Source organism: Gavia stellata, chromosome 3 (genome assembly GCF_030936135.1).
Source record: "Gavia stellata isolate bGavSte3 chromosome 3, bGavSte3.hap2, whole genome shotgun sequence".
NCBI lineage: Eukaryota > Metazoa > Chordata > Aves > Gaviiformes > Gaviidae > Gavia > Gavia stellata.
This window is the reverse complement of record NC_082596.1, coordinates 76,943,357-77,066,664: the sequence shown is the minus strand read 5'-3', so window position 1 is coordinate 77,066,664 and position 123,308 is coordinate 76,943,357. Positions and strand designations below refer to the sequence as shown.

General features: G+C 41.2%; 1 protein-coding gene across 14 annotated transcripts; it reads left to right on the top strand.

Annotated features, from left to right (window-relative positions):
• The first annotated feature begins 66,005 nt into the window (after positions 1 to 66,005).
• IKZF1 (IKAROS family zinc finger 1) lies at positions 66,006 to 122,138 on the top strand. 14 transcript variants are annotated; one of them, XM_059836091.1, is made up of 8 exons: positions 66,006 to 66,045; positions 73,250 to 73,369; positions 102,153 to 102,212; positions 104,321 to 104,581; positions 110,283 to 110,450; positions 112,444 to 112,569; positions 117,062 to 117,196; positions 121,432 to 122,138. In XM_059836091.1, the coding sequence occupies exons 1-8, from the start codon at positions 66,006 to 66,008 to the stop codon at positions 122,136 to 122,138; spliced, it is 1,617 nt and encodes a 538-aa protein (XP_059692074.1). The 14 variants fall into 14 exon arrangements, with proteins under 14 accessions (XP_059692074.1, XP_009813494.1, XP_009813498.1 ...); XM_009815192.2 differs by lacking the exon at positions 102,153 to 102,212; XM_009815196.2 differs by lacking the exons at positions 102,153 to 102,212; positions 104,321 to 104,581 and having other exon boundaries at positions 117,062 to 117,166.
• The last annotated feature ends 1,170 nt before the right edge of the window (positions 122,139 to 123,308 follow it).

The window sequence follows — 123,308 nt, the reverse complement described above, 5'->3', positions numbered from 1 at the left end:
GGTGAGTTGTATTACCCAAATCTTCTATATTGTTGCTCTGTTAGCTCTCCTGCTTGCCTTTCTCCAGCAGGCTTCTGAGGTACATATGTGTGTAGCAAACACATTTATAAGAAATAGCTTTCCCATGTCCAGTTAAGGGCTTTCTGTGAAGGATTATAAAATGCACCAATGGCGAAAGGCCTTTTTAAGAGCAGACTGAAGACTCATTGGAAATACTGAAAGATAGGGAATATTCAAATCCCTGATGCTGGTGTGCAAATCTCAGTCATACAAGATATACAAGCCCCTAGGGAATGTGAGATGACAGCTAAGCAAGATAAGCACTGACACTAAGGTATACCATTTCTCTTAATAAGACTGTAGAAGATTGTTTATCCTGAAGTGGAGCAGAAATATTCCCGTTCTTGAAATGTCTGACCTAAACCAGAAACTATATCACTTTTAGCACTCTGTATTTTCATCATGCACAAAACACTGACACCTGATTTTTTAGAAGAGATGCTCTCATCTAATCAGTTTCTCTGTATGCATTAAATTAGAACTTATGGGTACATGTGCAAAATTAAAGCCTATTTACAGGTACAGGAAAGATGCAACCTGCCTTTGCCTTTTGTGCTTGTCCATTTTGGAGCTGTACATGTATACAAGTCAGTGAATATTTCAAATGAAAATATAGTCTCTTTTGCAAATTTGGCTTATTATGTCCCATTGAATTCTATGTACCATATAAAAATATTTGCAAATTTGTTACTGCTTACAAGGTTCTTATATGCTTGAGAAGGATTCCAATTAAATCTTTCAGATCCCCAACTCTGCAGTGCAGAGAGAGTGATCTGACTTTGGGTAAGAATGTAGGAATTGTCTTTGTGCAACGCAACGCAGCGTCACAGGCTATATCTTGAACAGAAACTTCAACTCAATTCAAACTAGCAGATGAAAACTGATTACATTTTAAACCCGCAGTGGGCTGAGAACATTGTCTGCAAAGACAGATGCCATCACTTGAGTAAGTTCAGATTGGATGCTTTATGTATAAAAACATTTTACACATGGCATAATTAAAGCACAATAATCTAATGAGGTGGGAGCTATATACAAAATGGGTCAGGCTCTCAGCTGGATAACTCAGCATAGTTTTCTCTGACTTTACAGATTGGTTAAGAGCCAGAATATCTACATCTAATGAGCGAAAGCTGTGTGTTACAAATCCTCTAGATAAATAAAAAAAAATTGCAAGGATGATTTACACTTCTCCATACTGCTACATCAAATTGAGGAAATTTATAAAAAAATAAACAGTGAGGAGGAAAGGTATTTTTTTGAAGTCAGTTTCTAGTTACTTTCAGTTTCTCTGAAAAGTTGAACAAAGAGCAACAAGCTCTTGGGCTTAAAGAGCAAATGGAAGGGAAATGCTTGTATCTGAACTATAAAGTCCCTAATTTCACTTAAAATAAACTAATTAAAGCAACAAAAAGCATGTTTTCAAACTGTTTTTCCCATTAAGAAGTTCTTATGATTTTAACAGATCTATATTTTTATCCTAAAATTATAAGATGGTATTCCTTGAAATCTCAAGGAGGGAACATTTTTATGTATTGAAACAGAAGAACTTACAAAAGTAATAATTAAAAAATAGGTATGTGACACATTCAATACAAGGACTGTTCCTGTTTCTACTGGCTGCAATAGCGTTGCTCTTGGTAGTAAAGGCAGAAGGGGACACTTGCCATCACGTCAATCCTATAAATAGCACTACTTGATTTAATCTGAACCCATCTAGATTCATGTGATTCATGGTATGGTGAACTGGTTATTGCTGTTTTAAAATTTTCTGACTCTTCCACACTATCCTAAAGAGAAACAAAAAGCCTCCGTAGAATATCCTTTCACTTGGTACTGGGGCATATGATATAAAGTATATGAAAAACGGTTGCGATTAAAGAATCTCAGTTTTGCCTCCAGTTGGAAACCAGATCATGGGACAACTTCTGCTTTCCATCTGTTAAATGCCTTGCTGAATCATAGATGTTGTTAATCTATACACAGTGTTCATAAAGCAGTCAAATTTCAAGTCACTAAAAATCATTTTTGGATCTGTTCCTTTGAGTTACAGAATCAACACCTAGATGAACAGGAACAGAGTTGGCTTCCGGTGTGTAGTAAAACCACTGAAAAACAATGCTGCCGTGAGAGAAATGGTTTCCTGGGTAGAATTTAGTTGGTTTTCCTTCTACAGTCTTCTAAAGGCTTCTGAAAGTGTAGTCTTCTAAAACATAGAGTTTACACCATGCAAAAAGTCTACATTTGCAGCTTGTTTCGCAGAATCTCTCTTTATAAGCAGCAGGCTACGGAAGTTAATAGATTTGAAGTCATTTTGTGTAAAGTAGTTGTTAGCATAGTGACCATGCTTTTAATATGATCACTTCAATGTTCACAGTAAACAAACATATCGTAAACTATTCTATTTCTTTTTAAATATCTCTAAATAATATCTATATATTTTTTGTATGCATAGCTACTAAACCCCTTCAAATACATTTTTGCATTATGTTGAATGGATCAATCATAAACATTTTGACATGGAAAAATAGGCTACAATAGAACAATTATCATAACTCTAGCTAAAGTTCATATTTTTTTAGACTACATTCTTCTCCCTCTTGCTCCTTTCAGAAATACACATTTAAAAAAATTGGTTTCCTTTGGTTTGTTTGTTATTTTATTCCTAATGCTTCTCATCTGCCATCTAGTAAAGGTCATAGAAATATTAATGTACTTCCAAAGCAAGAAGACCAAAAAGCTTTGCTTTCAACATAGCTTAGAGTATGGGGATGCAAATTGCAAAAAATCAGTGGCCTGTATCTTCTCACAGAATTATTTAGTAATGAATATACCAAGTGAAAGAGAAATGTCTGTTGGGTAAACAATACACATAAACAACTTCATGGTAGGAAAATAATATGATATAAGAGGCTGTGGTGATCCTAGCCTGAAATCTTGAAAATGACTGGAGAAAATAAGGTACTTATAGAGGATACAGAAAGCAAAAGCCTATAATAACTGGAAACTTTGTTTTGTTTCGCTGTAGGTAAAAATATTTTTTATTTAATAAAATACAATTAAAAATAGAAAAACATCATTACCAAGTAGACGACTCATGTTGCTTTCAGAAATTATTGGAGAGGTAAAGTATGATTTACTTGGAGAAGTTTGGCAGAGCAGAGGAGAAAACAAAGTTTAAGTGGGGTATTCCCCTCCACTGGTGGCTAAAAGCTCCTTGTTTCGGATCTCAGCATCTTTCAGCCACTGCCATCTTCTCTCTCTCCCCAGCTATGCAGGACTCGAGATCCTTGTCTCACACTGTAGAACAGGACTCTGTGTTTTCCCCAGTGTGCGGGAATACAAAGCAGCCCTGCAAAGTGTTTATCGAGCCATCGCAGAGGAGATTGCTCCCAAAATACTGACCTTGTGTCAGTATTTGTTGTGCTGAGGCAGGACAGCTGCTCACCATCTCATCCATGGTCCAGTTGTACTTAGCAAATGTAATTGCTGGCTTTGTAGTAAGGAGTGATGACACCCCTTCCCTTGCAAATACTGTTGTGTGACATTTAATGACGGTAAGAAGTCAAGACTGCTTTGTATCTTCTCTGAAAACCATCAATTCTGAGATCAGCCTGAGGAATTGTGTCTCAGTAAAGGCTGAGAAGGAAAATAGCCACCCAAATCATCCCCTCATTTACTAAATTTGATTTTCACTGGGGGTTTCTCAGAGAAGTAGGAATCAGGCCTAAATGTAGTTGCTTACGGGACCTGACAATGCCATTGCTGCTGCTGTGTGCTCATTACTTAGTCTAGTAATGAACATACGTAGTATGTTTATGACATATATACATACATGTAGGCCCTAAAAGTCAAAGGTCTTTAGGCACCCACGTTCCACTTACTGGTGTTTTTGTTTGCCTGCATGTGCAACTTTGGAGCATCACTAACTCAGCAGCTGGGTAACATTAGAGCTCTGTAAGTGGTGTTCTTTTCACCATGGCTTATACTGCAAACCTCTGACAGTATCCTATCTCTGCTCCATTTAAAGATACTAATCAGGTTCCATCTTTAGATAAAGGGCATTGTATGGCTCCTTGTCATTCTGCATGAAACAAATCTGTATGTGTAAATGATATGTACACTCATTAATTTAGGATTTTGCTGTGAATTTCTTCAGCATTCTCACAATCGGAATACAAAATGAAATTTCCAGGACTTCCTAATAAAGATCTAAACCACACAAGTAGCAGTATGAAGGAATTCAATGGAACTATTCATATGAATAAAATTACATTTGTGCAGTTTCTCTCATCTTTGATGTGGCCCTTTGATTCAAGAAATTATCCCTATATAACAAAGTACTTAGAGACAAAGCTGAGCACAAGCACATTGCTGGCTTTCAATTTTAGAACAGCATACACCTCGCTGAATCCTGTGGTGTAAACCTTCTCATTTATATCAATGACCACTAAAAACCTATAGATCACTTGCTTAACACCACTTAAACTAGTTAACTGTTTCATTGCTGATAGAAAGTCTAACAATATGCAAATATTGCAGTTATTCAGTAAAGCAAGGATGTATCTATTAAATCCAGACATTTCCTTCAACAAGAACCTTTCAGTATTCAGTGAGTCCATTACTTTTAGTTAAAAGAAAAATCCTTAGACTTCCTCCTTAAAAACTGAACTAAGTTTCTTACAGGACCTCTATGCTTTTTGAAGAAAGTCCAATGTATTCTGCACAGGGCGAAAGTAAAACTCTCAGCTGATAAAATTACTTACAGCTTTCTATCACGTTCAGTTCACCAGTGACTGCCAGTCAATTCAGGGTAAAAAGCCTACCCAAGATCAGAAAGAAGTCCAGTCCAGTTAACCAGGCACAGACCTGAGAGTTAGGGCTTTCCAGTTTACCTACATCATGCTCTCAGTGCTCTTTACTTTCATCTCCTCTACACACACACTCTTTTAGGATGGGGATAAGAGCGCCTTGCTTTGCAAAGAAGTGAGAAAATCAAGGAGGAAAAGGGATAGACAAAAGCTAAGTGCTCTTACTCTTATTCTCTACTGAAATGAAAATGACAGTTAATTTCTTTTTCTGCAAGCTCCACGTTGCTTTTGCTATTTCTCCATTTGTCTAATCCCAGCCCTAACCTGAAAAGCTGTTAGTGTGAAATCTCACAGAACTTCCTAGGCTCATTTCCATATTTTTTTGCTGACAGCCTTGCGTGGGACAATTAAATAATTTGGGTAAGCAGTCACCCCAATCAAAATATTTTCCAGTTAATTAGCAGATCAGATATCAGTGAAAAAAGCATATAATTGTATTAGCCACCATCAGTTTGACACAGTAAATATGCTAGTATGTACACATCTCAAATAATGACACAGTCAGCAGGCTGTAAATCAAACTAATTTACACTTAAAATAATTAGAGAATAAAGGAGAAATGACTGGAATGACCGAAGATTTTGTAGAAAGCAAGCCACATCACAAATGTAAGTGATTAAAAAGAAAAGTCTTAATGACAGCTTTGATAAAGCTGCCTAAATGCAAGGTAACTTGAACTATGTACCTTATCAGTAAACTGGACAAGCTCCAAGCAAAAAAAAAAAAAAAAAAAAAAAGCAGAAGTGTCCACTGACTTCAGTGCTGTGTAAATCAAGCTGCAACTTTTTAATAACTAAGGATTAGGTGCATGGAGGGCAATATATGCCTAAAGCAGAAGTCAGGTGGGATTTAATTACTCAAATCAAAACCTGACATTAATTTTCCTCCCCACAATATACATCAAACTGCACAACTGCCAGCACATCCTGAAGTTGACCCTTTAGCCTGGAAGTTCCCTAGACACTGAGGCTGTGTCCACACTGGTGAATTAAAACACATCAAGGGCCACTTGATGGCACTTGGGTCAGGGAATGGCCAATAACTGTACTTTTAACTCGACGAGACTCCAAAACCAGGATGCCACCAGTAAGAAGAATTGGTAACTCCTACCAGTTTCTGAATTTATGTCTGAGATGGTTTTGGGTGGGTGGAGAAGAATGCTGTTTGGCATGAACCAAAAATATGCCAGACGCTGTGCTAAAAATCTAATAGTATAGCTGGTCCAGTTGTACAGCCAGGAACAGTCCCCAGTGGTTTTTAATTTGCTCACATAGACACAGCTGCAGAAATTTGCTTCAGAGCTTGCACAGAATTACCTGACACAGTGCACACATAAGCCGGTCGAGTTCCAGAAACAACAATAACAATAAACAGTTTCCCCAAGCAGCCTGTCCCCTGTGAATTAGGATATGTCCTTGAGAGGAAGAGATGTGGGTAGGATTCACAACTGCAATGGGAGTAAGATGGCCGCAAGCCTCAGAAAAGAATTATGGAGTCATAAAAAAATGTAATTTGGAGGGGAGCTCTGGTGGTCATCTGTATAAACCCCCTGTTCAAGCTGAGGCCAACAGTGAAGGCAAAGCTAGTGGCTCTGGGCCTTGCTCAGCTGGATTCTGAAAAATCTCCAAGAATGGAGACTCCACAGCCTCTCTGGGCAACATGTTCCAGTGCTTCCCAGCTCTCCCTGTGAGCATCTTTTCCTTGTATTGTCTTCGTTACAGTTTGGGACCATTGCCTCATGTCTCTTGGCTTTGCACCTCACAGAAATGTCACCCTCCCATCTAACTCCTTTTCTTCAGGCTACAGTAACCCAGTTCCCTAGTCCTTAAGTGATGTGCTGCAGCCCCACCATCATCTCTCCAATTTGTCAGTAGTAATCTCCCCTGTCTCCAGGCAGCTTGTGGTTTGTCCAGCCTTGTTGAATCCTTTAAGCCAGGACACTACTGAACTTCCATACCACATAAAGGAGATGTGGGAAAGGGGAGAAAATAAAGGAAAGTAGCTTCCCCAGGTTGTTTTGATTAGAAAGTCTCTTGCAGTCTTTTTTTTTTTTTTGTTATAAATGCTATCCTCCTCAGTAAACAATAAGGTTTTACACAGACACAGCCAATATACTAGTATGTGTGTGCATGTGTGTGTATATATATATGTGTGTGTTTATATATACGGATACATACGTGTGTATCTCCCACTGGCTGGGTTCAAGTGGCTACACACCAAGTGTTTCAGACAGCCCAAATGCAGGTTTTCACCTGCACCTGCAGCTCCTGCCTCGCCTTATGCACTCTTTCCCACATTCCCTTTGTCTAAATTAGGGATGTGGTTTCCCTTATGAGATGGGGATCTCTCAAAATTTGAGTCTGCGCTACCTTTAGGGCACTTACGCTCTTTTGCTGGTTTGGCCCTGTGTGACTGCTCATTATAAGAGAATTTACTTACATATTCATTTTTGCACTGCCCTGGGAGCAGTATGTTACCTTGCAACCCTAAACCCCACTTCCCAGAGGCAGTTCTGTAGCATGGATGCTATTTTTCAGCCCAGGACAGGGTATCAATTGACTTGCAACAACTAACCTGCTTCCATACACTGCTCGCTGGCAGTGTGCTATGAATTTCCTTTATAATAGCTACACCTCACGCTAATTTACCTTTCAAGTGGGCCAATGAAATGCAGTGCTACAGTCCAGCCGTATTAAAAAATTCTGGAGTACTGAATAGCAGAGAAGAAGAATCTAATATGACAGGGACAGGCTCCCATCATATTTGTAAAACTTTCCCAGGAAGGAAATCCTGTCAACTTTAAAAAGTTCCTCATCTATGCAGACATTTCAGTTAGAGCTGTGTTTTTGTGTATAATAAATTGCTTCTAGTTGGCTGAAAATCATTTTTAGCTCTTATCTCTGTGATCAGTTACCTCTGCTGTTCTTTAATGGCCTTCACCTCATTATGCAACTAGTCATTAAAAGCTTAGTATCCAGTACAATGGTAGCTTATGTAAAGTGATCTATGAGAGCTTTATATAGGCTTACCAGCCGCAGCCTTAATTTTACTCATTCGTCTTAATTTTTTGTAATCATTTTTTGTAAAGAGGGTATAATGTCAGGCATGCTTCCCTGCTACTGACAGATCCAATCTAGCAGATAATTACCATAAGGAAATTGATGCTTTAGTGTGCAGGGGAGAATTTAATTTACTCAGACATCCTACAGTACAATGCATTCCAAAAGATATGAGGATTTAAGTTTTTAAGAAATTAAATTTCACTATTTAACATGATTACTTATGTTGAACATCATTAACTAGCTTTTTTTTTAACTGTTTGAGATAATTACAAGAACAGTTATTTGGTCTAAAATCCAAAGTCGTCTTTAAATAAGGGTTAAGGATCCATGAAGTACAAAAAAGAAGGTTGCATTCTTTCTCTCCCCCTGTCCAACACCAGCCTTCCAGCAACAGCATTAAAAAATCTATAGAGATTAACTGAGCCAATGCATGAGCTATAGAGCTTTTTCCAATGATGTTTTAATAGATTCTTTGTTATCAGCCCATTCCACCTCACCTCCATCGGTCAGGAAAGCCTCTTTAGTCCTATTCACAAATACAAATTGCTTTTAATGTTTCAAAAATGATAGAACCATGAAGGAGTTGCTGAGATCCCAATTAAGTAAGGTGATTAACTTACGTTTAATTTTGGGCATTTGGTTACTTCAAGAGAAATCCATGGGATTTAGAATCAGATTAACTTAATTAATCTCTATAAAACTGTTTACTCTCTATGAGAAAACATTCCTTCTAAGATACAGCATATATACCTTCCAAGCAGAACACACAGAGCACAACCAGGAAGACCCAAAAGGTTGGGTCTTTTGAAAAATAAAATTTTTAAATCCTGAAAAGCCTTCCTCTATGAAGTCCAGAAGCTTTGTTTTGTTCACTGAACTTCCTTATTAATAATGCTTCAACAAGATAATTAAAGCAACAGAATTTTGTAAGCCTGCTCTTTTTTCTTTGTTTGTTTGAAGTTTTGCTAAACATTTTAAGACAACTTTTCCTTCTTTCCATTTGTCATGAGGTTGCACAGTCAGAGAACAAACAATACAAAACTGCCAAGAGTGTATGACAAGTATCTGCGAGTTGCAAGATCTATCAATAGAATTTGAAGCATCTGCAGCTATTCTCATCCTCGTAACTGTTGCACAAACAGAGCTAATGCTGATTTAAAATATTCTCTCAGGACACATTTTTCATTCTGGATTTAAGTGCCCTCTACAAGGATAGGAAGCCCCTATCACATGACACTCTAGAAATTATGCTGGCCAGAACCTTGACTGACACCTCATTAGGAATGCAGTCAGGATGTGGGGGTCTTTGCTTTCATCTGGAACTGGAGAAAGCCCATGGGCTCCTGATCACCCACAGTCTGACGAGCATTTCTAGGTGGTACAGGGGACTTCTGATCAGACAGTGTTTTCTCTTATTCTGTATTATTTAAATAAAAGACATTAAAAACAAAGAAATAATTATTTCAGTAGGGATAGAATAAGGCCAACCGTTGGTGCCTCAGATAATCTACTCAACAATAGCTTCTGTCTGTCTTTTCTTAAAACAGCTTTGTCAGAGGCACACTTTTCATATTTGCAGAAGAGAAGCTAAGAAACTGTAAATAGGAGGAGGGAATTATATGACTCAGTATTATTTCTAAAATAAAAGGTAAACCCATGCCATTTTTAGTTACAGCCACAGATACATGACATAAAATGGAAACAGCATAATGTCAGCAATGACATCAGCGCTCACTTCGAAGCAGTTGTTTTTCTAGAAGAACTGCACTTGTAAGAATGCCCCAAAATGTAGAAAAGGGCCAGTCAGTAACAGCAGAAGCACAGAGGATATGACGATGTGTTGTTACACAGTCTAAAGGCACTGCACGTCACAGGAGTCAACATTTCTCCCAGATCATGGCTTGCCTGGGGGGGGACGGCTAACAGGGATGGAGGAAGTGAGAGGGAGAGTCAGTGGCTATAGCAGACGTTGCCAGCTGCGGTGCTCTACTTGGGTTATTTCTCTTCCAAGTGAGTAGATCCACTTACACTGGAAAATATTTTCTCCTCATGGTTTTTAACCATGATCAAACTTCTGCTAGCAAAATTCCTCTGTAGAATTTCTTAAGAAATTAAACAGAAAAACAGTAGTTTAAAAGGAATTATTTCACTTTCTGAAGCTTGCCAAAACTCCACCCACTTACATAAAAATCCCTTGGTCTGAGAAGAGATCCTGCCTGGTAGATATTTGCCTAAACACTGAGCTTGGCTTGTCTGTACTTCAGAAAGGGGAGGCTTGGCAGCTGAGGAGATGAGCAGTTGGGGAAGTGCATTTATCATCTGTGCAAACACACCAAGGCTTCTCTCCCACAGGTGTTTGCAGTCTTTAAGAAATCCCAGTCTTAAAACTTTCAAAATAAGTAGAGGAAAACCTATGACATTCAATGGGTCTTCAATCAGTATCCCTAATTGTACTTTCTGAATAATTTTCTACCTTAGACAGTCTGAACAGGAACTTGGCTAGCACATGACATCCTAGCTGTGCCTTTGCTGGGCACTGCATCACCTGCTCTCGAACATGTGATTCTCTGCAGACACCTTACAAACTTACATATACAGTACTGTATGGAGCACAGTGCACACTTATACATACTTATACACATTTTTACTATATAAATGTATAAACATATATATAAACGTATACATAGTGTAAAAAGTATATACCTATTCCCTATATATATATGTAAAAGTGCATAAACACACATTTCAGCTGTTTACTAAGGCATGCACAGATGCATGCTGCTGTCATGTCCAAACAAGCAGCCTTCGAGCCTAGGAAATATTCTGCTCTTTTACAAGACTCTTTTTACAATCTTTTTTTTCCTCATCTTACACCATCCCCATAGCTGTGAAAAAGAAGTGAGATTTTTTATTCTGTTTTTGGGGGTTTTGACACAGAGAAGTGTATCTTCCTTTCCCCTTATACTCAGAAGACAGCTTTACCTCACATTTCCAAAAAGTTGTAGCTTCGTGCAGAGGCTGGGCACGGAAATTTTTAACCTGAAGGGTGAAAGTTTGAGCAAGCGGTTTAGGTGGGTGACTGAGAACAGTGGGTTAGAGTGGAAATTATTGCACAACGTTAACAGAGATACGTAGGGGGACACCACTCTAGTAACAGACTGGTTTATTAATGAGAATATGTAACGGGGTATGCTGTACCCTTTCAGCATCTAACAAAAACCCTAACTTCCACCAAAAGATAATCAGCGACTATTTTTTAACCTGCTGGGTGCTCTTGTCTTCTTTCTTCCTTGTTTTTTTTTGCTAAAAGAGTGAGCAGTTCAATGTCACTTCTTTTAGTCAGAGAAGGAAAGATGACACACCCTACACCTGCGCAGAGCCAGAACTGGACTCCCAGGGATTTCCCTGGGAGAGCCAAGTCTTGCCTCTCTGCCTGAGGTCTTTGAGATCCTGGTGTTCAGAAGAAATCAGGATATCGTTCATGAAACAATCCAACAAAGTAAAAACCCGTGGTCCAGAATACTCTTTGGCTAGAGCTGCGTGAGGCAGAGGCTGTCATGGCACCCTGTGGGCAGCCAGGGGCACATCCAGAGGGAGCGCTGTTTTGAGTGGAACATGGATTTAAAAGGCAGATTTGGAAACTATGAGAAAGAGAGTTGCCTCTCACTCAGGGGAGAAGGGCAGACACCTTCTCATCTTGCTTCTTTATAAGGAGACAGCAAATACACTGGCTCTAGGATAAGCTCCCTCCCTCTGTGGAAATGGCAGGCCTCCCTCCTGCCTTTCTGCTATGTATGCCGCAGCCATACAACTCACCCTGCAGGGCCCTGGATCCTGGGAAGGTGTTGGGACAAGCGTACAGCCATGACAGTGACATTTCACTGCCACCGCCTCCAGGGCAGTACCACAACCAGGGCACTGTGAGACCCCCCTGGGCTCTCCTGCTGCCCTGGGGGCAGCCATTTTCCAGCAATTACAAATCCCGTGCTGATATTCACCCCTCGGGGTAGTCCCTGGAAAATGATGTTAGGGCCCCAAGAGTGTTAACGGATCTTAATAGCCCTGGGCAGCCTCATTTGGGGCCTTCACCCACCCCTGTGCCCCCAGGCTAGGGCTCCATTGCAGCCTGACCTGCACTGCTGCCCCACAGCAAGCTCAGGCCTGTGCGGCCTGGTCTCCCTCTGTACCGGGCCCCAGCAGGGCTGCTCCTTGGAGGTCTGTGCCAAGCCGTGTCCGGGCACAGCTGCCATCAGGCCCTGGGTGACCTCACCCTCCCCAGCTGCGCAAAGACCGGGCGCAGTTTGGGGGCAGCAGGTGAGTCCCTGCCCGTCCTCGCTCAGGTGTGGCGGCAGTGGGAGCAGAGGGTGGGAGGCTTCATCCCAAGCAGAACAGATCCTCAAGCTGTCCAAAGGTATGTGCTTTATATTGTTTTCTTAAAGTATGGAACTGTGAAGAGGTTGCTTAAAAGTTAATATTAAGTTAGTCTTAACAAAAAAAAAAAAAAAATTACCCTATAACAGATTTTTTTCCTTGAGGCTTTCTCTGAGTTAAATTCATTTCAATTCAGGTTTTCTTGTCATTAAATAAATGAGTTTGTGGCTTTTGATTTAATAATTATGTTTTATTATAGCTGAGGCTGTCTAATATCATAGAGGATGGGTTGGAGTTTTTTTCTTCAGCTCTGAACCCTGTGTTTTTCCTGGAGCCTTCAGCAGCGGTTGTGCCAGGGAAGCACAGGGCAGCGCCGCCATTTTCCAAAGAGGCAGCAGTCACTGGCCCCCATTCTATGAATAATTATGCATGCGCTTACCTTCATCACGCTAGAGGTTTCTGTTAATTGCAATAGCATTGCTCATTCCAGTAAATACATACATAAGCAGGCCTAGCAAATGGCTAGATAATCCCCTTTTCTGATATTTTGACTTTGCTGGAGAGGAAGAGGTGGGGGAGAGGGGTGCCCGGAGTGAGGTTGCACGGTTGCCTGAGGGAAGGGAGCTTTCCCAAGTGATGGGGAAGTTCAAGATTGGGACCCGTTGCTGCTATCCTCCATGACATTATCAGCACAGCTAGGCTGACAAGCCTTCCCATGCCATACAGTTGCGCCAGGAAAAACCCCTGGAGCAGAAAATTCAGCTGTGCCCCACATTTGACATAGACTTCATCCCTGAATTGTAAGTACTTGTCTGCAAATTCCGTACTCAGGGAAGACGCAGTAAGGGAAGATCGAGGTTTGAGGAAGGACAGGAAATGAGCATGCTGATGGTGTGGGAAAGATTGCAACCGAAGCAGCGAACCTTTGCAAATTTGAGAAAGAGGGAGATGACATTGGAAAATACAATAACTGGAGGAAGAAGTAGAGATGAGGATAAAATGGTTGGTGACAGCAGGGGAACAGTAAAGGGAAATGGTGTAGAAATGCATGTGCATTAAGGGGCAGAGCACAAATATCTATTTGTCAAAGAAGAGAAGGAAGAGCCTGGGTGTGTAAACAGGTAGGAAAGCATACATGTATGGGGGCATTAGGTAAAAGTTTCTTTCTCCTAAAGGCAAAGCCAAAATTCCCATGGCTTTACAAATAGATGGTTGTGGGTTTGCAGAAAAAGTAAGAAAAGCTATGGAAAAACTTTGCTACTAGTGAATTAATTGATAACCATTGAGTGCAGAGTTGGGTAAATACTAACCACCTGAAAATCCCACACACATTATCTCGAGACAACTCTACGGAAAAATTTAAGAGTACCTCCCCTCCACTCCCCAAACCAAACCTAACAAAAAAAAACCCAACCTCACTAAGCTCTCTGAAATTTCATGAAGCTAGACACAGGAACTGGTTTGGGGTTTGGTTTTGTTTTCTATGTCGGACCTTAGCCTCAAGAGGTAGAAGAAAAGAATATCATACATCTAAGAACTAAAACTGGAAAAGACTCTGCTTCTGTCCCAGTAACCACCATACTGTTTGGTATGAACATCTATAGTGACTTGTACGCTTACTGTTCTGAACTCCTCCAGCTGATACGAGCAGTGAGTTATTTGATTACCACCTTGCTATTTTTAAGTATACTTTTTCATGAATCAAAACAAAGGCTATTAGGGACTAAGCAGTCTTTTCTTCCAGGCATGCACTGTAGTTAGGAGTTGGAAAAAGGATTGTTCAGATAAACTGTATGACTAATAGTTGGATGTAAGGTAGACTTACATTGTTGTGGCCTAAAGCCTTACCTCTTCTTCCAAAGACGTGACTTTAAAATGATGATTAAAAAGCCTTCTCAAGAGACGTCTGTCCTTATTTAGCATTCTTACATCCAGTTAAATATTCTGATTTATTTGTGTTAGAACTTGGTTTAATTGCGATGGGGCCAGCCAGCAGAAAGGCTGTTGCTGACTTCAGTGGGCTTGGAACAGGCCCGTTTGCTGGCAGGTAGATCAGTTGTTTGAACCATGTCTGCATTGAAATCAGAGCCAAAGGTATAATATCACACTATGATACCAATTGATAAAGAAGACTGCCCAGCTAGTTTCTCACTAAATTCACAGAATTCAGGCAGTGAAATCCCTGGAGCAGTCAGTCTGCTGCAAGCTGTACAAGTGCTGTGGTTTGATATTGAGTGGGCGAAAAAGAATCAAACTAGTGGATTGGTAGCTAGGTGCTAGAAAGTAGATAGATAACTGCTTAGGATAGCTCTTCCATGGAAAACTCAGTTATTTATAAAGTAAACCCATCTTTGTAGCCAAATAAAGGAAAACATTAAAAAAAGTACTAAAACTCTCTTTGCTTTCTATTTCTCCAACTACTTCCCTTTTATATGGGAATCCACTCACACTTACATTCACTTTCTTCCTCTTCTATAAGCAATTTGATATCCCAGCGATCTGTTCTTAGATGTCTTAGTTTCAAACAAATTTCCTGCAAGTGAAGAAATTAATATGAACAATCACAGTCTTCAGTTTACAGATACCTAAAAGTACATGGAAAGCTTTCTTGTGTGAACTCAAGTCAATAGTTTAGAGCTTGATAAGAAAGGATCTAGTAAATGAATGTTCAATCATTTTATATTTAGTAGCCACTCAGATTTCTCCACAGCTTGGAGACAGAGGCTCCAAGTTGGGGAGACATCTTTTGACCCACAAATATTTCCCTAGTCTGTTGAAAATGGAACATGGGATCAAGACAGCATTAGATATAAATTGACCTATGGTCTGATCAGTAAGAGACTTTCACCAGAGAAGCAGGTTCAAGTCCTAACAGATGAAGAAAACTTCCACATTCTGAAAGAGTCTTGGAAGCATTTGGTTACAGGTAACGTTGCTCACCTTCTGCAGAGAAGGGCTTAGATCCCTAATTCACAACTAGGTAGTGTATTCTCAGGGCAGGGGGAGAGGTTTCTCCTTGTAAGAAAAAATGCCTCATGCTCTGCTAACTGCTCTCCCCTCCTTGGCAGTTTTTGCGTGCTCTAGACAGCTGCTGATTCTTGTGGGGTCCCATGCTTGAGCACTTAACTTCTCTGCATGTATTGTGTAGGGATTTTGAGTGCCCAAGTCAGAACAGTAAGCTCTGCTAGATTGCAAGGTGAATGTGTCAGGGCCTTTGTTCTGCAAATCTAGCCTTTTGCCTGTATGGCCTAATTCTTCATCTAGGGATAGAAGTACTTTCTGGTATTTTTTGGAGAGATCCTGAGTCCTTCCTGGGGGCTTTCAAACAAAAAGTAGACTACAGATGTAGTAAAAATGTCCCAGATAGTGACTCATTCCAGTTAGGTACACAAGAGGAGTAGCATGCAGTTTTAAATATCAGTCATTTGTATCTAGTAATTAATATTTCTAGTTTCAAGATGACTAGCATAAGGGCATCTGTGTTTCATTCTAGAGCAGAGAATCAAAGGAATATAAAAGAACAAGAAAAAAAAGGTATATTTAGCAATAACTCATTTCTGTTCATTTGATTATGAAAAAATTACATATTTATGCAAAGCACAAATGCCTAGGGCCACCCAGCTTCACAGCTGACCTAAACTGGCAGGGCTTCCCATGAAGCTGTTTTGATAAGCATCTTGTCTTCACATGGGATGCAAGAAGGGATCATATGGGATCGAGCTGGTTTGCATCCCTCTGCACCAGAGGGCCAAAGAAAGCCTGCAACTCAGCAGGTCCCGTCACATCAGAGGAATCCTAGGTTGGAGTGGAGCCAGCAAAGTAGCTCTGTTGTGCTGTCTGTCTGGCAAAAGAGGGGCCATGGCCAGCGAAGTGCTGTATAAAAAAGATTTCTTCCTACTAGCAGAATCAGTCAAGCCCAGAGCAAGCTGTGTGGGCTCTGTGCACTGCACTTGGGACGTGCTGTGCGTGATCACAGCTCTAGCTCTGCCTTGATTCAGTCGAGCTCGAGTACCCAATGCCACTGTAACCAAGTCAGCAAAACATCAATCGTCGTGGGCTGTACAGATATGCCTGGGGTCCCAGGGGCAGACAGAGCAAACCTGTGCTGGAGGCTGTGCTGTTGTTGTAACACTGCTAGGCTGAAGCTGTCTTGATTAGGTTAGTCCATGCTAGAAGGCTGTATCTCCATCTGCAAATGCAAACATGCCCTGCGAGTTGTTAGAGGGGCTGACAAGCTCCCGCATACCAGCAGATCTGGCTTAACGTCAGTTGTTCCTCCCAGCCATACTCTAGCACAATCGGACCAAAGGCCAGAGCCTGCACTGCAAAATCTCAGGTGTGCTGGAAACATATTGCTGCTTCAGAATGAAGTGTACTCGTTATGTTTTCTTTTATTATCTCAATTTCAGTGTTGAAGAAATCTAAAATTTTTAGTTTATCTTTGAGATTTGGCTTTCTTCTTTGTCACTGTGTTTGTTCTTGGCAAATCATAGGAATAGAAGCTCTTGACGATGAACTTGTCCTCCCTAGCTTTTAAAAACAAGTTTCCTCAAACTGTCTCTCTTTTTAAGATCAACTTGACATAAGTTCAGAGCTCACAATGAACAGTATAGTGTTTTCTCTCTGTATATATTGAACAGGAGAGAATTAATGAGGAAAAGCATAGCTAAAAGGCTTGCTGGGACTTTTATCAGAACCCTATCTGAATTTTAATAGTAGTAGTCTTTCAAAATCCTGCTACCTACTGAGATTCTCACTACTTCCTTCTTTCAAACAGTGGGATGTATTTCTAGAAAAATCTTTCCCAATGTATTTTTCACATACACTTCCTATTCCAGTACAAAAAGAATGTGGCACAGATTTCTTCTCAATAGGTGTGTGCACAGGCAAATTCCTTGTCCTCCCTTTTCAGGGAAATCTCTGCCTTTGTTTAAAAGCACATGTTCTCTGAGCAGATAGTCATTTACATTTTCTGGGTGCCATCTGCACTTTATCTCGTAACTCCAGGAAGGGATGAGGTACACTTAAATGTTTGTGTTAAACTTTCAAAACTTTAACATATAAGAGTGTCAGGCTGTTCTGTCAGTGAAAATTTGAGATTTTTCCACTTACAAAAACTGATTAAACTGTATGTTAGGGGTCTGTAATCAAGTTTGATTTTTTTTCATCAAGTGGATAAGTATTAATGATAACCAGAAGTAGAACCAAATAAAGAAATAAATTCATATCTCAGCACTCGGAGTACTTGATCTGAATCTAAGAGATTCAAGCCCTGTGGTCAAGCCTTTGTCCTTGGTTAGACTTACATTTCATCCAGAGTTTCTTGGTGCTCTGTATTTATGATAGAAGGGTGATAAGAACCTCTGCCTCTGATACTGACCTACCTCTGCACAACAGCTGTTTAAAATAGTTACTCTCACAGCACGTGATTTGGGGGGAAAAACAAAGAATGGAATCTTATCAGTTGAGAATTTGATTTCTTTTATTTAAAGAAGGCTTTGCTGTTGTTGAAACTATATATACATATATATAAATACAATTTCACAACACTTCAGACAATGCATTCTTTGGCTTTAATGCATGGAAAAAATGTGATTTAATTCAAAGGGGTTTTCTGTTTATGAAATGAAATCATGTTTCACTCTTCTGTGTGTTTTAACGTCCACCCTTTGCAGCACAGAGACTGTTTTCAATATTGTGATTTTTCTATTGTTAGCTCTCTCACTTAACAAAACTACTGTATGTGAGGATGCTTACTGTAAAATAGAGGTTACTGAGCATCATCATATTCAAGAATTAGGCATGCCTGTATAACGAATGTCTTTTAGTGATCTGACGATCATTACTGTTGCAATGGAGGAAATTACTATATTCCTTACTCAAAACATTCCTACGAAGTCAAGCATGACTATCAACCGTACATTTATTCGTGCAAAAGAAGCCTACAAAATGTAGGTGTTCCCCTTACATCAGCTTATATCCTGTTGACAAGTCAAATGACACTAGGCCCATTTATTAGTTTCTAGTGGTTTAACTGACAACTTTTGGTCTCGTAAAATGTACTATAAATACTATCTGTAGCACAGCTTTGCTGTTCAGTGGTATACCAAGTGTTCAGATGGTTGAGAATACTGTTTCCCAATGGGAAATGTGGCATTTGGCAATCGTTTATTCCGGTTTCCTTTGAGGATACGAAGGAAAGATTTTACCAAAGTAATTCCTGAGTAAAAAACAAGCAACAAAATTATTAATACCAAAGCACTGGACTATGGAATGAATGCTAAAGTGCAAACTTTATTATACCTTAAAAGTATATAGGGTGATCGCATGCTTCTACCTCTACAGGGAAATACATGTTTGTTCTTTCCACACACAATGTTGGTGGGAAAATTGCATGGGATTGATTTCATGAGTTTGGAAATGGGCCCTGGTGTTGAGAATGACTTCACAGCCCCAACTCTGAACTCACTTGGCAGCGTGGATGTAGGAACCTCTTGCTCCCAGCGAAGTCAGTCCTGCCAGTGGTTTCAACACAAAGAGGGTTTGGCTCAGAAAGGACAAGTTGTGATATAATGAAGTCCCACCGTGGGGTGAAAAAAACTGGATTTGTTTTCGTCTGGAACATGACAGTTTGTAGAGAGGGAGGAAAAAACAGCCTATGCACTTACTTCTCTTGGTTCCTCTAGAGCTATGCTGCTCCTATCTTGTCAGGAAAAGCAAGGAAATGAAGAAGGAATGTAAAGTGCAGGTTTAGCCAATGTAAGGTTAACACATTTGCTGAACTTTAATCTCACTTTTCCAGTACCTAAGTTTATCATGTTCCTCATCTGCAGAGAGTTTATAGTTGATCTCTTTTCTTCTTGGCCTCCTTCTTAAGGACATGAGAGTTATGGGGCTGTGCTTTTATGCCACCTTAGGCAGCAGGCAAACTGGTTGGTGGCTTTCAGCTAAATTTGACATGATGTAGGGATCATAAGTATATTAAGTTCCTACCAGCCTTTCTGGAGATTTCATGTCTGTATGGAGAAAAGAGCCTGAACTAAGAGAAAGCAGAGAGAAGTTGGCCCCTGCCCAGCCTAATGGCAGAGGGCAGGTGACCAGCCAGCCTGTGTGTATTGCCGTGCTGCTGACACATGTGTCACCCAGAGGCAGCCACTGAGCACACCTCCGCCTTCTCGGCTAAGTGTGCAAGGAATCTGGCAAGAGAGCAGGGGAGGGGAGACTGACTGACAGGCACATGGGAAGGTCAAGACAGCATATTGGGGACTGGGGTTTTCAGGAGCAGGGCATGTGAAGAATGGGTTCTTTCCTTGCAGAGGATACAATGCTTTATACTCAAATAACTTTTTTAAAAAAAAATCTAAACATTCTGTTTCTTTTTCACAGTTTCTTTTTTACATGACCTTTCCCTGCCCACTCTCATTAACCAAGCGTGTGACAACATGGAGTTAGGAGTTTGGGTGGGCTGTACATTTTCCTCAGGAAGATTTTAACCATCACTTAGAAAAATTAATTAAAACTGTCATGTGAAGGTGCAGATACAATGAACTGAAACAGCTAAATGCTGATCTCAGAATAAGACATGAGACCACAAAACCATTTTTTTCAGCCTCAGAATAATAGCCTCCCTGCTGAAGCAAACAGAAAATGTGTTGCCTGTGCAGATAAGAGAACCTTAGAGTACCTTTGAAACTGTGATTCAGCACACTGAAGTTACACTGTTTTACAAGAAGGTGCTGACTCATTTACTAATTGCATGTTGATGGCAAAACAATCAAAAAGTGTCACTCTCTCTCTCCAGAAAAATTTAGACATTATTATTGGTAGCGATCATGAGCAAAGAAGGGCCAGAAATGGATTTGGGGAAGGCAAATGATTCTGTGCTCTCCAAAGCTGACTGGCTGGTGTTGGGAATTACAGACAACTTTCAGTAACAAATCTGTTCATTGGTAACAAGAGAGGTGCTTGTTCTTCTCTGATTCTAGATACTTGGTCTCTTGTAGTGTGATGAAGAAGGTCTTAATTGGAAGGGGATCAATCAAACTTTGAATGTCATCCTGAAGAACCATTAGAGACAAAGAGAGAATGCAGTCAGAGATGGGTTCAAAGTTATTCTATGTGCTGTTTCATGCTTTTTAAGGCAAACTGACAGGTTAGATCAATGACCAGCTTTTTTTTTCCTTCTTCACAGCAGCAAAGAGATAATGTCTGTCCCTGCAGAGATCTACTGAATTCAGTAAATGTCTATGACAATGTATTTGTTAAGGTTTTTTACGGGAGACTAACACTTTTCCATCAAAAATAACATGCTAATTGAGAGTTAAATTTGTTCAGATTTTCTAACACTGGATGCACTAAAAATCAAGGAAGTGCCAGTTAAGCAGTCATTGGTATCTGGACAGTCAGTCCCAGTTGATGTAACATTCAGCATTGCCCTCTGATTTTACCTAGGACAAGCGATACTGTACTTCCAGCATATGATCACCCATAGTGCAAACCTCCAGTTACTTCCACATACATCCAAATTGACTCCAGCTTCAGTAATGTGAGACGTCACATGGAAACATGGGCTTATGCTGTGTGAACACACAGTGTACCTGGAAGTTTTGAGCTCAGTGTTCAAATTGGAAGGCAGTGCTACGGAATCCTCCATCACCTGTGCCTTGTTTCTTGATTTCACACGTCCGCACAGGTTAAATACCTGTTCAGTAATTTGAAGCCCTCCTGTGGCCTCCTTGTAATTTACTAGAGAATTTAGTAGAATGGATGCCAGAGCAGCACTGTAGAGAGATGCTGGCTACACATTTCTGGGTTTGTGGAGTTGGTAAGGGCACTTTCTTGGAACTGACATTGTGTCCTTGTGAGACATCTGCGATTCAGTTTCTGAACAAGGATGTGTCCCTAACTAACTCTAAAAATGCTTTGGAGAGAGGTAAGTTTGCTTTTATAGATAACTCTTTTGGTTGAAATGCTTCAGGGATCTGAAAGCAAAGACACAGGTTAAACTAGTACTGATACAACCTTCTCAAATCTCTCAAGATGGGAACAGATGGTGAAACTGCCCATGCTCCTTCTCCAAGAGTTAAACATTTACATCAAAACCACTTCTCCTTCTTGTAAATTAAACCAAGGCAGGGCAGGTATGGAAACCATGAGCAATGACCAATTTGCAAATGTCTCTCTCATTCTTCCTCTAGACCAATGTATGTGCCTCACACCCAGGGAAACTGTCTCCTCAGCAGACCTGGGCAGTGGATTCAAAGTGCTTGCTCTGCATCTCTGAGTAGGGACCAAACTTGCATTTTCTGTATTCTAGCTGAGCAATTTATTTAATATGTGTAAAATGATCCTACTACTGCCATTTGTTCTTTTGTATAGGTCTCACTGTACTAAGAGCTGGTGACCTAGAGGTAATATAAATCCCACCATGGCTTGGCAGCAGTGAAGTGCTTAGCTGCTCAGAGGCATCGGGACCCTAGCAGTTGTATGCTGTGCCTGGAGATCAGGGATTTGCCTGGAAGAAACAGAAGTACCTGTAGGGTTAGGCAGCTGTTGAGTGGAATGGATACCAGTAGTGCATACATGCTGGATTTGTGTGCCCTAGTACCTCTTGAGAATCTAGCCCAAAGCTTTCCTGCATTGCCCTGCCAAAGTGCCTCAAGTCTAAGCACTTGAGAGATGAGAAGCTAGGTCACTTTTTATGCTTTTTTCTTATGGTTCCCTCAAGGGTTAATTAGTATATAGCAATAATAGCTCCTTGGTCTATTCACAGTACTTTTCATCAATACTTTTACTTTTAAAAACATTACTTTTAGGGAAACTAAGGCAAAAAGCAGATATTTGCCCAAATTGACACATCTAGTGAGGCTTAACACTAAAGGCAGCTCTGTTCTGTGTATTGACGTTTCTTTCCACGTGCCCCCAAAGTCTGACTTTGGAACTCAACACTTAAAATTCGCCTGTATTGCACATTCCTGAAGACTTGTACTAGCTAAAAATGAGAAATACCACAAAGCATTGCAGAAAAAAAATATCTCCATTGAAATTGGAAGGAACTTGGATAGCAAATTCATAGGAGCAGGATTTTAATCCAAAATAAAAAAATGCATACTATCCCATGAGTAAGTATATGATATATAATTGTAGTTGTATAATTGTATAGCATTACACAGCCACATGATACCGTATATAACCCCCTAATCCACTATAGGAAATACATAAGCAGAGGACAGTCTCCATTGGAAGTATTTCACACTCAGGTATTTGGTAATACAGACGTAGCGGTGTGTGCACTCTCCTCTGCGTTCAGTTTTCACGGGGTCTATTAAGAGACAAGACAATGGGGAATCATAGCCCTCCTCCATGTGCTCAGGAGAGTCACACAAATATTAATCTAGTGTTAAATCTGTAGCATAGTGACTTAATTAGGGAGGGAGGGTGTAAGGTTGATTTGGAGGTACATCAATGTCCTCTTCCCATAATTTATTTTGAGAAAACTTATTAAGCACTGATTTTAGAATCTGACCTGTAGCTAATTCCTCAGGTGTATGGCTATAATGAAGCTTATTACATCATGCCCTTGATCTTCTCTTCCTAGGCAAATTTACTTTTTTTTTTTCTTCTTTGCCCATCATGTAGCATTTCAAAATTGTCTCTTTAAATACATGAGTCTGTTGTGGTTCTTACAATGCTTTTAATTCTGTTAGCTGCCAGGAACTGCTCTAAACAGCAGCTAAAGCCTGATTTTTTTTGTCTGTGCCTTGAAAACAGTCAGTTACAGCCGTGTGGCTTCTGCACATTTTTTTATCATATATAAAGACCTAAAGGTACAGTGTATTTTCTCCTCTAGTGATCTGCTACCTGGCCTTTTCATTCTCCCTTCCTTTGAAAAGCTTCTGCCTGTGCTTCCTCCTGAAGATGCTTCCTCCCCACATCACTGGCACGTAGTTTCCCCCTATGCCTTGTAGCATTTGATCTGGTGCAGGAGGCAGTAAAGCTGCTGTAGGAACAGGAGAAGCCACTGCCAGCTTCCCGGCTGTGGAGGATCCGGGCAGAGAGGGGGATTCTCTGGGGAGAAACCGCAAGTGCTCGTGGCTCCCTCTGTGCCACACAAGCAGTACCAAAAGACCTAGCTGGATGGAGAACCCAGCTAAATTTTATCTTGTTGGAGGAATATCTGTTTGAAGAGTAATGTGGTGGTAATTCAGAATGTACCTCACCCTATTGAGCTGCTTTGGCTGATGCTTCATTGTTGAGTTTTGCTTTCCCTACTATTTCACATGGTCTCTATGTGACACTTACACAGGCAAAAATGAGGTGTTGCTCTCAAAGAGTTTCCAGAGCAATGGGGGGGTTTGTTTCCTGGAGATTAGTTTATAGTTGATGTGACTCAACCCTGATAAGATCAGCTTGTAAGAGCATAGCTGATCATGATTTCTGGTTGGTTTTTTTTTTTTTTTTGAAAAGTTCTATTTTTGACCCAGGGTGCTATTTTATGGCTTGCCTTTGTTCCTAGAGAAGCCAGAATGCTATTGCAGTCAACAGCTGAAGGGTTAGATTTTAAAGGATGAGTCTTCATAATCTGTGTGTTGCCTTGTCTTTGTCACTGAGGTGATACTGCCAACATGCTTGTATGTGTACTGTAACTATGCTTCAGAGAAAGTCTGCGTCTGAATGCCTCTGGTCTGCAGGTCACTGGATAGGCTTTTGCTTTCTACCTCAAGAAAAAGAGTTGTGTTCAGAGACAAGGGCGTAGGCTTAAGCTACATAGGACCAGTAGCTGGGTACTCTCAAAATCCAGGCAAGGGCTCTTTTTTCCTCAGTGTCTCTTCACGTAAAGCTGTATGTATGAAGTAGGGGGGTTAAAGGTCCATGCCTAACACTGAGAGGAGGACTCTTAGACTGGGAAAAGATTCCATGAAGTTAGCACAGAGCTCTGTTTCAATGGGAGAACTTACAGGGTGAGAGAGCCATCACCGCCAAATTCTGCCGGCATTGCTGCATTAGTTAAAGATGAGAAACTAACCACAGCACTGCCACATATATATGCCAGGGTGCTGCAAAAAACCACCGCAATCCTTTTTCTGGCAATGTATGTTTGAGGAAGGCAGTTTAGGAGTGCTAGCATAAGGGCTCTGTCAGCAGAGACTGTAGTGCAGCTGGAGGATTTACGAAATGATCAAAAGAATTTTGGAGAAAGTGATTAAAAAAAGAAAAAAATGTGGATTACTGTTGCTGAAAGAAAATATTTATGTGCAAAATGTCCATTTCTGGTGAATATTTGGAGCATGAAGTAGGTGGAGAGAATGGCTGAAAAAGGAAAAACACAACATACGAAAAATTCCAAATTTTGAAATCTGTTATTAAAAAGCTTTTGGTTTATGGTGAGGTTTTCTGTTTGTTTGGTTTGGGTTTGTTTATTAGTTCCTCAGGGGGAAAACAGTTTTCCCAGTAAGGTCTGTAGTTGAGTGGTACTGTGAGAATTGGCATTAGTTATACGATACTTAAAGTAAATGATGTTTAAGATATGCTCTAAAAAGAAACTTCAAATTTAAAGCAATATGTAGGTTTTGTTATAACTACCTTTTCCCTTTGGAACATTGCATTCATAATTAAAAGACCATTCAGAGATGCATAATGGTCGAAGTTTAAGAGTCGCTCAGTAGATGAGGACATACTCTGAAGTGTTTACACTAAAACTGTTGACGGTTAGGAAGAGCAACATTTTCTGAAGCAAGTCTGAACGTGCTCCCTACCCAGCAGGGTGCAATGCTCAGTGTTCTCTTCTCCCACCTGCTCTCCACCCAGATTATGTGAGAAATGTTTGAGCGCCTTACTATATATAGTCAAGACTTTATTCTCTCCTGCCGAGGTCAGAGGGAGGAGCTGAAACCAAGATGGGGGAGGAAATGAGCCATGTGGGAGTGGGAGTGAGCTGGTGCATCCTGAAGCTGGGAGGCACTGGGAAGATATGGGTCAGCTTCATCTGTCACATCCAGCAAACCTGTCAGTGGGAGTGCAAGGCAAAGAGATGGTGCAAAAATAAAAGTTGCTAATACTTCTGTGGAGGTGGAGTGGGGCGTTTGGTTTAATTGAGAAGCTTGAGCTGTATGAATGAAGCTTCAGGGGAAAGGTGGGACTGAAAGAGGTGGGTTAGAGGAAATTGTGAATATGCTTGTAGCTCCCCTTTGTGAGCTGGCAGAGCATGTGCTGGACAATCTCCGTATGGGTTGTGCAGGAATGACGTAGAAAGAGTCATATATTCCAGTAGCCATATGTGATAGGAAAGTTCCCATGGCTGAAAGCTTTGTCATGGCTGGGTTAATCTGTCACTTGTAATAGGCATTATTGTTATAATCTATACAGTTGACCAGACAATATTCCTCAACTCTGAGAACTTTCTTCCCCTCAAGTTGAAATCTGGTAATGGAGGAAGACACAAATTTCAAGTGAATCCTTTTTTTTTTAAAGGAGTTTTTTTTGTTTGCCGTTTTGTTGTTGGGGTTTTTTTAATAAAGTAAGGGGTTTTTTAAGTTCTTCTACCTCCACTAATGATTGATTCTTACTTGCACTGAGATCTTCTAGCTTGAAGGGCTGAGTGCTTCACAAACAGGTGCAAAGTAGGAGTCCCTGCTCTGAACATCTCTCAGCCTTGGAGGCTCACAGACAAATGGTGCATCTACTTTGCAGGGAAATGAGTGGTGTGTTAATATTTTTTTAAATAAGGAGTTTAAATTAAAGACATATTTAACAGTGAAATTGCAGGGGAAAGCTAACACAGCTTTGAATGGGAACTGCAACTTACTCTCCCTGTAGATGATAAGTTAAGTTTGATGGCTAACTGTGACCACTGAACAAGGATTAAAGCAACTTCTACATAACTTGGCACGTGCTTTTCAAAAATAAATTCTTTTTCTTGGGTAGATGAGATTCCTTCTGTGAGGAAGGAATGTGCATCATCTTAATATTACAATGGGGAAAATGTTTGTGGTCACAGAAGAAAAGCTAAGTGAGGAATTGGACACATTTTTTTTTAGCTGAAAAACCTTTCTTTGCTGGTTTCTCTTAGAATTTGAGGAACATTGTGAGTTTATATATGAACCAGGCTCTGCTGGGTTGGGTAGTACCCACTTCCAGCTCAAGGAATCTTAAGCAGCTTTAGGATGTCAAACAGGCAGAATTTATTTATCATTCTACATACATTCTACATTCTACTACAGGACTGTCAGCCTGACCTCAGTGCCAGGGAAGATTATGGAGAGGTTCATCTTGAGGGCGCTCACAGGGCATGTGCAGGACAACAGAGGGATCAGGTCCAGCCAGCACGGGTTCGTGAAAGGCAGGTCCTGCTTGACCAGCCTGATCTCCTTCTATGACCAGGTGACCCACCTAGTGGATGAGGGAAAGGCTGTGGATGTTGTCTACCTGGACTTCAGTAAAGCCTTTGACACTGTTCCCCACAGCATTCTCATGGAGAAACTGGCGACTTGTGGCTTAGACAGGTGCACTCTTCGCTGTGTTAAAAACTGGCTGGACAGCCAAGCCCAGAGAGTCGTGGTGAATGGAGTGAAATCCAGTTGGTGGTCAGTCACAAGCGGAGTCCCCCAGGGCTCAGTTTTGGGGCCGGTCTTGTTTAATATATTTAGCGATGATCTGGATGAAGGGATTGAGTGCTCCCTCAGCAAGTTTGCAGAGGACACCAAGTTGGGGAGGAGTGTTGATCTGCTTGAGGGTAGGAAGGCTCTGCAGAGGGATCTGGACAGGCTGGATCGATGGGCCCAGGCCAATTATATGAGGTTCAACAAGGCCAAGTGCCGGGTCCTGCACTTGGGTCACAACAACCCCATGCAACGCTACAGGCTTGGGGACGAGCGGCTGGAAAGCTGCCCTGCAGAAAAGGACCTGGGGGTGTTCATTGACAGCCGGCTGAATATGAACCAGCAGTGTGCCCAGGTGGCCAAGAAGGCCAAGGGCATCCTGGCCTGTATCAGAAATAGTGTGGTCAGCAGGACTAGGGAAATGATTGTACCCTTGTACTCGGCGCTGGTGAGGCCACACCTCAAATCCTGTGTTCAGTTTTGGGCCCCTCACTACAAGAAGGACATTGAGGTGCTGGAGCGTGTCCAGAGAAGGGCAGTGAAGCTGGTGAGGGGCCTGGAGCACAAGTCTTATGAGGAGCGGCTGAGGGAGCTGGGGTTGTTCAGTCTGGAGAAGAGGAGGCTGAGGGGAGACCTTCTCGCTCTCTACAATTACCTGAAAGGGGGTTGCAGAGAGGTGGGTGTTGGTCTCTTCTCCCAAGTGACTAGCGACAAGACAAGAGGAAATGGCCTCAAGTTGCGCCAGGGGAGGTTTAGGCTGGATATTAGGAAAAATTTCTTCACTGAGAGAGTGGTGAAACATTGGAACAGGATGCCCAGGGAAGTGGTGGAGTCACCATCACTGGAGGTGTTCAAGGAACGTCTGTACGTGGCATTGTGGGACATGGTTTAGTGGGCATGGTGGTGTTGGGTTGATGGTTGGACTTGATGATCTTACAGGTCTTTTCCAACCTTAGTGATTCTGTGATTCTGTGATTTTGTGATTCGTATTTCAGAAGAATACATGTGACTAGTGTATTCGTTGGGTGAATTTTTCTTTCAAACCCAATCAATGAAAAAAGAGTTGGTGTATTGGACAAAACGCTGTGTTTTGGAATTAGAAAAAAAAAAGGAAAAGTAGGGTGGAAAAGAGGAACTATTTTATTAGGCTGCAACTTGCATTCTTTATTTGGCATCTATTTCATTATCTCCTATTTCCTGATGATAGCGTAATGTCCTCTTTTTTCCTGTTACCCAAGCACTTTGCAGAACATGTGTTGCATGTCTATTGGCAATCATGGACAATTTGACATTCTCAGCTTCTTTTTACATGACTTGACATCAGTTCTTTTTCAAAATACCCCACCACCACCAGCAGAATACATCTACCCCTTCCCATCACTGTATCACATGCTGAAGAACGGTAGATGCTTTCTGCAACAAATTTTAAGGCTACAGAACCATTTGTGTGCACCTGGACTGAACTACCATCCTTGGTTGTTACCCTTTTGGAAGTCAGGGGGTGTTCTTGGTGGTTCAAGGGGCATGGGACAGCCTGCATCTTCCCAGGTGTTACAAGGAAATGACCCTGTTCCAACCTCTTCCCAGGGTAGGTTTTAAACAGAAGATTTAGATAGGCTGTAAGGTCTTCTGCAATCACTGTGGGTGTCTTACAGTGTTTCATGGGCAGTCTGGACAGGTTCTTTATGTGAGACCAAGAGACATGTTTCCTAGCTCATGTCAGGCATATTTCCATATGCAAATACAAAGCCGAGCTGACATGTGCTCTTAAACCTGCTGAGATGGGTTCCTCTTCACCCTGGAGACGCAATTACCTCCCAAGCACAGGTCCACCCCTGCCAGGCAGCAGGCAGCTCCCTCTATTCAGCAGTCATGGGTCTTGGAAACATCACCAGTTCTGAACGGCTCTGACTCTCCTCTTCCACCTGCTGCTTGGTCACGCTCTCTGTCCTGGGCCCTCAGTGAGAGACAGAGACACTTTGTCGCAACATAATACACCCACTCTCCTTTTCCACAGCTGTCTGTTTCTTCACTGGGAAAGCATGCCCTGCTCAGAGCATCTGTCATCACTGCTGGCTTGGCTTGTCATGGCCTTACCCCTGCATCGTAGCATTTTTGTTTCAAAAGTGTGGGTTGTAACTTTGTGGATCCACACCTCAGGGACTTCTTTATGACACTTCATGACACTTTACAACCTGATGAATCATCACTTCTGAGGTCAAAGGCAGGATCACTGAAACTATTACCTGAATCTGTTCCTTCCCTATCTTTTTTTCAGGGTGTCACCAGGCAGATGCTTAGTATCTCATCCTCTCATCTCAGCTTGTCATCTTTTTTGACGTAACAGGGAAGATACAAGTATCTTATCATCGTTAACAATCAGTGACTTCTCCAATAATCGGTGGGTTTGGGTCAATGCAGGTCCATAGTCAACGTCATTATTTTCTGACTGATGAAAGTTTTCTGAGTTCAGTGATACATTTTCTTGTCATGTTTGACAGTTCATTCTGCAAGGACTCCAGCGCAGGCTGTGGAGTGGTTAGATTTCCTTTGTCACTTCCACTCCTGCCTTATGTCCAGGCGTGTTTCTTTCTGGTTTTCATTATTTGTTCAAAAATGTATATACTGGATTGGGATTGTCGTGCACAGGTTCTTTGCTGGTCTCCATTTGTCCTGCTACCAGGGCTTCTTTTTTTTTGTCTGGACTGAACTAGTAGCTATTAGGATTTGTTCTGCAACTTCTTGATCAGTAAAGATGGGCTTGTTAGCTGGAGTTTCTCTAGACTAAGGCTTGTTTCTTGTATGACTTTTCATTTTAAGAGTAGTGTTTCTGATGTCTCCAGCGATGCTGAGTGGGGATCCGTCTCAATGCTAGCATCCTCAGGTATCTAACATAAGTATCTAGTCTGCTTTTTTTTCCTTGGTTTTCAAGTTAAAATAACAATCCCAAAATCCTGTATTTCTCAGATGTCTAATTCTGCCAGTGGTCAGTGTAGTGGTCAAACACAGTTATCAGGATTTTCTGCTTTCCAGGCACTAATACCGGCAGCATTCACTACAAAACTGCTATGGTGGTTATTTAACTAACTGCCAGTAAGCCCTGAGTGAGCTGCTGAAGACCACACTTCCTGTAAAAATGTTTTAAAGAATTAATGTATGGCTATCAATATTACTATGCAGAGCAAGAAGCTGATGTACCCATAGCCAGAGAAAACTGTTATTTTATCTGTAATGTATAGAGTGTCTATTAATCAGCAATGGTTCCTGAATTGGTAGTAGGTGGAATTTAAATATAATTTAATATACAGTGGGTTCTACTAAATCCCCCAAATTCTCCCTTTTTTAAGCTACTTTCAGGGATGAACTGCAGTATACACTCACTTGGGTAAGTCCATACTTTTATTTTGTTTATGCAGATATTAATACATACCTTTTCACTTATGTTTCTTATTAAAGGAAGTGATTAGATGTGAGAAACACTTGCGTGGGAATGTGGAGAATGACTTATGATCTTGACTGTTTTCCAGGCAGAATCCTAGGGAAAAAAAATGTTATATTCCATAGATGATATCACATTACAATATCACATTATGTATCAGCTAAACTAGCAAACGTCCCTTTAAAGTGCCTTACATACCTATGTGGGGTTTTTTATTAAACATCACTTTGGATAAAAATATTGTGAAGAAAAATTCTTCAGCCTTATGATTGTAGGGTTTGTAAGATTCCTCCCCTAATCTTGCTGCACATGAAATCTGCAGCGTTTCAAGGCACGGGCCTTAGCTAAAGGAGATTAATGTCATTATGGTAGGGGTGATAGAAATGGCCCTCTAAGAGTACATCCAGCCCTTACAGCCAGGGCAGCTTTCACGCGTGAATCTTCCATTGGTTCCTAAAGCAGAAAGTGGGTGTGCATTTGAGACGATCTGGTCTAAGAATAGAGACTGAAGAACAAGAAATTCCCGTTCATCGGAGTTTTCTGTCTCATCTGGAACATCTAGTGCTTCAGAGGGAGGGAAATGCTATGGCAATAAGGGGGTGGAGGAGGAGGGCTCTAGCTGCCTACGCTTTTCCCCATAAAAGTACACCAGCAGAGTGCAATGATAGGAATGCAGGAGACCTGAATAAAAGAACCTCTCTTGTCCCTTTTGAACTGTGTAAGCATGGATCCTTGGCTAGAGCACCTATTGTATTGAACAGTGAGCAGCTGCTGCTGATTTGCAATTGAGAACTGAAATCTATTTAGAGAAATAATTGCTTTAGTTTCCAAGATGCTCCTGGAAATAAGATCTAAATTTCTCATTATAGTCTTACCTGGCAAAATACAGTGTGTTCTAAACAATAATTAAAAATTCTTAAATTAAAAATTCTTAAAGAAGGTGAGTTAGTCTTCCAGGTTTGTAATGGAGAAAAAAGTAGGAACAAACAATCCTCTTGTAAAGGGGAGAATACTAATTGTGTCCTGTTCTCTCATCAGAGTGAGAAATGGAACACCTGTGCTCGTCCTCTCCCACGTAGTGCTTGGGACTGTATTTTTCACCTAGAGTATTTTTCCTTAAAAAAAAAAAAGAAAAAAGAAAAAAGAAAAAGAAGGAATCTGGATACCTTTGTTTTTCCAGTCCATCCCACAGGATATGATATAAAGTGCTTTATTGCTGACATTTATTCCAGATTAACTAGTGCATTTGGGTAATTATTTTTTAAGTTGTCCCTTCTTAAATTGCTTTTAAGGGATAGTGCTTTTAAAATGCATGCAAAATTACAAGTAACTTTTAAAAGTGTAGCCAGCTAGCATATTTTTTGCATCTTGCTGTTAAGTGCCCTTGTTCCTTTCTTATATCAATGATCTTCAGGATACTTTTCAGAATGGCAGAACTGACGGTACATACAGTGGAGGAACACAGGTAAGGCCCTAAATACACAAAAAAATGTTCATATAAATATTGTCTTAGAGTCATTTCCTAAATGCTATCTAATACTGGGAATCAGGACATTGGTTAAGAGGTTACTAATTCTGAGAATTCATCTCCTGCACTTTATAGTTAAGAATTTCTTCCCTTTTTTTGTGCTTTACAACAAAGATTGTAACACTTGCAATCTCCCTTTTAAGTGTAGCAGCAGGACTAATAATCTTCTCTAAGGTAGTTCAGTTGAAAAACAACCTTTCCTTACATGGCACCCAAGTTCTGAACCAACCTTATATATGCTATCATTTCTATATCAAATAAAAATAGATGGCTTAGCATTTTAGGGCTTCACCTCCTACCATTTTTTTTTCTTCCCCCCGCCCCGTTCCTACGAGCCCAGATGAGTAAGAACTGAGAAATGCAGGATTAAACCATCAGCAACAAAAGACTTATTTCCAGAATTTTAATTTTGTTTGCACAGCTGTCCTTTTAAAAGCCTTTGTTTTTAAATGAAAATACTACAGTGACTTCCTGACAATCCTATCTTACACTGAGTGTTCACCTGACTTTTTACAGAAGTATCGATCACTCACAAGTCTCAGGGTTCTCAGCTGAAATGAAGCCTTGTGGGTGATTTTTAAAAAACATTGGTTTTGCTGGGTGCAATAATAAATGTTCAGCCTTTATCTCTTGATCCACTGGCTGATGCCATGCAAAGATGTGAATATCAAGGGAGAGCGCCGACTGGGCTTCTGCCTCACAAAGTGCAGTCGTTCCCTTTGCAGTTTATCACACAGGAGTAGTAAGAACCACTGTACCATCTTCCTCTATGCTGTGAGCCTCCTGATGGGCTACCAGCTGAACACTGGTGCTGGCAGGGGCCTTTGGGGGCTCCTGTACCATAAAGGCTAACTGTGGAGAAAGCGTTAATATCTGCTATGCGGATTCAGACATTGCTCTGAGATTCCTTCAAGTGCAAGGGGACTAATACTGCAACCCTGTTTCAAACAAACCACATCTTCTGAAGACAAGAAAAATGCAGATAATCTCCAAGTAGACTAGGTAAGGTAAATACATGCCTTACTAATGACATTGGAAAAATAGCCTCCCACCACAACGCATCCTGTTGCTGTGACACTGTCTTGGGGAAGAACAGTAACTATTCCTCTTTAGTAGTACAGCATCCATGCTGAGTGTCAGTGGAGCTCCAAAGTTGTTGCTCACCTGCATTATATCACAAAGCATAATTAAGTTATTGGAAAAACAGAGGGAAACATAAAGAATAATTGATAGCATATTTTTATGGTCCGTCTCAGTTATGAAACCTCTTTTCATGGCTTAACTGGTTTCCACCAATGCAGACAGATGAGATGGATGGTTCACAGCTTGTTTTAAAAATTGCTGAGGAAGTACTTCCTTCTGTGAGTGAAATTAGACTGCTCAATGATTGAACAAGTCCAAGTCTAGATACAACGAACAAAGCAGAAAATGGTTTGGAGGCCTGATCAGTTTCCCACCGTACTAGTACCCAGGTCTCCTGTGCCTGAAAGAGCTGAAAAGGAAAAATGTGCAGAGAGTTGGGGGGGGGGGGGGTGTCCTGAACAGGAAAAATTGAAGGGAAACAGGGTCTTAAACTAGTGACAGGAAGGTAACCTACCGGCTCCTTGATCTCTGGTTAGGTTGAAAATCTGTTAGCTTACCAGGTGTTAAACCTGTTCTGTAATTTTTTATTATTCCCACCCCAATTTTTCATCTCTCAAACTGTTGGAGCATATTGCAGGGGTGCCTGCAGGAATGGTGAGTTACATCAGCTAACAGTGAGAAGGATGAGTGATCAGCATTTTGTAGGTTTGGGCCCTTCTACCAAGTCTTTAATGATTGGAGGCAGACAGCAGGTGGGAACTACTTTCACCACAACCTGACTCGGAGTGCTGACTGCTTTGAGTGATGCTGATAGGGGGCAGAAAGCTATAAATCCACTCTGTGCCTCACAAACCTAGCAGCAAAATTGCATCAGTTTACCTGTGAACCAAGAAAGACTCAAGAGCAGTTAATGTATAAGCTGATCTATAATTACCCTAAGAACTAGTTTGAGAGCATTATTACTGTTACAAAACATAATAGCAATATTACATAAGCAGAATAACAATAGTACATCTCTAAATGGTTGCAGACTGCCTCTTTTGACAGCTGTGGTAGAAAATGGTTCACTGGATGGTCATGAAATGAATATTTTCCCTAATCAGAAAGGAGAGCTTTATTACCCTTATAATTGCTTGTTTAGCAGTCAGTTATTATTTTTTTTTTTAGTCCATGAGTAATAAAATGGGTCTGTTTATTAAATAACATTTTAATTAGGAATCATTTTTAACATGTGCCAAGTTCTTAATGTTTTTTCCTATGCAATTACTTAGATAAATGCTTGTATTTCTGATAACTCCATTGACACCATCAGCCAAACGAAGCCGTCCCTGGTATACAGCTCATATAAAATAACAGGCTCCAGATGCCTTAGCTTCCCCAAACAACTATTTTTTAACATATTGCAATAGAATATTGCTTATTTTACTAAACAGCTTTTACATACTCCTGCTAGATACTGTATATTTACAGCTCATTTGAATTCAAATATACTATTTTTGCTCAGCTAAATTTCTTATTGACTGCACTGGAAAGCTTGCATTTCAACATTTTTTTAGGAAATTTCATATTTTCATTAAAACACACCTCAGAGGCAGTGTTGGCAAATTGTTTTGCAAATGTCTACATACTATTTGGCCATGCATAAAACTTGTTTAAAACATGAATATTGATGTAATGTCGAGTAAATATTTTAAGTGTTGATCTCAAAATGAAATAGTAATGATCATTCTGATGAAATTAAAACGTCTGTCTTTTGCGTCTTTCACAAAAGCTGAACTTTATTTTTGCTTTTTGCTGCTATTTTTTGAATGAGGATCAGCATCATCAGAGTGTCTGCTTGTTTACACACGAGATATTGGCACAGTTTCTTCTCTTCTTGTCCTGAGTTTGAAGCTCTTGCTCAGATCAAGAAGAGAGATGGCTGGCTGTCTTTTCGCTAACATGGAACATGAATAGATCAAACACCCTGCGCTGATTTGTGCAAGTAAAGCCCTATTTGGCCAGCTAATACACCTAATTTTGGCATAGGAATTAGGTTAATGAAGTATGAATTCTGGTAATTGCATGGGACCTACAGATTCCTTGTACAGTGCCAACTGATTTTAGTAAGCCTTTGCTGATTTATGCTTACCAACAATTTTGTTCTCTAAATACATAGTTTCCACATGCTTATCTATTGCTTCCCTAGCTCTTCTGTACAGATTTGAGGCTAAAACTGGCCATCAGAGATAGCAATACAAATTGTCTTATGAGACTTAGTTTCAAACATGGGCTTGTATTTCAGTCCTCTGTCATTTTTAGGAGTTTCAACCTTGTGTCCCAGAGCTATCTGGAATACTAGCCATTCAAAAGTCAATGCAATTTCACCAGGACAATTTAGCCACTGTGAGGCATCTCTATGTAAGGGATGTCATGCGTTCCCTGTTTTTTTATTTTTTCTTTGGGATTATTCTAGTATATGCTAGTTACCATTTCTCAGTAAACACTGGATGCATAAATCCTTATTTATAAGTTTAAACCCAGTTTTGAAGGGAGATTGAAGTGGACTAAGGGTTCAAGCTGACTGTAAATGAGAAGCACATTCTGTTCTGAAATTAACATTTATCTTTATGCACAGGAGCAAAGGAAAGAAAAGAAGAAATTGTCCTTTCCTCTGGAAAATTTCTACAGTATTTTTCATCATTTTACATTATCAGTGATAAGAACATAAATCTGTGAAAGATCTGTATTTAGGTTTTTTTATTTATGGATTTTGGAGGGGTCTAAAGAGAGCAGTCTTAGCTCACATATATACCTCAGATTCTATACCTCAGTCACTATGAGAACAGGACTTAAAAAAAATGTAAAAAAAAAAAAAGTCCTTGATCACTTCTCCAGTTAGCAAAGAGACTTTGGAGAATGAAGCTTCCCAAAAATGTAAGAACCAGGTGAATTTGACTGAGGACTGGTCTGTAGACCCAAGTGATGACTTCTCAGCATGTCAGATAGATGAAGCAATTTGCAAAAACGGAGGGGTTTTCCTTGATTAGTAGTAGAAGCTCTGGACCCAATAAAATTACCTTTGATTCTCACAAAAGGAAAATCATATGACTGGCATCACTTACAAGTGAAGCCTTGATTATATTGATATTCCTGTGTAGTTTCTCCCAGTTTATCTCATGCTAAAGGATGGTGGAATAGAATGCATGATTTTCATGTAGTTAGAAATGGGATTTGAGATCCATATCTGGATCCTGGGCCTTCTTTGGCCTTGTTGGAAATTCTCTCCAACACAAACATCTTGCAGTGTTGAATAAAAATGACAATTCAGAAGTTCCCTAGACTGCTGCCAGGTAGGGCAAATATTATTGTCTCTGGGTCATGTTGCCTAATTCCCAGGAGTAAGGAAAACACCATCATGTTCTGGTATCATCAGGGTTCTTTGGAGGCTTTCTAAGTTGACTCAGAGGTTAATCAACTTTAGTTTTAGGGGAGAGCTGTAGTGTCATTTGAGTGCAAAAGGCACAGGCGACTTGGGCAGTGTTGCTGAACTTCTGAGAGCAGGATCCACCCAGGTCAGTGCACAGGGAGGGAAGCACCTCAGCTCTGCTCATGTTGACTAGCTTATGGTCCTTCTCTTAATCAGTCACATATATAACTCTAGCCTGCTGGGAAACACAAGATGGTACTTGATAGTCACAGCCCTGAAATCTCCTTTGATAAATGCCTGCTTTTTTCTGACAAAACACAGCAGAAGTTCCTCCTCTCACCCTGCTTCCTGCTCTCCCCACACAAATTTTTATCAGATGGTCTTTGTTACAGTTATAGGAGATCTGGGTTCAAGTTCCCCATCTGCCTGTAGGAAGGAGCCTATATGTTCCATAAGAGAACATTGCCGGTTGATTGAACTGCTGAGATATTGACTATTTGGGGTAATGCTGTCTCTGTCTTGCCTGTTGAATCCTAGCAAACAGCTTTATACAAGTGGGGAAGAGGCTTGAAGCTAGGTCCTGATAAAGCTGAGTGCTTTTCATGACTCCACAGGAGTGCATGGGAGTTGCAGGGATTCAACCAGCAGGGTGCATAAGTAAATCTGAGTTTGCTCAGGCAGAGGAGAGATGTCTATGTGGATGCACAGTCTGTGTGCATGGTCTAACTGCTGGCTTGCGGGGTAAAAGCGGGGTGCTGACTTCACTGGGGAAACAGAAACTGAGGGGCTGACAGATTGAGGTGGCAGATGAGTCTTGGTTTGAGACTCTGGCTTGTTCTGCCAAGATACCTAAGCCTACAACAGCAACATAAATGTCAGTTTAAGACCTTTTGTGCATCAGCTTCCTTGACAGTTGGATCTGAGGCTTGGACCCTGCCTGTATCTGAGTGTCTTCTTCCTCTCTGAAAAAGCCTCCTGATGTGAAGATTGTCTTATCATGACAACCTCAACTCGACTGAGTGTTTGGAAACGTTTTTTAGACAAGATAAGTTTCCTTTTTACAAAAAAAAAAAAAAAAAAGCATAATGAGGAACACTGGTGCACTAAGGATTAATAGAAGCTTTTCTACTTAATCAGTTTTAAAGTCTATAAGGCTGCTACCATGTCTAGATGTTCTGGTTTCGAGTAGAGAGGCAAACAATGCTTGTCAAACTTGACTCTGAAAAGACACTAGCTTTTTCTGTGGTAGTACCCCTCAGTTTCCATTGCACTGGCTTGTCCTATTTTAAATTTGTAATGAAAGAAAAAATTCTAACGCTGGTAATCATGCGCCTTCCTTGTATAAAAACACATCTTGTTTTTATCATCAGTAACGAGAGCTCTGACACATACATTTCAGGATAGATTAGGAATTGCCTGCTGCATTTACATAACATTAAAATCACTGTCTAGATACACAAAATAAAATTAATACCTTTCTGACTCTCTAGTATGGGCTTGCATGAAAACAATTTTACCTTGCCTTTTTTTTTTTTTTTTTTCCCCCAGAAATGCAACAGCCCCTCTCTTTATTTAGCAGGTTGGAAGAGAAGGATTTGATAGCTGAGTGAGGGGACACCTATGTAATTCATTTTTCTGGCAGACTTGGACAGCATGTTTACTGCATTTAAAAAAAATGGGGGGAAAAGTGTTGCAAAAAAGTGTATGGAGTGTGTGACAGCCTGGCCCTATCTGACTCCCCATCATTCCTTGCATCTACCGGAAGCCAACCGCTCGTCTTTCATAACCACAGGCTCATGTGGGAAATGATATGATTTCCTCTGTCTTGTGTTCTGTGTGTGTGCTTCAACAAAAGTAACCCCCCCCAAACTCTACACACTCAGTTAATCAAGACAGTACTGGCTTCTCTCATCCTCCTGAAGTGATTCTTGCAATGCTGGCACAAGCAGCTGGAGGCTTCATCTTCTGTCCCAAGCAGAGTGTTTGCCATCATTCATGTTTTTCTTGATTGCTTTGGGCTTTATCCTTCATCTCAGTGCTAAATAGTGCCCTCACCAATTGAAGAAAAGGAAGTGGAGTTCATATAATCCATAATTTCAGGCTAGTATAAAATCTTTAGTATTTCATTTTGTTGGGAAAGTCATTCACATATTACAAGAAAAAAATGCAAAATCAAGACTTTTTTGTTGCATTTATCATCACTGTTGTCTATTGAGGACCTTTAAAATGCTGCCTGTATGTCTATAAAAGTTGGAAATAACAGATGTTTTACCAATAGAAGTAAGGCTACGCTAACCTTGTTAGAAGTATCCATATACCAATTGGAAATACCATACAGTTTATTCTTCAAACAACCATCTTGTAGTCCACATGAAGCCTTTCCCACTAAGTTATAACTGTAAATTTTGGTAGTTTTATGACTATTAAAAACAGGCTATTGGTTTTAGCTTTAAGAAACAGTAATTCTGTTTTCCCGCAAGGCCATAGGTGAGAACTTCGAAACAGTGAAGGAAAGAGTAGAATCAGGAGCTGTTCTCAATGAGGAGCAGCATGGGAGAGAGAACAAAGTTTCTTGTTTGAAAAATAAATTGCTGGATGGCGGAGCCAAGTTTCAAAGGCCCAATGAATGTCAGGGGTTACATTTGGATAGGCAATAGGCCAGAAAGGACTCAAAAAAACCCTAGATTCCTTCCTTTTTTAAGTGATAGAATGAATATCCAATGGAGGAATCTAAGAAAAGATCTAATTTGTTTAAAGGGGCAGGCAAGCGTAATGATGTCTGTAGCCATATTCTGAATGAACATGACTGCAGCTAGATGGTTTTTGTCATGATTAGAAGAAAGAATATTGCAGTAAACAAGATAGAAGGGGATGAGTACTTGGACTTAGCTGTTATAACTGTTGGATGTATAGCAAAGATAATTTTTAGAAATGTTCTAAAATAGTTTTCAAGTATTGGCAATAGTCTAATAGTCTAAATGTGAAAAACATGAGAGTGTTCTGAGTTGAGGATGAGGTTTTTGGGTGACAGTCTGAGTAAAGAGGCAGGATGACTGATTTCGTATACTATGATTCAGAAGGAGGTCGCGGTCAGAACTCGAGGGAGAGGAATGACACCTGTTTTGGCACTGTTGAACTTGGGCTTAGAGAAATAGTCACAAAGACATGTTAGAGAAGGCTGAAATTTCAGTTTGGACAGAAAATGACAGAAGGCTGAAATTTCAGTTTGGACAGAAAATGACAGAAACCAGACAGGAAAGTCTGGTTGATAAGTCTGTCAATAATCAACATGGAGTTGTTAGGTGAAAGTAGTTGCAAAAGCACCCTGCATCTTCTTATTTTGGAGGGGGGGCGGGCAGGGGAGAAGAGGTCTGGGACAGATCCCAGAAGCCTCCCCAGAAAAAATGGTTAAAGAACAAGAGAGTCTTCCAAAAAGCACGATGAAGCTAGGAGGAGGACCAAAAATCAGCACTGTTTTTGAAGTCATCAAGAAAAAGGATATTATGTAAAAGGATGTAGACAGGACAAGGAGAAGAATAAGCAAGTTTTGGCTCTGAAACTTGGCTGGAAAGTGATCATTAGAGATTTCCACCAGAACAGCTGGGGTGGTGGGGAGAATATCACAATATACTTGCCCGTACTGATAACACTTCACGGGCGTCTGGTTTCAGCCACTGTGTAAGACAGAATATTGGGTTAGATGTTCCTCTGGTCCGACCAAGTTCAGCTGTTCTTAATTTCAGTGGAGTAAAAGGTGCAGAAACTAGATTAGACACTCTAGGGTGGAAATGGAATACAGGAAATCTTATCGATGCTTGCAGACAGTACACTCAATGTGTTCAGATACGAAGAGGAAATGTAGGGGGTAACTGGACAAGCAAGGGAAGTCAAGGATGGGAGAGACTGCTGCGGAATTGGCATGGGAACGGAGGAGATGGATTATACAGAAAAGTAACAAAGGGAGTGAGAATGGGTGTGAGGGAGATCGAGGGATGATACAGTGGATGGGGTTAGTGGGGAAACTGGAAGAATTAGATGAAAATAACTGCAAAATTCCTATGCCTGTGGGAGCGGTGAAGGAAAGTTGCGGGACATGAAGGAGGCAAGGTGGTGCTATTGGGAATGTTACTGGGCCAATTTGCAATTGTTACACCTTTGCAAATTGTGAACAGGAATAGCATAGTGAAGTGCAATTGAAGTAATCTGTTAGTTTTCACCCTTTTTATTAATCATAACGAAATTATGCATGCAATATAAGGAATGTTATGCACTTACAACTTGCAGTGCTTTGGTCAACAGCCATACACAAAGGTGCAGTGGCCTCAGGATGGGTAAAGAAAGTGCAGTTCCCTCAATGCTTTCCCACTCACCCTGGGGGCTGCCGGATGGGTTCCTCTTCCTATGCCCCTGCCGCAGCAGCAGCAGCCAGCTTTCCCTCCATTCAGTCTCCACCTCCCCCGTCAGTGAGGAAGGAGACTGGGCACGTAATTTGCTAAGTTCTGCGCAGTCTCACTCAGAGCTCAGAAATCCAGGGTATAAAAGGGATTGACGGGCGCTGGAAGGTGTGTCTTATATTTTGCTCTTCCACTGGAAAAAAATATTTTGGGGGACTATTTCCCCCGAAATGGTCTAACAGTTTTAGGAAGCCTGTGCCACCGTACACCGGCCTTACTTTACACATATATTCTGTCCTGGCAAAAAATGGCAACTAATGGCAGACTAGTCCTAACCAGAGTACCTTAATTTGCCACATAGCAGTCAGTGAAAACACATTAAGATCTCAACTCACTTGGGGAATACAAATTTCAATGTAGTAGCATAAATGTATCAGATGAACTGGAAGGTGTTTTCACCTGGTAGTACTGGAAATTGAAAACTGAGGTTTTCCCTCAAAAGCCAAACTCAGCAGACAGCTTCTGAATTTGGTTACATATTACTGCAGTAGGAGAGAAATAAGAACCCTAATTGCAGTTATTTAGAGGGTAAAAGTAGGGTTTTTATTATTTTACTTAGCTATGCATTTATTCATAAGATATATTACAAGGTCTGTATGTTCATGAATCTCTTTACTTCCCCTGCCTTAAAGTAGTTAATAATCTTAAGTTATTTTATTTCTGTAAAGCATTTCTGTTCTTAAATTTTCAAAATGTAGCAATGCTTCTGATATTTATTTCTTTTCCTAATTCTTCATGGAGGAAAAAAGGACCTCCTAGAATAACCACAGAGAGGTTTTGTTAGTTTGTTTGGGTTTGTATATTTAAATAGTATTCTTAACTTTGTTTCCCTATGCATTTTTCCATGAAATATTACCGTTTTCAGACTGAGATCTAGTAGGCCAAATTCTCACTTAGTATAGATCAGACTAGCACTTTTGTAGCTGGCTAGTTTGCTTTACTGAAGTGTAGAATTTATTTATGTGATGGAGTTTGGGAGTGGCGAGTTTGAGTTTTGTTTTTGATTTTTTACTAATGTTAACCTGTAGCAGCAACCACAAGAACAACAAAGTGGCAGAAAAAGCTTTTCTAATAAAGGATTTCTGCATGTATTTGGAATAAAGAATAAAAAAGATGAAAATTCCCAGATTCTGAAAATCCTGAAGTTCTGAAATAATGGTCAAATTCTCATTTCCTCTCTTATTCCAAAGTCAGGCTATCAGTTGCAACTGAACAATAGTTAGGATGCAGAGCTTGAAGATATATCATCCCAAAACAGGTCCTAGGATTCCTTGGATGTTTGTACCAGTTGTTTAAACATGCACACAAAGAAATACTCCAAAAAGTTAAAAATAACCAAAAAAAGCAGAGAGATGTATGTGGAATATTGACTGCTTCAGCTGAGTTCAGAAAGCATCATTGTTCTCTGATTAGAAAACTGGGTCATATATGTGGATGTTTATTACATTAGCTCAGCAGATGTGACTGATAGTATTTTCTGAACCTCATATGCAGCATTCTACATGTTCAGTCTGACTTTTTTTTAAAACCCTGAGCCCCACCACTGTTGGAGGTAAGCAAGAAAAATGTTCTCATTTGCTATATACCCACTTTTATCCAATTATGAGCCAAACTTTTCCTCTATGTAAGAATAAGTACTTATTGATTTAAGAAGAAACAGGCATATTGATCCAAATGGAAAATACACTGTACATGTTGATCAATATTTACCTTGCAGGACAAAACATCCTGATACTCACTTCAAAGCATCAATATATACATATTACCGCATGTTTGTGTCATTAAGTCAGGTAACTGGGCTAGATTTCCATCTAACAGTATAAACTCTCTTAATGATTATTTTTCTAGTCAAATATTCGTGTCTAAAGGGAAGAAGGAGTTAGAGGACCAGAAAAAGAATAATTGTTCACCTCCCTTGAGGTAAATAATACTTTTCATTAAACCCAGCTGATGCCTATCAAGAGCTGCTAGACTGATTATATAAGCAGTGAGAAATCCTCCAAATTCCTCCTCAACGTACTTACCTGTACCAAGGTAAAATTGGAAATCTAAGCATATGTGTCTGAAGATATTTAGGTGTCTAGCTTGTAATTAGTTTGATGTCAATGAAGGAGCTGTATAAGAAGGAGCTGTTTCCTTTTAATTTCTGAAGATGGAGCACATCTGAGTTCCCAGAATACCTTTTAAAATTCTGCGCAAACCAGGCATCACCGGCTCCTCTCTTTCAGCCTCGCCGCAGGCCAAGGGTTTCTTCTTGCTGGAATTCATTGACATAGAGCTAACCATAAATTATACAAAGATAAACTAATTATAGTGTAATGGGGCAGTCATGGTACACATTTTTTTCTCTGACATTTCTTTTCTGTCCCTTAATAGCTCTAACACTGTGTTAATCATTTTTATTTAAATGTTTTCTTTATGGCTAATTTCACCCTAATATCACCCATCTCCATCTTGAGTCTCCTGAGGCGCTCGCTATGAAGGACACACCCAGGGAATAGGCAGGCATGGGACAAAGAGAAGCTGTGACAGCTACACAGTTAGTATGTATTCTTGAGATGACGAACTTCATGATAAAAATGTATCATACATGTTGCTTCAAACCAGAATAAATAATGTGGCCCTCCCTTCAAACCACCTTTATTGTCTCCTCCTCTAAAGAATATGCCTGAAAGCTGTGGATCCTTTCTGCATGAATTTGCCCAGGTGGGGCCCTTCCTAAGCCTGCCCATAGCTGAAATTCATGTATAAATTCTCATCCCCTTGTGCCTCAGTCACCTTTCACCTTGTCTCTCACCCTTGTCAGACACAAGCCTATCCTATCCTGTCCTGTTCATGTCCATTCAAAATGCTGGAAATATCATTGCCTTAGCACATGGTTTGGGAGTTTGCATCTACTCCTGGCTCTCCATCCTTGGTTTAAACTAAGATTTACTTACCGTACTTCTGCTGGGAAGCTCTTGTATCCCTGACCGCTCTCCCTAGCCTGCTCATTCTCTTTTCAAATCGGCACTTTCTCTGGTTACTTGTGGGGCTGGGAAGCATGTGTCTGTATGTACCATCCCGGCTACTTCATTTTCTCCCTTGAACCTGTTCATAGCTGTTATCCCTACAAAACTTGATAACAACTACAATGATGTTGCACTTCAAGCCCCGGCCTATTGATTTGCCTGATAATATCTTGCCGTTTCCTTGAGTTCCCTGAGCTGCATGTAGCTGTTGGTTACCCATTGTCTGATTAAATATAGGTCATGAACTGTTTGCACACTGCCACACATGATGGAGTCCCAGACCCTGAGTGGCATCTGCTTGTTTTCCGGTAATGCAAATAATAAAAATAATCTGAAGTACAGCTTTTTAGAAGCCCAGGTTGTAAAAGGCTGCTCACCTGCCAAATGGTCATGCCTGCACCCGGGTGAAGGGAAGAGATCCAATGTTCCCTACCTATGCTGTGCATCCGCTGGAGTAAGCAGCTCCACACTAGGACTCAGCCAGCCATGCTGGTATCTTCAAGCTAGCATCAGTGTGGCTATTTGTCTTCCAGCTCATTTGGTTTACACAGCAAGGTTTTGGTAGGGGGCAGAGCTGCACGGATGCCTTCTGTGAGCTGCCCCATGTTGGACAGAACCAGTTCCAGCCAGCTCTAAGACACTGGCCAAAGCTGAGCCCCTCAGTGATGCTGGTGGCATCTCTGTGACAACATATTTAAGAAAATACTGTACAGCAGCTGTGAGCACATGTGAGAGAAACAGCCCAGCAGACACCGAGGACAGTGAAGAAGGAGGAGGAAGAGGTGCTTCAGGCACTGGAGCAGAGATTTCCCTGCAGCCTGTGGAGAAGACCATGGTGAAGCAGGCTGTCCCCCTGAACCCCATGGAGAACCTCAGTGAAGCAGATATCCACCTGAAGACTGTGGAGGACACTATGCCATAGCAGGTGGATATGTCCGGAAGGAAGCTGCACCTGGTGGAGAGCCCATGCTGGAGCAGGCTCCTGGCAGGAACTGGAGTTTGTGGAGAGGAGCCCATGCACAGCCAGGTTTTCTGTCAGGAACTGTGACCCTGTGGGGGACCCAAGCTGAAGTAGTCCAGTCGTGAAAGACTGCAGCCCGAGGGAAGGATACATGTTGGAGCAGTTCGTGAAGGACTGTACCCCATGGGAGGGACCCCTCACTGGAGCCGGGGAACAGTGTGAGGAGGAAGGAGCAGCAGAGATGAAGTGTTATGAACTGGCCACAATCCCCATTCCCCATCCTCCTGCACCGCTCAGGGGGCAGGAGGTAGAAGAGTCAGGAGTGAAGTTGAGCCTGGGAAGAAGGGGAGTGGAGTGAAGGTGTTTCTTGTTTTTATTTCTCACTATCCTATTCTGTTATTAATTGGCAATAAAGTAAATTCATTTCCCCAAGTTGAGTCTGTTTTGCCCATCATGGTAGCTGGTGAGTGATCTCTGTGCCCTTATCTCAACCATGAGCTTTTTCATCATATTTTCTCCCCCTGTCCTGCCAAGGAAGGGGAGTGAGGGAGCAGCTTGGTGGGCACCTGACAGCCAGCCAAAGTTAATTCACCACAAGCTCACAGCTGGCTTGTCATCTGGCCAGCTCAAAGTGAAGGCAGAGAAACTTGAGTCTGCCCTGTAGACATGCCCTTATAATGGATTCCTTTATCACACTTCTGAAATTTTCAAAATGTTTATAGTGTCCTCTGAACACCCTTGTGAAATAAAGAAGTGTTAACATCACCATTTTCTCCACAGAACTATGGTACAAGGAGACTGAATGGTTCAGTCAAAACTGCACAGCTAACACTGTCCAAGCCTCTTGCTTGTAAACTGCAGCACTAATCTCCAGAGCTTGCTTTATTGCTCTGTTACAGAAGAAAGCTCCCCTTTGGATTCCTTAACAGAAAGTCTTAACTGCTATTAAACAAAAAAGGTTTTCAACAAGTGATAGAGATCACAACGGCACTCTGACCACAACGGCACTCTGACCACATACCTGTCATCATTAACTATAAATAAGATAATCCAGAAAGGAGATGTACACTCTCAGCTATATTGAAATACATTGGAATAGGAAGGCATGAAGAAAAGGAATAGTTTACTTAAGATGGGTTTTTTCTCCAGACTGAGGATATTTGGCACATATGTGCAGCAAGTATCAGAAGTTATAATTCATCACTAACTATACACAGGGATCTTAATGGACAGTCTCCTGAGCAAAGTGGGGCCTGTAAAAGATGGCAGACCTCATAGACACCAGTGTTGTTTTCTAGGGCCAAATGAGTGTACTTATAGTAAAGCTGAACTGAAGTTTATTAATAGAAATGTTCAGTGAAAGCAAATCTCTCACAGAATGAATACTAGATTCAGTAGAATGTGGATATTCTTGCCACTTTCTGGCAGTTCAGAAACAATATTATACGATTCACATAATCAAATAAAACAATTGACTGTTGAACCACCATGCAATGCAAGTGTTCAGACATGTTCATTGAATAATTATCAGTAATAAATTAACTGGGAAAAATCAGGATTTGTTACTGAAGCTTTTGAAAGCAGAGATGTTTTATCAATCCTTCAAGTATTAGCAGTACTATTAGTAGTTTACTCTTTCTGAAAATCGAGCATAACATACTTCTGAATCTTTCTAATCCGACTTCATTAGGGCTTTGTGATTTGATAAAATGGCCAAGAGACTTTAAGAGATGGATTTAAAAGAAAATGAAAAAGCAAACCTCTATGACCAATACATTGGTTCATTAACACAACTTTCCATTGCTTCCTGCTTCATAGTAGACAGCATTGAAATGACAGCAGACTTGTTTCGTTTCACTTTTACCAGAAAATCAGACAGATATCTAATTTCAAGTTTTTTAATCTGTCCATATGAATTTTAGGGAGTAATCGTAGGAGTAGTTGAGGAAGAGAATGAACTATCCATTTGCCAGTCAACTGTCATTCTGAATTTCTAATGTCTTCTTTATCTTATTAAGTCAAGATTAAGGCCATACAAAAAATGGACCTGTATCTTTTTCCTATTTTCAGCTACCTTCTCAGGTAGGATTAATTTTGGCAGTAGCCTCCCAAGAGAAACATTTGTCAGCTCTTACACAACTCTATAAGTGGAGAAATGACTAGTTAATGATGTGGATCTTGGAATAGATCCAGCCTCTGACTAGGCTCAGGGACATCTTCATCCCTGCCTGGGTAGATTAGGTCCTAACCATTGTGATCTTCACCCTGTAGACAGACAGCCATTGCACCTCCATGATATAATATGTGTGCAAAAAAAAGAAATAATTAAATTCTTTGAACCTCAGATGCAATGGATAGCATGAAGGAAGTGTGATAACCCCTCTTAGTTCAGCCTGTTTTGTATATGTAGAGAAGTTTTACCCCTTTTTTCTAAAAGGAAAATTACTTGAGAAATTTTAACTCAAGTACAGCTATAGCTATACTTTATGAATTCACAAGTTTGGAGGGGATCAATAACAGGAGAACCAACATTATAGGACATTTATCTTTTTAAATTTCTATGTAGATTTAATGATCTCTGAGAAGTAGATGATTGCCTTTTTCTAATCACAGGCTCTTGAGATCATCTTGTCCAACCCCACCCTGCTCAAGCAGCGTCAGCCAGAGCTAGTTGCCCAGGACCACATCCAGCTGGGTTTTGAGTATCTCTACAGATGGAGACTCCACAACCTCTCTGGTAAATCTGTTCCAGTGTTTGAACACCCTCACAGTAAAAAAAAGTACTTTCTTGTGTTCAGGTGAAATTTCCTATGCCCTTTGTCTGTTGTCCTATCAGTGAGCACCACTGGGGAGAGCCTGGCTCCCTCTTCTTCATTCCCTCCCATCAAGTATTTAGGCACATTGATAAGATCCCCCTGAGCCTTCTCTTCTGCAGGCTGAACAGTCCCAGTTCTCCCAGCCTTTCCTCATAGGAGAGATGCTCCAGTGCCTTCCTCATCTTTGTTGCACTGTGCTGGACTCGGCATGTTTTCCCTCATGTCTGATGAAGGAGTTCTGGAAACCTTATGGATATGTATTAGTACAGAAATTTTTGCGGTCCTGTTCTGAGGCATTTTAAGTAAGAGAAATATAAATTAATTTTAAATTTTTAACTCTGACTAAAGCATTTCTGTTCTCACTTTTAATGTTGGAAATCTAGAGTAACTATTGGACTTCAGTAGCTGTCTCCAGATGTAACTGGGAGTTGAATTTTGTGTATATTCTATGTAAAACTAGCTACAGAAAAGAAGCATAAACTAGACCTATCATTTAAAATAGCTGAAGCAGCAGAACTTTTTCCATAGGCCATAGGGGGCATTTCAGAACAGAGAGCCAGTATTTTGCTTTCAGTTACAGTAGACTAAATCCTACATGCCATGTTTTTATATGCAGAGTAATTGCTGGGTGGTCTTCAAAGCAAGAAGCGTGTGGTTCCTGCAACTCTTTAGTTGTATGCTAGCTGAGGCCGCTGTTGCTGACAGTAGTGCCTTAGTCTTCTGTAGTCAGAACTTTCTTATTGTAGAAGGAAATTGTGTCCTTCCCTCCTCTCCTGACACACAGGTAATTACTGTATGTATCCAAGTCCCTGACAAGACTGATTAGCCTGTGATCAAGAATGTCACATTTTGCTAGATAGGCTGGGCAATTCACATTGCCTGAGAAGATAGCAAATTCCTTGGAACAGCTTGTGGTAAAATGACACCTATTAACTAGCACCTCTGTGCACTACCTAAACATAACTAGCAATAATTACAGTGTGTCTACCCTATGAAATTGAGTGGTGGTGTGGCTGGTTCCTATCTCCACTGTACTTGTCCTGTAGGCACACCCACTGGCTAGTTGTTCCACTGACAGATTCTTCAAGTTACCAGAGCCATCTGAGCAAAAATGCCAGAGATCAGCCAGTGAAACAAGGAGACAAAAGGCTGGATGTGAGTGAGAGCTTCTGGACTTGTCCTGGGTCCGCGTTTAGCTTTGGTTCAGATATGACTATGAGCAGCAAGTTTTAGAAGGGATGCTTTTCAACCAGTGATATAATACAATGCGTGGGACTGATGATGTCTTTGGTATGCCCCTTCCCAAGTGTTTTGTGCATGTGTGCATATGTGCGTGCATGTGTACACCCATAGCCAGAGTGTTTATTTAGTTAATTCCACTAAAATCATAAATACATATTATCTTGATATGCTCCTTGCAGAATAGCAAATGTCATTCAACTTCATGGTTCCACTTCAGTCAGTCAGTCACCGGTCATACAATAGGTACCTGTCCTCAATGCCAAAATATGTCTGCAGTCGTATTCAGCCTATTACATTCCCTTACTGTAAAATAGTCTTCTACCTTTTTTTAAAAACAGAAAACCCTCTCTTTGCATTTACTATTCCTAAAATGGAAAGAAATTAACAAAGACACTGATGACAAACTGTTTATTTTTCTCTCCTTTCACCTACATACAGATTAAAATCACACATATCTGAACAGCTGTCATCCACGTTTCCTTGCATTATTACAACAATTATTTATCTTGTGTTTGTGGTAGTGTCCATAAGGCACTAAGAGTTTCTCTGGCCTCTAGATAAGAAGCTCGCAAAGAAAGAATTTAGAGGCTGAGGTATAGAAAACAACAAGGGGGGCTTTCTAATTGTGCGCAGGTGACTCAAAAACGGTAGTACGGTCAAAGTCAGTGGAAAATACACAGACTGGAGAGAGCAAGAGACTTGTAGTTGAGTTCAAGGAGGTCAGTCAGTGAAGAAAAGTTATGCAGGAAAAAAGCCTAGAGGCAATTGCCTGAAATGCTTATACGTAAATGAGAAACAAGAATGATGGGAGAGATCAAGTAAAGGACAGTGGGAAGCCAGTGCGAGATAAGTTAGGAGAGAGGTGAGTAATAAATATGTTGCAACAGTGGCTGAGGAGTCCGCACAGCAATGCAAAGAGGAAAATGACATGAACAGATTGATGGGAAAGAAGATTTTGGTGGTGATATTTTGTATTTGTATGTCAGTAGCAGAAGGTGGTATTTCCCTCGATGTGTAAGGAGAGGAAACCATGGACCTTTGAGATGCTTTTGAGGCAAAAGCATTAGAGTTTAGATAAAAGGTGACAGAGTTCCTTTCTGAAGTTAAAAAAATCTGTGACTACAGTTTAATGGATCAAAAATTATAAACAAAGGAAGATCTATTAAATGTTAGACATTATGTGGAATGGGAGCAGCAATCTGTATTTCCTACGTTATATCCAAACAGCTGCCGATCAACTGTTCAGTGTGAGGTCCATGACATTTTCTTAAGCACTTCTGGCTCTGCAAAGTATGAAGAGCCATCTGAGAGCAAAATAGCACTGTTGGGGGGTTTCTCGGGGCGGGGGGACTAAGTACAATGAAGAGTATGAAACAAAGCTGGTCACACTTAGTATTATAGTAGAAATCATGGTTTGGGGGAGATTTCTGGCTGTACAAAACAACATCCATTACCCTTTTGTGCCTCTGGAAATTTACCATGCTTCAGGTGATAAAGTTCACCAACCTCATCTTGATCAGAACTTCCATTTTCCAAACTGAATGAGAACTACTTACCCAACAAGTTCACAATCCTGCAAGCAAACCCTCTGGACACTGTGCCCTGGCCATTCTCTGAAGAATCAGGACTACAACATAAATCTTGTGGTGGAAAGGCAAGAGGAGCACCTGCCTGCCACACTCCAGCTGTTGTAGAGAATATGCATGCTCTGTGCTTAAAACTTTTTTGCTGGTTCTCAGTTTGCAAAACTTTTCTGTTGTATTTTTGTATTTAATGATTATTACCTGCCTGGTAATGGACTGAAGCAGTGTGAATGTGGCATGCTGTCCATTTTGAGGATTCAGGTTGGTAAGACTGCTGTAGGAAAGCAATAAATGGGAAATGGTAATACACAGCAGTAAAAACATTGTACCTCCTACAATTACTATTTGTATTTAAGAACAAATCTGGAATAAACCATTCACTGTGCAGCCTTGTTAGATGCTTCCCACAATAAACCTGATAGCAATGGAAAAGTTTCTTTAGTAGATTTAGTCTGAGATAAGATTTAGCTGGCAATGAGCTAGACAACTGTAAGGCCACTTGTTTTTTTTTGTTATACATTGCCCTACCTTATATCCTTTAGAACCCAGTTTGGCTCACCCAAAATTCCCAGTAACGTCAGTGGAAATACTGCAAGAAAAGATTGTAGAATCTGGCTCCTCAGGCAAGTGCCGAAGTGTGTATCTGCAACTATACCTTAACAGATCTGCTCAAACTAGCTCTAGCCTTGGTAAGCATCACTGGAACAGTGGAGCTCTCTTCAGACTACCCACTGCTGCTATCCCAGCAAGAAACTTCCTGGGCATGAGAGCCGGCTGCCAGCAGTGAGCTCAGTGCTACCGCGACTATACCGCTAGTAATACCCAAGGGTGTCAGCCATAAAAGGATCTTCACAACATCTTCTAAGTCCTGAGAGCTCCTATGAGCTGTTAATAAACCTCAGTGCAGCGACTTGCAGAAGTTGCTTAATATCTCACAAGATTTGTCTTCAGCAGGCTCAGCTCACACAAGTCCAGCAACTTCATTCTGACCTTAAAACTCTTATCAGATGTCTAATGAGAAAGTGTGGCTTGCACAGTGTGAAATCTGCCTTTAAAAATGCATGCCAAATCAGCTCCCCCCGGTAGGCTGGAGCACACTCATTGCCGCTGGCCTGCGGGCCCTGCAGCAGCTGGAACACAGGAGAGCAGCAAACAGCTCCTGGAAGCGCCATTCCTCGATGGGGTGTCGGTCCTTTTACTTCAGAATATCCAGGCGCACGTATCTGTGGAAAGTTGCTGCGTTCCCTTGAGCTCACCAGCTGCTGCTTTTCAAGAGGGTGGTTGGTGAAGCTCTCCCTGCCTGTATTTCCCAGTCTCGCTGAGGCAGAGCTCTTTGGGATTTCCTGAAGAAAGGTGCTAACCAAGAAGCCAATAGTGGCACCTTTTTGTGGATCTTTTTTTTTTCTTCTTTTTTCCTTAGTGCCGGGGTGTGATTCTACTGATCAAATGCTCTTTTTCCCTGTATGCAAACCTGCTGGAAGATGTGGGGGTATTCTGGAATAAATAAGAGGAGAATTTGGCACTGGGTTTCAACCCTGTCAGATGCATAAGGTCTGCTTATAAGTTGTAGTAAAAGGAGGGTTCTGCATCTCTGTAAAGACACAGTGAGAAAAATCAAAAAGTTGAGAAGCACTAAGTATACCTGGTTCATCTCGAGCGTACCTGGATATTATCCTAGCTTGTGAAGCACACAGCAACCACGCCTGCAGAGCCTCTCCAAGGAAAAGAGGGCCTGCAATAAATCCCCAGGTACAGTCTTGCCACTTCTGTTCTGAAAGAAGCCCAACTTAGCACTGGAGACCTCATTTTGTTGTACAGTATAAACTTTTAGTAAGTAGTAGACAATTTCTGTTCCAAAGAGCTTGCATTTTAAGGCCCTGATCTTTCCCATGCTTACATGCTTGCTCAACTTTGTTTAACTGAATTGTCCCTTTTAAGTCAATGAGAATACTCACATGCATAAAGTTGTTCACATGCCTAAATTTTTTGTAGTATGAGAGCACAGATAAATAGGACGTGAGTAAACGAAGTATTATTGTCCTCATCTTGCAAATGAGGAACTGAAGCACAGCAAAAATGAGATCCTGATCCTCCACAGCGTGCATACGCGCTTAATTCTTAAGCATATGAGTAAATTCCGTCAGGTTCGCTTTGCTCTCTGGACTGAAGGTCTGGATTTCGGTGACTGGCTCTGCCACCGATTTTGAGTAAGTTACTTAAGTTCTGATCCTGCGGCATTAAATGAAAGTGCTTAAAAAGCGTGGGACACGTTTTGCATGGGATGCAATGACCAGGTTGGGATAAAGAAGGATGATCTGACCCCTTTAACCTTAGCTCCGAGGCGTTACAGGTGGATGTCTGCATCTGGCGGCATGAGACATCCAGCCGTACCGCTGTGACTGGGTGCTGCCTGCCGTGCTGGGGGACCTCAAAGTCCCGGCGCCGCATGAGCCCGGACCCCGGAGCGCCCGGCGGGGCGGCGCGGAGCCCGCCCCCTCTCCCGCGCCTCCAGCTCGGCGCAGCCAGCGGGGCGCACCGGTAAAACACCTCGCCAGGTAAAACCCCTGCGCGGGAGCCGCCGGCCGCTCCGCTGCCCGCCCGGGAGCGCTGCCGCCACCCGCCCGCCGCCGTGCCAGGCGGCGGCACCTGCGGGGCGGGGGCGCCGGCGTGCGCGGGCGCTGAGCGGGCGGCCGCCCGCGCGGGGCGGAGGGCGGGCGGGCGGGAGCAGCGGGGGAGGGACCGGGCGCGGAGCCGCCGCCCGCGGGGCAGCGCCGGCACATGGAGCGGCGCCGCGCCGCGCCTCCACAGCTGCCGCTCGCCCCGGCCCCGGCCCCGGCGTAGCAGGTACCGCGGGGCGGGGGGTCCGGGCGGGCACCTGCCCCAGCGCCCGGGGGCGGGCGGGGGGTCAGCCCCGAGCGGCTGCGGCGCGGGGGTGAGGAGGGGCCGCGCGGAGCCGGCGCTGCCGGGGAGAAGTTGCCGGCAGCGTAAAGTGGGAGGCTGCGGAGCCCAACAGGCAGGTCCTCCCATCCCATCCCATCCCATCCCATCCCATCCCATCCCATCCCATCCCATCCCATCCCATCCCATCCCATCCCTTTCTTCCCCCTCACCCCGTCCCACCCGCTCTTTTTTTTTTTTTTTTTAATTTGAAAACAATGCGCCGCACTTTGGGTGTAATCCAGGAGTTTTGGAGCGCTTCCTTAAAATTTCAGAGATGAGTAGCCATAAGGAGCTGGCCGAGAAGGGGTGCTCATTGATTCAAAGGGGAGGGAAGCGGCGGGGCGGTGGAAACGTTGTCCCCAGGCAGGAGCGGGTGCCGACCCGTCTGTTTTCGCCTCCTCGAGCCAGCTACAGCACTTCGGTTCATTCAAAGCCCGAGTTCAAATTGCTTGCGCCTGTAATTTGCAGAGGGGAGGCAGGTACGGAGGTTGTAAAAGCCGTTATAAACTTGTAAAATTAGCAGCCCTTGTGCGCCCGAGGGGAACGACGTTAGAGGAGAAGTTGCTGACTTCCGAATAGCGGTGCCACCAGAAGTTTTCCTCCTTGCGATACAGCCTGTCACAGCTGGAGGTTTTCTTTCACCCTGCTCCGCAAAGTTACCCTCTCTGCGAAAGGATGGTTTCGCTTTGTAGTCATTATTAAAGAGAAGATGCGTGTAGTTAGAAACTGTGTGTGTGAAGAAATGACTTCCTACTGCAGCACTCGATTCTAAGGAAACTTTTAATTTTGTGCTTCAAGAAACCTGATTACTTCTTGGATTACTTTTCTACCTTGCTCTAGAAGGTATGGTAACACTGCCAGACATTGTGCAAAGCATTCTGCTTCCAAAATTGTTGAAAGTTAGTAATACTGTGTCAGAAAAAATTTGTAGCTTACGATTGCAAACTATCTCGAAAAAGTGATGTTTTGTGGAATGCAAGAATTTTTAGACCAGTATGGCCACTGGCTTAAACTATGTGAATTATTGCATAGGAATATAATGTTTCTTTTTTCTTTTTCTCTTTTTTCTTTCTTTTTTTTCTTTTTTTTCCTTGCACTGACTCTGCTTACACATGTAAGTACAAGTGGTGTTTTCAAAGGACTTTGGGGATCAGATGCTAGAATGAGAGCTTCCTCACTAGGTATTTTTCTTTTCCATAGCTAGATGCTACCAAGGTTACATCCATATGCATTTACTGTCCAGCCATCCAAAAAACCCCCAAATGAAATAAACCAGGTATCTAATCCTTGCATTTACCTTAACAACCCATTTGCTAGACTTTAATAGTCTAGTTTTAAAATTGGAAGCTGTAATGCATGGTAAGGGCCAAATCCTTTAAAAGACGCACTCTGTTAGCTTCAGTTGACTGCTCACATCAATTGTAACTCATACGCATACTGGAGTACCATGTGGTATGACTTTCTATTAAACATTATAAATTATCATTGAAATGTAAAGAAAAAGCATATTAATATATTGCATTTAGAAAGAAGTACTAAAACTCCTTCCAAATACTTGGAAAGACTTTATCTGAATCAGCTAAGCAGGAGCATGTTCTGAGTGGCTTGTGGCACTGATCTCTTGCCTTGCTAGTGAATCGCATAGTTTAAGGTGTTTAGAGTCTTAGTGAAATAGAAAAATTAAGGATGGGATGGCTTTCTTACATGAAAATGTAGTTGCTTCTGAATTTTCCAAACAAAATTTTTGCCCTTAGGTAACTTAGTGATTCTTTTTTCCCTTCTCTAATGAGGGAAATTGTAAGTCAAAAACATGAGAATGGATTTGTTCATGTTACCATGAAAATGCCCAGTATTCCTCTTCATGGGTTAATATAACAGTAGCATACAGTAGTTCATACTATGTCCCTTTTCCAAAAGGTGTCATCGCTTGCATGCAGAAGCATCTTTCTAATACTGACACGCTCTGCTTTGATTTTAACTCATAAATGTTTGGTTTAAAACTGAATAAAAAATACAGGATATACTGCTTAGACTGCCGTATAATTCCTGCTCCCCCCCCCCCCAAAGGTACCTCAATCCTTTGCAAAGCTCTGCCAAGTTTAGTTTGATGGCCGTAAGCCTTATTGCTTTACTAAACCCTTTGAAACTGCCGCATGTGGACATGAGAAACTAAGTGTAGACCAGGTGCAAGACCAAGAACTCTTAAAATGATAGCTGTCCTTATGATAGCTGTCCTTAGCAGAACTGCGTGGGGAAAGTGTCCAAAATACTGCAGAGCTCTGCACTTTCCTTAGTTCATGTTTCTATTATCCCAGACTCGCTTCCAACCTTAAAGATTTTCTCACAAATATAATATTGGTGACTATCCATGTGCTCCTTTTCTTTCTTTCTTTTTTTTTTTTTTGAGTAAAGTAGCCTAAACTCAGAACTTGATATACTGCAAGTCTAAAAAAAAATAAGAAATAGAAATCATATCCCTAACAATAAAGTAAATTTAAGGTAAAATGCCAAGGAGAAGGCAGGTTTCTCCACCAAGTGAGAAGACTGACCAGACTGAAGTCAATGGAAGTCCGATACCGGACATCCTCAGGAGCCAGGATTTCAAACCTAATGCACTGATACCTGCAAGAGTCCTTTACCTCCTGGGTACAGCTTCCAGGGGAAGCAACAGGAAGGCAGAGGCATAATGTGGAATTGTAGTGACTGTCCTAATTCAGTCAGGAAGGACTGGTGGATCCTGGTGATTGTACAGAGATCACTAATCTCTCTGGCCCAACATAGTGATGGGCAGACAGGGCAGAGGACTCTTCTCTTTGCCCTTCATGCTCCCAGTAACTGGAGAAGCTTAGACGCTGATCCTGCGTGCATCATTTATCCCAGCTGAGTATTTCTCAGGGTGGCTACTTAACTCCAAGTGAGCAAAGTGAGTTGATGTATTTTTAGTAGGTCCCATACTCAGGAGTTGCAGTGGAGAGACTAGCTTGTCATACACCTGTGTGACTTTCCACCTTGGCTCCTGGCTGCCAGTGCTCACTCCGGCAATGGTCTGCTTGCATGTTTTGTTACATAAGCATGAATGACACATTTGTCATTTGTGTTACATGCAGTGTACAATAAAAAATGCAATAGTCTCCGTCTCGGCGTAACTGTAGCAGTTTTCCTTTCCTTTGTGGACCTTAATACCAAAAACCTGGTTTGCTTGCCACTTCCACTGCATAGCAATGCAGAAATGTAAGTGGAGAACCAATCCACAGAGTTTTACAACAATGCAAAACTTGTTTCTCATCATTAAAATAGGATAACTCCAAAAGGAAGCCAAAAACATTTCCAGACATATTTTATTTGAGCTTAGGTACTTCTTACATTAACGCCACAATCTTGCAGAAAACAAGTAAATGGGTACAGTCTGTATTTCAGCAACAGAAAACAAGGGCATAATGAATCGTATGCTGTTCTGGCAGATCATTTTTGGCAAGTTTTTCTTAAAAAGTCTGAAGGATATCAAAAGTCATGGATCACAGCCTAATTGTGTGGCTCTTTGTCAGGAAAAACTTCCACTGAGGACTCGGGGGATTTTTTTTCCCTTGTTTTATGTGCAAAAAGAGCTGGGTCCATAGTGAATTTTATTGTTTTTCTGTCAAGATTCACATATGTACTTGATTACATTTTGACTAGTCATTACTTTCTACTATTATTGAAAGTAATAGAATTAAACCAAAGAAAACATAGTAAAGTAGTAAAAAGTAGTGTAGCAATAACAGTATCTTTGGAAAAAGTTGTCATCCGTATGAGCGTAAGGCGGGATGCGCTGCTGGCACTGTAGTGAGCTCCCCTGGAATTCCCCTCCCAAGCGACAAACCCCACTTTTCTAGTAAGTATAAAATCACACAGAAAGAAAGGTTTGGGAATGATTTTTTCTTCTCAGAATCCTTCCCCAAAAAAAAAAGAAAGAGGAGGGGAGGAGGCTGTGCTGCTGGACAAATGCCATTGGGTTAAATGCAGTTGGTAGATACCTTCATCAGACTACCGGGAATATATTATGTCAGTTGAGGAGTGGAAGGTAAGAGCTCCTATCAGTTTTTCTGGGAATATGATTCTTTGGGAAGTGTTTTTAAATGCTTGCAACTTAATGCAAGAGGCAAAAGAGGAAACACCTCTTCCTCACTGGTATTTTTTTCTGTAATCCAAAGATTATTTTTTTTCCCTCTCTGGAGGGGAACAACATTTAGAGACAAGTGTGAACTCCATCTGAGGCAAGTTAGGCAGCCTCAGTCGTGCCAGCTTTATGGCAATTTTTAAACAGGAGGCTGCTTTAAATACCTTCCACTCATCCAAAGTAGCTGCAGGAGTTTTTATCTCCCTAGTGGCTATCCAGCAAAACGGACTGACTTTGGCTGGGAAACTCCCTGCTTCCTAGGTCAACTGTGGTTTGTTGTTGCTACATCTGTAATCTATACATAAACATAACTACAACTTGGAGTCAACAAGAGTTTTGTTTGCTCCCTAATTTTAAACAGAATTATGTTAGCCCCCAAGGGTATGTTGTGATGCATCTTTATTAAAAGCCCAACAACTTCTGCCTCACCCTTCTTTAAGACACACCTTCTTCCCTGCTTTAAGTTGGTGAACAAGAAGAGATTGCAGGATTTTTTGCACTGAGCAAGTCACTACCAACACAGTGTGGTGACTGCTAAAGGTAGGTCCTAGTCCTGAAAAGATACATGCATGTTCTTGGCTTTATTTGTACTGTTGCAAATTCACGGCGATAGGACAGTGCAGGTTTGGGACCAGCATGGCACGCTCATGCTTCATGTATAAATGCCTCAAAAGGCCATTCACACTGCAGTTTTTGAAGAACAGTCACACTGAAATTGTCGTATTTTTTTAAGCATTGGGAACTGTCCACTTCTTTAGCTTTATTTTGAAGTGTATTTCACGTGAAAGATTTACACTACTTCTGATAGTTGCTCTAGCTTTCTCAGTAAAAGAGAAACTTGCTCTGTAAGATAGATCTGATTCCCCGCTGCATTGCTTCATTTTTCCGCTTGTGTCAACTCACTGAGAACAGTGGAGCAATTGCAATATAAACCTGAAATTGTCCGTAGTGGATTGAGTCCAAAATATTTGCAAAAGCAGAGTGAGTTAACTGAAACATGTAGTGTGGAGAAACTTGCTAATTCATTTCAATTATAGTAATTTTAGGAGTTATTTTTAGGTTTATTTAGGAAAAAAACCCCACACAGATCTCGAATATGCTTATTGAGGCTGATAATGTCCTTTAATAACCCGTAACAGCTTGAACAGTTTGAAGGGAAATTAGGAAGCAATTCTGTGATTGTGAAGCAGCGTTATTGAAACCTCCTATAATTTGGACAAATCAACTACTGATATATTGTTGGGGATACTTGTCAATAACAATTCTAGACATAAAGGGATCCTTTTATGTTTTCTCTGTTGCATGTTTAGATATGCTGTGCTAAGGATATCCTACACTTTTTAAATCATATATATCTATATGGATACAAAAAGTACAGTTTTTCATCTGCTGCTTGCCTTCTCTCCAGTGAGAGCCCTGGAAGGATATCCAAGAACTCAATTTGGCCACTTGAGAATGTTCTATGTTCTTAGATTGAGTGTCTTAATTTACACACTTCACCTTTTTTTAGTCAGTTTATTTATATGATGGAAATGTATGCATTTTCTTTGTCATGGTGAATTTATTCCACTTTTCTGCTTGTTTTTTAGTGAATAAAGGTGTCAGAGTTTAATGAGTTAATAAAATGTGGCCTTAATTAGGAAAATTACCTTCATATTTTTCCTCATATTGTAGAAACAATTTATAATGACTCTGGTTGCAATTCAAAAACTTGAAGAAGAACCTATTTCATATTTGCAGTGATATCAAGTCCAGTTATTTGCACACAAAGTCAGTGAAAGAACACATATTTTTTATTATCTCCTTTAACAATGAATTGTTACATGAATATAGCTCAAACACAGTAGAATGCTCAGAAGAGTGCATATGGAAAACACATGCGTGCATACAAGATGCACTTTTTATCATTTGTCAGTGCTTTGAAAAAGAATTCCCAAAGAACTGAGAATTATGTAGGATCTTCGAGACAAGCTTTTTTACGCCCTCACAATTGTTCACTAACATGGAAATTAATTTTACATGTGCAAGACATACAAATGTTTCATATCTGCACTGTTAGCAGAGTTCTTTTCTTAATCTTGTGTGTTGAATTACAGTGCTTCCTTCATTTTGCAGACAGGAGCTTTCCATTGAAATTTGACTGTATGCTTATAATTGTATTGTCAATTCGTGTAGTTAACCAGAATTTACACTAGGCAGGAATAGAGAAATGACTGAATAAACTAAACATCTCCTTAGACTTTGTAGAAAACACTGAATATGGAATTAGTGTAGAGGGAGAGAAATTGATCCACTTAGTTTTACCCTTTTTTCTGTTTTAATGCAGTCCTTTAAAAGACCTGGAGGGTTTTTTTAAAAACAGAAATATAAGGACACTGCAGTGCTTATTATGACTCTCAGTTTTTCAGAAAGGACCACCCCTCATCTTTGTAGTTATTATTTACATCAAGCTGTGTGATGAGGCGGAAATTAAAAATAGAATTAAAATGGTTCTAAAGTAGAGTCATTCACAGAGATTGTGAAGTCTAGCATATTAAATTACAATAATAAAGCTAATTATCAGCTGCTTGCTGAGATATTGGAAGCTTTTAATTAAAACTAGTTTGTAGGATTCTAGCAATTTTCTTCAAGTATTTCCACTGGTTGTGCAATACGTACTACCTTTTACCCATATTTAACAACCTTCCTGTTGTGTGTTCAATTGTATGTAGCACATTCGTATGTGAAGTTAAAAGTCTCTTTTAAAAAAAAAAAAAAAGATTAGGCTTTTGTTTAAAAGGAAACTAAATGTTAAATACTTTTACAGGGGTGTCTTTATTCATCTCCTCTCCTGGTTGTTGGTTCAAACTCATCGACTTCAGTAGATGCAAGAGTCTTGGCTCTGCTAGGTCAAGACCCTATGGTGCAATTAGAAATGCAGCTGTATTATCATTCTGCAGGTAGATGCAACTCACAACTTAAAAAAAAAAGGAGCGATGACATATACATGATGATACATATCACTCCTAACCTGTTGTTAATGTGCAAATTCTCCCGTCAGATATCTTAAGGGCTATAGGTGTTCAACTGTAGTGTGTTTTTCAGGCTGCAGCCTGGGTTTGCTTTATTAATTTATTTATTAAACTTCTCTTTATATGTCATGGGTAGTTGAATCTGGGACCCATTTTAGGAGCTTTGCTTCAATTTACGTTGCAGAGTGGGTTGGGGTTTTATGTTTTTGGTTGTTGGTTTTGATTTTTAGTTTGCTAAAGCTGCAGCCTATGTGATGAGGAGCAATGAGACACGTCAAAGACCACAAAGACAAGACGTGCTCACACACGAGCACTCCGTTAGGGCCAGCTGTTCCAATGACCTGTGCGAGCGGTCCATTTTCCTGCCACGGGGCTGCTTGCACGAGCAGGGGTTGCAAAATCGGCCCTTTACCCGCTGTGGCTGTGGAAAGCAAGGCTGAGGTTTGCCTCTTTGCTTGTTTGTTTTATTGCAGTTAAGCCAGAGCTGCCGCTGCTGAGGAATGGGTGCTCCCCTCTCTTTTTATATTTGCAAAAGCACCTGCAGAACACCCAAGTCCCTTGTAGGAGGTTTCTTCTCCCTCGCTCCAGACGTTGTGAGTGCTCATATTTTCTGCTCTGAGGCTTCGTGGAAAAGTGTACCTGCCCCTGCGGGGTGCACCCAAGACAAAAGTGTTCCTTCAGGGACCTTTCTGTCTGCTCAGCAAGGCTACACCTACAAATAGTCAAGAAACATGCAGCTGGATGTGGTGTATGTTTGTGGACTCCTTGCAGCACTAGAAGTACAGCTATCTGTAGATGGAAGGACAGCTCTGAGTTTAGGCGTGCTGGTCCAAAGTGGTTCCACAAATGTCAGAATTTGTGGTTTCATTTCCATACCATAAGTGAGGTCCTATTGTGCTGAGTGTGAAGCACTTGTTGTCCCAGAGAAGTCAGTACATAACATAGTTTGGGAAACAAAGAAGAAAACAAAATAGCTAGTCTTTGTCATTGGCTTAGGTCATTCCATTGAATTATATCAATGGCCCAATCTTGCGATCTTTTAATATCCTAAGAGAGCAGGGTTTGTAGAAGGACTGACATGCTTACACGTTTGTTTGAATTGATAAAACACTGTATAAATGCTAAGCATTCATTTTCTTGACAAGGAGGTTTACTTTTGAATTTGCATTGTAAAACAGGAGATGAAATAAACCAAGACTTGCAAATAATTAATTTGCTATCTTCTGAAAGATTAGAAAATCTTGACCTTGCAATGACTTCTTCCTATTTACACCTGGAATCCTGAAAGGTCCCAAATCCACTTCTGGTTGACACCAGGTGTAAATGGAGCAGTACCTCAGTGATTCACAGGGCGTATTTTGGTATATTCTTCAGACATAGTACAAGATACATTGTAGAGAGAGTTGCAAGGAGGGAAGTCAGTCACATGTAAATTTTCTTTGGGCTCAAGATGGCAAGCTGGATAAATGCTGACTAATTTAATTCCAGAATTTTTGTGTGAGCATGGTCAGTTAGATGCTTTCTTATTTTAAAAAAAAAACCCAACATAGCCTTTCAGGTTTTTTGTGTGTAGATTATTAATTAGCTTAAGATTGCAACATTTGATTCTGTTTCCAAAGCATTATGGTAGCTTCATCTGTGAATCTGCTATTTGGAGTCTGAAGAGGAAAATGTACAGGTAGAGTTCTGTGTCTGAAAAGACTTGAAGAAATACTGTTATCTATTCTGAAGGGAGCTTTGTAGCTCTTTCAATAAGGGGCCAAACTTTGAAGCTATTTGGATTCCTAAATAGAAGTAATATCCATTATCACCTAGGAGCTGATTCCTTTCTTGCTATAAATGAGAGCTACACACATTCAGCATTTGAGAGCAAGATTGCTTTGGTCAGCTGCCCACCCAGCTTTTGATTTCTAACTTCAGGCTCCTGAATTAGCTGCTAACCTAAATAGATGCGACTGCATTGAAGACAGTGAAGTCATACACACTTCTTATACTAGAGATAAGTTTGATTCTGTAGATACAACTTACAATGAAAAATTGCAAAACAATTCTTTTTCTTGCCAAAACGGACAGTTATTTAGGGTTTCATGTCATAAACACTTCTAAACCAGTGTTCTTTTAGATAAATCTTTGTAAAGATCTATTAACTTACAAACTGATAGCAAGTAGATACTTTGGTGCAAGTCCTTATATCCCTACATAGGGCTCTCTTGCTTTCCGGGAAGTCAGCGACAATGTTTCTGCTGATGCTAGAGCAGAGGAGGAAAGGGAGGAAAACCAGGGCATAGTTTCCTATTCAGAGATTTACCATACCAAATGCAAAGAGGTAAATTATACTCTTAGCACTTAAAATTTAGCCCAAGTCACGTTATGCCCAAGTCCAGTGTGAAAACCTTTTAACAGTCACAGAGCCAAAACCAACTCACTGTTGGCATTGCAGAAGTGGGGGCAGGGGTGTCCTGTCATGTATTCTTTGCTGATAGAGAGCCTAAGCTGAAGTTAGCTGTGATTTCATTAGTATTTACCAGATACCACAGGATACTACAGTGTTAGAGTACAATTTTCGCGTGGGAGAGATTCAAAAAACCCTTTAGGATTTTTTAAAGTTCTTTTTTTTGCTTTTATTAATTTGCTTAGTGCTTGTGAATCTTAATCTACATTTAGGAACCATGCTTAATTGTTCTAAGTAATCATTAGGGGAAAAAGATCTTTCTTTCATCACTTTTCCACCAGTTCTATTTTATCTCCATGCTTCATCCCTGGGAAATGGATCAGCTTTGCCCCATGTCCTAAAATCACCTAATTCAAGGATAAACCCTGAAGTCATCTCTTTGAGAACTGAGGGCATCTGTTTCAGGACAGGCAGTCATCCAACCTCACAGAATGCAAGCCTAGGAGTATTCCACTAAAAAAAAAAAATACACTGTACTCTAGTTTACCTCTCCATTTAAGAATTGGGAAGTGTTTTTAAACTGAATTCTGCCTGATGGCAGCAAGAGGCAGGAATGAGTACAGCTGAGAAGTGTGCTGCTGAAGTTGCAGAAATGCTGAAGTAAGGCTTGTCATGCGAAAGGCAGGTAAATTCAGGAATATGAAAACGGAAGAAATTTCCTCCTTTGCCACCTCCTCCCCTTGTTGCTCCTAGTCCTGCTGAAGCCCTAGCAATAGGGAGAAGGCAAGTGCAGTCAGAATAAAGTGCCCTTCATGAGTGTGGCTCCCTTCTGATGGGTATTTTCTTGGGATGTTTTCTTTGGTTGGTTGGGGTTCACTGTAGTATGTGGAAAAATGTGTAGTAATCAACTGATTAATAGTAGCCAGGTGACCCTCAAAGGCAGTAATAGATGCATGGGCATTTCTTTTTTTCTTCCTTTGTGTTCACTCATGCTTGCAGGAGAAATAAGGGACTATACCGAACACTTGTGCCATACCACCTGCCATAAATACACCACGTTTCCAGTAACTGAGCAGGCTACCATTATAGGGTTTTCCCTCCTGCAAGAGAAGCTGCATTTCCCACTGACTGCTTCATTAAAAATGGACCTATTAAAAGCTCTTCAGTCCCATAGGAACTGATGCAAATTGTTGAGTGGTAGGTGGCTTTTTGCGTTTTGCATGGCTGTAGTCATTTCTGAGAATTATATATAGACGTTAAACAAATTGCTTGTCTGGAATTTAAGAGCAGAATAAAGCAAGACAGAGCATTGTTGGATATTAAGCAGTGCTATGGTACATGTACAACAGGCAGAATGTTCTGCGACAATACCAAACATTTTTGCACACCGCATAGACCAAAATCTGTTCCCCAACCTATCTGTCTGCAGTCCTGCAGTCTACATGCTCTCTTTTTGCAAGTCTAGCATGGACCTGGTGAGGGAAGCCAGCTTTTGCAAGCGGGGGGCAGCAGTATTTTGGATCTCAGACATACTGATGACATTCAGAAGCTAGTGAGGAGACCATAAAACTTAAGAAATTAATAAATATGACCATGGCTGTTATGCTTTCCCACTGCAGCTTGTTGGGTATCAGGTTGAAGATTTTTTTGGTGAAAAAAATAAATTATGGAAATTGGGCTAAAAAGGTTAGGATAAGGTTTGAACCCTTTCTGTAGGAACTCAAGCCCTCAAGAAAATGCATCTTCTGTAATTCCGGGAAACAGAGTTGATGGGGCAGATATCTTAGTTACAAGGAAAAGCAAAGAGCCAGCTCCGCTGCTTAGTAGGATGTGAAGCCAGCCACAGCAGCTAAAGACGTGACCTAGCATACCGTGGCTGAACAAAGAGCTTGTAGGGTTTTTGTCCCCTCCCCACCTGAGGCTACCTCAGCTGCCCACACCATATTTCAGGGTGGGGACCAGGTTGTGCTGGGACTACCTGCTTTGGCAGCACATTTATTATCCAAGGGGCCACCAGCTGTCCGCAGCTGGCGCTCGAGCCCTGGGACCTGCAAGGTCCCCTTCCAACTGAAAACCTGAATTTTGTTTCTACCCCACTAACCCTCCACACGCTTCTCCCTGGTGCTTGTGGTCACTGGTCGCTGGCTCCTCGGAAGATGGTGTGTCGCAAGCGGAGGGCAGGAGCTTCCCGGTATCGCTCGCCACGCCGTGGAGCCAGCCATCTGTCAGCAAAACAGGAAGGCATGGGTTCCCTTTCCCTCCTGGGCTCGTTTCGCTATTTTCGGGAGCTGTACTTCTCCCCCGCGCAGTGCCAAGCTGGTGCGGTCTGAAGGAAAGGCTCCCGGGCGAGCGAGGGGCCAAAGCCTGAAGCTGCTGCTCTGCCCATCTGCTGTGGCTGGAGGTGTATTCATTATTAATGGAGGTAGTGGCGGTTGCTGCTCAGATATGCAGCCCTGCCTGGGTAAATGAGACATTCTTCAGCAAATTGCTTCGTTTTTTGATTGCTGATTGTACGCGTGTCACCAAGCTGACTCAAGGTTCATCGATGCATGCTCAGTAAATTAGAAAGAACATAACTATGGATCAACCAAGAGAATGAATTCTGTGCCTACAATGACCCAGGGCCATTTAATTTTCTGCTTAATTTTGTTGCAGTCAGTTTGCATTTTGGGTTATTATGCAGTAGGAAATTAACAATAAATAACAAATTTGGTCCTCCTGTGCTTGTAATGATATTTTTATAAATCTTTGTAATGCTGTTTTTAAAAGGATCAAGGTCTGTGCCAGTCTGATACTCCAGCAAGTATGCAGGGAGGAAATAAAGAGAAAAATACGTTATTCTTCCCAGATAATCTTATAGTTAAATAGCAAAGGGTGGGTTTTTTTTTTCCTTTCCCCTTCTTTCTCCTCCTCTGTGTGTGTGGGGTTGGGTTTTTTTTTTCTTTTTCTGTGTATGTATGTGTGTGTTATTTTGCATTAACTTAAGGCTCCTCTTCTCTTCTCAGATAACTTGAGGAAAATGGAAACAGATGAGGCTCAAGATATGTCCCAGGTTTCAGGTGAGGTCCTTAACGAATACTTCTACAAAGAAAATCCTAAATTCCTGATCATCTTTCTAGCACAAGTTTCTCTTGTTGTCAATAAAATTGCTTTGGGTCTTTTTTAAAACCAGAGTGGAAACTGAGATATAATTAATGATATCTCTGGATATCAAGCCCAACAGTGCATGGATTTTTTAAAAGGAACTGGGTAAATAACGACGTCAAGGGAATATAGAAGCATAGATGTAATTTTACATTAAACCTATGGTAGCGTATCCCTGAAGCGTGGTCAGGTGCACATTTACACTTTCTTTTGGGAGCACAAGGTTCACCAGGTGGGAGGGAGCAAATATTAATAAAAAGCAAACGAACTGTATTTACTACATAGGGTTATTTGACTTTTTCCAGAGCATTCAGTTTTATTTATAAACACTAAAAAAAAAAAGAAAAAAAAGAAAAAAAAGGACTGATTGACATGAGGCTTTATGCTTGTAACTGCTTTTGTCCAAGCTGATAATATTTTGAAAAGTTTTTAAGCAGCAGAGAAGTTAGGTTTTTAAAATTCACCCTGTAGTGGCATGGATAGGATTTTGCAGTCTTACCCCATATTGATATTCCTATGGGGGGGTTTATTCTTAACTTCCTTGGAGATTGGTTCCTTAAAAAATTGGCTTCGCAAGATAATACATATTCATACCGTTGTGCCTCTGCAGTTGAAAATGACAAGTTAGCCTCTTTCCTAGTTTCCCTAATATGTTGGCAGCTGCAACAGTTAATGGCTTTCAGTTTTCACTTTTAGTGTTCAGCCTGGAGCACAACAGCCCCATCACTGAGGCCGCTCCCGGCAGATACCTGGGCATGCAGCTCTTTAAGAGGCAGCTCTTGGGCACTGCTGGCTCAGGACCTGAAAGCCAGCTGTAGGAGAATGCGAAGGTCTGAGTACAGTGTGGCTGGCTAGGTCACTGGGTTTTCCTGAAATACATGAACACAACCTTTTTTCTCTTTTTTTTTTCCCTATCTCCTTTCTAAAAACGTTGAGGAGTTTTCTCAAAAATTGGAACTCAGAACTTTTAGCGTCATCTGAAAATTGAAAATCAAAGACATTTTCTGTCTGAAAGAACAGAAATATAGTAATCCTTCATGCCAACAGAAGATTATCAGTTACGTTTAGTATAGGGAAGTCATTCCTAGTCAGCCCTGTGGAGGCATGTTGCACTCCCCTCCTCAGGTAACAATTTTTAAATTGTAACTGGATATACTTACGCATCAGTGTTCTGTCGCATGCTGAAACAATTTGTAAATGAAATAAAACCTGTCTTATACATGCTGTGCTTGGAGCATGTGTGGCCCTAGCAGAAAAAGCAGTGGGGTTTTAATCCTTTATGCAAAGCACTGTGGACCTGCTTGGTGCAGCGAGAGGCACTGTGATTCGAGCCCAGACCCCTGCCTGCTGCAGAAACCCTTTCCTGGTTGCGTGAGTTCCTGGGGGCAGGAGCACTGACCTCCTCTTCCTCTGCAGCAGCACAGGCTTGCCTGGATACCCACACCTAACCTTTGCGGTATTCTTCACAATGGCATTAATCTGAGCTTCACACTTGTTACCTCTTACCAGAGCATTGCTTTTTTTTCTTTTGGCATGGGGAGGAGCAGTGTGGGAGATGCTGCCTTGAGTCAAGGAGTGGATTAGAAGGTCACACACTTTGCCTTCCTTATGGTCTGCCTGTCCCCAGAGAGGGAAGATTTGCAAGAAACTTTTCCATTTTGAGTGTTTGTGTATATGTCACAGAATCACTACAGTTGGAAGAGACCTGTAAGATCATCAAGTATATATGTATATCTATGTATATAATTTGTAGCACTCAAAGTTTTCCAGGATTTGAACCACTGTAGTACTTTCCTGTGCCCTTTAGCTTTTCTAGCAAATCATGCTGATGAGAATAGTACTCTTCTGTGATGAGAGAGTGTTCTCTTAAAAACAAAATCAGTGTAAGAGGAATTTTATGTCTGATAAGAGGTAGACCTACATAAACAGATTATAGAAAAAAAAATCTGCTTTGAAATCTTCCTGCTGTTCCTGTCATTGAGCATCTGGTACTTCCTGTGAGCAGAGGCTGTGAGTTGTATTGGGTTGTTAGCTGGATTTCTGAACAACTGGCCAAAGAAAGAGCTTGCTAATTTACTTTCATTTATGATCCACGTTGTGTGTGAACTCAGCCTTCTGGAAACAGGAGTTTGTCAGATTAGGTTCCACAGATATTGGCGCTTCGTAAGCTCTTACTAGACCTCAAAAGTAGAGGATCTGAAGGTACAGGGATGTTACCTACTCCTTTCTCATAGGCTGGTGAATCCAGAAAGGAGTTTTCACCCTCTTCTCCTCCTCCTGTGGTTCTACATGCTTCTAGGATGTTTCCTTTCAAGATAAGGGAGCTCTACTATATATTGGGGACCAGTTAGACAATTGCATGGTTTCAGGTGTGTGAGATTGTCTTGTCAGCTGAAAAACACTTTTAGGTATTTCTCCTGCTCTGTGACTAACACTCGTCAGGTGTAGCTTACTCTCTGAGCCTATGGAATTAAGTGACTTGGTTCACTACCACACTTGGTTGTGTTTTAGAAAAAAAAAAAAATTGGAAAAAATAAAATTAGTTTGGGGGGTTTCTTTGGGGTTTTTTTGTTTTGTTGTTTAAAACAGAAATAAAATAGGTCTTTAGAAACAGTCTTCTCAGCTCAAAAGCAGTGTTTTGCAGCCATGTGCTTTATGCAGCTGTAGCTGACTCAGGTGTGGCAGGGGCAAGCCGGGCCAAGACACTATAAAACTAGCGTAAGCAAGCCAAACCCGACATGTGCACAGACATTCCCGCTTCTGGGAATCTAGGCATGGCTAGCTCCTAGAGGAACTGAAATACTGCATGACTAGTGCAGAGTTCACACGTTTTATTTTTCTCCTGAAAGTGATATTTCATGAGGCAAGCAGTTGCAGTTCTGAAATGAGGAGAGAGCTGACATACATTTAACCAAACGGTATCCGGCACCCGTAAAAGAGAGTCAGAAAACACAGATAATATCTCACTTAACAAGCAGTATTTTTCCTGCCTTTTTTTTTCTTTTTTTCTCAGTTCTAGGGCCTAACAGTTAAGGAAGGTGAAAAAACAGTGCAAATGTTTCCACATCTAACATAAAAAGATCCCCTAGCACCCACCAGGCTGTGCCACGCTTTGCAAAAGCAGGAAGAAGAGTTTTGCATTTGATGTTCTTGCTAGGTCCTGGGAAGGTGGAAATGAGTGTATCCTGGGCTGGTATCTCCCACCTGAGAGCCTGGGTCCCGTCCCAGAGCAACCCTCTTCTCATCACTGGAGGTTTGAGGTTCTACTAGTGAAAAGGGGACGTGAATTGGGTTGTGACTCTCATCCAGAAAAATGTGTACGTTGCTTTTCATGCAAAACTTCTCCAGTGATTCTAGTGTTTTCATAGGAAACAACCCTCAGGTAGTAAATACACCCAACATTAGTTTGTGAAAGGATAGGGAATGGGGTTTCTGTAAGAAATCCTGCTCTGGCTTTCTTTTTAACAGTCGTACCTCCAGCAGCACCAGCCTGGCATGAACTGAATTGCTCTCAGAACTGAATGGAGATGTTAAAGAAACACCAGGCTACGGACTTTGGTAGGAATAAAGGATGCATAAACCTTACTGGTCTGGGCACTTTGTTCCCTTCATATCTTTCCTCATGTTTTTAACTATATTGCTAGGGCAGAGATGAGGAAACTTATTTAGAGAGAAGTTGAGGGTCTTACCAGGCACCGTTGATAGGTTAGGCACTTCTCTGATAATTTTCATTCAGAAATGGCAATGTTTGGAAATCTGAGACCATCTTCCACAGCTTCAGGATGAATTGGGGGAATGTGTGATACAGCCTGCAGTTGAAGTAATCTCCATTTATGACTTAACCGAGGGCACCATGAATCAGTGGCAGTGCCAGAAACAGAATTTCAAGTCTACAGCTCCCTTGTCTTTTTTATTTCGTAAGTCAGGTGGGTCTTTGTAAAAATTAAGGGGGGGAAAAAAAAAAGACACCCCCCCCGCCCCAAGATTAGATTGCATTTTTTGTGCTTCACTTCTTATTTTTGAGCAAAAATATAAAATGGGAATGGAATAAATCTATGGTACTTTGCTCTGTTATGTGAAATTTTAATAATTTACGCCAGTATTTGCCACTAGGTGTTTGGTGAGATTTTTTAGCTCCATCTCTTCGACGTTCTGGACATGCCTGTTAGAAATTAAATGGGAAATTGTTCCCTCCTTTCCCCCACCCCCTTTCCATTTCTAAATTCATTGCATGTCTGTAAGATTACCATGCAGTAGTGAACTTATCATGGTGTAACAATTTCGATGTAGTTAAGGCATGAAATACAAATATCATGCTCTAGAATCCAAGACATATATCTATCTAATAAAAATATATCTATTTTAAATCCACTATTTTTACCCTGCCTTTTTCCATGCAGGGATTTCTCAATCGTGTAACATGGAAGAAATCAAATTATATGAAATGAGTCATTAAAGCCAAGTTTACTAAGTTTTCGCAACTGCAGTCTCCTGCAAAGAGGGAAGCATCCCAGATCTCCGGCTTCTGCCCCACCAGGTCCATGAGGCTAGTCTGATTCATGCCACCTGGGCAAACGGCTATTAATTTAACAGCTAGAAGATTGGTATCTATTTAGTGAACCAAACAGTTCACCGTAAACTGTGAAAGTACTGATCTACTAACAAGTGTCTATTCCAAAAGACTGCTTTGACTTATGTTTAAAGCATCCTACTTAGCCTCCCTATTGTAGGATGCCTAATTACACACTAAGCAAGTTTTGATTTTGTTTGCTATCTGTTATCTCATAGGTCTGATACTATGTGTTTATATTGGTTTGTAGTCAAAAACGCCTTCAGGTTTTTAGGGTAAGTGTTCTTCTGAATCTAGACTAAGTCAAAGCATCAACTTCCATTGTTGTAACTGGGAGCACAATTTGAACCTTGGAAGATGCAGGTGGCTTTTGATTACTATTACTTTTTAACAAATTTCCTTAACCTACATGTAGTGTCAAGAGAGCTGATTCTGACCAGACTGCCTCTTCCCCTCCAATTAAACTTCTGGGTTTTTGTTTTTGTTTTGTTGGAGGGGGTGAAGTGTTGAAAAAGCTGAAATATTTCAGCTGTCTCTCCTCACCCATGCATCCTATTTGTAAGAGATAACTCAGCTTGGCAGGATGGGACTTGCACTGGAAAGTTGCTGGCAGTTAAGTTCCTTACAGTCCATAAAAATGGTGCAGAAAACTACAGGAATAACTAAATAAGGAGCTAAACAGTGAATGGCAAAAACTGTTTCAATGAACTTCCTTCCTGCTTTTACTTTCCTCTGCTGTAAAATTCATAGTCCTTCTTTTCCATTTACGCAATCCACCTTCACTCTTGCACTCGCATCCAGTGGGTGTGATTTTGCCCATTTAAGAATACCCTGCAGAAGCTGGAGATTGGGTGGACCTTATGAAATCATCTAGTCAGTCCCTCCGCCAGTGCAGGACTGTTCCTTCCTTACCTCTGAGTCCTCTAGCTGCAGTTTTAGATGGTTCACCTGATGCCACTCCCACCACTCCTGCTCAGAGATTATTCCACAGTCTGATAGATGCATCATTAAGAAATGTAGTCACCCACTCATTTCATTCATTTAAACCTAGATTTGTGCAAACAACCCAAACCAGCTAATTGGGAAGATGACTTAAACCTACCTGTCATTTCCCCCCCATCACGATCAGTATAGATCGGAAAGCACGATGCTTTTCTCCATCCAGGAGGTTGGGGGGAAACCATTTTCTTTTTTCAGGTCAAATCCATAACTGGCATCACCAGACTGTTGTCACTTAAGCTAGATTTGTTTTAATTTTTCCTTTTCTGAGAAGTGATTCCAGAATTAATTAATGTCTGTGTGTTAATGAGGGAATTCTCATTAGAAAAAAACCACTAATTTGCTAGGCCTTGGTGCCATGAAATTACTGCCCTTCCTGCTGTGCTGATTGCCACGGGATGTCTAATAGATTGCATCAGTGTAAATTGGTAACATCCCCATTTTGGAGACAAAGGTCTTACGTGAACATTACGGAGTTCAAATCCTGCTCTGGGCCTATTCCATTCTTTGCTATTAATGCAAAGACCAACCTTTTAGTAATAGTTGATGAAACTAATCACTTAGATAATTCTTTTTGTAGTTGTTTCCAAGGTATGCTTTTGTTACAGATGTATGAAGTCATTTTAAAAAAAGCCTTGCAAGACAGGGATAATACTGTGGGCGGAACATGTATGCTGTGACTGAGAGCTAAACCAAGAAACCTCACTATTTCTGGAAGTACAATACTTAGCAAGAGAGTTATTTTCCTTATTGAATTGCATTTGGCACTAAAACAGTTCCATAATACTTATTACACACTATAGCACCAGACTATTCTCTTCTGCAAAACCTTGTGTACACAAGATACTGGGGTTTGTTTCCTCGTGACAAATACGAGACCATAAAACCCTTGAAGTCATGTTTTGACTGACCTCTGCTAATTGTACATGTTTTAGGAAGTCCCAGGAGCTAGAGGAACTTAACTGCTTGTAGGCATAAGGATCAGCCAAAGCTTGATCTGTGGGTATTAGTGAAGCTTGCCGAAGATGTGGTTGAATTTTTAGTTGGAGATAAAATTTTGTTTTTCAGGTAGTTCTGTTAGAGGCCCAGAATACTTGTGTGTTAGACTTCACTATGTCATTGAAGCACATCCAGATGTGCTCTCAAGGAGCATTTGTGGAAGAAAGAGGAGTTTTTACAAAAGATGACCATTTGATAACCTTTGTAATCTGTCAGTCTACATTGGCTAAACTGGATGTTCTGAGCATAGTAGATGGAAAATATCCATGTGTGTTACAAATATCCAAAATGGTAAGACTGATAACTGTGTATCCAGACTTCAGTAAATTTGGAAGAGACATTGGCCATGCATTCTTTTCACAAATACAATTCCCCTGTATTCAAAAGAAACTTTCTCTGCAGGACAGCAGGTTTTGGTCCTAAGAACGTCATGCTTTTAGTAGTGTTCAGGTTTTTTGATAAATTTTATTTGGTTTGTGGTTCCTCTTACGGTATTATTTGAAAATGGGGCTACTCTGATGACTAACTGATGATACTTTCTTCACTGCTAGGAAAGGAAAGTCCTCCAATTAGTGATGTCCCAGATGATGCTGATGAACCTATGCCTGTACCAGAGGACCTTTCAACTAGTACTGGAGGTCAACAGTGTGCTAAGAATGAAAGAGTCTTGGGTAAGATGATTAGTCCACTCTGATAAGAAATATTAGTACATAATCTAATAAGACAATAATGTTAAAGTACTATATAGCAAGCTGCTATTCAAGCAGGTCCTGTGCCTTTTCATCATGTTCAACACAGGATTACTCAGGTGCTTAGTGTTTTTTGCACAACCTTCTCTTTGGGAAAGGCATTTTGAAGGACAGCAAGTCTTTTCATCCACAGAGAAATTATAAAGATCCTACTATTTATCTTATTTCTAAAGCATGACTGATTGCATGAAATTCTCCCCAGGAAAGATGGTTTTCATTCTGCATAGGAAATGGAATTAAATATGTGGTTCCAGGTCAAAATTATCTGAACTCAGATTTGATAAAAATTCAGTGAACTCTCAGATATTTTTATTATTATTTTTATTATTCATTTGAATGCTATCTTGAATGTTATCTGCTATTCAGATTTCTCCAGAAATGACATATTAGAACATACATAATATTCATATGTTTCAGATTCCAATATCTGATCTTCATTTACCCTTGATTTTTTTTAACTGGGAGAACTTTAGAAAACACTTGAATTCTGTTCTTTTAGGTAAAAGTCCACAACTGATAAAGTCTGTTAGAGTAAAATAAATTATTGTCCAGAGATGATTTTGCAAAATGCTGATTCTTCTTAGGGATCCCACACTCCACACAAAAGGCTAGCAATGCTGCTGACTAGTGCACACATCAGCTCACACGTAGTCCACTAAAAAAGACTAGATGATATTACTTGAGCACAATGCTTGTTTACTAGTAAGGGGAAAAAGAAAGAAAAAAAAAATTAAAGCACAATGACCACAGAATGCTGTGATCAATGCCGTATACGATAAAAATATTTCAGGAGAGAAGTGACTATCAAAATATGTTTGTTTATCCACAAATACAAGTATTGCTCATCATTTTTACATTCCTATTGTAAGAATGAGGGTCAAGGTGGAAGACTGTTTACAGGAAGATTGCAAGTGCCTTTAAATGTTTATTGTCTAAGGAAGTCCAGTAAAGGACGGTAGGTGGAAAAGGAGGCATAGAAGGCAAAATAACCAAGTCAAGGTAATACAGCAGGATGGTGTCAGCATTAGGAATAGACCTTACTCCCAAACTCCTGCACTAGCTGGTAGAGAATGCAGCATGTTATGCATCTTCACTTTATTTACCACTTGATCCCCTCTTACCAAAAATGTAAGTGTAAAGTTCAGCTCCTACATGCATATTGACACACCTTATGAACAAATTAATTTTTAAAAATAATTTTTAATAATCTGATCACTTACCTAGTGCTTTGTTTCTCAGTCCAAAGCTCTTTGGAAAAAATCTTGCCTTTACTGCTTGTGTATCAAGTCAGTAAAATGAATTAAGCCTCCTTTCTCCCATAGTAACTAAAGCCTACAAAATATTTAAGCCTTGATTTAAAAAATAATAATAATTTAAAAAATCCATTGTTCAAACCCAAACAAACAAACAGGATTTTTGATTGCATTGAATTTGCTTCACCTTGCAAATACGATACAGAACCAGCAAAGATGAAATTTATATTTGCTCATGATATAATGATTCTCCCAACAGTTCAATTATACATCAATATAAACACATATTAGAAGTTACTGTAATAAAAGGAGAAAATGTTATCTTTGGTGTCCTAAATATGCTAAGTTCCATTGGTTGTTCTCATTAGTTTTACTTTGTGCACTCAGCAATAAATTAGATTTTCTATGTCCTGACTTCAACATTTTTTCTACAGCCACTTTCTCTACCCATAGCTCTTTGGTTTTGAAGGGTCACATCTTGTAGTGAGACATTTACCATAGCCAACAGAAACAAAGAGAATTCACAGTACTCTGTTTTATGGATGATCTTAACTGTAGGTATCAACTCCAGCGCTTGCGATGTTTGTCTTTTCTGTAAAGCTGCATACACTTTTACCTCTTCTACTGCTCCTTTTTCTAGCTCTAAACTAACTTCTTGAAAACAGTATACTGAAAAAATTCATTCTCCTTTTTCACAAAAAGCGTCTGAACACATGCCCCAAACATATCAGGAGCCGTATGATTGCTATGCACATTCTGGATTATTGTCAAGAGGAAAATCTGTTAGGGATAAACCAATACCTTAGGCGTGGTGTTTGGCCTATATGATCCCATAGATGTATTAGGGATGAACGGGACTGTCTTTCTATGTAGGCAGTGGCACGGCAGTGTAGACAGGCTTGGTGTTCAGTGCAACGCTGTCATCTCTAAGTCATAGAATCATAGAATGGTTTGGGTTGGAAGGGACCTTAGAGATGATCTAGTTCCAATCCCCCTGCCATGGGCAGGGACACCTTCCACTAGACTAGGTTTCTCAGAGCCCCATCCAACCTGGCCTTGAACACTTCCAGACATGAAGAGGAAATGGCCTCAAGTTGCACCAGGGGAGGTTTAGACTGGATATTAGGAAAAATTTCTTTACTGAGAGAGTGGTGAAACACTGGAACAAGCTGCCCAGGGAGGTGGTGGAGTCACCATACCTGGTGTTCAAGGAACGTGTGGATGAGGCATTGTGATACATGGTTTAATGGGCATGGTGGTGTTTGTTGGTTGATGGTTGGACTTGATGATCTTACAGGTCTTTTCCAACCTTAATGATTCTGTAATTCTCTGGGCAACCTGTTCGAGTGCCTTGCCACCCTCATAGTGAAGAATTTCTTCCTTATATCTAATCTAAATCTACCCTCTCTCAGTTTAAAGCCATTACCCCTTGTCCTATCACTACATGCCCTTGTGAAAAGTCCCTCTCCAGCTTTCTTGGAGGCCCCTTCAGGTACTGGAAGGCTGCTAGAAAGTCCCCCCGGAGCCTTCTCGTCTCCAGGCTGAACAACCCCAACTCTCTCAGCCTGTCTTCGTGGTCCTCCTCTGGACTCGCTTCAACAGGTCCACATCCTGCTTAAGTTGGGGGCCGCAGAGCTGAACGCAGTACTCCAGGAGAGGTCTCACAAGAGCAGAGTAGAGGGGGAGAATCACCTTCCTCCACTTGCTGGTCACACTTCTTTTGATATGGTTGGCTTTCTAGGCTGCAAGCGCACATTGCTGGCTCATGTTGAGCTTTTCGTCAATCAACACCCCCAAGTCCTTCTCCTCAGGGCTGCTCTCAATCCGTTCTCCACCCAGCCTGTATTTGTGCTTGGGATTGCCCCAAGCCACGCGCAGGACCTTACACTTGGCCTTGTTGAACTTCATGAGGTTTGCACGGGCCTACCTCTCAAGCCTGTCAAGGTCCCTCTGAATGGCATCCCTTCCCTCCAGCATGTTGACCGCACCACACAGCTTGGTGTCGTCGGCAAACTTGCTGAGGGTGCACTCAATCCCACTGTACATGTATGTCACTGACAAAGATGTTAAACAGCGCCAGTCCCAATACCAATCCCTGAGGAACGCCACTCATCACTGGTCTCCACTTGGACATCAAGCTGCTGACCACAACTCTTTGAGTGCGACCATCCAGCCAATTCTTTAGCCACTGAGTGGTCAATCCGTCAAATCCATGTCTGTCCAATTTAGAGACAAGGATTTCGTGCGGGACAGTGTCAAATGCTTTGCACAAGTCCTGAAAAAGTAGTTTGAAGAATGATAGATAGCTGGGAGAGTATTGTAAAGACCCACTGATATTATGTGTATCTCGTAGCTGGGAGATAGTCTGTGGCCTATGATAACTGACAGGCGATGCACATGAGCAGATATGACCAGGCAACAATTTTTCTCTATATGACTTTCCTAATGTCCCATCTGCTTCCATCCTCAAAAGGGGATCCCCTATGCACTTTGCTGTATTTCAACATATGATTTACACTGCGTTCCACTTAATCTGTAACACCCTGAGATGTCCATACAGCATGCACTGAGGAAAGGTAATTTGAATCAGACACTTATGGAAGAGGGCCACTAGGCTCTGGAGTACTTTTTTGTACATGTAGTGTTATAGAGGTAACAATGGAAATTGCAGGTTTGTTAAATGAAAAGAGTAAGTGTTTACCTCATCTTACTAAAATTAGGTGAGAAATCTGTTGTTAATTTTAATCAGCCTGTGACATAGGAATGTTCAAATGACCGTTGCTTACTCAGATTTGTAGTAACACTTCATGAAAACTTTAACCCTGGAGTCAAAAGTTTAATTACCTTTTTCATCAATTCAGCATTTTAAAGGTCAAAGATTAGGGGAAATAAGCTGTTTTTAGAAGAGAAAGATAGTCTCTAGCTCCTCCGCGTGTTTTCAAAAATCTCCTTTCTTGCTTCTTCCAACCCTTGACTTGAACATGGTGCTATAGACCTGATAGAGAGAACCATCTGAAACATCTCTCCCGCTCTGAGAATGAAGGTGTAGTAGACTTCTGAAGTTAAAGTACTCAATTCACTTGCCAGATTTTATTGGGTGCCTTCAGATTTTGAGCGTCTCACTGAAAATGACTAGAGAGGGTGTAGATTTCATACGGGAGGTGTCCAGAGGTTCATGAAATGTATGCTTTGACTTGTGTCCCCAGACAGAGGCACCCAAGACATGGGTTGCTTCTCACCAATGCAAAAATGATAAGCGGGTGTGAAAAGGTCATTTGTGGAAGTAAAGTCATCAACAGTTTCTAGTAATAACCCCAAGCAGCACAGCAAAGCAGAAACATATTAAAAGATGTGTTCTGGTCACTGCTATGTCTCTTCGTTTCCTTGATGAGCTCGTTATGTTTTTAATGTTGTAACTCCCAGAATGCCGCTATGTGTTGAGCAGCTTCCTCCTGCAAACTTCATTTCTGCTGCTCTGTCCACTAGATCTTCTTCCTGCCTTGTCCTCTTCTCCACACCAAATTTCCTTCTCAGGCTGATCTGGCACATCTAACTTTTTTATTATTTTCTTTCTCACACTGCTCACCCACCTGCTCTACATTTAGTTTGTCTAGAAAACACAGGGAACGTTTTCAGACAAGCAAAGAGCTAGATTTTCACAGCGCTTTGAGGCACTAGAGTCTCCATTTTACCATCTGTCCTAAATATCCTTTTGAAATTTTGATCTAAGTTATTTAGGAATACGCAACCCACTGAAATGCCATTCCATTAAAAATCAGTGCTTTGCAGCCTGTTTTGGAAAGGCAGCCCTATTTCCCATGCTAACCTATAACACAGGAGCTGATTTGAAATATCTTCTGCTGATTCTTACTGTCTCCGTTCAAGTTTCAGGTTAAATGTTGTGTGCACCTTTTGTGGATAATCAGTAGTGAGCATCCTGTACGTAGTAGATGGTTGCAATTTAGGGCTGTTTCTGCCCTGGAACTGTATTCTAATTCAAGCCATGTGTGGGAAGCTAGTGATTCAGTGAGCTGTAGGTCAGACCCTACTTCATGCAGAAAAAGCCATTTGCTGCAGTGGTAGCATTTGCCTAGAAAGGCAAGCAGTACCTTTCTTTATCCATAACTGCCCACACCGTAGCTGGCCATCAACGGGTAAAAAACAAAAAGCCATCTCACAGTGTTACTGGCCTCAGAAAGAGGCTGTGGGCTCACCATTTCTGCACAGGCAGCTGTCTGATGCTGAAGATGACCATTTAGACTTCCAACACAGAAGACAAGGATTTCTCACTGAAAAAAGTGATCACCACCATAGTCACAGATTACAGTCCATACCTGGAACGTATAGAGCGTACAGATACTCTTCTTTCTGAGAGGAAGAGGTGAGGAGAACTCATCTCACAAAATTGGGTTGAAACTGTTGGACAACTGACAGAAGATGCCCAAAGTAACAAGTCAAGGTGATCCTAGATGTCAGTAGAAGACAGGTGAGATTTACATGAAGTTAGAAACTCTCTATTTGTTTAAAATAAAGGACACTAGTATGGGAAGATACGTTAAAAGGAAAGAACTTTTTGATGTTTTTCTCCTCCAGTGGGAAATGCCAAGTGACTGATGTTACCTCTCTCCCACAACCCACTTACTGAAGCAGAAGCTTGTGTAGCTGCAGAGCCTGAGTGCCTGGCATCACTGGGAACCTGGCATTGCCTTCGCACCCTGGGGTCTTCCCTCCTGGCCATGGGTATTCAGAGTTGGTAACCTGCATGAGTAGCTAGTTACTAGTGCAGGCAAGTGTCCTCACTCTGAGCTGCTTCGGTGCTTTATTTCCTTAAAAGGAGCTCAACCAGTCGAGAGCACAGACACAAGGATTGCTGAGGGGCCACCAGGCCAACCACAACAGCTTGCCATTACATAAATCTGCTGCAACTCACACATAGCTGGGTGGAGGCAGAGTAAAAGTGTGGAAAGGCTGCAGACAGAGGGGAGAAGGGAGAAAAGCCAAAAGGGGAAGTGTCCCACCCCAGCTTGCAAAATCGATCCTGTTGCTTGAGACAGGTCCAGCGCGCTGCTGCCCCGGCACTTCTGTAGGGCAGGGAAAGGGGCTGAGGAAAAAGACTGCCAGAGCTAAACATCTTTGCACGCTCCTTCTGTAGGAGTTCAGTGGCTATGAAGGCAGCGTGTTGTATATGAGTAATAAAATGCACGTGTGGCATGTTTGCGTGTGGACACGTAATCATTCAGAGAACTAAAGTAACCTGGAGGGCTGTGTAATGTGTTTTACTTGCTCAGGTTTCACATGGATATCTCTGCTGCTCAAAGGTATGAAAGTGTGTGGGAGCTGATGAGCCTTTGTAAATAATTGCTGATAATTGCTGTCTCACCTGGTGTAGCCCTACTGGCTCTCAGAGCAGAGAGAAAAATTGTTTCAAGATGGTTTGGGGAGCTTTAAGAATTGTCTTTAACCCTCCACACAGAAGCAGGGCTTGAAAGTCCAACTGAGGAGGCTTCTGAAGGAAATGAAAAAATTGTAACTAAAATATTTTAGGAACTTTTAAAAATAGGGAAGTTGGGAATCTCCCCTCTTGTTTGGTCCGAAGTCCCTATTTCTAGCCCCAAAGTACCAGTCCCCAGTATGGACTGGTATTGCATGCTCTGAGACCTTGCCAGTATGACTTACCTGTTTTTAAGGGGAACGCAGGAGATATTTTTGTCAAGATTATTTTCATTTTGTATGCAAAACTCTTCTGGGAATTGGTATAGAGCAGGATGGGAGTGGTTTAGTGGGAGAAGGCATGTGACAAATTTCATGAATGCCCTTATATATGCTCTGTGGGATATATGTTATATACCAGCCTTCAAAGGTATGTTTTGCATGTGCATAGTGTGAAACAGTGTGCTAGAGTGAGATGCAGAAGACCCAGGTATACGGGGCCACTGAGAAGCTGAGGAATTAGCCACACTGCCAGAGACAAGCTCTGCTCGATGTAATGACTTAGGGCTTAGCAAAATGTGCACAAATTTTCTCAAGGCCAGTGGAAAACAGCCCTCTGAAGGCAAATTTCTTTATCAAATTCAGAAATGCTTGCTGCAAGCAATGGAGGGTGAACATTTTCAAAACAAACTAGCAAGTAGTTTCTCGAAGGGAGGGTGAGCCAGTCTGGAAAGGAGAGCCGCCGCAGTCCCAGCGTAGGCTGCGCTGTATTAGTGCAGTTAACTCAGCCCATGCAAAGCCAGGGCAGACCCACTATGTAAGCAGGCATGTAAAAATTTGTCCTCTGATGCAACCGGAGCACGTGATAAAATCAAATCCTTGAGAACAGAATTGATCCTAAAAGAGAGTTGCACTTTTCCAGTGATTTCTGTCTAGTTTTGCAAAGAATTTTTTTACTCCTGGCCCGTTTGGTAGAAGTATGGTTTCTGTTGCCTCTCTGTGGCAACATAATGTTGCAGTGGATGGTGAAGCTATGGGTTTTTTTCCCTTATTTCTCCAGAGCTGTGTAGCTTGTGGAGCTGTGGCGAATTTCATGAGCGCCTGCTGGGTACTGCTATGTTTTCAGAGGGGAACATCGGTGCAAAAGCCAGGGAAAGCCTGGGAGCTGTGCAAGTTTTGTTTCTTCAGCATTGAGAAAGCGGCGAGCGTTGTTTGAACTGAAGAGATGCAGTGTGTTTAGCTGTGTGGCTTTTAGGTACAGATACTGAGCCTGCTGATCTAATCTGCAGTTAGAGGAAGTTGTCTTTATCTGAGCAGAAGAGATGTGCCTCAGAGATAAGCCCCATTCTAGCTCCGGAGTTGAAATTATCTATCAGGATCTCAGCGGTGGCTGCAGCACAACTCAGAAATACAGGGCTCTGGCTGGAAGGGGGGCATATTTTAAGCTGGCGAGGACCTCTGTAACTGCAGCTGGCTAAACCTCAGGTTATTTTAAGGGAATGGCTCTTCATCAAAAGGTTGGATGGACCTCCCAACACCAGCCATGCCTCTAGTCTTTATTATTTCTTGCTTGCTCTTCGTTGTAGGCTTGCTTTTTCCCTTGAGCAAATTCCTGTTCAACCCGAGTGCTCTTCAGCAGTGCACCCTGGGTGAAAAGCTTAACCACTGGACTGAAGCACAGTATAGGGACCACCTGCCTCTACAGAGGCACCGTTTCGGAACAAGCTGCTGTTTTGATTTTGTTCAGCCTCTCCTCATATTTCTGTAATTTCAGCTCCTGCTATGGTGCCTCCCGGGGAGGGGGTGGTTTCTGGCTGCAGAGGACCTGCAGTGATGCTTTCCCGTCAGGTGTGAGCTCCCCGGGCTCTGTCCCACAGTAAAACATGCAAACACAGCGTTACTATAGCTGCATCCCCACATTAGAGATTTGCAAGGAAGGATTTACACCATGGCCGTGCCGCCACAGGTTTTGCCAGTGTAGAACAAGCCCTTTATGGCAAAGAGTGGGGGATGGAGGGAGCGCCTTTTTGGAGCTGTAGTGCTAAAGCTAGGAGCAAACACCACTCATTGCAGCAGGACAGAGATTTGTCCCCAAACTTTTCTCACGGAGCTCACTATGTGAGGTTTCTTGAAGCCTCCGCAGATGGTCTCTCCGGAAGAGGCTTTGCCCCATGTGCAGTAGGTAGGTATGCCATAGCAGCAAGTGCAGGCTCACCCTCAGTATGTCATGTATGTTGAAGAAGCGTGACCGCAGCAAGCTGTTAACTTGTGAAGGTGGATCAGCCAACACCCCAGGATTTTCACCTCCAGAGACAGCTTGTTTGAAACTCTGCCCTGCCTCATCTAGCTGCCTCCCTGAATGAGCAAGGCAGCAGAGCAGCAGCCCAAAAGCAGGTTAGGCCGGCAGCCTGCAATGTGAGACACTTTCTGCTGCGCTCTCTCTCCCCAGTAAATGAATTCTGTGTTGTAAAGGTGCACGCGCAGGGAATGTAATTTCTAGTAAAGTATCCCATTTGGTGTATGCTTCTCTTTCTTCGGTTTTTACACATTTTTAAGTTGGGAAAAGTGCCTATTTCTTGAATACATTGCAGTTTAGGGACATGTTTCCCAGAAGCATTTAGGTGTCTAAGTTATAGGCATAAGAAGAGATCCCAAGAAGGTTATCTAATCTATCATTCCACCATCAGCCATAGTAACACCACAGCCACCAAACGGGATTCTTGGAAGTGAGTAACTCCTACTCCTTTGATGTAGATAAGATATCAACCCTAACATACCAAAATCCATACCTAAAAATGGGATTAAGAACCCCATTGAAGGTTTGCAGAGAATTAGTAAATGCAGAGCAAACAGAGAATTACTCACAATTTCCAACCAAAACGGGGCTGATCCAAAAAGAAAAGTTAAGGTCCATGTTTTGCTCTTTGGTTTTCACCTTTCATTTCCCCCGTTTCTCCTCTCCCAATGACAGTCCAAAATTATCTCATTTGAGAAATGTAATAAATGTAGCAAAAGTGGAGAAATGTGACAGAATGTATTGACTTCCACTCTTCCAAGCCACATATCAGAGTTTAAAGAGAGAAAAAAAAGAGAAGAGACAGAAGAGTAAGGAGAACTTTCACATTAGCCAGTTTTTTTTACCCTGGAAATGTTACTTCTGAGGAAGTGGCTCTTACCAGAGTTTTCAGTAACTTCTAGATTATTTTATGGAACGATGTAAGAACTCGCCTGCTCCCTGACCCCCCTTTAAAGAAAAAAAAATTGAGAGCTTTAAAAGGAATTGCTAATTCCTTCATATAAGAGAGAGTATCTGTACATGATTTTGCCCTCCCTGCTGATTAAGTAACGTAACAGAAATGTTTAATGCAATGGAAAGGTGGGTTTTAACTAAAGTTGGCGACACTTTCAGCTTGTGTTGCAATTAATAGAAGAGGAAATATTCATTCTCCATATTTCATCATTTAAAATGTGTTTGTAAGAAGGTGTGATCAGCCAACATCCCTGCTCTGGATCTGAACTTCCCAAATCGTTGGTGGGTTTTGTGTTTTGGTTTTTGTCTAAGCTAAGTGCTTTGCGTTCTGATTTTTAATGATGGCTTAGGGTTTTTTTAGAGGGAGATCAGTCCCTTCTCATTCACAGTACTGTGCACCTCAGCATTATATGGACCGAGTTATTGAGCCTGTTTTTTCCTGCTCTGAATATGTTTTGCAATGCTCGGAAGTGGTGGCAGTGGTTGGTGTTGAAGAGGGATGGTTTCATTAGCACTGAAATGGTGACTGCCAGCTAGGGAACACTGCCGTTTCTGCAACCCTCATGCAGTATCTGGGTTTCGGAGATATATTTCCAGGTCTTTCTGTATGAAAATTTATTTTCGGGGGAGAGCAGCTCATGCACATGCAGAATTCACTATGAAAAATGTATCTGCCTTATTGTGGGGTGGACTGAAACCCACTGCTCGGTTTTTGTGCCCAAATTTGCAAAGGGAAAGAAACACCTATGTGGCCAAGAGAAGTGTCAAATTGTCCATGATCCATCCCTACCCTGACCCCCAGTTGGCTGTATTCACAATTCAGGCTGTGAGTGTCTCTGTCTCTCCTAAGCAGAGCACCCCTCCTGGTTTCCCCACGCTGAAGCCATGAGCAAAGAGGTGAGAACATCCCTTCCACGCTGACATGGCACCTTCCTTTCTGAGTCGGGGTTCATCCTTTTTCCTTCCAGAATCCAGATAATTTTGTAACTGGCATCTCCCGTCGCTGGACATTGGAGGGGAGGTGGGGAAAGCCCTGATGGCCAGCGTGGTCGCTGGGACTTTGTGTGCTGCAGGTGTGGACCTACAACAATTTATCTAGAAGTCAAATGGGAACCAGGCTTTTCTGGGGAGGGGTTGAGCTTCCTGCCCATTTGTCCACATAATGGCAATTAGAAATAAAAATGAGAAATTATAATTGTGCAAGCAAAAGACTTCAGTGGCTTTGGAGCTTGAAACATGTAAAAGACAAGGAAGGAATAATGGTAATGAGGCATTACCTCTGGTGTAGCAACACGTTTCTTTAATCTTACCACCACATTGCTAGTAGATCCTAGTAAAATAGGTATCCTATAATGGGCTTATTGTGGTGTTAAGTGGAATTTTTTTTCTCCTTGCAAAACAGACTAGAGAAGTCTGATATTCTTTATTCTGTAATTACACGTTAATGAATCTGTACATTCACTATACAGTGTACCAGTTGCTAATAAGCTCTTTCCTGTATGCCATGAAAGAGATTGATTTATACAATGCACGATTTAGCCCTTAGTGTTGAGGACACAATGCAAAAAATTTTTCATTTCTCAAACTTTTTGTAATTAATTTCTCCTCTTTAATACTCCCTTCGAAGTTTGAAATGGCAATGTTTTTTCCAGCCACAGGAGCCATTTATTCCATGTTCTCTCTTTTACATGTGTAAACGCACACACATACACATATACACAAAGATATGACTGTCAGCACACATAAAATCATATACCTGCAAAATCAAATTCCTCTGTGTTTACGTCTGTGTAAAAAACTAAAAAACAGCACACGTATGCAAAAGAGCATTTATCTTGAAAGCTGAGCTTTTCGGTTTTTTTAAGCAGGAAAGAAAAGACCTATCAAACGTACAGTCTGCAAAATAAACGCATGTCATAAAATTTTTTTTTTCAAACCTAAAAGAGGAAAAGGTTAGTTCCTGCTAATTTGTCTGTATCCCTGTAAGAAACCTAAGTGTAAATTCCATTTGGGAAGTGGGCAACAGCTGAGGAAGACCCGCTTGTACCCATTGTGGCTTTTGCAGTCTGTGTAGAGCTGCCAGGCCAAGGTAGCTGTGAAGGCAGAGGAGGGCATGGTACTAGAAGGACCACCGAGGAGTTCATGAAGATAGGAAGAGCTGGGGAAAGGAGAGAGAGACACCCCCTCTCAGTCCTTCCTGCTGGCGTTCCTTGCCTGAGGCGATGCCCTGGTGAGGCTGTCCTGCCTGCCGCTGCTGGCTCAGCAGTGAAGGGGTACATGGTCTCTTGGGATCTTCCCCCACAGTTTGTAAGTGCTGTTCCTTCACGCGTTCGGATGTTTCATTCTCTTGATTTCTTACAGTGTTATTCAGGTAAGGTCTGTAATGGAGAGTGAGGGATACATTGATGAAATGTTTTTTCCAGAAGATTCTTTTACAGTCTTATACCAAATTTAGGATTGCACAGTGAAGCTTTGGGGGATGTCTGGCCCTCACAGAAGAGGGATAGATGGCTGACGTATTGAAGTAATCTAATGGAAAATGCAAATACAATATCGTGTATCTCTCATTTGAGATACAGCTTTCCACTAAAAGCTGATGCATGCCTAACTCAATAACTTTCTTAAAGTTGTTTCAGTAGCTAACTGAGCTAACGAATACAAAAGCACGATTAAAAGAACCACTGTAACAGATGTAGCGATGGACCCTTCTTCTCTCCCATCCCGGAAAGTGACAGTGATACTCAGGGAATCGCCTTACGCACCTCTTGGGGAGCTACAGCTGAGTGCAAAATACAACCCCTCACAAAGGCCAGGCTAGCTGAGCAAAATGCAGTCCCCAGCCTTCCTGTGTGAGGACTGGTGTTTGCTGTGCAATGGTGGTTTTTTTCACCCCTCTTTTTTATCCTCAGTGAGACAAAGCACAAATAGTTACATTAGTTGCATACTTCCTGAGAACACCGCGATCCACACATTCTGGGCTGCAGGTTGTGTTTTTCACATTCAGGCATAGGATGGGAGTTCATCAGATAGCAATGGGGAGCTCTAGCAAATAGCACATTTGCATCAGCCAAAGCAAATTTCACAAGACTTGCTGGGAAGGTTTGCCGCAGCGTGCCACAGTCCTGCACTACTAACAGCTGCTGCACATTCATTCGATAAAAAAGATGACAACAGAAAATGAAACTTTTCATGTTCTCTTCTACAAACACTTGAGAAGCACGTTACCCTGAAGGCGTGAGCCTGTGGCTCACATCAGCTTCCTTGGGACTCCATGGTGCTGTTGAGGGAAAGGAATTTGAAGCTGTGGATGAGCCATGCTTCATTTGTCCTGGTGGCAAGGAGAGCTCTCAGCACTGCTCTGATGCAAGTGACAATCCTGATGTCTAACAGTTTCCAAGAGTTCAAAGGCCTGCCAGTAGGATACTGGGATCACTGGGATTTGAGTGCCTTATGTGCTCAGAAATATTCAGCCAGCATGATTTTGTCTTTTTGTGTTGGACAAGGCAGAAGCAACTTTCCTTGAGATGCTCTCCTCCAGATGAACAATGCATCATTTGTCAGTCCCATATTTTTGTCTCTGGTTGCTGACCAGTTCACCAGGTAAAGGTTAATTTTCTGAAGACCAAGTCTGTACACTTGCTGCAGCCTCTAACAAACTTGCCTGGCCTTGACCTGGTTCAGCCTGTCTAACCAAATAGCCCAAACTGTATTTCCGTATGTATGTGTTCCTGGGTGGTGGAGTTAGCACGATTTAATTTCCTTTTTTGACCTCACACAATACCCCACAATGCAGTATGGCCACAGTACAGATATCAAAGTAATAAGAAATAACTAATGCTAATAAGATAATAACTAATAGCTAATAGCTAATAACTAGATAACTAAGATAATAACTAATAGCTAATAAGAAATAACTTCTGTAGAGCTGCTTTGCATTTTAATGGGGAAGATTTTTCACACTTTCCATTTGCCTCACTCTTAGTCCAGCCACAATATCTGGGTATTAGTATGAAATTTAGGTGCATTATGAATCCTGGATTGGGTAGTACTGATGCACTCTGTCTGGCTTGAGGCAACAAGGAGTTGCAACTTGGTAGTTCATGGGAAAGAAGAATGTTTCCTAATGTGTAACAGCACATTAGGACACACATTTGCATGTTTCTACACTTAGAACCCTTTGTGTTTGGTAAAAAAGCAATGCAATGTCTGTTCCTTTGCAATATTTGAAAAGCACTTTAAACATAAACTGGGCAGATGCTTTAAAAAGTGACAAAAGGAGTCCTCCAAGTAAAAGGCACTTAAACTGTCCAGGGCATGCGACTAGGAGCAGAGAGGAAGTTTGGCAGAAACTTTGCCTGCTAGACACTTTCAAATATTCCATAAATGCTGAGAGGGCAGGAAATGCCAATGCTGATAGTCTGAACAGATCATCAACCCTTATGGGAGGCCAAGTTCTGATCACTCTCTGGATGGCTGGCACCAGTTTTCACAGCACAGATTTTGTTCTAGTTGTGTATAATTGCGTGTCCTCTGTCCATATTAGCTCTTACTGTTTATGTAAGACTGGGAAGGGGACTGAATTAAGCTTTGGCTGTTTCTACTGCCATTTCTCTCCAATTGTTTTGTTGTTCTTATCGATGAATTTGTGTGTGGCACAGGGTTCCTGGAAAAGGAGCAGAGCTCTGTTGCTCTAGACACTGCACAAACACCAACAGCATGCCCCAAAGAGCTTTCAATATAATTAAGGCTATATATAACATGATTGATTAATTAAGCCTTACAAGTCCTAGCCAAGGTAAGTGGGCGGTAGGGCACAATGAGATGTAATCAATTGTGCTGTGGAATCTAAACCATAAACAGTGTTCTGGAGACCAGAGAGCAAATTTGCTTTTCTAATAGCTGCAGCAAAGTAGTCTTGTGTGTTCTTTGAGGGTGTAGTGGGATTGGTTTGGCTCAAAGTACTCAGCTTTGTTTTAAACAATGTGTCTCTTTAGCTTAAAAAGTGAGATCAAAAAATATAAAACAGGTAAACATAAATAAATGAAGAATTTGGCGATGGTATGTGAGGGAATAAAATAAATATTGGCAGCAAATGATTAGATAATTTTGGGAATCAGAAAATAATTAATTTCCTGACTTCTAATTTGTCTAGATCTTACTACAGAGGAGCAATTTGCTGTATTGCTTGGACTTTTGGAAAAAAGGGAGGGCTGATTTCCATCTCCGTGCCTGATTTGTACAGGTGGGAGTCCCGGGCTGTGCCAGTGCAATGAGTGGGATTACAGCCTGGTGCCGGCATGACAGAGCATTGAGTGAGGCTGGTCCCAGCAGGGTGGGCAGCTGAAGACAAAGTTGAGATATAAGCCCAAATTTCAGGCAGCAAATCCATGCTCTTGTCCAGGCTTTTCTTTTTGCCGAGATGTTTCTGAAGATCTTTTTCATTACAAAAAACAATACTCTAGCAATTTGGTTTTGGAGTGAGATTTCACACCTCATAACTGAACATGTATGAGAAGCGCTACGAAGCTGAACTGGAGATGACACAGTTTTCAGTATTTAGTCATTTCCTACAAAAAAGGTACAGGCTGAGCCCCTCTCTTGTTTCCTTTCTCAGACCACTGATAACTTCTGCCATGCTGACTGCAGTGTGGCGGGAAATTAAAAACTGGTTTGGGTGTTTTTTAAGCATAAGCGTTTTTTCTTGAGGTAGTTGCCTTTGGGATTTTTACATCTCTCTTGGAACAGAGTGGTAGCGTAGGAAAAGGCCAGCTGAGGAAAAATATAATTCCTTTCCTGCTTCTGCATCATTAGTTTGAGGGAAAAAAAAGCCTTCTTTTTGACCTTCAGCAATCCCAGATAAGGGAAAGCTGGCTGAGGGCTCCAAGCACTTGATATCCAGGATTTTATGGATGTAACCGAGGTTTATTAGGCTGGATAATAATTCTACCTTTGTATAATTCTGTAGGACACATCACAGATTATGGGTAGCATTTTCACAAATACCTAAGTGATGCAGCCTCTCGAGCTACAACTGCTGCCTGTCCCATGGTCCCTAGTCACCTTCTGTGGGACACATGCCAGGAGGGTGGCCAGTGCATGGCCAGATTTCAGCCTCATGTTTTAGGACACTTGAGAGGCATGTAGCCAAATGTAGGAATCACTCTAGACAGCAACATAGCTTTTGAGTTTCCCCATTAAAAAAAAAGTCTTATCCCCATTAAAAAAGAATTGAAAAATGTGCAGATAGGGAAGTAAGGGCACATGATGGATTAAGTGCCTTTCCCATGGCCACACAGGAAGTCTGTGGCTGAGCTAGGCATTAAACCTAGATTTCCTCAGTCTGTATCCAATGCCCCATCCCTTTTTTTTGTTATCGAATTCTCTATAGGCTGAAGCAGAAGGCTACTGTTTGTGAGGAAGAGAATTATTAAAAGATAAGTACTATTTATAATTGGTGAGAAACTGAGAATAGTGCTGAACCAAGTATTGCCCATTTCTATTGCTATTTAATGTTCTCTTTTTTCCAAGTTTACATCAGCATAAAAATCCCCTTGTGGCATTGCTCCTTAACCAAGCAAACTACTCATGCCTTTCCTTATGGCTAGGATTACAGTAGAGGCCAATGCTTAGCTGTTGCCAACTGTCCTGGTTTAACAGTAAGTAACATGACTGGCTTGACAGGAAAATCATATTTCTGCCTCTTTTGCTTGACATTTCTCATCCAAAATCAAATAGAAAAATTTTGTCTATTTGCTGGGGAGAACATCCATAGCTAAGTTCTCTCTTACAATACTTATTTGACTTGACATAGCATTGTTTCTTGAACAGCTGCATGACTGGTTTTTGTCTTTGGAAATGCTGAACTAAATCAAGAGGGGCACCACTGAAATTAAAACCAGACCAGACGAGTAGAGCCAGAAGAAGGCAGGTTGTGCCCCTCAAACCCAAAATATACTCCAGCCCTTCTCTGTAATAGGTAGGACATGACAGGCTACACAAAACTTTCACAATGGTCATAGTCCCTCTCACACACGTGTACATGGGTATTACACAGCTTGGCCACCCTGCCATCCCTAGAAAAATAATGCAGTGTATAAACTATGCTACTGTGAACTAGAGGTATTGGTGCTGTATCTGTAGGGAGGTGGAAGAGCAGCCAGAGCTGCAGGATGGGACAGGCAGTGCAGGTCTGCAACAGTCATAACAGCTAAGGGACTGTTGCCATTCGCAAGAGGAAACTGCTAACTCCTTCCTACGCAGGTAAAGTCATCTCTCCTCTGTCCCGCACGTCCCAAAATACATTAACTTTAGCTGAAGAACTAAATACTGATGGAGTGGCCCAGAAGATATTTCCTAATTCACAGATAAATGGTAGGGAAGATAGCTGAGCCTGTTGATATTCTCTGTGCAAGAGTGTTTCAAAGAAAGCGAAGCCTCACTAATACCCATTTCTTATCACCTCCTGACAGCCTCCTTTGTGGGGGAATAGCCACAAATGGTTTTGGACGAGCTCTTCCAACAGGATAGCTTTCATGCAGTGATGAACAAATAATTATACCACAGTACACCTTTGTGTAACACTCCTGTCTTCATTTACATGCGGGATTTCACCACTGTCTTCCTCAGAAACTACAAAATTCAGTTAGCCACTGGGTAAAATAAAGACTGGAGCTTGACTCAAAAGGGATGCATAACTATTAGTTTTGTGATATTTATAGAGGGTAATTTCTCAAGTTTTTACTTTCTACTTAGCCCTTTATCAGACAAATTCTTGCCAAAAAGTCCCTGAGCAATGGGAGAGTGTAAAAAGCTGGATCCTGCTCTGTTGTTAAAGAGGTTCATGTTCTGCTTTGTATCTCTTTTACCTGCAAATGGAGAAGAGAAAATTCTTCATGTGAATTTCAAACACTTTCTGCTCCAGCCAAGTTTCATTCTGAATGAGCAGGACAGAACAGTACATGATCTCAGTGGAAGAACTTCCTAAGCTGTCTGCTCTATCCGCTGGCAGCTGGGCAGGATTGCCCAGTTAGGCAATCCCTACTCTGCTTTAGCCAATTTCCTTCTGTACTCTTCCATCACTCTGTCCTCTGTGGCTGCCTTCAGCAAATAAGACCATTGCCTAATCAAGGCTTCTCACCCTGGGGCTAGCCCTTTTCTTCATGTTTGATTTCCCTCTTTTCTTCCTGAGAGTGATTTGAGGAGTCCGTCCTCTTGGTTGATACGAAGATAAGGAGGGGGGTGGTGGTTGGTTCAAGTTTGGTGAAGTCCAACCGCACACAGAGCAGCACAGTTTGGTAACTGTCTTAAAGTAGGTGGGAAGGGGAATACAGATCAAGTGGGCGGAAGTCAGAGAGAAATGGTAATCTAGAAGATTGCTGCAGAGGTAGAAAAGGCTAAGCCTATATATTTTTTGTTTGTTTTAAATTTTTTCTGCTAAGCCACCAAGTATAATTCCTTGTCTGTGCTTCCCTTTCTGTCACTTCTCCATAATTCTTAGCATTTCAGTTGGGCTGCTGTCTCTCGGCTGCTTCCTCTTTTCCTGCTTTCCTATATTTCATTATTTGCCCTTCTTCCTCTTCGAGTGCTTTTACAACAGAGTGAAGAGGATGTGGAAACCCAGTTACAATATGACACACAAACTGCAGTGTCACAACTGCAGCTCTTCAGTTTCACCTCCGGGAGCGCGCAGAAACAGGTCAGGGTGGAGAGGCAGCAGTGGGGGGCTGAGGGAGAGAAGGGAGAGATTTGTAAATAGGGAAGAGAAATGACAGAAAGTCACAAGGTTTCCGGCTTGGGAACTTGGAATAATGGCTTTCCACATAGTTTAAGATAATGCCAACCTGAATCATCACTGTGTCCTTGAATGCAAAGGAGAGGTGGCAGTCTGTGCCAGTCTAATGGTCTCCTACAATACTGCTGCCACAGAGAAGATATAGCCCTGACGTGTTTCTGCACTTGCCTGTAGCAACGTGAAAGCTGAGCAGACCTCTAGGCCTGTATTGTGCACAGCTCGTAGCATTACCCTTTCAACAAAAAAAAACCAAAAACCCAATAAAACCTCAAAGGAAAAATTATTCTTAATGCCCATTTCTGTGTGTGAAGTAAACCTTTGGAAGATGCTGTGGATGAAAAAGAGGAGGTGCTGTAGCTTTCTTGAGATATCAGGCAGCTGAGAAAACTCATTCCCACAGACTTCCAACTACTTCCTTGGGCACCCATTAATTAGAGGTGTTCTTTTCCTCTTCTCTTCTCTTCTCTTCTCTTCTCTTCTCTTCTCTTCTCTTCTCTTCTCTTCTCTTCTCTTCTCTTCTCTTCTCTTCTCTTCTCTTCTCTCCTCTCCTCTCCTCTCCTCTCCTCTCCTCTCCTCTCCTCTCCTCTCCTCTCCTCTCCTCTCTTCTCTTCTCTTCTCTTCTCTTCTCGTTTCTTTTTTCTTTTTTGTCTGAGGTCTCCTAGAAACCTTTCAACTCAGTTGATTTAAATTTACATCATAGCAACTGGTGTAGGACTTGCTCCAAACTTCTAGGCCATGACAGATGCTAAGGAGATAAACAACTGTGGGTTGGGAGGAAATGGGTAATACGTCCAGACTGCTCTGTGTGTTTGTGGAAGGAGTTAGAGGAACAGTAGATAGAGGTTTCCTGTTAAGCCGGACAAGGGGGAAGCTGTGATGTTTCTCAGCTATGGCTGCGATTGTACTCAAGTTCAACAACATTCTCAGTGTGGGTTTGCTGTTTCTCCACCCCCCATGAGAAGCTCAGGTTGTCTTAAAAATCTGAATGCCACTAAAAGTCAAGGAGACTTAAGCTCCCAAATGATTTAAATACTTCAAAATTGCTCTCCACTGCCACACAGTTACTTGCAGTCTGTGGGGTGCTGTGGTGGAACAAGGGTTTGATAGTCTCCCTTTGCTGCAGATGGGGAAGCAATGCCTGAACCAGCTCTGAGCTTTGAAATAAGAATATGCCAATACATGTCCTTTTTGTTAACTACTTCTCCACTGATCAACTTACAGGTTATGGCAAACAGAGTTTGTGAGAAGCTAACAAATGCCTGCCTGCATGTGCATGCTAAACAGAGGGTGGTCCTGGTTTTCGGAGGTGACTGGATGCCCAGAATTCAGATATGGAGCTTGAGACAGTGGTCTGATTTCTCCATGATCAGTGTTTTCCAGGCTGGTGTGTTTTCTGATAATCTAGTTTCATTGGTGTCTGAAGTTGGAGAGCCCCAAAACATTAGTTGCTTTTTAAAAAATCTTTTGTTGATGGACAAATGTTAAAATAATTGGTAAGCATATTGAAATGAGTGGAAGAGTTTAGAGAAGTTCAAGCAGTATTTGAATGCTGATTAAACCATATTAGATTATTCTTTTCTATACCTCAGCCAGAAATGAAGGCCTTGATGGAAGAATTTCTCTGGTCTGAGTTACGTAGATTTCTTCCATTCATAATAGTCAGGTTTGGGCTGCTTATGACAATTTAGTCTAGAGTGGTGCTATTGGAGACCATTTAATTCAACAACTATTACTTTGTAAGCCTTTTCACTTGAAGCTTTGCCAGCAACATGTTGGTTTGGATGCTTTGTTTATCTATCCATGTTAAGAAAACGGTTGAATTTTGATGTAAGATAGTGATACTCAGCATGGTGATTGTGACTGTTTGAAGATTGTGATCTTGACTGTGTTCCCAGTGAGTTTCAAATGTTGGCTTACTCGTTCAAGAGTGCGGTAGAATAATTTTAAAACACCCTTGTACATTCACCAGCCTTAAGCATTGCTGAAGATTTGTTCAGAGTTTGAGGAAGCGGCGCCTGAGTGGATCGCCATATTGGCCTTTCTCCTCTGGAGGCATGATGATACCTGCACAGAAACCCAACTAAACCTCAGCTTGGAGTTCCCTTCTGCGGCATGGTTCCTTTCTGATTTTGGAGATACCCCAGGACAGAAATAGGGACTCCTAAATTCAGTAGTTTCAAATCACAGCTGAGGTGTGCTTGCAGAGCAGAGCTAGGAAGTTCAGCTAGGATGCTGTTCCTGATGTAATATCTTTTACATATAGAAAATTCTTTAGCCTGAACTTCTGTCATATTTTTCCTCATCTTTCTGAGAAACTGGGATTTTTTTAATAATCTCTCCTTCTTTTTGAGTCAGCTGTTGCAGAAAGCTAGTGAAATATAGGTTTTTCTCTTAGCATTGTGTTCAAAGATCCAAGGAAACAGTATACAACTTTGCAGTTGTTGGATGCCTCACAGAATACGCATCCAACATCAGGGATGACTTCTCATAGCGCTAATATGGTTAAGGTTGGATTCTGTTCAGGGAAGGGAAGGAGGGCTTGATTTTCCTGAGGTAAAAGCGAGGAAACAGCAGGCATGAAAAATGGCAAGGAATTGAAGAAAGACAAGCAGTCTTTTAAAAATGTGGACTGAACTGAGTTTGCAGACTTCAGAATGATCCAGATCTCTGAGTGTTTGAGAGACTCTCAGCATCACTTCAGGTTTCTTGCCATTTCAGCACAGAGGACTGATTGCCTGAGGGGGATGCCAGGTCCCTGTAGCAAAACATTGGCCGCAATACATGGTGGGAAGGAATTAATTTTGTCCTGTCATTTTCTCCTCAGGAGCTATCTGGTACGTCCACATTCAGAGAATTTCTTTAGGATTTGTGTAGAACAATTTGTGCCTCTTCCCCAGAAGATGTAGATTAGGATTTCCTTTCACTGGACTGTTGAGCACACTGTAATCAGGTAAACAGCAGTTTACATTGCAAAACCTTCTGGCAATATTTCTACAACCCAAAACCAAAAAACTTGAATAGCCTCGGCTGGATACTTTCTTTGCACAGTCCCAAGAGAGATCATCTATTTTATCACTCATAAAGCAATGACTACATTTGATCTGGTTTAGTCTAAAATAAACTTTCAGTATCCCTGGGGTTTTTTTCTCCTGTCCAGTGAGGGAGACACGGAGGACTCTGCTGTTCAATTTGTTTTCTGTGTAAGGCAAGGTGATAAAATTGTCATAACGTATTCTCTCTCAAGTGCTGAAATGGCTAGGTTCCTCTCCATTTCATCCTCCAACCTCTTCTCAAAAGAGGAGACTGACAATGCACAGCCTTGACACAGCACACATAGGCACCTCCTCAAACCTAAACACAGCTGCTTGGTCTAATTTTAGACCTACTGACCCTTTGACAGCTGGGGAAATATGGACACTAGTGTAAAATAGCGCTCAAGACATCATCACAGTAGCTAAACAGTCCCTGGTAAAAGCCCCCGTGTCCATCTCGCTGACAGCGAAGGCACAGCACATTAAATGTTCACAAGGGTGGAATTGCGAGGGCCTGATCCTGAGCCAGGGTAGCTCTGTGTCACTCCAGGGACAAAATTAAAGATGTGTAAGCAGCTCACTGAGCTGGAGCATGAAAAGGGGAAGGTTTGCAAGGGCTAACTTTGCATTCAGGGCAAGGCAAATTTAGGTGCTCTGAAGCAATATACAGAAGAGTTAATCTCCCTGCCTGTCTCTCTGCCCCACCACGCACTGCACTGGCTGTAAGGTGAGCCTAGGAGCTGTGTCCTTCCCTTCCTACTGCAGACCCAAGGACACTACATTGCTCCCAAGCAGTAGCTTGCTTCTGCGGCGTAATGATTGCTCTCTTCAGCTGGTACAGGTCTGACCAATACCCTCTGTACGTGTTCAGATTTCACAAGGTTTTGTCTTGGTCAGGCAGGCTTAAAATTCCCTCTCTAGCTACAGTTCACATCATTTGTACGTAACTGATCACCTTAAGTGTGTGGCTGTGCTTTACTTGTGTTTCAGCATTTGTTAAGCCCTTTGCTTTGGCTAGGGATCCCCACAGTAACCCCTGGGTTTGCAGCAGGGTAAGGACAACTTCCAGCTATGACAGCATGGCTTCATGCAAGAATCTGCCTGTCTCTCCCATCTGTAAGGAGCTTCTTTTGTCTCCCTGTTAAATCTCAATGTGGTCAATCCTCTTCTCCAAAACACTAATCTTTGCGGGTGCACACTCTTTTCACATTCTCCCAGGCTGCCACATGCAACTGCCATTAGCTAGAATTTTGTTGCATTAGTTGAGGACAGGTTAACACCCATGAATTTCACCAAAGCATGCTTTGTGGAAGGATTAGAGAAGGAGGATGCCTTATAAATGTTAGATTATCGTATGTCTGACGCTCTGCTTCTCTTGGGTAACTGTTGCTGTGTGGGGAAGAGCACAAGCTGCAACGTTTGTGCCTATAGTTTTTCTGGAGAACACAGCCTCACAGGTGCCAGACTTGGCACGTAAGCATATGTAGCCACACAAATATACCTGTGTGAGCTGGGAATGTTTTCATATATGGTAGTGTTTTTACTTCACTGTTGTGTATTTTTACTTGAGGTTACTTTGCTTTTTAAAAATTTCTTGCTGAATGCCCTTTTGCTACTTCCTCATCCTTTAATGCCCACATTAAAAAAATCTGATGGAAGCAGAAGAGACAGAGTCGTTGAGGATGAGAAGCTCTGTTCTTTCCATCGTTTGTCAGCAAACCTTTCCCCCCAGTTTGAAAATCTTTCCAGCTTACTTCTCAAAAGAGACAAGTGTCAATAAAGTCTGTTACTGGCAAGCCTGCAGCAGTTCCCTTAGCTTCTCCATCACGCAGCTAGTAAAAGACGCAGAGCACTTGATATAGAGGAAGCATGGGTTACACATACATGTGGAACTTGAAAAATAGGTTTACAGTGGCTTTTCTTGATAATGCTCTTTCTCTCGCATTTAAAACTTTGTTTTACTGGTAATTCAGATGATGAACATCAAGCAGCCAGGTAGTTAACCGTTCTTGGAAAAAAACAACTTGAATCCAGTACAAAATGTACCAGCAAGTAGCACAACAAAGACAATAAAGATGAACTAGATCAGCCCATTGGATTGGTTACAGATTGTTTCCTGCTGAAACAAAAATTCAGAAAGATACATAAAAAGCACCTAGCTTCAAGCGTGTGAGTTGATTTCAGGGGCATTACTTGAATCTGTCTTTAACCTGTCTGTCTTTACTGGTGCATTAGAGGATTCCCATTGGTAACTTAGGAGGTTACTGGGAGTTGGCACCATGGAGCAAAAGCCACTTTTTGTACCTAGAGAGGACATGCTTTGTTGGTTGTTTTGTTCACTTGTTTGCATTCCCTACGGTTTGACCTCATCACAGCCCCCCGGAAAACCATGTTGATGTGTTCTGTAATGCAGTGAGCACAGCTCCCTGCTACTTGCAGCTGAAGGCGAGCCGTGGGGGCTGGCGGGCACTGGCACGGGCTCTGCCACGGCGGGCACCTCCCCGCAGGCAGCAGTGGGGTGCCCAGCAGTGGGAGGAAATGGCAGTCATGGGTGATGACATGGGTGGAGCTCCTCACACCGGTTGTCCCGTGGGAGATAGCTTATCTGGGGACGCCTGTGTTTCTGGAACAATATACATTTGATTGAAAGCCAAAATTAGAGTAGGGAAGAAATGGGCTGCCAAGGGCTGATTGGCACTTGAAGTCAAAGGAGGCACCGCACGGAGCCTGCAGGGAGGATCTCCTTATCCGTCGGCACCAGTCCGCTCTACCTGCAGGCGTGCCCCAGCGGTTCCTGCTACTACTCTTCTTTCTCTTATTTTTGTTTCCCTTTAAAAAGCCGGCTGAGACCCTCTCATTAAGAAGCCTTCATTTTTATCTGTTGTCCCCTCTTCGCGTATTGCAGCCTGTGGTAAAGACTTCAGCTCCCTCAAGCAAAATGATAAGGTGCCAGCACCACATTGCTGGGCTGCCTTGCCGGCCTCAGACATTCGCCTCCCGCTGTGCTAGTGGTCTCTCTGTCCTGTGACACAGTGAATGCTGGGTCCTGTTTTAACAGAAGCCCTACGTAACAGCTTGTGCAACATGGGCTGCATACAGCCCCTTTTATTTATTGATGCATTTCCTTTTGTCCATAGCAATTATGTTGCATTGTAGGCTCTAACTTTTTAGGCAATTCTGAGCTGCCTCTAACTTTCAGCATTTTACACACGTAGACACCACAAATGCTTGATTAACTGGGCAATGCAGTCCTATATGCAGAAAGGAGAGAGTAAAACAGTAATTTTTAAGAGCACTGCTTTTTCTATAGCTAAATAACTAGTTAGTTTGAATCAGTCCCACCTATGTTGTGTTGTGTCTTCTGAATTTTACTGAAGAAGGGCTGAGGCTGAGGCATGACTAATTATGGTTGCTTTGCCCAGACCTTTTGTTGGCCTTTTTTATATCTAAATGATGCTTCATGTCACTTCAAAAGCTCATAAGGGAAAGGTACTATTAATGGAAACATAATTTAAGTTAAAGAATTGGTCTTTGTTGTTGTCAAGCCTAGCCAGTGAATACTGACTCCTTAAATATTCCATGGACAAACAACTTGATTGTGTTCCTTCTTACATTTCTGAGAATGGCATCCTCCAAACGCAATGCTCTTATGTGGTGAGAACAGAGCTGATGCCACAGTAAATGACCATAATAGAAAAAGGAGAAGGTTTGGATTTCAGGTCATAGCCAAGTGGTAGAATTTGGTGCGCTGTAACAAAACAGAATAGCTGATATGTCTTATATCAGAAATAACAGGTGGAATTGCTGGCAATATTCTGTTTTCTGGTGTTTGCACCTATGTAAACAGGAAGAGATCCTGGCTGCATTTGTTGACACGTTGGCATGCTGAGGTGATTTATTTTGGCCCAATAGGCTTTTTTCATCTTATTCTTCCTTTTTAGCAACATTTTCTATAATTTGTTAGAAAGGATAGTGTTAAAGGCTTTCTCCTCCTCACCATAACAGTGCTAATCCACTCCTCAAATCAGCCAGGTATTGTTGCAGCTTCCTCTGTCTGCTATTTGAATAGTTACGGTGCCTTCATGAAAAACTCTTGTTGGACTTCAAAGCTACCATTTAAACATCAACTAACATCAACAAAATACGTCTGACTTGTCTTGGAATAACAAATGAGCCATTCAAACAAAAAATTACATGCACCCAAATTATGTGAAGCAACTTGAAGAGAAGTCTTTTTTTTGCTGTTGGCTACAAAGTATAAGCAAGACATCGCATGGACCAAAAATCAGATTTCTGTGGTTATTTTCAAAGAAAGGCTAAACGATAAGTTCTTAAAGGCAGGTATATGCCACAAGACACAGTTAAGTACCTACTGGGATAAAAGTACTGAAGATGCTCAAATCCTACTAAAAATCAAAGGGAGTTAGGGAACTCCATTGTTAAAATGCCCCAGAAGCTCCAGTGTGATTTATCTTTCTCTGTTACTCTCTAAATTCCTTTGATAGCCAGGTCTTATGCTTTTTTCTTCTTTAAAAATCCCGCCGGAGAAGAATATGACTTGGGAGGTGAATGCCCCCTTCCAAATGGGATTTTGGCCCAGGTACTTAAACCTGTGCCAGTGCCAAAGTCTCACAAAACTGAAAGGATTTTACATCTGGGAGGGAGTCTCATTGCTATAAGAGAAGGTAAACTGGCAATGGATTGAAAACAAATTACTAATTCTTCACATGCCTTTTTTTCCAGCTGCCTATTTCACTGTCCTTTAAAAGCCACCCTCCACGTCCTGTTTCCCAGGAGGTCCATTTGATTTCTCCTTTCTCCCCACTACCAACTCTTTCACTCATTGCAAAACGCCTCCCTTCCCTCTTCACATTGCTCAGCTCTTTCCAGGGAAGTGTGACTCTGTCACCTCACCCTCCATCCTGCCTTCCCAACTGTCCCAGCCTGAGTCTCATGCTGGGCCAGCTACACTGCTCTTCAGTGATAAATCATATCCCCTCTTTCCCCTTTGACATGTCAATTCTTTTTTTTTTCCCCAAACACTTGCATAAACCACCTTTAACCATAGAATACAGAACAGTCTTTGTAACATAAATTTCAAATGCTCTTCAGAAAATCCTGAGTGAAGCTCCCAGTAAACATCAGAGAGCACAAGAGACCCACCCAGTGCCCTGCTTTTGGGTACCTTTTCCACACTCTGGGTAGGTAGAAAGGGAGCAGGGGAGAGTGGTCGCTTCAGTGACACTGGTGCAATCCACACTCCTTGCACAAAAAAATGGGTTTGGATTAAACTCCCCTGAATTGCAATAATGTGTACAAAGAGAGTAAAATACAGAGCCTTTTAAGGTCATCTCCAACCAAATTGAAGTAAATTAAGTAGTAAGTAATGTCTTAACAGTGTTAGAAGAGCCAATGAGAAATGACTACCATGAATTATTGTAGAGCTAATTAATGTCTGCATGTGTGTGTACATAGACATGGATGTGCACAGAAATTATTTCTACAAAGACTATATCGAAAACTGTTTGAGAAATCTGTGCAAATGCTGATTATGTTCTTGATCAGGGCACCAAAAAGTCCGATTCCCAGGTATTTGTCACATCATCAGTGCTCCAAGAGTGATTTTTCCCACTTTAGCAAGGGAAGGACAGGAACCTCTCTCACAAAAGAAGCAGAAAACACTGCTGATTTTTATTTTCAGTCTAAGTCTCCAGAAAAAGAATTGTATAGCCTGCCTTCCCATTTCTCATTCAGATTTAACAAAAATCCTTAGTATTTCTACTGGAGCAATTTCTCTCTCCTGTGGTATCTCCTACATCAGTGGGGCTTTTTTCACTAGTTTTCATTTGGAAAACAGGTTTGCAAAAAGTGCTAAGCTTGAACATGAAAAGATTTTGTTTCTTAATAAGACCTATAAAATCTCTGAGGTCCCAGGGCGAGGTGAGTGGCCTCACCATCCATCAGCTCTAACTGGCAAAGCGAGCTCCGTACCTTCACCGAGTCCCTGCCGTGAGCTGCGCCGCCGAATGTATGGGCTTGTAAGGGCATACTGGATGCTCAGCCTCGTCTGCGTGGGGACATTGATTAAGCAGCACAGCTACGGTAGTCCAGGGGCATAGCTGTGGAGAGCTTTAGTGAAGATTGGCTGGATCAATATCCCTATCATTGCTTATGCCAAGTAATGAACTCCATCATTACTTGTATCAGTATGCCCCATGGCATATTAATTTGCATGTGGCTACTCATAATATGCAGGGTATAGTGTGTTTGTGCAGCTACTTTTGTGTAGATACATTGTGAGGACAAGCCTTAGAAATACAAACAAAAAATATGCCAATATACACAATAATATATATCTACAAAATTGAACTTCCTCTTCTTCCATTGCATAAGACCAGCAGGTGTGAGAAGAAAACAATGCAAATTCACTTTTTATAACTGCAGTGACTAGAAACAAGGATGTATGAAGAAGAGATCTCTGGCACACAAAGGGGGCATGCTGGCAAAAAATAAATCCTGAGAGGAAGCTTGCGCTGTAGGGGCCCACAGTTTCCCTGGGGGCAGGAGAAGGCTGTGTTAGGTGCCCTGCTCCTCTTGACCCTTTCGAGACACCTTAGCAAAAGTTCCTCTTGACTTCAGCAGGAGTTAACCTGCAAGCAAGGGGAATACCCAAGAAAGGTTATGCATGTAGAAAACATGATAAAACTTGTTGGATGCTTTGGAAGAAAAGGGCATTTTTACAAATGGGAATTGTTCTGGGCAGGTCAGGATTCCCCTGCCAACTGTCCTGCTGCTGTTCCTGCTTCATCCTAAACTGCTTGTGTTGCTTCTGTGATGGTAGTTCTGTCTTTCTCCTAGGTATTTCTGTTATAGCAATAATGCCATCTTCTTTTACATTTAGTACTAGCAGTACTACAAACCAGCATCCTGTTTGCCTTCTTTATTGCAGCTGCATACGTGGCAGAAGGCTTTAGGGACTTTCATGCAATAATTCCCAAATCTTTTTCCCGTAAGTATACTGCAAACTCAGCTCACTACAGAGCATTTCCGTCTAGTTTCTACTTTTATGTTTTTTGTTTGTGTTGTTTTGCTTCTCAGTAATGTAGATTTGTCTGCATATGCTACCAAAGGGCTTAAGTAGTCTGATCTTTTTGCTTTGTTCACATGTATTTTGTTTTAACTTAACATAAAGCCTGATTCAAAAGCCACCTTCTCCAAATCCCTGGCAGGCAAGGATCCTGTAACTGTTTTGTATAAATATATTTACATTCAAATTATTAATCTTACAGTTAAGAGAAAAATATTGGTGTGTGAATTATGGAAAATCTGTCATATGCTCAAGCCAAATAGTACTATTGCTTCTGTTCGCTGTGGTGAAAACAGCAGTACAGGGTTATAGTCCACTAAATGTGAAGAATATTGTAGATTAGTTCTGTTTAGCCAGTCATACCATCTTTGTAAATCGCTGTTTGATCATGAATTATTTTTTTCCAATTATTCCCCTTTTTAGGGCATATATTTTAAAGGAAAATCTGCTATTTATGATATGCACTCATTCTATCTGGCATACAATTTCTATTAAAAATGCAATATTTGAAAAAATCATTAAAATGCCTAGATTGGTAGACCCTATAAAAGTTGTCCAGTCAAGCAGTGTTCAGAAACGTGAACACCTTTACACTCAACGTGTTTCCCAGTAGGATTTTGAGTCAGATACTCTTGTCAGTCACATCCATGCAATCCTCCTGGGATACCTGGGAGGTTGCAGGGTGTAGCAGAGACGAGTTAGTGAAATCTTTCAATTTCAAATAAATGTCAAGGTTTTTCACCTCTTAAGGTAATTATTGCCCATAGCTTGATTATGTCATTGCTACACCACCACTTATGAATAAAGCTACCATGAAATTACTGTTCAACAAAAGGAAAAGACCTGGTGTTTATTGGGTGAAACAGACCCCTCGTGTACTCAGCTAGACACTAAAGTAAATGCTGTCCTTTTTGGGGTGGGGTGGGGTGAAGATAGAGGTTTTTCACTAAAAAGAAAGTAAGATTTGGGGCAATTAAATGGTCTTTTTCAGCCTAATGAGAACTATTTTTTAACCAAAATCATCACATTAGAAAAGAGGGAAATAACTGTAAAAATGATTTATTCTACACAAAACGTCATGCAGTCCTGTGGAGAGAAGAGCAATGAATACTGGCATTATCTGATCTGAATCTTGGCCCTTTTCCATAATGTTTAGGTTTGCTGTGTTCGTATCAGATCAAATTTACCAACCTACGTGTTATCACATGTAGTGAGGCTATGCCAAATTTACACCTGAATTCTTCTAGCTGCAAGCGATTGTCACCTATGGGATTATAACACAAAGGGCTTATCCAATAAAGTCAAAACAGTTCTCTCACCTACCTTTGTTGATTTGACTGTTTTTTAATAGTAGCTCATGGCTGTAGAGATCTCCTTTTACTGAGTGATACTAATCCTGCTGTCCTAAAAACACAATTGTCATTCCTATAATTTCCTGTAATGCTAGTTCTTGCTCTTAAATTCTTCCTTCCAACCTTCCCCACCCTGGTTTCTTTATCAGTGTTTGTAGTCTTTGCTTTCCCATTGTCTTTGCTTACCCCATAGAACTGCAAACCAAATATTTGGATTCAGTACAGCCCTCAGGATCTTCCTGCCAAGTGGAGAATGTTGCATTTTCGCTTCATTTTCATCCATTGTCTTTGATGAGTTGCTTACTTTCACAACTGTTTTGGACAAATCCATGTGAAGTGGATTCATTTTAAGTTTCATTCCAATTAGCCTGAATTGTCAAAATGAACATTCCAAATGCAAAAATCTCAAAGTGGCCTAGGAACAGACTTGTAATGTTGTTTGGGTTCCCAGCTCCCTGGATGCCTTGTATTTGCTTACTGATATTCACTGTTCATTGCTCCATGTGTTACAAACTCATCGCATTGCCCATAGAAATGTAGTCGTGTTTGTAGCTTTTGTTATTTAGGTATATTGTACATGCTGTTTAGAAGTTATCATCTACTTCGATGTGATTGTTTCTTTGCCACCATATTTATTCTGTAACAAAACTGAGTGGCATCCTGTATTGTTTTTTTCAGCCGGTAATATTAAAATAGAAACTCAGAGTGATGAAGAGAATGGGCGTGCCTGTGAAATGAATGGGGAAGAATGTGCGGAGGATTTACGAATGCTTGATACCTCGGGAGAGAAAATGAATGGCTCACACAATGGCCCAGGCAGCAAGGCTATGTCAGGAGTTGGAGGCATTCGACTTCCTAACGGAAAGCTAAAATGTGATATCTGTGGGATAATTTGCATCGGTCCCAATGTGCTCATGGTTCACAAACGAAGCCACACTGGTAAGGCCTGCCATAGTTTTTTCCTTTAGTTGACAAGAACTGGCCACATATTAGGAACTAAGACTTACGTTCTGTATCATGCACATATTTCCTCTTGTAAGGTAATGCAGCATCGGTGGGCATTTGGAACTCGGTTATTTTGTTACGCCATTTCAGACAGCACAGGAATTGAGATTTCTTCTTGATCAAGTCCATCTATTGGGCTAGAAATTGTGCATTTTGTTTGGTTTGAAGCTACATGAAAAATTCAAATTTTTTAAAAAAAGTAAAGAAGTCTTGTTTACTTTCTAAGAAATTTCTAAGAACTGCTGAACAAAAACCCATTTGTGGCTAACTCTGAAATCAACCCAGTTCTAATGTTTCCAACAATGCAACAAAGTTCATTATGGATCAATGATTATGAAAGTGATTGGCAAAATAAATGTTAAGGGAACTGTACGGGCAGTCTTAGTAAAAAAGGGGTTAATTTTATGTCAAATGTTTCATGAAGTAAAAAAAGTATTGTCACTGGTCAAATCTGGACTAAAGGGTTTCCACTGGGATACTGAAAAAGACATGTAAAAATGTTGTGCTCCATAGGGATGGCTTTTCATTATACAGTGCTGTCAATCTTCTTGCCTCAATTTTCTAATTCTAAATAGTCTCAAAGAGTGCAAAAAATGAAGAGGCTGAAACAAATGAAGAAGTAAAGATCAGGGTGAGTCTCATCTTACCTGATATAAGCTGTCTAAAAATCAGGCTTCCAATCTAAACTCTAAGGTCATCCATAGTCAAAGGAGAAGAACTGAACTGTACTGTTGTGCTACACAAGTTACTTTGAAAATAAATAAATAAATAATTTGGCATTTTTGCATGAATATTCAAATGAGAGGGCATTTTAAAATATTTTTAAGGTAAGAACAACCTGTCCAATGGTTAGATTCCACTGGAATAGTCATGCTAGTGAACACACAGATACTTTCGTTCTCCATATCCCCCCCAGTCATGCTTAAATGATTTCCCCAGAATTACTAAGGAGTGAGATTAGCGAAGTGTTTTCAGAGTTTAATGGACAGGATCCATGAAAAGACCCTGAGTGTCGTCCATCTCCCCCAGTGCTAATGTCTGTCATTGTAACTATGGCTGTTCAAGCTCTGGAAGGGTGTGATCTGTTAGTGTAACGTGGGTTAGCCACGTTCAGAAGCAATGCTGGTGATAGTTAGCAGTGCTGTTACATTGCTACTTCAAAGTACTCTTCAATTCAATGTGATAAATCCCTCTGTCAGGGAAGAGCAGATAATTATCTGTATTGGAAAAGCCACAACTAGTTCTCAGAAGAGAGGCTGCAGTCTACTTCCTAGATATAATAAAGTGCTTGTTGGTTGATTGTTTCCCTTTTTTTTTTTTTTTAATTGAATATTAATGTGATCCTTTAAAAGTTGATAAAATGTACATGGAAAATGACTTGGACATGAGGCCTTTTAAACAGACCCATGGGCTTGAAGAGGGTGCTGGAGTAGTTGCAATAAAGTGTTGCAATTAAAAGGCATTTAGAAGTACAAGTCTTTGTGCTTGTTTAAGGAGGCTGCTGTTTTATTAAAAGCACGCTGTTGCTGCTGTGGAGGAGCTGTTTCAGGTCCCTGAGGGTCAGAGGCAGTGTTTGCACCAGGGCTGAATGGCCTGTGTGGGGACACACCTGATTTTAGGGAGGCGGTGGGCAGAGCTGCCTTTGTTTTAGTGCACAGGTTGGTACCTGGCAGGCTGAGTCTCCAGAGGATGAGCTTGGCTGCCCGTTCCCTGTGTCAGCATCCCCGGGGGCCGCCTCACTGGTTTCCCTGGCACAGACCTCCATCTGCCCGAACTCCCTGCCTGGCAGAGGGACTCGTGCCCACCAAGGGTGCTCGGGGCACTACCACGCACGGGCTGTCACTCCGAGACTGCGCCCTTTGCAGAGCCCTCCCCTTGCCAGCGGGACCCTCTTTTTAATCAGGTTAAAACCTACAGTGAAAGCACCCCACAAGCTGTACTTCACCCCCTGAGTCCTTCCATGGAACAAAAGCCTTTGCTTTCCCTCCCGCCTCGCCCTCAGCTCCTCTCCTGAGAAGCCTCTTCGGGTGAGCTCAGGCAGTTTTTTGGGGGCTGACAAGGGAGTGGAGGCTCGGAGCTGGTAGTTTAAATTAAAGGGACGTCATGGGGAAACAGTGGTGACTGCTTTTCCTTTCAGCTGCACTGTGAAAATTAAAGTAGAAATGGGATATACTATTACAGACATTTAACTGACTACATCGGAGCGCATTTCAATACATGCCCGGTGAAGGAGTACGACTCGCAAATGAATTACTTTGCTGCTAATTCATGTAAAACCTGCATATGAAGTGAGGTTTCCTTAAATAAATATTTGATAAGTGAACAAAACTCTAGCACACTAAAGTGCCAAAATAAAATGACTGCCTGCCCTGATAAAAGGCATAATTACTTTTAATGAATACACCTGCCAAGTGCAGATATGCAGAGCAGCACCTGATATTTCTGCCCCCTCCTGTCTGCAAGCAGCTGTACAGCACTGACTGCTTCCTAGCGCCTTACCTGTTACTCCCATCTGCGGAGCGAATCCCATTCACAGCTGCCTGACTCTCCTCACTCTTCTTCCCCCAGGCTTTCAGTACGTTGATTTTCTCCAGATCGCTGCTGTCTTGCTTGGTGTTTAGGAAAAAGGAGATCTAGAAAGGAGAGAGAACCCCCCTCCTGCTCCCTGGTGCAGAGACCTCAGGGTATAGATTCAGGCTTCACTTGCTCAGTGTGCACATACGTGTGTGCATGTGTGCAGATGTATATATGTGCGCATATATGTGTGTGCGCATAGGTATATATATTCCCTCCTTATATGTTCACTCCTTTAACTTAAGTCACCAGTTAGTTCACTTACATCTTGTTAGTTGTGTCTGAATCTCTCCAATTTATTTAGAAAACTAAAGCCCATTGAAGAATGAGCATTAAAAAGAAGATAAGAAAGAGAGCTATGCACGTGTCTAAGTATTAGGTGATTTTGTCATTATATTGTTTAAGAAATGAGAAGGATTTCAATTAAGATGACGAATATTCTTCACTGAAGAAGCAGTCCAGGGCCCATGCTCCCACTAAGGCTTGCAAATCACTTCAATGGTGGTTGATTCAATTCAGGGTCCCATTGCAGTTTTTGCTCCTGGGCACATACTCGTCCATAGCTACACACTGTGCGGTGAAATCCGCCCAGGATAGGCATGTGCTGTTAAGAACTGGCGAGAAAATAACACACAAAGCTGACTGTTTAAACAAAAGATGCATTATGTATTTTTTCTTTCCGTCCTGTCCCTTCCCCATTTTTGGGGGGCAGCGCCATACCCAGTAACCTTCCATCAGCGACCATCTCCATCCTAGCAGGGCTGTGAGCTTTGCTGGAGTCACAAGGCAGGCGTTCCCCACCCTGGTAGTTGCAGCATGGACAGCCAAGGGCCGGGCAAGCTACACATAGTTTCAGGGCTTTTCATTGGTGGTGTCGTTTTCCTTGTACAGCAACATGAGTGCAGGTTCCTTGACATTTGATACCACTGGAAGTTTTGTAGAAATATTTGGTATGCAGCAGTTTCATCTGAAATGCTCCATCTGTCTGTCTCCTCCACCCAGTGCAAGATTTCACCCTGTAATTGTGAGAGCTGTAGGCTGAAGATACATTTCATTCTTACTTTGCTTTACATTTCATTCCTGGAGTACTTTTATGATCCTCGTTTTCTCCTCTTACGCTCCTCTGAGTAAGAATAACAGAAATGAATGCTAGAAAATCTGTTTAGTCAGAATTAACCATTTCTTCTGAATTTGTGTCCCCCATGACAAACTGACTTCTTCATTACTGTTTCAGTCCATTTCTGAAAAATACCTTCCACGCTGAGTAACTGCCCCAAAGATTAAGAGGTAAAGCAGACAGACTCTTACCCGTTTTCTTTTTCCCCTAATAACTACTGTGCATGGCTTATGAAGTACGTTGCAAAATCCTGTAAGGCTAATGCTGGCATTTTTGTGGGCCACCCCGGTTGAACCAGTTGCGGATATAGTTTAGATGAATACAGTTACTTGATGGACAAAGAAAGTGAGCTCGTTTGGCTTGGCAGGCACTACACTGAGCTGCTTGAAGCTGTTTGACCAATGGAAATGTCTTGCCATAAAGTAGACTCATTTTACTGTTTGCTGAATGCTAAAGTTGCCAGCCCTGATGGTAGATTTTGCACATTTTGGGGTTGGGACTGTGCTGCTGTCTAATTGACTTTCAGCCGTTCTACTGCACTACCCAAAAGTCAAAAATGATCATGCTGCACATATGTGCGCACTTATGAACATACAAGTTGGTCCTAGATGTGCAAAATAATACATGATGGTTAAATAAGGAGAAGAAAGAAATTGTTTAACTTTTTTTTTTTTCTATTTTAGCTTCAGCACTGAAATTTTAAATTCAGTATTATTGTTATATAAAGAAAATCAAAACTAAGAACAGGTCATCTCTGAGCTGTTTCTAATATTGTCAATGCATTATAATTACTATAGCAAATTACATTTATGCCTAAGAGAAACAGAATTCAGCAAATGAGTTTCAAAGGCTGGTTTGACTTAGTCGAGTGCTAAGGGGAAACAGGCATGCAGGAGTGGTTCCTGCTGATGGAATGCTCTCATGTATAAATTTTTCTTTACTCCTGTCTGATACAACTGGAAACATATTTTATTTCCCACTGACTTAAGAAAAGGCCTCATCTATCTTAAATTTAAAAAAAAAAGCTAAGTGAATAAATGAGCGTATTCATTTTAAACAGCACTAAAAAGCAAACCACAGCCATATTAATTTTTGCAAAGGCTAGTTGATTCGCTTCCCTGATAATAGGCACCAGTTTAGACAAATCACCACTGTGTCTCTTCAAGTTTTATCCTGTGTCCATCCAAAGTGTAGACTAGCAGAGCCCATTTGTGCAGCTCCTCTATTCATATCTTACCTAGAGAAGCATTGGGACTTCAGCATGGAAGTAAAGGGCTTCCTTTGCACTGTCTTAACTTATGTGATTTTAGTCTCTCTCTTTCTCTCTCTTTCTCTGTCTCTTTCCTGATTTGGCTGCTTAGGGACAGACAGGTAATGGAGAAGAAATTGAAAGGGAAAATACAGGGAAAATGTAAATGAAAAGAAGTTATTATAACTGTTATAATGAAGTGCCTTTCATTTAAATATAAGAATGTAACGCTGAAATGAACTTGTGATCCTGAAATGCATTTTTAATGAGTTTCCTTTTTATTTTGCTGCTTCAGTGGCATATTTTAAAGACCCTTTGAAAAAAGCCACATTAAAAACCCCACCAAATGCCACAACATGCAAAATTGGATATTGGTTTATTCCAAAACTGCTGATCAGGAAGAGTGGCTCTTCAACACAAAATGTTGCAGTCACTTTATTTAAATGAGTTTGAATTTGCATTGTGATGTGCCATTCTGATTTAGAAAAAAAAAATTAGATTTTCAGATCAAATTGACCCAGCCAGTGAAGCATTAAGAAACTGGCAGGTTTAGTCTGAAAGCCTCATGTTATATCAAACCTGCAGCCGGTGGAAGTCACAGATCAGCAGTGAGAAAACAACTTTCTCACTGAAATCTTTCTCTTGTTACCACGTAAGATTTTTTGTTCTCACATATTTTCTCCTTCTCCCCATAGGAGAACGCCCTTTCCAGTGCAATCAGTGCGGAGCCTCCTTTACACAGAAGGGAAACCTTCTGCGCCACATAAAGTTGCACTCAGGTGAAAAGCCCTTCAAGTGTCACCTGTGTAACTATGCCTGCCGTCGCAGGGATGCCCTCACGGGACACCTGAGGACTCATTCAGGTAAGTGAAGGTGCGGGACCGTCCAGGGGCGCTCATCACCGCACCCGTTGAGGAGACGGGGGCATTCGTGGCCACCAAGCCTGAGAGGTCTTCTCACCCTGGGGAGGCGAGTAGCCCCATGTTGGGGTTAACCAAGCTGTGAGCTGGCCGCAGTGTTTTAGCAGCAAAGAGATGACTAAACTCATCTCACACTCATGATCCTTCACCAGAAGAACTCGGTTTTTTTCCCATACTTTTTGGCTGATTAAAAGTTTCTGTATTGGGGGTTTCATCTTACAAGCCTCATGTGAGTAATCCATTTCATGGAACTATGAACATGAATTAAAGCTGATTAATATTTTAGGGTTTGGATGTCATTTATCCACACATGGAGATAATATAAGATCTAAACACGGTAGGTTTTAAGTCACGAAGTCTCAAAAACCTCCAGTCTGGTAGTCATTCTCACCCTAAGGAGTGAATACCACCTACAGCATTTAGCAGCAGTTATTTGTTGCACCTTGTTAGTACAAGTACTTTGAAAGAGAAAAGGTGGGGAGGAGGGAGAGGGTGGGAGAAAGATAATAATCTTCCAAAAAAGAGGACTCTGATGGAGTATTTCAGTGTTTTGTCTCAACAGTAATATGGAAATCTGAATAAATATTTTTGAATAGCTGCATTTTTCCTTTACCACAAACCTCTCATTGTTTGACAGAAGCCATACTCGCATACCTTCTGTGAAGCAAAACCAATTTAGCACCTTTAAAGTTCCTCTAAAAGCAGAGTGTTGTCTCATCTATTTTCGCAAGCTAAGCTGGAAATGCAAATTGTTATTTGGATAGGAGACCTCCAAAACACATTGCTGGAACTTACACTCATAACTTTACTTGCGTAAGTTGGCTTTGGGACCAAGTTCTAGGTAGCAGAAGGGGCGCTCTCAAAGTGATATTTTTGTGTTGCACAAAACTAAGGAAATTCTTCTCTAGCACATGCATTAAATAATAAGATCCCTAGTGTTGGTCCCAGATGTCCAAAATAATTTCTACTTCTCCTGTTCGGTCCTGGCCAATTCAGGAAAACACGTCTTTAAAATACTATTTTGCCTCCCTCTCCCTTACTGTGACTGATCTTCATGGCTGCACAGTTTTAAATATAATTTTTCATATACACATGAAATTACACCTAGACATTCTTGGCAAACTCTGAGGATTCTGTAGCTAAAGAGACAACGCCTAAACTGCATGGTTTGATTAGTTCCTGCAATTGGCAAATTGACATCAATAGTTTATAAAACAAGTTGGATGTCTGAGTCTGATTTTCACCTGAGAATTTGTAAACAAAATTCAAAAGCTAAGCTGTGTAGCCACCTAAAATTGTGAAATGACATATAAGGTGACAGTCTTGTCATGCTAAGATAGAAAATTCAGGTCCAGAAGTCCATGAAACTGTATTGTTACTGTGAAATGCCTGGGACTGCCTACATCTGCATTGGTGTAATATAGAAAAAAAAATTTGTCATGCCATTTCTCTTGAATTTCCAGAAGCAGAGAGCAAGAAAACATTAGAAATCTAACATTGTCCTAAAAGAACTGGTTCTGGTTACATCAGAACAGACATCCAGCCGTGGGCAGGTGTCTACCTACACCACCAGTTCCCCTGTTGGCAGTCTTTGTGGGAGCTAGGCGCTAAAGGAACTATGCTCAGACCTTTGAAGGTGTTTCAGTTTCTAACTTGTGTAGATGCCATTTTTGAAGATTTAATGTCGCAGTCTTTATCTGATGTGAATCATCTGAAATGAGCTTGCAGCACCCACAGAATTGGACTGTTGATGTAAAGATATACAACTAGTTTTCCATTAGTTTTCTTTTTTTTTTTTAAATTCACAAAATCTTTTTTCAGTTCACCAGAGAATGGGTTTATTTTTGGGGTAGGCTTTTTTCCTGTTGTTCTTACCATTATTAATATGCTGTTGAATACCTCATCTGAATCTCTCAATTAATTGTGTTTCCTCCAGTTGGCAAACCCCATAAGTGTGGATACTGTGGTCGCAGCTATAAGCAGCGCAGCTCTTTGGAAGAACATAAAGAACGCTGTCATAACTACCTGCAAACCATGAATATCTCAAGCAGCCTTTATTCAGGTAATAAACATGTCCGTTTGGGGATTAACGCTGTCCTGTCATGTATGCAGACAAAGGAGTGCAAAGGGAACAGTAGTACCATTTGTGGCATCTTTTGCATTGGGGAGGCACACACCCCCCCCCCGCCCCATATGTATGATATTGCATATGGATTTATTCTATATTTGATAAATACTTGGCTGTTGTCTAATTCTGTTTAGCTCAAACAAAAAGCCAAAGTAAAACTCAGGCATGTAGCAAAACACCTGCAAGACCTGGAAAATTTCAGTTCACCATCTCAAGACAGTATGACTACATCATCTCACCACCTTTCCCTTTTGCCTGGAGTCCTATATCGCAGTACTCTTGTGGTTGTATTCTTGATAAAGACTTAATATCACTATCCTAGGTAGGGCTGCAGAATCTCCCACACTGCACATCTGCCCTTCCCAGGCACAGCTTAAGGGGCTTACTTGACCACTGGGACCAACTCATCTAACAAGGATGAGGCATCTGTCTTTGATCTCACTCTTCCAAGCAAGAGGACATGAAGCCAGAGGCATTTAATTTAGCCATTTTGGCTGAGACAGTCCAGAAAGGCTAATCATTTGTTGACAGCCTTCTTCCGAACCTCCCCTTTAAAACTCCGGGGAGGTGAGGAGCTGTTGTGCTCCTCTGAGAGACCGGTCTTATGATGAACGTAAAGTCCATTTCTTGGAGAATATCAAATCTAAAGCTATGCCCAGAAATACAGCAAGCAGATATTGGGCTTTGGATTTTTCTTTAACAAAGTTCCTAAAGATCTATATGGAATTGATCGCAGTAAATACCCATACAAAATCCCATTGCATGTATGTGCAGTTTTAGATAGAGAATATAAGATCCAGCTTCTGTGGTAGAGTTTAAGCCCATGCAGTAAGTTACATTTCTTTCATACCTTTTTGATCCTGTCAGTGTGTTATTTGGTTTGTCAAATGACAGAAATAGAAGGTTCTCTCTGACCTGTTTGCAATGATGCCTCATTTAATATTTTATATCTGGACAGAACCTGAATATGTTTTTACATGCTATCAAATAATGTAAAGTATATGCACATAATGATAGCAGTGAATACAGCTGAGATGCTTCTGGTAGACAGCATGTTAGAGCAGCACCCCTTCTAATTTTATTGAGAGGCTGAAGAATATATAAATAGAAAAGCTCAACATAATATACAGTAGCCAGCAATACTTATTCCTCAATGAGGTGATAGGATTTAGAAGCAAATATTCTGTCTTGGGATTTGAATTTTCCGTGTCTGGCACATGGATTTGAATGCCTGCACGCAGAACATGAAAATGTGTGAATGAGTAGCTGAACCACTACAAGTCTCAGTAAGCAAAAACATCCAGATGAAACTGGTATAAGGAATCATAAGCTTTAATAAGAAATAATACAATTTCAGAAATGGACCTTTGTTTATAGCAAATCATGACAGGAGAGTTTACACTAGCTTAGGACTGAATATCTAATATCTCAGTGGGATGAAAACATGGGGAATTCATGACTGCTTGGAAGAATTACTTCTTCCTTGCATATACTAAAAGTATCATATAAATCCGTATTTGTTATAATAGGAGTGCTTTTGCAAATTAGAAAAAAAAATAAAGGAATTACTTCGGGGTTTAGACCTTGTATCCTGCCAAAAAATTCACTCTTAAAATAAAAAATTTTAGTACTCAGTTAATAAATCAATTCCTTACATTTTTAAAAAGAAAACTTTCCTGCACTTTTCCTAGTATTTTGCATTCTAAACAATCTATTCTTCTTCACTGCAAATGTACCACTTTGCCATGTTTACATTATTTATTTATCTTATAAACTCAGAGATGAAAATGTACAATGAAACAGTTGAAAATGAGTGAGTGTCCTTCTCAGATTTTTAGTGCATTCTACATTATATCTAGAAAAGCAAGTAGTTATACTACCACTGTTCGTATAATATTTCATGGTGTGATATGGAGCTATTAGTGTCATAATGCAGGCCCTTTTTTTTTTCCCCCCACTCAAAATGTTGGTACAAAAATCTGCTAGGACATCTAATTTGACATTCTGCTACAGTGGGATTGGTTTTTGTAGCATTTTTAAAATACTTTGTACTGTATACATAGAAAAAATGTCAGTTGAAAGGAACTAAACTGGTAAAAGCTTTCCATCAGCTTGTAAATCTAACAAATATAATTGGGAAAGTACTTAAATAAGGGAAAGATCCAGCAAAGAGGAGTAAGGAGGGGAACAAAAGATTGTCTTTATATTGTATTTGTTTGCTTTCTTTAAGAGAAGGAGATTCAGCATGAAATTAGGAACCTGCTGAATTTAATGGCAAAATTCTTACTTTAGAGGACTAGAATCTCACTGTCCATGTGAAGTTCTTCTCTTAGAGATATTAATTGGAGTTTTGCATTTGAGTTGAGTGGAAGTGTGCTGAAGTCTTACCAGGCCTATATAAAATAACAATAGAAAGAGTTTCTGAAGTTTAAAAAGGGTCAATTACAATTTCTTCCATCAGTTGTTGATTTTCATTTGGAAGAATAACTTTTTTTTTCAGTTCACAGACACCATATTACAGAAAAATAGTTATCAGGTTGGTGGCAAATTTCGGGGTGTGTCAGTTGCAAAGGCTGGAAATTAGTACCTAATTCAATTTGGCCAGTTTTAGGGGTTTTTTTATAGCAGTTTTAAAAGTTGCAATATTAAGTTTGAAAGTTGAATACATAACTTACCCTCTCTTGAATTGATTAGAAATGGAATGTTGTTATATCCTGAACAGATATTTCTTGGTCATTTCAACTTTTAATTAAAAATCGAATCTTTTGTTTCCCTGCTGAATGGGCTGCTTTAAAACATTCTCTCTAAGTCTCTTCCTAAAGTGGTATCTGGAAGCCTTAGCCAGCACAAGATGCTTGCTAGTGCGTGCTTGTTCGATGATGACTAGATACCATCAATGCCCTCTACTATCCTGCATCTTCATGACCAGATGCTGCTCATATCTTGCATTGGTCACAATCTTTAGCATCTTATGGGGCTGGGGCATAATTCCATGAGACTCCCTATCACTGTCACGGTCACTGTCACTGCAGTATATGCTGCTGCAGCAGGGACTCAAGAAACAGTTGTGTACTCTTCTGCTCGGTATTGCAGGTTGTTGCTGTCTATGACACTTCACCTGCTCTTTCCAGTTGTCCACCAGACCCTGATTTCGCATCTTTCAGGAACAATGAAACTTTCACAATCATCCTTTTATAGCAGTGGTATATTGCCAAAATAACATCGCATAGGAATGGCATGTTCTCAACTATTGAGAAACACCCAGGTACCAGAGTAATGGGTTCTGTGAACCTGTCTCATAGCTAAAAGGAGTAAATCCCATGATAAAACAAACTCTCAGCAGGCACAGAAGGCAAAATGTAGTGGAGTGGTGCAACTAATTGAAATAGCTTGCAGAACCAAAGTCTAAAAACTCATCTTTTGCTTCTCCCTTTAATAGCAACTCACAAGTTCAGGAAAAATATCCATATCCTAGTAGCGGGTAAAAGTAAAATTAACCCCTTTCTCTCCTGTCTCTGACCCTCCTTGCCAAAAAAAAGGAAAAAAAAAACAAAAACCACTTGTGCTGAGAACTCACTGCATATCACCTTTCCTTTACATGCTGGAAGTCAGAAATACCTTTCCATACATTTCTCATAGTCATTGTTTTGACAGTGCACTTTCATACATCCCTTCTGTTTCTGCAGGAAAGTACTGAAGTGAAATGTAGTAAAAGTGAAATAGTCTCCCTTTCCTAGAGCCTCAGAGATAAGCTCCTTTCTAATCCTACAGTGTCTCAGCAGCAGCAGGAAGTTGGAAAACATGTTTGAGTGTTGGAAATCGGTGCTCCACTACAAAAGTAACTTTAGCAACTTAGGTTAAATTGTCATTTAAAGTCTAAAATTGCGTCAAGGAAGAATAGCAATATTTACTAGGGAAAAAGCGGAGAAGGATTGGTGTAGCTTGCAAATACATCTTCCACTGTTGGAGTTGAGAAGTTTGTCCATTGTTCCTGCTAAAGAAGCAATGACCATACAGGCGGTTCCACTGGGAGAAGTGCAGAGGGACGTGTGGGGGTGACAGCGGGAGGGTGAAAGGATGAACTGCTTCATGTCCAGTATAATGTTAGGATGTAATTTATTCATGGAAATGCAGAGTGGCTGTAGAACAGGGGTGGAGTGATTATGTTACGAACAGGCAGACGCCTTGCAGTTGCAATCTCATTTTTGTATCCTAAACGAGGGAAACATGAACATGTACATAGATTAATCAGTGTGAGGGACTTTGTTGCCAGGAGTCAGATTCATCATGTGTCTGCAGTGGTGAGCTCCTCCTTCCAGCTGGTTGGGAGCTAAAAGACATTAGCTGTGAAACAATAACCTGAAGACAATAGTTCCATTAAAATGGAACAAGCATGCCTAACCCTTCTGATGTCATTTGATTTCAGTCATAAAAGAGGAAACTAACCAGAGTGAAATGGCTGAAGACCTGTGCAAGATAGGGTCAGAAAGATCCCTCGTGCTGGATAGACTAGCAAGTAACGTCGCCAAACGTAAGAGCTCTATGCCTCAGAAATTTGTTGGTAAGAGTTAAACGTTTGCTGTCTCCTAAAAAATAAAACAAAACCAAACCCAAAAACCATCTCACAGGATTTTTACTTTTGCTTTACGATTTTACTTGTTTTACTAAATTAGCAATACCTATCTCTATAGAAGCAGATACAGCGATGTGTTTGGGAAAAAAAAAACAACCAAACTTCTCCAGCATACATGTCTGCATGTATAAATTTCCACATCTGGAGAATGATTTTAAGTCTTTTTCCTGTCTTTTTCTAATGCTTATGAACCAGATCATTACAAGATCTGGACAGGCTCTTGAAATTGCCTTAAGAACCTAAAGACAGGAAGAGAACTTTCCTATTGGAAAAACATTTGACCACACTTTCAGGGTGATTTTTATTAATTTCTTGGATGACATCCAGATCTGGGCATATTGGTGTTTCTGAAACCATTTGTGAATAGTTGAGCATAGGCTAGATAATATTCTTCACCCCTTCATAAAGTCTGTATACTTCTACAGCCCAAAATTATCATGAAAATAAATATACATAGGTCTGAGAATAATACCTAAATGAAAAGATCTTTGGGTACCTTCTATAAATGATGCAAAACTTGATGCCCATTTACACCTAGTAGGCATTTTTTTGTCTTAACAATGAAAAAATGGAGGCTGCACCTATATTGTTCTGTTTGGTAAGCCTGTACCAAGTAGTGGTTAAATCAGTTCTGTAACAGTGAGACCCACAGACAATATTTTGTCAGCTATGTAGAGTTAGTCTTAAATGAGTAGAAACATGGGAGATCAGAGGACAGCATATACTCACATCTAGTTAGATTCTTTTATAATTCTCTGCACGTTCATTTATAATATTAGTCTGTAGGAGACAATCAGAGAAAAACTGAAGTCTTTGGAAAAAAACACACATTAAGAAGGTCTTCAGTGAAAAGTCAAGGCAAAGAAAGACCAGTTTATGGGACAGAAATTCCAAATACACCTTCTTCAATGAGGACACAAGGGTGAAAGGAAAGTTAGTATTTCTGAGACAAGGAAAGGGGAATCTCAGCTGCGTCAGGAGGTGCAATAAAAGGTTTGAAAGGAAAGTCCAAGAATGTCTTCAAGTCCAAAGGCAACAATTCCAGGACGTAGTCAAGGATAAGAAATGCTTATGGTTATAAAAGGACAAAAGTTGTAGTAGAGGTAGTTACCAAAAATCTATCAACTATGTGGGGCAAACCTGATTCATTTAGACACTCTAGTAACTGATTGCATTAGGCAAAATACTAATGAAAGCTCCAGGAAGACCAGAATTGTTAAAATTTAAAAGGTACTAGCACATATCCTATATGCGATGTGTCTGTGGGTGTGGATTAGCTTTTTCATTCTCCTTTTCTCTCGTCACCCTGAGAAACAGTAAAGACAGCCAGTTTAACTATGAGTTTTAGGAGGGCAGAGTTTCCTGTCAGTTAGTTATTCAGGGTGCGGTGTAGGAAGACAACCTACTGACAGCAGATATTTATGGAAATTTGCTAACCTTCAAAAGGATGAACTTTTCTGACAAGAAAATGCCCCCAAATCCTTTCCTTTCTAATGTTCACCTGTTTCTTCATGTAATAGGTAAATTCCTGATTAACACAAGGTTGGGCCAGCTGGTCAGGAGAGCTTTTGGGTAATAAAATATGTTTATTGCTCCTGTACATTACCGTGTCATCCCAATCCCCGTGCTGAATTCCAGGGAGAAGGAGCAAATGGCATCCTTCGCATGAGGGAGAGACTGTCTGCTGCTTCGCTCGTTGCTCTCAAGGCTAAATTCATTACCTTTCAAAAGTGAGATTGTTCGCCAAATTAAGCCAGTTATCTGTAAAATTATCTATCTATTCCAGACTGGAATAGCTCCCAGACCCGAGAGCAGAACTGGGCCATCCAAACTAGACAGTGAGAACTGCAGGCAAGGTTGACATATGTTTATCTTGTTAAAACAACAGGCAGCAAAGAGAGGGGTTTAAAAAAAAAAAAAAAGAAAAGGAAAAAGTGCCCACATGCAGTGAATGCATTTTTATTATTTAGGTACCTGCTGCAGAACCCTGAGCAGCGCAAAGCTTGAAGTGCATCAAACCATTAGCAGTTTAATTTACTTATGCTCTAATAACCACAGAAATGAGCTATTATTTTTAATGAGTGCAAGTATTATCTGCATTGCCCAGATATAGAAATGATACCTGCCTACCTCAAGTTTGTGTCTGTTCCAGACAGTTCTCCTTGGAAACAAATTTTTCTTATGAGCACCTGATCCTCTCAGTCCACCTACCAACTGGGTATGCTACATAAAGCAAATACTACCCAAGAAACAGCTATTAAAATCATGCCTACTGGATGCCCAAAATTTTGTGTATAACGAAGACCAGTCCAACTTTTCAGTGGTATACAGTGCACATGGAATACAAAGTCTTTTGACCTTGTTCTTTCCTCCTTGAGTTAAGGGTATACGTTCATATTAGGACAGTTTTTCTATATATTATTCAAAAGCTTTCACAACACCTATTTGGAATCTTAAGCCTTAAACTCTGCCTGAAAACTATAGCATTAGAATGGGTAAATCTGAAAAAAAAATGCATACCAGTAGAGGGGTGCTCAAATTGGCAGAATAATAGGGAAAGGAAACAAGAGGAAGCAGAAGCTTGTGCAGCGCAGTTGAAGGTGTCTGTACCCTACAGCCCTTATAGGAACTTACGCAATAGTCAGAGTGTTTCTTTCTCTGCTTGCAGAGCATGGACAAACTAGTATGAAACCATATCTTGTGGAAATGTAGACAGCAGGGCTTTCTACACTTTAGTCCATCGTTGCAGTAGTGTCATGCTAGAAGTTTTCTGGGCTCTTCACTGACTTTGAATAGTTAATTTGAGTAGAAACTGGGTGGGAAATTGTTGATAAATTAATTTGCACATCTTCTGGTAAATTTTCCATGCTCCTGTTAGCATTTCTTTTAGACAAATTAGGACTTTCCGAGGCCTACCAGCAAATGTCATGTTGATTAGGAAATGGTGACAGCACCTCAGAGAGATGTCTGTGGCTTTCAATGAATTTCCCAAGATCTGCAGAGCTAGAAAATCCATCCGGACAGTAAACAATGTGTTATTGGTAGTCCCTAGGAATCTGTGGGAGTTTTTTATGACTTTGCATTTGCACAAATATATTAGGAGCCTGATAATAACAATGATGGTTTACACTGTTTGAGAAGACTGTTCAGGTTGATAAAATCAGCATGTGTGCTTTTAAATAGTTTCTCCCACTCCTAACTTTTACCTTCTATGTTTTGCTTAGACATATCTGTCCAGGAATTTTGAGAAACTGTAGTGAAACACAGCATTCAATACTAGGGTATCCAGATAGAGCTACACTAGTGCAGTCTGATTTTAAAAAAATTAAGTCTCCCCCTTACTTTTGGCATCCCGAATCAGAGTCAAAGTTACAAGTAAAAAGTAATCTTGCTCTATATAGAGTTTTTTACCTCATAGGAAAATATATTCCAACTACAAATGCACTTAATTTTTTTCCATGGTTCTTGGCTGCTCCTGTAAATGATAACTTTTTGACATAAAATTTCTAGGAACGTGAGTAGCTTCTGGTAATGTGTCTAACATGGCTTAATTAAAACACTAGGTGTGGGGCAGAGGTGGCAATATGAAAATTTAAGTTTTTGTTGATTTTTTTCCGAAATGACATATGACCACATTGCTGATGTGGGTTATTTGTAAGAAACTGAAGGTCTAAAACTAAAACAAACAATTTCCAGTCCAAAATTGTAATATTTTAGGTAAAAATATTGATAATGTGCTTCATGCTCTGAAGGATGAAGGCCAGGCTTACTGTAACTGCGCTGGTACACTGTCTTCAATAACCAAAAAGGTGTGCCTCAGCTCGCTGTAGGAGGCAGATGAGGGAGTCCAGTTAGAAAGGAGAAAGAGAGGATGCAGCACTCAATATGTAGCTCCCACGAGTCCCCATATAATTATTTCCAGAATCTGTTTTAATCCATTTGCTTTTCCAAAGACCTCAAATTATTTTGCAGGTTAAAAAAAAAAAAAACATCAACCATTTTTCTGGCCAGCTATATTAGAGAATTATGATTACCTGAGGTGAATTTCAGAGGTGGATTTGGTCAACTCTTTTCTTCCATGTTGCTGTTTTATTAATCCATGATGTTCAGTTCCTTAATTATGTAGAAAGCAACCCCTAACTCCTGACTGTTTTTCACTGCAGGTGAGAAATGTCTGCCCGATCTTCCATACGATGCCACCACCAACTATGAGAAGGAGAATGAGATAATGCAGACGCACGTTATAGACCAGGCCATCAATAACGCCATCAGTTACCTGGGGGCAGAGTCCTTGCGTCCCCTTGTCCAGACACCACCAGGTGGTTCTGAGGTGGTGCCCGTCATCAGCCCCATGTATCAGCTCCACAAACCTCTTGGGGACAATCAGGCTCGCTCCAACCATACAGCTCAGGACAGTGCAGTGGAAAACTTGTTGCTGCTTTCCAAAGCCAAATCTGTCTCCTCTGAACGAGATGCCTCTCCCAGCAACAGCTGCCAAGACTCAACAGATACAGAGAGCAATAACGAGGAACGCAGTGGTTTAATTTACCTGACAAACCACATAGGTCCCCATGCAAGAAATGGCATCTCTATAAAAGAAGAAAACAGGCAATATGATGTCTTGAGGGCAGGTACTGACAATTCCCAGGATGCTTTCAAAGTGATCAGCAGCAACGGGGAGCAAGTGAAAGTTTACAAGTGCGAACACTGTCGAGTCCTTTTCTTGGATCACGTGATGTATACGATCCATATGGGCTGCCACGGGTTCCGCGATCCTTTTGAATGCAACATGTGTGGCTACCATAGCCAGGACAGGTACGAATTCTCTTCCCACATAACTCGAGGGGAGCACCGTTTCCACATGAGTTAAAACCTCCAGCACAGATCTAGCCTCAACAGCTGCATTACTGGAGCTGCACGAGCCACAACAGCCACAAAGCACAAGTCAGCTGGACAGTAAAAGTAACAAGAGAATCAAAAGTTCAGCGATCTTCTCCCACAAGAAAAGATTTTTCCTTTTGGTAGCATGCATTGCAACTCAGTTTTCTAAAATGAGTACTACAGTTTTTACTGAAAATGTTTGATCACCGAAAACCTTTAGTAATGTAAGTAGGAGCTTTTGTAGTCACGTAGCTGAAAGCCCTTCCCTTAACTGATGCTTCTTGCAAACCTCCCTTGCCAAAACTGTTAATCATGCCCAGGATGCACCACGCGGATGAGGACGCAACAGGCAGGAGTGGCCAAGCTTTCTCTCTTAACACCCTGGGCGTAGGGCTCTTACACCTCATGTATGTTTTTTGACTTCCTGGTATTATTTGACTCTTTGGGGAAGATTAAACTCAACTAAAGATGGAGGGGCCCATCTCAGATGAATTCACAGACATCTGGGGTGGGACAGGACCCCCCAGCCACAGGGTTCTGAGTTGCTTTGGCAGTAAAAAGTAGAATGTTTCCACCTGCAAGGGTGCTGCTGGTATTGACATCATGGCATGCCTTGTTTGTGTCAGTAGGCAGGCGAGCAGGTATGTGAAAGATAGAAGAAACACCCTTGTAATATACTCTGTGAAGTATGAATTGCATTTAATGTATAGAAAAAGGGTATTGTTGGCTCTTTGAAGAAATGTTTTCTCTCCCTATCCAATAAACCCCCACTTTTCGTTAAGCAACCCTTCCTCTCTCTGCATAAACAAGTTACAATGTATTTAATTTTTCTTTCTTTCTTTTTTGAGTTTTAGTTATTTAGAAATGTATGATGTACAGTTGAGAAAAGCACTAGCTAGAAATACGTGTGGGGAAAGTTTCCTTAAGCACATTTTTCATCTTTTTAAACTGCCTGAAAAATATCCAAATGTCCCTCTCTTACATATGAAAAAAAAATTCCATTTTGCTTGCACAGAAGATGTCCTCTTGTAGATTTTTGCGACTCTACTCGTAAGTGTTGCACAAACCAGCCAGTCGAAATTTGTAGCCTTCTCCTTTTTTCTGGCACTTGCTGTTTAATGAGGGACCAAGCCCCGCAAAGATGCTGAGAACCCTGGCT

What these genes read in the sequence shown, in the direction of transcription:
- IKZF1 (XM_059836091.1), top strand. Translation starts at nt 66,006, where the DNA reads ATGGAAACAGATGAGGCTCAAGATATGTCCCAGGTTTCAG. An exon ending in AATTCCCAAATCTTTTTCCC is followed by an intron (nt 102,213 to 104,320) that starts GTAAGTATACTG and finishes TGTTTTTTTCAG; the next exon opens with CCGGTAATATTAAAATAGAA. An exon ending in TATGCCTCAGAAATTTGTTG is followed by an intron (nt 117,197 to 121,431) that starts GTAAGAGTTAAA and finishes TTTTCACTGCAG; the next exon opens with GTGAGAAATGTCTGCCCGAT.